The sequence below is a fragment of the Sturnus vulgaris genome, chromosome 4 (genome assembly GCF_052056855.1).
Source record: "Sturnus vulgaris isolate bStuVul1 chromosome 4, bStuVul1.hap1, whole genome shotgun sequence".
Lineage (NCBI taxonomy): Eukaryota > Metazoa > Chordata > Aves > Passeriformes > Sturnidae > Sturnus > Sturnus vulgaris.
In genome coordinates, this window is record NC_142246.1 from 31469889 (window position 1) to 31594517 (window position 124629).

The window sequence follows — 124629 nt, forward strand, 5'->3', positions numbered from 1 at the left end:
TCCCAAATGAAACTCAAATGGACAACTATCAGTGTCTCTGTCAGTCTGCAGAACTATGATCCTCCAATGCTATAAACGTGTAAACTTTTAGTATCAGCACTGAATGACAGGTCCTATGACTGAATATAAAAAGCCCACACTTCTTCAACATCTCCCACCACTAAACGAGTCAAGCAATTATATTCCAAAAGTCTGAGACTGTGCCACCAGCGCTCTGTTGAGAGATTTCTTCCCTGTGCCTGCCTTGGTAGTCACAGAAGTCGTGGTCTGGCAATTGCTCTGCAGAGTCTAAGTCATTATGTTACCGATTTTTTAACTAAAAGATTGTGTTAGAACTTGCTCTTTCACTAACAAATCCTGCCTTATCTTTAGCTTTTATGGAACATGCTGTGAGGGCCAAGCGGGCCGCACGAAGGGACTGCGGCCAGCACAGAGGGCGGCCGGGCAGCGAGTGCTCCCCGTGCCCTCCCTTCCCAGCCTCCCTCCGCCACCCTGCGAGCGGGGATCCCGGGCCGGAGATCCCCGGCAATCTCTGGCGGGGAGGAAAAGGGGGCAGAGGAGAGACTGTGCCGGAACGAAGGGACGTCCTGCCTGCCCCTGAGTGGCTCGGGGATGCCCGAAGTCCCCCAGGCTCGTGTTTTGCCTGGCTTGCTTCGCCTCTTTCCAAGACTCGCTCCTGGCGGGAGCCCCGGCTGCTCCCCTAGGGACCCTCCCAGCACTATCGCTCCTCTGGATGATCCGCGCAGCAAGGCTCAGACAAGCCAGAGCAACTGTGTCCTTCCTCAGCTGAACAGCAAGGCTGGATAGCTTAGAAGGATAAAAAAGAAAAAAAAATAAGTGCGTATCTATATATGTGCACTGTGTACAACAAATCTCTTCTAGCTTCGCACTGTTGGTAGTTCGCAGTTCATTTTGAGTGCCATTGTCCAAAAGCTTCGGAGCCTTAAATTAATGAATGTTATGTCTGCCAGCAGAGGGAGCCAATTTTATTCCATAAACATAGGGGGAAACATTTTTTGAACAGGAACATTCCTGGTCTTTTTACATTTGTCAAGTCAGAAAAGAATAAAATATAATAATTTTTCAGTGCGATCTGTATAGCATGATTTTGAAGGTCTCTGTGACCCATTTAGCCTTATTATTTGAATTTCAGATGAGAGCAGGAATAAATTTTGAACTCCAAGTCTCGTGGCATCACATACATTTTTTCCCCTTTTTAAAATAATTCATTTCTTCATTTATTCAATTATTTTAGACAGTAATAAACAACTGTGCTAATCACTTTTGATAAACAGCATATACAAAAAAAGAACTCAGAGCAGCTTACTTTATCACAATTAAAGTTGTTATTATGCTTGTATCAGGTCTGCTTTTTGGTCCAGGAGGATAATGGAAAATCAGTCGTTCTTTATTATTTATGACATCCTTAGATTTTTTAATTATACTTTAATTACACACGGGTCAGCAGAATGCCTTGAGTAAGGATCATATGTGTCTCCTGACTGAAAAAAAGACCTTCTCCATTTGCCAATTTACAATATAAATGAGTTAATGAAAATATCTTTCATGCAGAAGCAAGTAATAATATTAAATAGCAGACTGCACCACATTTTAATGTATATATATATATATAAACCCCAAATATTCCTTAGATTTCCAACAGAAATGTTAAGGAAAATTTTAGTCATTATTTTGAGGAATTCTTAGTTTTAAATGTTCTTTCATAAGTCTGGATTTTGTGGAAAGGATCTTAAAAATGTGTCAGAAAAAGTAAAAACACTAAAATAAGCTGCATTGTGGCAAAAAATAAGGAAATTCCTATGTCACTTGCAGTTTATAGTGATAAACTCCAAGTCCAGTACTGGTGTAATGATTGCTACAGAGAGCAGATCTTGGGCATTATTGTCAATAAGCTTTCTAACATACAGAATACAGCACTGGCTTTTCCTGAATCATTATGTCCACCAATATTGCAAGAGTGGAAAATTTTATTTAAAAAATATTGAGGGATCTGTTTAGCTCTTTGCAATCTCCACCTACAGCTAAACTCGTCTGCTGAGGCTGCATTCCTAAAATGTGCAGCTATAAGCAGTTTAATCAAAAACAAAGCAATAAAGCAATTCTTCCCATAATAATTTATATAGCAGAGAAGGAAAATGTGCAGTAGCTTAGGGAGTACATGGAGCCTTGGAGCTCCCCATGGGAACCATGGGATCTCTAGTACTGTCAGCCTGACAAGCCTGACTTTCTAGCAGCAAACTTTTCTGAACAGGTTTCCTTTCTGAAAGATCTCAGGTGCTTCATCTATGAGGCCAATCACACAGCACAGTAGTAACTGTGTAAGCATTTTTCTTTCTCTTTTGGAATAGTTACATTTTCCTTGCTCTCATCATCTTCCTCATTGTCAATCAAGTAAGTCAAGGGTAAAGAACATAATAAAAGGAACATAGTGGTTAGCAGAGCACACTGAATGACTGACGACAGAGCTCCAAATTGAAGAGCTGGAAAGTGACAGATTAAAGGGTGTTACTCTATTAGTTATCTGGAGTCACTGAATGGATATTTATGCATCACAAACCCATTTAAAAGTGAAATTAAAGTTTAGTCTAAAGGGAATGGCATAAATTTAGCATCTTAAAAAAATTGTATCAAGATGAAATGCTCTGTGGAATGGAGTATTATCCATTTAGATTTTAAGAAATAATGACACTAATCAACTAATGAAGTATGTTCTTATATATTCCTCATACAAGCTCCAGGCTTTATTTCTCATGCCCTCTAAGCCCTTCACAGATATTTATTCCCATCTATTTTTCATCCTTTTCCTCCCTTTTTTCCCATTTTTTATTCCCAGTGGAAACTATCCCACAATTTTCATTTTCTGCACTGAATGCTTAGCTTTGACTCTGAATTTGTCTCAACTGCAGGCAGCTTAATTATTTATTCTAATCTTTTTCTTACCATAGACCAAAAATTTTCTCTGGGTGCCATTTGTCACTGCATATGGTGAAAATATACAGGATAAATAAAACCAGTGGAAGCAAATTTGCAAGTTTTCTTAGATTTATGAACTTACACGAGAAAAGGAACAATGGGGTTTTATGTGGCATCCAGGATAATGTGCTCTCATTCTTTTGACAACGTAAAATTATTAATGTGCTTTCAACTGCAACTGCTTGGTCACCATTGCATTCCTGCTTAAGATCTCCAAATAAAAAATGAAGGTCAAATCCTGAGTGGTAGAACTTGTGTGGGATACTGCCATATGTCTCAAAAAAACACCCAATACCAGATGAACAGTATCTACAGAGCCAAGGCCTTTTCTGCTTTTGTTTCTGCCATGCAAGAGAGCAGACTGGGGGTGTATGGGAGACTGGAGGAGACACAGCCAGGACAGGTGACCCCAGCTGACCAAAGGGATATTCCAGACCATAGGACATACATGCTCAGTATGTAAAGCAGGGGACGTTTGGAGTGATGGCTTTGTCCTCCCAAGTCACCATTACGTGTGATGGGGCCCTGCTCTCCTGGGGATGGCTGAACACCTGCCTGCCCATGGGAAGCAGTGAATTCATTCCTTGTTTTGCTTTTTTTGTGTGTGTGGCTTTTGCTTTCCCTATTAAACTGTCTTTATCTCAGCCCGTGAGTTTTCTGGCTTTCACCTTTCTGATTTTCTCCCCAGTCCCGCTGGTGGGGGACTGAGTAAGTGGCTGCAGGGGGCTTGGCTGCTGGCTGGGGTGAAACCACCAAAGTTTCCAACAGAAAGCTCTGAGAGATGAATATCACACATTAGCCTTGTCTGACATGTGGATGCAGAATAGAAAAGCTGCAGCAGCACAGCACTGGAAACACATCTAACTAAATAGATTTTATACATTTTATTATAAAAAGCAATATTCTGAACACTGTGTACAATGGAAGGGTGAGCCTTATTTTACTTGTGCTTAGCACATGGAACAGACCGCATGCCTAAAATTTTTAAAAGCTCACAATTTTTTGGTTGTTTTGGGGGAAGGGTTTTAAAGCATGTGTTGGTTCACACTGTGTGAAACACACCATTACTTCATCAGGCCACCTCAGTGCTGTTCTTCGGCTGTTTGGAGGTCTTGGCATCGGGTAAGGAACCAAAGGGCAGGCAACAAGAAACAACCTGAGATGACAGAAAACTGACCCTTGGAAACCTGTTTAATGGTTCGCTGTTTGAAGCTAGTTAGCATTATTTGTGAGGAGGACAGAAATAAGTTATCGGAAATAAACTGACCTGGAGTTAAATTCTACATCTTAACGCAAAGAGCACTTATCAAGGGATTAATGGGGACGGCTTTTGGACCTCAGCATGTCGACGCGCCTGGGGAAGTGCGAGGACGGATGCGGACAAGCCTGGCCTGGAAGGAGCAGTAACGCGAAACAGCAGCCGGGCCAGCGGGATTCCGGAACGTCTCCTAGCGGATTTGTAGAAATGAGGAGGCAATAACACCACAAGCCGCTGATCCCAGACAAGCTGGACTGCGCACAGCCATGGCTGCCCAAGGAGAGAACGCTCAGCCGCACGCACTCCCCGCAGCGCACGGCAGCACCGCAGGGCAGGCAAGGGAAGGCGAGTGATTCTGGGGAGAACCCTGCGGCAGCGCGGCCCCTCCTGCCCGGCCGAACGGGAAGCGCTCGGGGCCGGGGCCGGGGCCTGCCGGCACGGCGGGCCGCTCCCACGGCTCGGCCCAGCCCGGCGGCAGCGCGCGTGCGCCGCCAGGATGCGGCCGGGCCCGGCCCCCGCGGCGGCGCTGACGAACGTGGTGAGTCCGCCCCTTCCCTGCCCGGCCCCCCGTCCCGATCCCCGGGGAATGGATGGATGGGTGGAAGGCTAGGAAGGTCAGGTAGGTAGGTGGGTGGGTGAGTGTCCTTCCTCAGCGCGGAGGGAAGTTCCCCCGCTCGGGCCGCTAGCGGCGGGGCCATGCGGGGCGGGGTGGTGTTCCCGCTGCCGGCTGGGTGCTTGGCCGCCGCGTTTGGGCCTCCAGCCCCAGGGGCACCTCGGGGGGAGGTGCGGAGGCCCCTCGGTCCCATCTCTGCAGGGCTCAGGCTGTGTCACACGGGGAACAGTGGTGCCTCCCGCACTGACGCCTTCCTGTATCCCCTGCCATTCTCCATCGCCCTTGGGGGCTCAGCTTGCCTGGCTTTAGTCAGGGATTTGTTGGAAGAGGTCATCATAATAGTGCGAGGCTCTTCTCGGTGGTGCCAAGCAATAGGACAAGAGGCAACGGGCCTTCTTGATGCCCAGGAAGTTTCACCTGAACACGAGAAAGAGCTTCTTTTCTGTGCAGTGACAGCACGGGAACAGATGGTCCAGAGAGACTGTGGAGTGTCCCTCAGTGGATATTCTCAGTAACTGTGTGGACACAGTCCTATGCAATGTGTTCTAGGATGAGCCTGCTTGAGCAAGGAGGTTGGACCACGTCACCCTAACGCCAAGGTTGTGGGTTTGATCTCCATTATGGGCCATTCATTTACGTGTTGCACTCATTGTCCCCGTGGTTCCCTTCCAATTCAGAAGATTCTCTGATTCTGTGACCCACTGTGGTCCTTTCCAAATTCACCCATGCTGTGATTCTGTGATGTCCATGATGAACCGCTATCAAAAGTGGCTCCTTTTGCAGAGTTCTTCTTATTTTTGCATAGTAATAATTCAAATAAAAAAACATCTTTTACATCAACCCAGGCAAACATTTTTTCACATTCTGGCTGGCACTTTGTGGGTCCCACACTCCAAGACCCTATTAATACAGATAACTGTTATCTAAAATACTTCGTGATTAAGCTTCAGGAACCAAACTGCTACTTGGTACTCCAGAATCACTGAAACATGAAAATCATTCACCAGCTGATAAACTGTAGTAGATGGTATATTTTACAGTCATGCATATTTTGCATATTTCTCTTAAGAATGCTTTTAATGGAAAGAAAATTAGTCCTATGTTTTGGGATTTTTATTTGATGAGTAGCAATGGCATTGCACATGGAAGTGTCTCACACTTTGTAAGCAAACAGTTGAGCAATAAGTCTTTCCAGAGGGTCTTAGTATAATTATTTTTATAGGTACTTGTTTTTTTTTGGAGCAGTTAAAGCTGTTAAGCATTCTTTCTGTGGACTGTTACACTGAGTAATACTCACACTCATCTGTCACCTTTTGTTCCTCTCTCTACTGCCACAGCTGTTTTTGTCTGGTACATTGAACTTGACTGGGGATTGATCTGTCTGAAAAAGTCCTCTCTAAATAGAAATGTGTTTTTCCATCTGCATGAGCTCTCTGGTGAAGTTTATGTTAAAATGTCTGCAGTGAGAAGTTATGAGGACAGAGAGCAAGGACTTTGGAAGGGGGAAGAAACAGCTGGCTGGTCTCTACCGTGGCATAAGCAGTTCTGTCAAATGTGAAACAGCCTTAGTTCTAGAGATTGTATGTGTCACACACACACACATCCCCCCTTTGTTTTTTCTCATTTGCCTGAAACTGTGATTTCCTAACTAATACAGATGTGCCTAATTACCTTTCTGCTCAGTTCTGTCCTTGCTTCACTTGAGCTGGAAGAATATATATTATATATTTTTTTAATATATATATATGTGAATGTATATTATGGGAAATAATGGCATTTGGATTGAAACAATGAGAAACAATGACATTTTACCTAAAGTATATCTGTATGGTAGAAGTATGGCTTTTTTGTCGAGGTAGGAAATGTGTTCCAAGGTGTAATTGAAGTCCTGATAGTAGCGACTGTGCACTGCTGCACCACTCACTTCCCTGTTTATTCACTGACTTTCTGTAACCTGAGCAGCTGCAGTAATAGTGGGTGTACTTGTACACTGTGGTATAACAGCAGTCAGTTGTGGCTTTAGAGAAGGCATGTTGAAATGGCTGTTCATTTTTGTTGCTTCTTTTCTCTTTAGGTAATACTAGAAGCTATGGATATACTCTTCAGAATAAGAGGAGGCTTGGATCTTGCATTTCAGCTTGCAACTACTGATGGTGTGTCTATAAGACTAATGGATTTCTTAATCCTTACATTAATTTTTATTAAGAAACTGTTTATTATGTTTATTTTCTTGGCATTTTACCAGGTGTTAAGTGCTTCTTCACAAATCTGTAAAGATTATTCTTCATCTCCATAATTTTTCTGATACTCTTTTTCCATCCTATGTTTTTTGTTTTAATTTGAAATAAACTTTACATTGACATTTTAACTAATTTCATTTATTATTTATTAATTTATTCTAATAATGTAGCTTTTACAGATTTCTAGTACAAAAGTTACTTAATAGTGACCAAATTTAAATTACTGCATTAGAGAGATAGTCTTTGATAGCTCGTTAGGCTTTTTTAACTTACTGTATTCAAAGTAATGTTTTTTAACCTTCACAGTAAGGAAAAAATTGTGGCTAATGTGCCAGAGTTACTCTGTCATATCCCATAGTGTCATATCCATTACTGGTTCAGGTTGTAAGGTGTGAGTAAAACACCTTACAAGCTCTGAAAGACAACCGTACATACCAGTAAAAAAGCTTCAGGCAGACCAGACTGTGGCATACAGGTTTATGTAGGCCAAAATTTGGTCCTCAGCTGGAATGTAGGCCCTGCTTTTCCAAAGATTTTGTCTAGTTTTGGTTTGTATTTCTGAACAATATGAGGTCAGAAACATGAGTGACTCAGATTGAATATTTTCAGGATTTTTTCAGAAGCCTAAATATGCAGAAAAGTTTGTCTGTACATAGAAGTTTGCCTGCAGCTGTAGGCTTGGTTAAGACTTACTAGATGTAAGTGACAGCAGAGTAGATTATTCTTCTGTAAATTTGACAGCATCTCAGAGAAACAGTACACTTTTTCTCAGGGAGACGAGTGTGAATGTTTGAGACAGACCTGCTAAGTGAAACCTTATCTCAGTTTTGTTTATCCAGTCATTTTTCTGATCATAACAACACTTGCATTTTTATTCCGAGTCAAAATAATTTTATTAAATGTATGCCCAGCAGCTTTAAAAAAACGATGAGGGAATTTTCTAGGCTAATTATATCCTTTCTGTGTTTCAGAGGCATCAACAAAAAAGGCATTAGGATATGTTTTTAGTGATCTTGAAAATAAACTGTCCTCAGAGGTTCTTGTATTCAGAATTTGCCACAGTTCAATCTATGTGTGGCCTAACAATGGTATGACCACGGTTCCAGAGCTGACTGATGAGTCTGCATGTAAGGAAATAAGACGATTTATACAGTAAGTATAGTGTATATACATATATATGTATAAAAAACGGGGGGAGATGGTTAACAGATTAATTTCATATTATAGAAATTTCTCTTTCTGTTGATAATTCAGATTTGATCAAGATGATGAGACCAAACGAAAGCTTGGCAAAAAAAAGGATAAAAAGTTACAGGATACGGTATGTTTCTAATATATAAGACAAATGATCATTTCAACACTTTTAGACTTGCCCTCCCTAGGCTTTTCTGTACAAAAAAAAAGAGATTGACATTACTTTAAAGGATGCTTTTAAAGTCGTTGAGACTCAACAGAAGTGCAGAAATCCACCTATGGTAGATTACCACATAGAAGTTTGTCTTTAACATTACTAGCTTTTTTTTAACTCAAGTATTTCATTACTAGTTTGATACCAAATACCTGCAATCTTACTTTTGCCTTCTAGATTCACATGTAGTTGGAGATGTAATATTGGTGTCTTTATTCTCTGCAGCAGCAAATAATCAATGTAGACCTCATGCTGGAAATGACGTCTTCATTAGCTGCTTTGGCTCCAGTCATTGAAAGGGAAAAGAAGGAACACCACTACATAAATATGACATTACCAGTTGATGTTGTTGTATCTGTTTCTCCAGAAGAACCATGGGGAAAGTAAGTGTTATCCAGAACTTGCAATTTTCCAGCTTCATTTCTGCTTTTTCTATAAATAATGAAGTAAAACTATCATTCACCAGTTTAATGAAAAGTATATAGTATTTTTGTGATGTGATTTTAACTACGTAAATAATAAAAGCTCATGTAGACAGCTGTTAACTTCAGTAATCTTGAGACATGATCCTTTTGCTGTCTGTAAAAAGCTCAGTTTATCAATGTCTGACAGATTTGAGATCTCATAACCATTGCTTAGCATGGAATTGAGAAAGTCAGGAATATGTTCTAGAAATTTTTGTATGTGAAGTGCATAAAAGTGAGAGGTGTATTTGATAAGTCTTTGTAATCTCAGCCCTACATCTGGGGCTACGGCTGGGTAGGTACAGATGCAAAACATTTGAGTCTGCTTATGTATTTTTTCCTTGCATTTTTTCCATAGGCTTTAACTCTCAATGGCACTAAATGGAGTGGATAAAACACAAAAAAAACCCAACAAAAAAAAATTTAAAAACCAAACAAACAAACAAAAAAAAACAAAACAAAACAAGACAACAACAAAACATTTAGTTGTATTAAATTTTTATTTTGGCAAATGCTCATACTGATTTTGTTTCTTATATGAGAGCAGGGAAGCTGCATTTGGGGGACTGAATCACTAGGGACTCGTTTCTGTGTGCAGACAAGCTTTGAGTAAGGCACAGTAGGGCTCTGCCTTTCCCTGTGGGAGCAGAAGCATTGAAGTAGTGCAGTCATCTGACCAGGTCAGACATGCATTTAGGTATTGTATAACTCACAGCTGTGAGAAAAAATGATTCACAATCACTGCTCTCCTTTTGAAATATTCTCCCTTGTACTTTGCAGGGTACAAAATCTCCTAGTGAAAGCAATTCATGGGCAATTAACTGACATGGAAAGATGTATCATGAAATATGTGAAAGGCACATCAATTGTGGTACCAGAACAATTTCATTTCATGTTACCGGGAAAAAATCGCCTCGTAACAGTCTCATATCCTACGGGTATTTCAGATGATCAGCTGGAAAGTTACAGAAAGGTAAAGCCAACAAACCATAACAGGAACCTGATCTTTTATTTTTAATTGCTGTAATTGAAGCAGTGGTAAGGCTTTCCATTTAGTCAGTGTAGAATAAATACTAGCAGATACCGCTGGTTTTTAGACTTACTTTTATTATAATCAGTATACTGAATGTGGAAACATGATTTATTATCGAAGCAATATCGATTTAATATCAAAACTTTATTATTATCGAATGTACGCGATCTCATTTTTGTAAGGGAACAACAGAAACTTTAAAAGTACATAAAATTTGGTAGTCTTTGAATTTCTCTTTTTTTTTTTGTTCTTCTATGGTAGAACATCAGTTTACTTTTGATGTTCTATTACATTCAGGTTTTAACACATGTCCTGAAAGGGTTAGTATTGGGGATTTTGTTTGGTTTGGTTTCTTTTTTGGGGTTTTGTGGTGTTGTGGGGTTTTTATCTGGAGGGGGCTGGTTTTTGTAGCTCACAGCTGACCAGGCTTAGCTAGTTTTTGACTTGTTTTTGCCTTTGGGTTGGCACATCTAGGAAAAAGAATATGAATGAGGTGGAAAAATGTTGAGATGTGGCAGTCCTTTCAGATTGAGACTGATATCAGTCTAGGTCACACAGTTTCATCTATTGAGAGCAGGGAAAGAATATTCTGCAGCTTAGAAGTATAGAAGCTGCAGGGACTTTTCCTGTGTGAAGCATTACTGGGTGTATAAAACCCAATCTAGCCTTGTGTTTGCAGAGGGCTCAGGCCCTGGTGGCACTGCCTGTGTTTGCTGCTCTCTGTCTGCTCTTCACTCTTACCCACTAATGGGAGGTGTTACTGCAGCTCCTGTAGTTGGGTTCGGTGCTGGGTCATCTGCCTAAAATGCACTATCTGTATTACACACATTATCCTAGATGATCTCATCATGCCTTTCACTCTTAAGCTCTGTGAAATAAGACAATATATCTCTTTAAACGTGGCTGCTGTGTGGCAAACAGAGCTTAAGAGATTTTAAAATAGACTGAATCTGCTTGAACCGTAAGACCAATACCTTTACTTTGTCTCAGTACATGTTATTTGTGGGCTCCAATATCAGCTAAGATTATGATTTGGTGTGTGTATCTACATTACTGTGTAGATAAAACTGTAAACCTTTTCTGTGATGGTGTATTTTATCATGCTTTCATAACAAACCTACTACTCGTGTTATGTAACAGGAGTGCATAAGGTAGTGGGCCCTTTAGATGGGAGGTAAGCCTGCATGAGCTTCCCTGGAGGCGAGGTCTAGTAGTAAACATACCTGCTGAATGTTGAATTAAGCCTCTTTTAATAATTTACTAAACTGTGATGTTAAAATTGTCTCTTTGTTGCTGCTTACAACGTGGTCTTTCATTTAATCCAAAATTTGAATTGTGTTTCTTATTTTTATTTGAACTTACATGTAGGAATTGCATGAGTTATACAATCTGCCTTGTGACAGACCATATTTCAAGAGAGCAAATGCTTATCATTTTCCAGATGAGCCATATAAAGATGGGTATCTCAGAAATCCACATTTACATCTTAGTTCACCTGGTATGGAGTCTGATATGGTAAGTTTAAATTGAAACATTTTGTAGAAAGTACCTTTTTATTTTAAGAGTTTTTTAATTTGAAAGTACTACCTTAGATAGTCAATAATGTGCAGATGAGAAAGTGAAATAATTGGCTTGACCTTTTAAGCAAAAGAGCTCCTCTGCACAAAATGGCATTGCTTTAATTTGCTGTATTTGTCCCAAAGAAATTGGATTTTCTTGGGAAAATAATGTCCATGTTTTTAGCATGTATTCTAAAAAGTTTCTCAGAACCAGGACAAGAAACTAAAATTATGAAGAGAGAAGTTTAGGAGACAAAACCAGATGGAGTAATCATGTATGAGTTATGACCCTTTGAATCTCCCAAAGATTTGCAGTCCTCAGCTGAAAACTTTACAGTGCAAGCCAGGTAATGTAACTTCTCTGAAAACTGATGCAAGTGTGATGAGATGCCTCTGTGTTCTCCCCGGCTGTGCAGGTTCATTTAGTACAAGGTGTGTACAGTTACCACCACTACATGCAGGACCGCATGGATGACAGTGGCTGGGGCTGTGCCTATCGCTCTTTGCAGACAATCTGCTCTTGGTTCAAGCACCAAGGCTACATGGATAGACCTATACCAACACACAAGGAAATTCAACAGGTACAGAACATTTGAGGAGATTATTTTATGCATGTTTGTCTAGAAAGGTTTATGTAAATTATTTTTTAAATATCAAATTCATATATTTCAGAAGATATCTTTTGTCTCTTAAATTGAACTGGTGGTTCTGAGTTTTTTATCTGTGCTGGGTGACATTATCTGTACAAATAAGACAGATTAACACAGTCTTTTAAATTCCTTGGATTTCCTTGGATTAATGTTCTATTAGAAGCTGTGATACGACATTTTCGGTGTTTTTGTCAAATGGAAAGAACAAAGAACCCAATGTGTCATGCTAAAATCAGTTTTAAAACTGGCTGTCATGTTCAGTGACAGCTGGATTAGTTCCCAAATGCTATACAGGAATTTACTTTGCCTTTGACAGTAGTGCACTTTTCCTGATTTTTGAACTCTCATTCACTTCTTTTTATATTTTTAATTTAAATGCATACCTGAATATGTTCATTTCTGTTAACAGCACTGAGGTAAAACTGCAGGCTTGTAACTAATACCCATACTTATGTATGCCTATCAAGAAATACTGCAGATACCTTCAGTCTTCTAAATATAATTCTTCATGTTGCATTTATTTACTGAACATTTTTAGTAAAGTTTAATTCATTCCATGAAAAAACAGTTATCATATGTAGCAGTGATGTGAGCACTAAAGGTACATTTCCTGAACATTTCTCAATCCACACCTAAATGCTATTGAAATCTGTGCACTTTTGTAGTATTTTTAGGCATCTGAAAGAGGGCAGTAGCCTGCAGAAGACCTTTGAGCTTTGTGTCCTGAGCAGAAAAGGCCCCTCTCAAGTGCTGAATGTACCATAAGCCTCAGAATGATGAAGAGTTTTAAATAAACCACAACCTTTGACATGGATCAGTAGCCTCTTCCTCAGAGCACTGTTTTATGGATCCTTTCCTGAATGCTTTGAATAGAAATCCAAGCCTTTCAGTCTTTCTGCAGTGTACAAATGATGCATTCCATTATTAAAGAGCTCAGTGGTAGCCCTCCCAGCCTGAAGTCTGCCTGTGGACCTGGGTTGTAGTCTCTGCTCATGGACACAGTTCTGCATCACTGCTCAAAGGCACATTACCAAAACAGAACCACAGTGAATGAATTCAACATTCATTTATCTGCTTTTGATGAGCTAGGTTCAAAACACATGCCCATATATATAAAGCAACTTTGTTCACAAAAAGTGGTGGAATTCCCTACTATATGTCGTTGATATTTGGGTTTCTTCCTCATGATGTTGCAAAGGCACTGGTTGATGCTGGAGACAAGCCTGCAGCATTTGTTGGGTCACGGCAATGGATTGGTTCGATTGAGGTACAGCTTGTTTTGAATCAGCTTTTTGGAATAACATCCAAAATATTATTTGTCAGGTAAGAACCACGACGTGTTTAGTAGCTTGGTAATTGCTAAAAAGACTGAATGCCTAAAAGTGCAAATCATGATTAGAGTACATGGGAGAAGAGGTATAATTAAAGAGATAATAAATCTTTTAAGGGTTCCTTTCTAATTAACTCTATTCCTACCTTTGGTTGTGCTAAGTGCTTACAGATGAAGGTGGTGTTAAATTTCTTGGGAGCTTGGGGTTCCTGTTGCTATAAATTGCTTAATAATATGCAAGTTGGCCACTTTTATAAAGCTATGGTCTAACGCTTCCACAAGAAATGGGGCTCCCATTGGGTGTGTTTAATCTATAAATTGCTTCATGATATGCAAACTGATATGGAATTCAGGCTATTCCTTTGCACCACAGCTTTTGATGCAGGCACACAGTCTGATGTCCGCAGAGAACTGAATGTACACTGAGAAATAAATAATTACTGTGGCAACAGACCTAACTTGTGAGTTTAGGATTGAGGCAAATTGTTGAGAAGTCGGGAAAATTATGTTCCCCTTTTTGCATTTGTGTGACAAATAAAGCAAGGAATTTGTTTCCATTCTAACAATCTGATGCTGTCATACAATTAAGGACCCTACGAAGATATTTGGGACAAAAAGAATAGTCTAGCATTTATCAGAAGAAAAAATTACCATATTTTTTACCATTTAGGCAGCACTAAGCCAGCACTGAACAGACTAATAAAACCTTGAACATTTAATAAATACAATTGTGAAATTAAGAACATACACTAACTGTGTGTATGAAAATATAAATCAAAATATTTCTCACGTGTTATGTTTATTTAGAGTAAATTCAAACTGTAGATATTCTAAAAAAGCATGGTGATTTGGATCCTTAATGTTAAGAAAATAGTTCAGGTCTTCAATATTTTAATCTCTTTTTTGTTCCAGAGCTTGTACTTGCAGATGATCCACCTATTATTTATAGCAGCTATGACAGGCCCTGCCAGTAGGAAGATCTTTATTCCTGCACATGAGAATATAGAATACACTCCTTTCTGAACTGGGTAGGATTGCTCATAGTGTTGCTACAAGGGAGCACCAATTTTTCTCAGTGTTGTGAAAAACCAACATCACTACCATGCTGGGAAGAAGAAGCAATCATTCAGATTTTTCAGCTGGTCACTGGCAGTGATAGCACTTTTGTCTTGGGCTTATTTCCAGCTAGCATCTCTAATTCTTTTTGGAAATAAGACTTCACAGCTGCACCAGCAACACTGGTACTGGTTCCATTATAATAAATACACAATTTCCCAGTTTTATATTCTGTCTGCAGATCTCTTCTTCCTACTTGGGAAGTAGGCACACAGACTTTGACTGGGTTTTTAAGAGATTAGCCAATATATAAAAAAATATAAAGACAAGATATTAAAAAATTCTGTATTAATTTTCTTGCCTAGCAAATAGACTTTGTGTAAGAAAATGTTTTTCAGATTTTCTCAGAAATTTTACACAGGAATAATCCAAGTGACTTTCTAATCAGTTTTGTATGCAGTGAACGAGTATAATGGATAATTAGAGAAGTAAGCCTAGTGAGAATGACATTATTGGGTTTTTTTTTACCTAGCCAGGGTTCTGAACTAGCATTGCAGGGAAGAGAGCTTGCTAATCATTTCAAGACTGAGGGAACTCCAGTTATGATTGGTAAGTGCTTGAGTGTTGAAGAATGCTAATGAAAGTGCATGGCCTCCCTGTGCTGAATTTCATTTCAATTAGAACCCATTTAATTTACTGTACAAGAGTTAATCAAAACTGTAGATGAATTAAAAATTACAGTTTTCCCAAGATAGCCTCAAAAATTACACAGTTTAGTCTGGTTGGTATCTTTTTATTCAGTATTTCTTTCAAGGTAAGTATTAAACATGGTAACAAAAGTCTGTTTAAAGGGTGTTTTTATAAATTGCTATGACACCAGAACTTGAGCTGACTTCCATTCTCTACAGGAGCAGAAGTTCACAGAGTTCCCCAAAACTTCCCCTCAGAGAAGAGTACTGTTAATCTGGTTTGGATGAGAAGGGTATTATCCAAATTTGTTTTAAGACCAGTTTTAATAATCTGAAGTATTGGTATGATAAGAAGTGCCATTTGTAAAAATCCTGTGACATTAATTGAACTATTATTTTCATGCTTTGAGCACTTGGTCTAGTGGGACGTGCCCTCCCCATGGCAGGGGGTTCAGAACTAGGTGATACTTCAAGTCCCTTACAAGCCAAACCATTCTATGATTCTATTAAATATTCTTGGCCTTTCAGCAGCATTTTTGTCTGAATTTCAAGAATGCAGAATCCTATATTGAAAAATCTTTTAGTCTGTAACTTATCCTTCCCTGTAATGCTGTCTTATAGGTTGGTTTAATTTTTGTCGTCATTGGAGGGCTGGAGATGGGCTTTTTGAGGGTGGGGTTTGGGGATTGTTTTTGCTTGGATTCTTCCAGGGATTTTGCAATCCCTACATGCTGTATAGAGTTATTACAACAATATTGCAGGGATGTAAAGTATTGCATGTTGTCTGAAAGAAACATGCAAGAGTTGACCTGTGCCCATCTCATCAAAATATCCTCTTTTCCTCTTGGCAGGCTGGGGAAAGGGAATTCAAAATTTACTATTCTTCCCCTAATATTCATTGATGTAACTTAGTAGGAAACAGCAGATAAACCTCATCCAGGAATTCTGATTTCTCTTCTAATTTTAGTCCTTTTACCACCAAGAAATCTTTCAGATTTCTTTCCTACAGTTAGATTTCTTTGAAGAAAAAGTGCAAAAGGGATGTTTGAAATATTCTTGACTTCATCTGGTGGAAGTGTTGAGGATTTCACCTGCCTTGCTGACTTGAAAGAAAGTTTGAGAATACATTCTCTACTTATTTTAGTTACTACAACTAACTTTTCTTAGATGTAGTAGATATGTTGTTTAATAATGTGAAGAATTGTATCTCAGACTATCAAAATCATCTTGATGTAAGCTAATCTGTTAATAGAAGGTATTGATGTACTTTTATTTAACCCTTGCACATTAAATAAATCCCAATGAAAAAAAAGTCAGCAATCTGTGTTTCTCCTATTTTAGGTGGAGGTGTTTTGGCTCACACAATATTAGGAGTTGCTTGGAATGAGACTACAGGACACATAAAATACTTAATTCTAGATCCACATTACACTGGAGGAGAAGATCTGCATGTTATTTTGGAAAAGGTGAGGCTCGATGCACATGTGTACGCACACGTTTATGTATAAACATGTATTTTGGCATTAAATAAATAATGTCTAGCCAAATACAAACTGGCCATTCTATGGCTTCTTCATTCCTTATGGAAGAAGCACTGACCCCAGTTAACCTGCATACTGCAATATGCTAAGTATTATCAGTTTCTGAAACTTAATGTCTTTGGAGATGTATCAGATCAGCAACTACATCAAATGATTATACTATAAAGCAATGTTCTTTATTTTATATTAATTCACCCATCTCCCCTTTTACCCAGGGGTATATATGATGTGGTTTGTATTTTGAATAAAACAGAAAATTCTGTTCAGGCTGTAAAATGCTCTAAATGAAGCAGAGAAGATAATTTATTTTAAATTTAAAAAAATTTAAAAATCCAACACTAACCATTCTCAGATCAGGCCTTCAGAGGGTAGGTACTGAATTATTTTGAACATGTGGAAAAACTCTAAAGCGCTCAAGAGTGTATAATGTCATTTCCACGTTTAAAGCCACTAAAAGGGATGATGCAGCACATTACAAACCAGTAAATATCGTGTCAGAAATGTAAACTCTTAAAGTGGCTAAATCATCCTGTAAGTGCTAGGTAATCAATGTCTTTTCTGTTTTTTCATATTAAGTTGCAAATAGTAACTTTTATTTCTAATCTTTGATACCCTTGTGTAGGCCCAACAAAAACCCAACCAAACTAACAAAAAACCAACAAACAAACAAAAACCACAAAAAAAACCACAACAACTAACCAAAAAAAGAGCTGTTTAAGAAACATTTTGCTGGCCTATAATGATCAAAGTTTGAAATGAACACAGGAAGAAGCAGTTTCCAAAGAACGTGTAGAACCAAAGGCTGTTACAGCTACTAGCAGTTAAGAAGGTTCAGTGGTCCAGGAGGATAAAATAAATGCAGAACCCACTTTCCTCATCAAGAGTGACTAGGGAGGACCTAAGGCTGACTGTGTGTAGCTCTTTTCTTCAAAACCACCCCCAGTAATAATGTGGCACTCTGCAAACTTAAAAGCTTTTGTTAGACTGTTTCCTTCTGCTGAATCAGATTGAGCAGCACAATTTCTGGTATTAGGAGCTCTGTTTGGGGCCGAAATATCAATTATTACCAAAGAAGACAAGGATTCAGGATAAGAAAGGGAAACTGTGAGAATGATGGCGTTTCAGAATAACATTAGCCTCTCAGGAGCAGCAGAAGGTAGTGGGGAGGCGGGGATGGGGAGAAGATGATACTTTTTAAGAACTAAGCTGGTGAGGGAGGAAGGAGAATCTTTGTAATGTGTTTTCCATTAATGTATTTCCAGGCATGTAGAGAACTTTCTGAAAATTGTCATTGCATTCTATAGACATTTGAAAATAATTCATATATCTTAGATTCGCATGATTAGTAAAAGAAGAATAGGGTCAGTAGTAGTATATAGGAAAAACAGAATTTGAAATAGATTTAAAAGCTATCTTGCTTTTCCTTGGACAGGGCTGGTGTGGATGGAAGGGCCCGGAGTTTTGGAACAAGGACGCCTATTATAATCTGTGCCTACCTCAACGACCAAAAGCTATTTAAATTCACTCTTGTGCTGAATGCGCTGAGAATGAATAGCAGCTAATCTAGATAAAACTGTCCTGTTATTTATCAAAATAATGCTTTAAGTCAATCAAAACCCTGTTGAAATAGAAATGTTGGTTGAATGACTTAAATTAAGATATTAATTTTTTTAATGAAACCTCTAGAAATAAGAATTACCTGCTTTTAACTGTATTCCTTACAAAGGCATTTATTATGCAATGAACACTCTGTACTTTTCCATAGCAGAACTCTAGGTTTATATAGTATTTTCTCTTCTGCTAGAATATATTTCTAGATTAAATGCTAAATCCTATTGTTTTATGGAATTCTTTCATGACAAAAACGATAAACTGTCGTCTGCTTTTCAAGTTTGTTAGCCAGCTGTCTTGTCCATTATGAATCTGTTCAAAGGCCTTGTTTGTTGCTGGTATTCTTGATTATGCATTTCAGGAGTGGGAAAAGAATGGCTATATTTACTGAATTTTATTAATTTTGCTCATATTTACACAGAAAAAAAAAAGCAAGATAATTAATTTTTCCATGCTCATTTATTTATAGCTGAATGAATACAAGTATTCCAGGGGGAAAAAAACCTCACAACATTCTTCTGTAAGAAGTAACAATAAACAAGCTTTCCTCCTTCTCAGAAGGAGACAATGTCCCAGCACACACATCTGACTGCTCAGTGTATCATCCAGTCATCGTTCTTCTGACTTCAGATTCCCCTTATGTCATATTGGGATTACAAGCTGTTTCTTCTAGCAGCTAGGAGACAAGATCTGTCATAGAAACAAACAAAGTAAGTCTGGAGCTACTTTATCAGTACATCAGTAAGAGTACCTATGATTTTTATCTATTAAAGTAGCCTCTTAAGTGGCATTCCACATGTACTGTCCATTTCCATGAAGGCCCTAACCTTAAGTACCTATGCAAGTTCATCCTTAATAGGAGGCTTCTAAATCTAACTGCTCTGTGTCCAATACACATTTGTTTTACTTGGATGCTAAAAACATTTCCAAAAATATCCTAAATTGTATTAAACCAATACTATTACACACCATCTGATCTTCTCCTCTTTCTGTTTATGGATCTGCTGGTTTCACTTTCTTGTTTCTGTGCAGTTGGATCCTCCCTCTGCAGGCCGTGTCTGTCAGTTAGCGAGTATCCAGATTGTCCTCTCAGTTTCATTGTCTGAGTGTGCTCAATTGTCCTGAGGAACTTGGCACATTCCAGAAAGCCATAATCCAGTGCAAGGTCTGCTGCTGTCTGTCCACTGTTGTTGCACAAGCTGAAATACAGAATTAACAATAACCAATTAAACTGGAAGAATGAACGAGCACTGATTAAGTGGTAATTTACGCTGGTGCATAAAAATAAGTACCGAGAATCGATACCAAGAAGGTTTGTCAAGGATAGCCTAGGGCTCATAGAGGGGGCTGGTATTAAATACAAAAAGGAGTAATTATTTTAAAATAAATTTGTCATCAAACAGTTACTGGCTTAGCATATCAGAAAGGCAAGAAGAGGATAAGATTATGATCAGGAATATTCTCTCAGCAGTTACCACAGAGGTATATAGCTAAACAATAGCATGTGAGCATGTGGTCTGTGTTCCTTTGGTGTTTATGCCAGTTTTTAATATTGCTGTGGCTATAGTCATGCTGTATTTGCAGCCTGAGCACGTGTGCTCTGAGCAAGTTAAATGTACTCTGTAAAATGCACATCCTTTGACACGCTTACTGAAGTTACTAAATGTCGCTGAACTTACTCAATTTTAGCATCACCAGCAACAAGGAGGGCAAGGCATTCCAAACTCCCAACTTTTGCTGCTTTATGTATCGGTGCTTCTCCAAGGCAATCCTAAAAACACAGTTTATATATAACAGTCATTTGCAAGAAGAGGAGTAGGATAAAGCTGTCTTGTTCTCCAAAATGACTGTTTATGTATACCAGCCTGTTTTGAGTTGAGATTAAAGGAATATAGCTCGTAAAGTGTACTAGGTAACTACCATTAAATGTCTAATGTATTCATCACCATAAAGTCAAGTGCAGTAGTCATTGTTTAACCTTTGCCTTCTAAAAGATATATTAAACAGAATACACGGATTAACAGCATCTCTTAGTACCATTCAGGGATTGCTGTGACCAATAGCTTCTACCAGCTCAGAGGTATAAGGAATTAAACTAAGCAACTCGAGTAAGAATCCTTACATTTACTGGAAGTAGAGACAAACATTTGGAGGAAAAATAAATGCTCAGTTGTGTAAAAGAATTAAGTTGCTTGGACATCTGCATGCAGCACTCTTAAGTGTGAAAATTAAATTATGCTGTGCAAGTGAAGTTGCTAATGCAATATAGATAAGATTTCTGGTTCATGCTAGAAGTTACTCTAGAATAAGCAATCCCAGATATCTCATGCAATACAACTGAGTATAAAAAACCCTCTCTTACATAAAAATAATATTAAGTGGATTTACTGACATGTCAATTAGAAGTGGAAGCAATAAAATATATGTGTTTTTTACCTGTTGGTTCAAATTTGCTCCTGTCTGCAATTGCCAAAGTAGGAAAAAAGCTTCACCACCACAAGCAGCCAAGTGAGCTGGAGACTGACCAGAAGCATCTGCAGGTGCATTCACACCGGTTCCTGTCTCAAATAGGTTGCTGAAACTACCGGACTGAAACGAGATATCAAAAGAAAAAAATAAATGTTACTGCCAGTGTAAGCCACGGCAGGTCTCAGAACGCTGCATCACAGCAGAAAGCATTCCTCTTGCAAATCATGTTCCTTGAGACTGCCTTTTAATTATTTTTTTTTAAGAGCAGTGGAAGAAAGACTTTTTTGGCTTTTAATCTCTTAACCAGAAATACCGATCGACAGCGGCAGTGCCCCAACATTAGTAACAGCAGCAGCTCCAGGCAAACTACACCTCATTCACTTCCGCAGCTAGGCTGCCGGTAAGACAGAACCCCAGAGAGACCCTCCCAAACCTCACCTCTGAATTGCAGTCCAGCATCAGCATCGCTGCCCTTTGCGGGGCTGGGGCCGAGGCGCGGGTCCGTCCGTGCCCCGTCCCAGGCCGGCAGCGAGCGCCGGGCCCGCAGCCCCGCCCCCCCGGCCGCGCGCCGCACGTAGGCAGCGGCGGCCGCCGCCCATTGGCCGCGCCGGAGGCGCCGCGGGGCCGCGGCCGGGCCGGGGCCGGGGCCGGGGCGCGGGGCTGGCGGCCGGGGCGGCCATGTGGTGCCGGGCCGCTCGGCACGTCCCGCACACACTGGGGGAGCCGCGGCAGCGCCCCCCGGAGCCCCGGGCAGCCCGGCACCGGCTGCTGCACCGGCCGGGAGCGGGCGTCGCTGGAAGCCCCGCTGCCGCCGTCAGCTGAGAGCCACCGAGCCCTGAGCGCGGCCTGGTGTTCGCTTGGTTGCGCTGCTGCCAGGCGCAGCCTCCATAGTGGTTCTGCCAGCGGACCTTAACGCTGGTTTGGGAAGGCTAGACCAAAGCACACTTGGATCTAGGAAAGAAAACAATTACGAATCAATTTAGATTTCCTCCCCCCCCAAAAAAAAAGGTTAAGTCAATAAAAAATCTGTACCAGCGTCCTGCCCAAGCTCTGTCACAAGGCCAGGGAGGCTGGCCAGACATGCCGTGCTGTGAAACCCAGCTCTCCCCTTCAGCGCAGACATTGCAGCAAGTTATCACTAGTTTGAACAGGACTAGAATTGGCAATGGTGGGTCTAGGCACAGCCACCTGTTAATCTCTGCTCAAAACACATTTCCAAAAGCAGAACTTTGATTGTCACCTACATGAGCTTGAAGTATCTCAGAGAGGGTGAGTGTCCGAGATGCACAATTCTGTTCCTTTAGCATTATAGTATTTCCTTCTGTGTCAAATACCTACAACTTTGTTATGGAAGTTTCTCATAATCACTACTGTAAAATAATTGAAAGTCACAGATTTAAAAAACAAATAATAATGGCATGGTTTTAATAAACAGAGATAGGGAAAAAGAAGCTTAACAGTGTTCCCTTAGGGCATACATAGTTCTGAAATTAATTCACAAACATGATGAAATTACCTTCTGCTTCTCCTTTAGGAAAGCTAATATAAATTCTTTTAGTGGAATATGAGCACATACAGTACAAATTTAAAGGTGCAGAAATCCAGGTAGATAGGCTGTGATCAGTTCAGCAGAATTATTCCAGTAAGTGACAGTTTTCACCTCTCTTTTATATGGCAAGAACTACACTTGTGTAATTACCAAATGTTGTATTGAGTTTTTCCCTGAACAGCTAGCCAAGCAAATTAGTTAACAAACCAATAAAATTCCTACACTTCTAACTATGCTTTGTTAGGAATTAAATACCTCTGCACAGATGCCAGAAATCCACAGTCATTGTTTATGCAACTTTAAAGACTCTTTTGAAAACACACATTTCCAGAATTAGCTTACAACTAAATAGTTTTGCATTGCCCAAGAGGTTGTGTTTTGGTTTTTTGTTTTTGTTTTAAATATCTGCCCTCCCTACATTACCTCAGCAATTCAGAGGTTTCAAGCTGCACCCGAGGAATCTCATCTTTCCAGCCTAGGCACCTACACACACATCTGCATCAGACCAGCCAAAACTCTCTTCAAATTCCTGCTGTTAATTAGTTCTTGACCTTCAGGTCACATTTTGCACACCTCATTAGTGCCTGCAAAACTCTTCTGCTTTTGAATAACTGGTACTTGTACTGGTGTAAACACAAAAGCAACAGTTCTCATCTGTTTTGTATGGGGCAGCCCCAAGTGCCAGTTAAGGACAAAGCTTCCTGGCTACAGCTGTTCTGGAGCATAACTTAGCAAAAATTCCTCTGTGCTTTGTATCTCAGATCAAACATCTTGCATAGGTATCAACGAAATTAAATTGGAAAAATTGTTCTAATAAATGTGTGAGCAGCCAGATAAACCAAGGTGTGCTGATGAATCTCACACCCTTCTGCATCAAAAGGAGCCATGCAGCCCATTGTTAGTCTTTGCTGAAGGGCACTGCTGCTTTCACAGACAGTTCTTCACTCTGCCTGTTAAGTCATTAATTCATGTTAAAAAAAAAAAAAGTTTATTTTCCTGTGGATTTCTTTGGTTATATCATCCCCACAGAATGAATCAGGATTAATTTTAGGAGTTTCTTGGTACTTAAAGTCACTTGGGACTTCTAGAAAACATCACATTGAGCCCACAGCTTTAACCACACAAATCTGTAGGCATCACTCTCCCGTTTTGATTGTTGCCTCTGTCCCTGTTGCTATAGAAACACATCACACTGCCAAAAATGGAAGGATGATAATCATCTGGAAAAAAAAGAAGAGCTGGGAACACAGCTAATGATTATTTTGAAAGCACTTTTTTGCATTTTAATATTACTCCGTTTTTGTAAGAGAGACAGCCAGAAGCAATCAACGGAAGTGGAAGCAATGCTTTACATTTCAGGAGAAACCTCGAACAGAATTTTCCCCCAATTATCCTTTTAAGTTTTTTAATATCTATATAGGCAAAACAAGCTACATTGCAACAAATAGTTTCTGATCACTGGAAGTGGTGAAGTCCCGCCTGCTAGACTGAAGTGTCAGGGCTTGGTGCCTTTTTCTCTGAATTGCATTCAGAGTTTCTGCTCCTTTTGCCTATAGTCGTGTTCTGCAGAGCATTTTGGGCTTCTGCTTTTAATTTCCGACAGGACCGGCAGTAGCAGGGAGGATGGGTGGGCGCCCATGTCAACTGCTTGTTGACAGTTTGGCACCGGGCAACGGCCGGAGGTGGAGCAAAGCGCACACGGAAAACGCCGCCGTTCCGTTCGCAGTGTACGTTCCCTGCCTTGCCAAAGGCCGTGCGAGCCCAGGCCCGGCTATGGAGCGGCGCCGTGTCGGGCAGGGCTGCGGCGGGCCCGGGCACAGCAGCAGGGACGGATCCAAGGCCGGTAGCCCCGGGAGCTCGGCACCAGCGGGGGCCGCGGCCGCGCCCCGTGGTGGCCGTCCCCGGGTCCGCACAGCCCGGGAGGATCGGCCCGAGCCGCCTTCGGGCGCGGGGCTGCCGGGGGAGCTCGGCCGGCGGTGCTGGATGGCGCTGAGCTGCGAGCCGCTGCCGCAGGACCCTGCCGCAGGTACCGCTCCCACCCAGCGCGGCTCCGGCCGGCACCTCCCCGCTGTGCTTAGGTGCGCTTTCAGCTCTTCCACGGCGGACTTAGCGCACACAAGGGTCAGGCTGTCTTCACTCAACTTTTCCGTTTTAAAACAGAGCCCTCTCTTTCATCTTAGTCCTTTGAAGAGCGTATTAAAAAGGGTACCCGGCCAGCTTCAGTCCTTTACTATATTTACGCACGTTCCATCTCTTAGGGGACAAACCCGAACGCGTGTCTGTTTTTAAGCAGAGAACCGCTCCCGTGGTACCCTGTTGGCAAAAGCGAAGGAGTCGCTGGTGAGGAGAGATGGAGATCCTCCAGCACCTTTTCTGGTTGGACAACGATACTATGAACAGGTTGTGCTTTCTCTCTTTTAAGAAAATATTATAAAGCAGACAATTTTCAACACCTTTTCAGCGAAAAAAAAAAAAAAAAAAAAAAGCCTTAAAAAAACTACAAGAGGTGCCCTATGCCTGTTTTTATCCCATTAAAATCACTAAGTTCTTCGCCTAAATAAGCTTTTCCTACATTTTCCCCAAGCATCTAGTGAGGTCTTCCAGTTGCCTCACAAGGTCTCCTAAGGACCAGATAAGTAAGTAGCAGCCTATCCTTACAGCTAACCTCCAAGCCAGGAGCTGCCCAAATACAACACACTTTGTTTTCAGTTAAAGTGAGAGTGAGCCCTGACCAAAACACAGCTTTTGATCTTTGTTCCCCACCTAAGAACTGGAACTTGTAAAAATGTATTATCTTCAAGATCCCTGTCCCTGCTGTCCTAGTGTGACGTTATGGTGTTTGTATCTCCAATCGTGTGTTCTGTTTATGCTTGGTATTATGTCCTGTGCTTTCAGGACTAATCTGAAAGTGAAGGTTTATTTTGTCTTGTTATCAGCCGCCTCACCTCCCCCATGGTCTGTGTTTAGGAGAGGCTTGCTTGCTTGCTTTGCTTGCTTGTTTTGCTCGCTTGCTTTGCTTGAAGCTGAATACCATCTGAGCCTGTTCCGGACGGGGACCTGGGAAACACCAAGGAACACCGGGAGTCCGCATTCTGTCACCTGCAGCAGTCACCCCCAGCGCCAGAGACCGATAACTGGGGGCCACTCACAGGAGAGACTTTCTGAGTTTGTCATCCTTTCAGAGCGGTGAAAGAGTTTTTTGTCATCTGGTGGTGGGTTTTTTTTGTGCTGGGGAGTGGTTTCGTATGTTAAATAAACAGGTTTTTTTCCACTCCTCTCTGAGGAAATTCTTCCCGAACCCGGTGGTAGGGGTAGGAGTCGTGGGGGTTTGTTTTCTGGGGGCTCCTTCTGGAGGTTTTCCCCCAAATTTGCCCTAAACCAGGACACCTGCCCACTTCAGGGAACAGAGTAAGACTGGCTGGCAGGTGAACTTAAACCTGAGCTTCCTGTGATAATTACAACTTAGTTCAGGAAGATGGAAAAGAATGTAGTACAGACACTGCGTCAGGTGTTTTCCAATGTGACATGCACAGATTCAGTACTGTTTACACTGCAGCTGTCGTACCGTGTAAATCAGTCTCACGGTTTGCAGCAGGAACAGAATTAGCTCACTCAGGCTTTCTGCTTTCTGGGCCATGTCCTTAATGTTTTCTTTAATGAATTACCTGAGACTAACTCCATGGAGCTATATGAACAGACTCCTGTTTCTTGACAAGCTGGCTTGGATGTCGATGATAGATATTGCTGTACATCCCTTAATTTATACTTTGAGCAGGTTTTAATTTTCAGATTTTTTTAATATATGTCTGTAGTGCCTAAAAATGCACATGCTCATAGCACTGCACTTTTAGATACTAGAAAAAAAACAACTTCCTAATCACAGCCCTATGTCTCCTTCATATAGCACTACATTCTCATGAAAGGTGAGATTAGATGTGCCTCCTGTACTTCTTTTTCTGATATCCATGACAGCTAATTGTAAAAAGAAACTGACTTTTTTTTTCCCCAGAGTTCTTTAAAAATACAAAGCCCCCACAGTCATAATGGATAAGCTCCCAAGACCATTAGTAGTTTAAGATAACAGCGTGGACAGTATTAATAGGGGACGGTTGGTCATTGTGAGGACATTTAACTGACAGCTGAAGTGTTGCTCGGTTCTAAGCCTTTGCAATCTTTTTTTTTTTTTAACATACATAAAATTTGAAGTAAAAATATAGAGAAGAACATTTTAATTTCACTATTGTTTTTACTTAGTGTTTATCTGTAAAAATATTTTAGTTAGGACACCAGGCTCAGTTAGCTGTTGTATTATAGTTGTTTAACTGTATTTTTAAATATGGTTTCTTCTCAGACTTAATACAGAAGCAAGTACTCTCTGAGATTCATTTTTAGGAGTGAAAGTGTCTGTTGTTGCAGGTGATACCTCCATAAGAAATGTGTGGCAGACATCTGGGTCCATTAAAGTCTTCAGACATCTGTTTTATTAGTCTTTGTGAAACCAACCCTTAGCAGAGATGTAAAAGCAGAATGTTAAACCCTCGAGGTGTTAGAACACCTGACCTAAGTTAAAGGATGTCAGATACATGGGGCAGGGACTCTGAATTAGACTTTATTTCCTCAAACTAAAAAGATGATGGTTTGTTGGAGGGGAGAAAGCTTTTCAGAATGGCTTTTGGTTACCCAACGTTCTTGTGGTTATTTACTTACTCTGTTTGCCAGTTCTGTGATTGCAACTTTTTGTTCTTTGTTCATGAGAGAAATACTCCAAGTTGAAAAATTGTAAGGTTGTATATATCATAGAGTTACTGTTTGTTTTCTCTTTCCCAGGGGTTGTATAAAGAGGCATTAAAGGAATTTGAAAAAATCAAGGATACATATTTTCAAGCAATGTATCAGCTTGGTGTAATGTATTATGATGGACTTGGCACTAAAAAAGACCCTGTGAGTAATTTAGCTGCACACTTTTTATTTTTCTTCTAATATTAGCTGATAATTATTAGGAGCTCTTTGGAAGCATGATTATTTACTTTAAAATTAACAGCCTTTTCATTTAAAGTTAGTTTCATAAAGTGCAGATGTTTACAGAGCATCATTAAAGAGCAAGGGCTCTGGGTTGAGGAAGTTCTCAAAAAATGGCTATCATAAAATAGGAATAAAAAAAATGCAGTAATTTCTATTTTACAATTAACTTTCAAGGGCTTGGGTGACCTTCATGTGGAAGCTATGTTTAAAAATTGCTTTAAATTTTTTGCTTTTTAATAAGCAATTTCTGTAGATGAAAATAAAATGAGTCAAAATGGAAATCAAGCAACTATATTTCAAAGCATAAGGTCTCTGGCACAAAGATTTTTTAAAGGTGCTTTCTATTCTTTTGGCACAAATGCCAGAGATGATTGTGCTTCTGCCAATGGTTGACAGTAATCTTTTTAAATTAGACACATGAAAAATGACATTTGCAAGATTTTGAAGAATTCAAACTGAAAAATTATATTTTGTAAAAAAGGAAGACAAAGGAATGATTTGCTGCAATAAGGAGGGTTAATTTGTTGGTGAAGATGATCTTAAAAAGTGGCATGAGGAAAGAATACAAATATTAGGCATAAAAGGGTAGATTATAAGACATAAGGCCAAAAAATGAACCAAAGAATATATTAACAAATGAGACTCCTGTCTGGTGCTTACAGTATTGTCAGTATTTCAGAACTGAAAACATACTGATTGGGGTTTAGAGGTGGTTTATTTTTTCTGTATGCCTGCATAATTGCCACATTTGTTTACTTGCAAATAAATATTTTAACAAAGTTTCTTTCTTTCTTGTGTATTACAATATGAAAGTTGAATGAAAGCAAAACCTTTTATAAATGACCATTTTGAGTGTATTTAAACAGGGTGTCCACGCTAAATCCTAACTGTAAGTCTTATTTCTAAAGTACTTCTGAGACCCAATTGCTCATATGCAATATTCTCCATCTGCTTATTTAACATTATCAGGTTTTGTTCTTTATGAGTCTAAAGTATTTTAAATTAAGGGACTTGAAAGTGTACTGTGTATCACTTTGCCATCTTGTTAAGGTTGTTTTATGATTTCAGATACATTGTGCAATGTTAAAAAGTTCTCAGAATTCTGAAATTGAAAATGTTAAAAAGTGTAGGATGTGCCATTAATTTACATAAGCACAATAATATTTTGGGAAAAATTTTGTCAGTGGAGTAATTTATTATCAGATGAACATTTACGAGGAAATGTTTCACACTAAATATATGCTGGGGTCAAAAATTTAGGGGCTGTCTAGTAACCAAAGATCAGTTCTGCTTTGGTATGGCACTGTTTGCCAAGCTGTCCTGCCAGTATGCCTCAGCCTTTCTTCCAAGGGGAAAAAATTACCTGTCTTGCAGAAGTTAGTGCATTCTCAGGTTATATATTTCATCCTTTTCACAGTATGAACATAATAACTTAAAATGGCTCAATTTTAGGAAAGGGGAGTGGAATACATGAATAAAATACTCAACTCTGATTCCCCAGAAGCAAAACACTTGAAGTTTGCAGCGGCATACAATCTTGGCAGGGCTTATTATGAAGGATGTGGTGTTAAGCATTCAACTGAAGAGGCTGAAAGGTAAGGGCAGTCTGTGATTTTCCTGAAATATTATAAGATTGTGAGTTTATTAAACTCTGTTATCCCCATTTTCTTAGGTTGTGGCTTACTGCTGCAGACAATGGAAATCCAAAAGCAAGTATAAAGGCCCAGAGTACTTTAGGAATGCTCTATTCTATGCCAATTCTAAAAGATCTGGAGAAGGTAAAGACCACTTGTACCTTTTAAAATAAAAATTAGTCATGAATAATTTTTTATTTCAGAGAAATAGTACAGTGGTATGTTTGACTTTGAAAGTTGTATTTTAAGTAGTTAGACATTATCATCCATTTAAGCCTGTGTGAACAGATGGCCAGAATTCCTCATTTTGACTCACTTGACACTGCTAGCTAAGATTTTTTTTTTTAGTGAGAGTATCAGAAAGAGTGATAGAATGGATTAAAGTTTTGTCAGCTTTGGTAACGTTCATAATTCAAGCAGGTTACACTGATTGACAGCTCTGACAGTGAATGAAGCAGGTTTGAAAGCCTTACAAGGATTCTTCTTTCCTTTATATTTAAGCACTTCTTACAGGATGGTTGGTGTAAAAGCTTTTATGGAAACAGTATACAAAAAGATCAGCTAAGTAGATATATACTCCAACTTTATGCCCCTTGTTTAGGCCTTTTTCTGGCATTCAGAAGCATGTGACAATGGAAATCTGGAATCACAGGCAGCACTTGGCATTATGTATCTCTATGGAAAAGGTACATGTCAAAACACTAAAGCTGCTTTGGAGTGTTTGAGAAAAGCAGCAGAACTTGGAAACATCTATGCCCAAGGCCATCTTGTGGAATATTACTACACTAGAAAATTTTACTCAAAAGCTGCTGCACTAGCCAAAAGGTAATTTTTGTTTTATTTTTCGTTAGGGTTCTTCATTAAGACCACATAAAACAGATTTAAATTATTAATAATATGATGATCTTGTCTTTTGAACTAAAGAAATATTTGAGAATGAATTGCAAAACATCTTTAACAACAGAATAGCCAATGACGAAATTAATACTATAAGATTCCCAATTACTCAGTATGATTGAACTTTTCCTTCTGATCCTATAAAGCAAAACAGCCTTGAACTAGAATACAAAGCAGATGCCCACATGCAATCCTGCCTTCCTTGTCCACTATCCCCTCTAGGCTCCTGTGTTCACCATTCCCTTTAACCCCTACAATCATAGTGTCAAAGAAACCCCGGGTTGGAAGGGATCTCTGTGACCATCTGGAGTGATCTTTCTTGGGAAAAGCACACTCCAGACACAATGGCCCAGTACCCTGTCCAGCTAAATCTAAAAGGTGTACAAGGCCATTGAATCCACCGCTTCCCTTTACCTGCTTTTCCATCTTTGGTATGCTTCTCCCGTGGTTTTTAGGAGGCTCAGAAACTTGGAGTTAAGCCAAGGGGGTCCCTTGCTCCACCCACTTTCCTTACCTTTAAAGGGCATAAACAAACACTTCATTGTGCTTCCGGGAGAGCATTAATGAAAAATTCCCAGCACTCACTAGCTCCTTTATTTTCCATGGAAGCTTCCTATGGAGACCCTCCCAACTGTGCTGTGAGCTGAAGTTTACTATTCTGAAATCCAAAACCTTTGTGTTAGTACTAACCCTCAGAGTGCTCAGCAGGGTCCCAGATCCTCAATTGTCACCGGTGGGTTCTCGGGTCCCCTTGGGATCCCCGAGACTGCCAAAGCAGTCCTCAGCAACAGGGCACACTTCCAAGCCTTGTCTGGACAGAATTTGGCTCATAGCTCACCCTCAAGCCAGCAGAGTGAAGAGATTGGAACATGGAGAGAGGAGCAATTCCATAGTTTATTCTGTGAAGGTATCCAGTCTAGCATATTCAATGGTTGGGGTTTTTTAGGGGTTTTTATATCTTTTGAGGGTTTTACATTTTGCACCAATTACCAAGGGAATTCTACATTCTAACCAATCCACAAAGGATTTTATCATTCAAAACTAGCCTATAGATACTAAAGGAAAATGAACCACTAATATTACAGATAGATAACAGGGGGTCCACTAATGGGGGTTTGAATTCCTTTTTGAATTTGTCATTTAACAAGCAGTTTTTTATCTTTAAGCTATGGTTTTCCATGGGGCCTTTTCTGGGGACACAGAGAGACTCTCTGCTTTATGAACGTTTTTTGCTCCCTCCACACTCAATATAGTGATCACTGCACCCAAGGCTATCACTCACTGCTTTCCTTTATTTGTGAGTAGCAGATCAAGCACTGATTAGCACACTGACATTTGGTTGAGGCAGCAATACTCCACTGCTTCTTTCCTGGAACTTCATGGATGTCCTGGGAGTTGCTGTATTCTTCTTGCATCTAATGCCTGGATAGTTCAAGTCACCCATAAGATCCAGATTCTGTTACCCAAAGCCTACTTAAGTGACCCAAGTATTGTCTTGTTGGTCTTACTGTCTTGATTCAGAGGTCAGTAACAGATGCCCAGTGTAAGATTGCTCTTGAGATGATCCCTTTGATCCTGACCTAGAGGCATTCAGTAAGGCTTCCAAAATTTCCATAGTTAACTTCTCCACATTCAGGGTTCTTCTTAACTCAGAGCATGACTCCTCCTCTTTTTCTGTCTTTACAAAATAGCCAATCCATCCATCACAATCCTCCTGTCGTGAGTTGTTCCACCATGCTTCAGTTATTCCTAAAATTGTGTGACTTTGAGTGGGTGCGGAGCTCCAGTTCCTCCTGTTTGGTCCCCAGGCTGTGTGCACTGTACACACACACTTGCTGTGGTTGTCTTCTGGTCCTCATCCTGGGAAGAAGCTAAGGAACATTAGCTGCTGCTGTGGTTGGCCTGGCTTATTCCCCAGTTGTTGCAATATGGCACAAGTGCCACCACTTCAGGTCCACTTCTGTATCTTAAACTAGTCAAGTAGGACAAGAACAATATTGGCACAACGTTCTGTGGAAGATAAACAGCACATTTCTGTGACAAACCTCCAGGGTTTACCAGTGTACTGCTAAAAGTTCACTCTGTCACTCAGATTATTGATTTGCTGGAAATAAGATGCAGATAGAATGACCGTTTGCACAAATGGCATGTAACATTCACGCTTTTTGGGGTATGGCTGCTGCTGCACAGCAGTAAACATGGCACAGTTACCATCTTACAGAAGCTGCACTTGATGCACTATATGCCACTGCATAGCAGAAGCTCTGGTAATTCAGTAGTTCAGCTATGGATGCTGTTTGCTCTACTCCATGCTAAGAAGGAGTAGAGCAAATTGTTTCTGAACTACTGCTTTTCTTTCTTTTGGACTGTCAATAGAGCGACAGCTGTTCAGTCTGGTCCAGCCTACCTCCCTTGGAATGAATCCCCTCCAGTCAATGCTGCATGGTAGATTGTCCAGACAAATAAAGAGTGTACTTCATCAGCTGCAATTGTGATTGCAGAAAATAGCAATGAAATACCACAGTACTGTCAGAGGTGACCATTTCTGAAATAAAATACTGCAACCATACTTGAGACAGTTCCACTTAATTAGAATTGAAGTCAACCTTGAGGCAAAAATCTCAGCAGTTCAGCCAGTAGTATCAAGCACCAATACCTTTTCTGCTAAAATTTGTCCTTCTATGTTCATAGCAACTACATTTGTTACATTATATACAAGCATAAAACATTATGTGACTATGTACAGTATAAGCTTGCCTAATATTTGGAGTCTATATTACTTACTGATACTTCACTTCAAATCATTTAGGTGTGTCACACAGTTGTACTTACCAACTGCTGTGGTATGTTCTTGAAGTCAGCTGTGCTGAAATAGAATTTTTGCCTGACTTGACTGGGTATCTTATTTGCATCAGCATTCTGTAGATTATCTTTTGAAAAGGAAGGGAAAAATGTTATGTATGAGGAATAGCAAGAGGTAATGTGTTACTGTTGTTTTATTTGAATGTTCTTGCTAAATAAGAACAGTTGTGTTACTGTATTTGTTAACGGGACCAAATTAGGTGGAAGAACATCATTCTCAACACATCCAAGTGATCTAGCAGGCACTGAAATGCAGAGGGTCATTGAGAACAATCTTTCATAAACTCTGATATATAGGAAGTACCTAGAAACTGAAATCACTTGCACTCTTCCTTCTTCTGTCAAGTCTGCGACTTTGACAGAGCTAAAATGATGTGTAAAGAAGCATATAATTACTGTTTGTTACCTGGAAAGGATATGGGGCTTGGGGGTATCTGTTTTAAGATAACAGAAAAAAATCAATTCCCACTTAGGTGTAGCATTTTCTAATATTATAGCGATTATACTGGATAATTATAGCTTGATAATTAAAACAACATCCCTCTGATTCTTGAAATAGTTCTTAGTAAAAACATGCTGAAACTACAATGACAAGCATGCATGCAGAAGAAAGAAAATAATTGAGCTGAGACAGCAGTAAGTGGTTTTCCTAACAGAGTTTTATAACCGGGGGTCTCAATACGTCCAAAATTTTCTGATTACTATGATTTGCCAATATCCTTGTAAGAACTGGAAATTTTAGAATCACAGAATCACAGAACGGTTTGGGTTGGCTCTTTAAAGATCGTTTAGTTCCAGTCTCTGTGCTGAGGTTGCTCATGTAGTGAAGTAAGATGAAATAAGAGCTACTTGAAATACTACATGAAATAAGAGCTTTGCTTTCCTTCCACATATAATTTCCATAAAATAATTTAATGGGAACAATTAGCATAAAATATGTTGCCTTTTATAACTAGTATAACTGTAGTGAAAGTGACTTCAAAAGTTGTATACTTGTTTGCTATTTAATATCGCAATATTCAAATAAGACTAACTTAAAACCAAATACAAAATAGAAGAATCCTCATAAGATGCCGAATATATGTAAATTTCAGCTTATTTTGGATAACAGTGTAAACGGAAAGGAGGCATTGTTGAAGTCACATGTGGTCAACTTTAATTATTGCTTGAACTAGCACTATCTAATGTCATGCTCTCAATTCCACAACAGGGCTACGGAAAATGATGACAACATGCTAGCCAAGATAACTGATTGCCATCCAACATATGTAGCCCAGGGGGCTGCTATGGCTGCTTTCTACTTGGCTAGATGCCTCCAGCTTGGCCGAGGCATAAAGAAAAACCAGCGTGCTGCTGAGATGTACTATTCTAAAGTAAGTTAAGAAAGTCTTACAGACTAGTTTATATCTCCTGAAATGGAGTGATACTTGAATCTGAGTCTAGTCTAAACTTGCTATTTCATTAAGGACTCCAACACTATATTGAAAAAAATATTTGCATGAAAGCATGGAGTGTGGATTGCTTGTTGTTGCAAGACAAATTAGCTAAACAATTTTAATAATTTTATCTCAAATTAATTTGCTTTGTCATTCTCTCACAACTGAAAAATCGTAACTTCCATATACTTTAGATTCTGTAACAATTACAACCTTTATTAACAATACTTAAACTGGCCATAACTGGTTCTCATGCTTATTTTTATATTTACATTTTCCATGATAGCTGAGGATCTACTGGTTTTCTGTTCAATATACACAGGGGGAAAAATCTGTTACATTTTTTTCAAAGTTTTACATTTGGAGTAAGATTGATGAAAAGTAAGCTTGAGGAAAAATACTAATAATGGCCTCTAGAAGATTAATACGTTGAGTAATATCAGTGATGCCTAAAGGCATCAAGACAAGGTAATTATACCAGCTGAAGGCAGTATAGCAAGTTGGCATTTGTGCTTCAGAGACTGTATGGTTTCTGTGCATGTAGTGACCATTTATTTCTGCAAGTAGAATGCTTTGGTGCCCATCTTGGTGCAATCTAAATCAATGGAGTTATGTAAATGATAAATTATCAAACCATTTTTATGGCTCTTTACTTGTGGAAGTCACTGATAGAAAAGGCTTAGCAGAGCAGGTGATCTGAATACAGACATTTTAAATATTTTGTTCTTCCACTGTGAAAAATGCTATAGAGGATAGGATGAGGAAGAGATCAGCAGAGGAACAGAAGCTGAGGTATTATGCCCATTGTTGCCACTATTCCTAGTTAAGGCATTGAAGGGGTCCATCAGGATTAAATGGCTGCATGGCTTTGTAGGAGTGCAGCCCTTCCCCCTGTCTTCTAAAGTGTAGTAAAACTGCCACAACTGAACGAAGTCTACAACTTTCACTCATTATTCACTTGCTGTATGCCTGAGACTGATCTAGAGATGTCACTAATGTCTTGCTAGAAAGAGATAGTTCCTATGACTGGTGTCATGTGTCCCCAAATCAATAGCAAAAGAAAAGCAACATAAAATAAACAAGGAAGCTCCCTGAAACAGCAACTTCAAAAGAGTTGTGGGGGTGTCCATGTTTTTTTTTTAACCTGGAAAATTCTCATATTAACTGTACAATTACGCCTACTTAAAGTCATGTTTGTTTTAATTGACTGCTCAGCTCTGGTTTTGGCCTACCATTCTTACACCAAGTCAGTTTTGTAAGAGATGAGAAAGAGAATATAGGCATCCCTAAGGGTCCTGAAATAGATGATGAATGTGAGTGAAACTCATCCAGTCTGTAAGCAGATTTATTTTTCCAACTGTGGTGCTGCATATGCCATGCCAACACACAGAATTAAAAACCCAAGACTAACACTATAGTCCAGTATGCGAATTTAAATACTATTTTTTTTATTATGTGGCATCAGAAAAAGGATTCAAATCCAAATATGTTAATTCTTCAATACTTAAACAAGTTGGCTTAGTTTTTTTGACACTTAGAGACTTACTAGTGTCATATTGATAACATACAATTTTATTGTAGCTATAAACCAGAACTCTGATATTCTTTGTTTTTAAAGGCATGCAATCTGGATCCTGGTGTTTCTTCTCACCTTGAATTGGCAGCTAATCTTGGGACAATTTAGTGTTTCTTTTAACTGGTGTATAAATATATTTCCTGCAATAAACCGTCATTAATCTTCAGCAATTATAGACTGTTCCTCACTTACTGCTTGCTTTACAACTTTCTATAAATTATTATTTAAAGCAATTCACTGATTCATTTTATATAAAATAAAGAGACAGTAAAAAGCTCACACTCTCTAACTCAGATGAAGCCAAGACAGATTTTTTAAAAATCATATTGAAGACTTAAAGGTTTATTAAGGACATTTCACTGGGATAGATGTATTTTCTTCATGTCATATTGCTACATAGCACATGAATCATAACAAAACCAAATAAAGACGGTTGTTGCCATTTTGCATATATACTATTTAAATTTTAATATTCTGAAAAGCTTGAACCCAAACTTGTCTCATTTTCACATACAGCCTACTCACAGGCCACGGCCATTTTTAAAGTTTAACTTGTAAGTGGGGTTTATATTTTCTTCCACATACTTTCTAAAGCATCTAGATTTACTTAAGAGTAAATGACAAGAGTAAATTAAAAAGAGATGCATTTTGCAGAGACTCAGAGTTGGAAACTGACCAGTAGAACACCAAGCTTTACAGTTCAAACCGTACCAGCTTCTAAAACTAATAAATACTTACAGAACTGTGGGGAAAAAGCCCCAAACATACATCCTCAGGACAAGGCCTGTTTTCCTCAATCCTTCATATTGCATTCACACTGCCTCCGTATTAGAAATAGTTGGAAATCTTCTGGCTAGGAGTATGTATATCTGAGCAATGTCAAGCTGGATCTTTTATCAAAAGATACTTGGATTAACCACTAGAAAAACTTACTGATTGCTATGATAAGCTTGCACATTTCTAAATGCCTGTTTACTTATGAAGCTTTGTAAGTGCAGAATTTGCCTTGCTTCTTAGGACTGTGCCATGACTTGAAAACTTTTCCCAAACTGTTGGAACAGAAGGCTAGATGTTACTAAAAATGTTGATTTAAATAGATCATGCAGACTGTAGGTACCTTACAATACAGCCAATCATAACTGGAAGTAGTTTTTCTAAGAGCACAACTGTACCGAGTTAAGAAGACAGTAATGAGTGTCAGTTAGGGATTTTTGATGATGTTTAATTATTTAGATGTGCATTAACATCATATTTACATGTTTTTACATAAATTTTTTAAAAAAACAACCACTGAAGACAGTTTTCTTTCCTTGTATAAAATAAGAGAAAGATTTGAAGGTTATTTGAAATGGGGGCATTTGAATAAAACAGCCCTGAATAATATCAGGGAAGATATCAGAATGGTTTAATTCAATGTCTACTTGATCATTCATAGAAGCAATTCATAAGCACTAATCTCTGAACTAACATTTAGCACAGGCATTCTGTTAGGACATACCAGTTACAATACATAATTTTGACACAGACTTCAAAGCAATGTAGATATTTCTTATGAAACTAGTGCTGTCAAATTCATTGATCCGTTGTCAGTACAGCCTCGTTATGAAGTGCTGCAATCCAGTTGTGATATTTATTGCTTACAAATGCTTCAAACTACAGGAAATCTTTGGTAAAACCAAAATTGATAAAATTTTCACAATAGCTTTACATGTAGTATTGCACGACAAGGCTTTTTCAATACACAAGAGAAAAAAAGGAATGCTCAGATCCTCAGTGAGGAGATTAGAACTGTACAACATTCAGTATTTTACCACTATAAGCAAAATTTCTTTCCATAAATGTTTAAAATATCTTCTGGTTTCTTTCAGCATATATGAACATTTATTTTTCAATCTATATTTGAAACAGAGTAGTCAAATAGAACAATTTAAATAAAAATTGGCAGCTATATAGCATTTTTTTGTCTACCCTACGACAGCATCAGATCTTTTCAAGTCTGTTTACTTCACAAAAAACTCAAGAGGAAAGAAAAATGCTAAAAATAATCATAGTCCTCAGCCCTCTATGGAAAAGAGGAAAATAAGTTTAATGTCTATTCTTGAATATAGACATTTCTCTAGTGGTCCAATTGTGCAGATTCAAACCTAAGTGGCATTAAGCTGCTCTAAATGAGCTCTCAGCTCAGGACACAGTTCAGTTAGCAGCAGTTCCAGCAAAACCTGAAAAACAGAAAAGAGTTAAGATGATGCAGGTACCAACCAAATAAGAGTTTCTTCTTCCTTTCTGTCATTTTTAGATAATCACAAATAACAGAAGCACATAGGTTTTATGACATTCATCATTCATGAAACTACTTTTCTTTCATCCAGAAGTTTGCACATGCCCTACAGATAACATGGGAAATGTCTTAATGCTGAAGGGAGGCAAGTGTTAAGGGCAGCTCCATTCAGATGGGGATTTCCCACCCACTATAAACTGGTGCTGTTCTGTCAGACTCCATAGCATCATAAGCAAGCACCAGGGCATGCACCTTCTCTCCACTGCTGGGGCAGCACTGTGAGAGAGGCTGCTGTCTGGAATGTGCCAGAAGAGACTGACTGACTGTGAAGGTGTTATACTTAGATCCAGCTGCATATTCCGACTAGTCCCAACAGTTGAGGAATAGAACTTTTGGAGGGCTGTCATGTCCTATGAGCCTGTCCTAGAGCTATTCCTCAGAGTTCTCCAGGGTGTGTTTATTTCTCTAAGCTGTATGAAGAAATCAGTTTTTTTACCTTGTGAAGTCAGGCACATTGGATGTGGTAGAGGATCTCTTTTAGACAAAAACAATGCTGCTGTTAAACAGTCTTTTGTTATTCAAACTTAGTCAAATGATCAAACCTAGAGCATCTAACTTATTTTAATAGTAAATTAATCTCTGCAAAAACACACCCCCTAGGCTTTAATACTGAATGAGTAGAGCTTAGTAACTAACAGGATTATGAAGTTAAAAAGCTGCTTTTCTGGTTACTCACATAAAGTAGATGCTTATTAGCCTTCCTCTCTTGCAACGCATTGAACACTTTCACTACACCATGACGGGCATTTTGTTGTCCAACGAGATTCTGCAGAGTATCTGCAACAAACATTACTTCAGTTTATATTGCTTCACTCATTCTAGGCAAAACCTCCAGCTAGAATCACAGAATCATCATTCTACTACCCAAAATCACAATCATCAAGGTTGGAAGAGACCTTCAGGATCATCTAGATCAACCATAAAGACCCATAAAGGAAGGGAAGCAAAGCCACTGCACTTCATTGGCCCTTGGCCACAAGATATGCACAGTCTCTACTCACTAACCTTTTAAAAACACAGCTTGAAAAGATACCCTTATTCTCAAGTTACCCAACAGATAATAGTGCGTGCATCTCAGAACATTTTAAGTGTTCTGACATGATACATCAAATTCCTTTTCAGTAGTTCACCTGAGTCAAGTCTCATCTCACACATTAAACCGTTCACTTAAATACACCTTCAGCCACAAAGACACGATTTCTACAACATGTAAAACAAATTTAGTACTTGAATTGCCTCTCAATCTTCACAGATAATACTTCCCACAAGAAGGCAGTTAAGATTATTCTAAGTCAATTATGTATATTTTGGATTAAATTAGAGAATAAATAGTACTTCAATGCTCCATCATTAATCTAAGGTGCATTCAGCTATATCCTGACATATGGCTCCAAGCTCAGAAACCCACAAAGAGAAAATCAAACAATAACACAAACCAGCTATGGAAGGCTGTTAAGGTTAAGTAGATCAGTATGTTACACAGGGAGTAAATGGAGGGTTGTTTACACGTCAAATGACAAATATTTTGCATGCATACCTACACCTTTTCTGCACTAAAAGTTGATTAAGCTACCTAATGCATGGGGGTATATGAGGTATCTAAGTGAAGCCACAAAATAGCTCATTCTCTCTAAGTGCTAAAGATGATGATTTTGATTCTTTTCAGTTAGGTGCCTTTGGGTTTACATGATCTCCGAGTCGTCAGGAATATGTAACTGGATTTCCTGTCCTGAATGGGACAGAATGGAGCATCTCAGAAACATGCTTGCTGAAAACACAGCTGCCCAGACTTGGGAGATAAGGGTAGGCAAAGCAAAGTACTGAAAAAAACACTCCATCTAGGATCTTCTTCTGCCCAGGCTGCAGGTCACTCTCACATTCAGTGCCCTGAGACCTCTTATCAGAAATAGACAACATACAACATTGACAGCTGGGTAGATCCCTCTCTCTCCCCAGCTTCAAAATATGAGGAAGAAGTCATTGAAGTGGTGCCACTCTCCCTATTTGGCAAGTAATTCCAAGTAGCAGAACCACATATTTGGTCACAGAGAACCAGCAGAGAGAGAGTTGACTGAGGTTCCTTGATGAATACTATGCACAGAAACACAGCAATTTTGATTTTGCATCCACCAATAATATCGAAATCCACGCCTGTTACCAGACAGGCAAGAGAGGCAAAGACTAAGACCAAAATCATCCTTGTTTATGCAAATAGCCATAATTTAGAACTCTACAGGAAAATAATTTGATTAACCAGTTTCCTTAGTAGTTACAAAATCTGTGATTAAGCAGAATCAAAGTGATCTCACCTGGAATGTTTTCAAGTAGTTTTTGCTGTGCTCTCTGTTTTGTCTCCTGCTTTTGTTCATCACTCTTGGCTCTCGGTGGTGGAGCTAACTTTCCGTTTGGCCAAAAAGCATCTCGAAACACACCAATGTAATAAACAAGCATTGGTTCACTGAACATCCAATGTACAGTGTCACGGATTTGCCTGTAAAGAAGCATAGAAGGGAGCCCATCAGAGCTAGTCTTTCATGTTTTATCCAGATTTACTCTTTTTACTCCTTGAAGTAGTGGAAGAGATATTCTTTTTCATATACTTTTGCCAGTATACCTAAGTTGATTTCATTGGCATCACAGCAGGTCATATTCAGCTCTGGGTGCTCTAGGATCTAAGTCACTCCAGATACTTGACTTAGATCTGGAGAAGGCTGCTTTTCAATGTAATCCACAAACATACATTACAAATTACAAGTACTACACTGAAATATGCATCAAAACTACATTTCAAGATGGGCACTACAAAGGCTCCGCCAGGAAATGTCAGGAAAATTAGGTAACTAATTGTAGCAAACTCCAAACCAGTTGCCTGCAGAGGTGATCCTGCTAGGATAAAAATAGACAGTTTTAATAGAAGCACTTTAAGTTCCTTCACAGAGAGCAAAGGGATTAGAGAGATAGCAGCCTCCTCCTGTGGCTGCAGCACTCACTGTAGCCTTCAGCACAAGGAGTCTAAGGTAGAGAGCAGGCTCCAGTCAGCACTGCTGCCATACAGTCAAATCCCTTAAAATCAATTAAGTCAACCTACATGTAAAAAGCCACTATGGAGCTTTGCATGCAAGCTATGGTCACACATTCTGTCCCTCTCTGTCCTCCTTCAGGCATTTTCCAGTTACCATTTTCAGCAGGGTATGAACAAATGAACCAATCAATTTAAAACTCAGTGAGTGGGTACTGTCTGAGTCTAGTCCAATTTACTGCTACACAATATGTATATAAGAGGCTTTAAAAGCTATGCTGCCATGTGCAGATTTAGTCATTGACAGGGTGAAGAACAGCCTGCTATGCTGGTAGAATACTTCTAAAATTTGTTTTATACAAATACAAAGGGATACAGCTTTCCACATGAAAGTGTTGACAGACAGGCACTCTCATAGCCTCAGGCAGGCCTCACCTGGCAGTGCAAAGATACTTCACATATCTGTGTTTTCTCTAATAAACATAACATAGGTGTAAATTGAGCTGTGGAAAACAAATGCAGATTATAATATTCAGCAGGATGTCCAGATTATTTTTAACACTTCTGCTGTCAATCTTTTTTCATAGAATTATGATGAAGGCTCAGTTAAAGCAACAGCTACTTACTTGTTGATAGTTCTTCCAAAAGTGACTTGTACTAGTGCAATTAATGTTTTTCTGACCCACTTGAACACTAGAACAATGAAAAATTATAAAAAATAATGACATTACAGAATCCATGATCACATGCAAAACCTTCCCCCTACCTCCCACCAAACCAAACCCAAACAACCCACCCCTATAGTAAACACATTGTTATAACCCTAAGATTCCATTAATTGTACAGAGGTTTGATTTTTCTTGATTATATTCCTTGTATTGTTTGCTGTATGGTTTTTAAGTCTTGCAGATTATATAAACATACATATAACAGGCATTCTAGATTATATTGCATATTTTTATATGTAAGAATATTTCAAGTTTATTAAGCAATACAACTACTCAAAATCCTTTTTCTACTACAAAAAAACCACTAAAATTCTGAAAACATTCTCACTCAAACCAAGAAGTCAGCTTTCCATTGCAAAAAAGGAAACAAAAGTGAGTGCTTCCAAGTAATTGCTGGCTAATCTTTCTTTCATACTGTTTCACCATCACAATAAAATCTATATTTGGAAGATACATCTGCCATTTTTGGAAGGTGCCACATTTTGCAATAGTTACCCTACAAATAATTTTATAGAACATACATATTCAAATAGGAAAAAAAATTCGTTTTCTTTATTACCATCAGTTACATAAAGGAGGGAGGGGAATCCAGTATTTAAATATACCACAATTCCAGCATAATTTTCATCATATAAACTGCAGAACTACAATGTATATATAATCCACTTAAAATGGATATCAAAATTCTATTTCTTGGTTAGAGACATGTTCTATAATAAAGCCATCTTTCCTTTCTCGAGACTTCCTACAATTTAACAAACATCCTATTTGCAAAAAGCATACGACTGTCCTTTTTTTTTTCTAATTTTTTCATGAAGGGTTTAAAAATAAAGTGGAAATGGTCTCCCCTACCAGTGACATTTTTATTTTATTTTCTATTGTAATTTCACTTTTGAATGAAAGCTCCAAAGTTACGAACTACTGAAGAATAGCTGGATTCCAAACTGGCTATATAGATTGCAAGAATGTTTCCACTTATTGAAACAGCAAAAAAATCCGAATTAGGAAGTGCCCTACAGAGCCAAGGCATTCCATTAGCAATTGAGCAGGTTTACATCTTACTTCCTCGCAGTTCAAAAATCTCTCCAATCAGCATGAAACACGGTTCAGCAAGAGACTCCTTCTTCCCATCCACCTCCTCTCCATAGTCTGACAGGTCACTGTCCTCTTCTGTTTCTTCCTAGGAAGAGAAGGACAACATGGGCATGTACTGCAGCTCCCCAGCCTTCTTCCAGAATGGATTTAGTGACTGCCATGCTCTGGGGAAGGAGCACAGCCAGTCTTCTCAAAAAACAGCGTTAGAGCCAAAAACTGCTGCTGGCAGGATCTGGCAAACAGGAACCTCACTAGGGAATTTGAATTTAGTCCCATTGGACTAAAGTGATGAGGACACTGCACTGCTGAAATTGTCAGCAGTGCTGTATCTTCTGCTTGCAGCCTTGCCCCAGTAAGCACCTCAATACTGCCCAGATTGCCTATACTGCCCCATCAACACCAGCTGGATAAAAGAAAGCAGGTGATGTGGGAGTCGTGTACTGCTAGGAAGCAGATGAGAGCTGTAAGCAGGAGATTGCACTCAGTGTTTGTGATTGCAAAGCCTCCTCTGACACAACACACATAAAAAACATTCAGGATGGGGAGCTAGCCAGCTGGAGCTGTTTGCAATGCAATGCAAACAGCTGGGAAGAAAAGGGGAAAATCTGGTTATTGCACACAGAGAAGCAGGTAGCTGGCTCCCCAGGAGAACAGCCGGTGCCTTCAGAGCTGAAGCCACTCAGTGGGATCAGGCACTAACCAGTTGTCCTTGAAGTAACCTGGGAACCAAACCCAGCAGAGGAAAGAGAACTGGCCACTGCAGAGACAAGCACCATTAATGTAAAAAGAGTCCCAGGCAGAAACACAATATTGTGATACTTACTGACCTGAGCCTGAGGATACCCAAGCTCAGGGCACCAAAGGGAGAAGAGTTATTCAGATAGATTCCCAGAAGATTACTGGGTTGAACCACCTCAATTCTGGCAGTAGCATCTATTCAAGACTGAAGGGCAGAGAGCAGGTTGTTTCTCATGGTCATGAAGATTGCTTCATGTTCAGGACACCACCTATCATTACTCATGGCAGCCAACACATCCCTTTGCTTTCCTGGATCTTCCCCTGCCCGCCTATGCTTTGGGCAAAGCTGGAGAGGCAGACCTGACCTCCACTGAGGCTGGTGCAATGCCCCAGTCTCTGGATCAGGAATGGTCAGAATGATGTGCAAATTCTCTTCTTCAGCCTGGTTTTCAGAAATATCAGTTATCTCTTCCTTTCATCCTCATCATTCAATCATCTAATATTGGTTTATTTTTCTGCTATTCAGTGAATCTCCTGTCATTTAGAAAACTCAACAACTGTAAATACTTACACTACAGTGCATTTTCTATCCAGTAAATTCATAAATCTAAAAGCCCTTATTTTTAGATGATATCAACTACATTTTTGCTCTGATTTGGTTGGTCCAGAGAGCTAAGAAATACGTTCTAAAGCTAACCCTGTCCAAAGACTTATATATATAAAAAAATTGCTGCAGTATCTGATGCTGAAAACAACACTCGAGGTAATATTATTGCTCTGACATATATTTGAAAAATGTGAGATGAGATATAAAGGCAAAGAGAGCTGAATGACAGCATTCTCTACTACAAAGTCCAAAATACAAACTAAACCAGGAATTCTCAGTTACAAAAAGAACACAATTATACCAGCTTTCCTTATGGTTTAACACAACTGATGACATTGCAGTAAATGACAAAATGAAAGCAGTTTAACTGCTTTAGGACAGTATCCAAGATGCTATCAAAGGGGCAAGACTGAGCTGATCCAAAGTGCTTACTGAAAGACATGAAAGTCCAGGAAACAGCAGAGCTAATCCCAGAGTGCCTCACAATCCATCTCCCTCCATTTTATTTTATTATTTTCACTTTAGGACAATTGTCATTCAGACAGTCTAACAGTTCCCACCATCTGCATTCTGTTGTCTTCTCTTTTGTGTAAGCTTAAGGAAAGAAGGGAGAAGGGAAGAGAAATGTGAAGCAGGATGGTCTTTGTCTGCATTTGCACAGTGCCTGGCATAATACACTCTAGCCAAAATTAAGCTCCTAGGTCCGCAAGTAATAAATAGTATTAAATTTAAACTCAGTAAGAAATTGTCTTCCAACTCCTCTGTTGTCACACTCTGTGGGCATTTTTTGCTCTACTGCCTTTAGTTTTTCAGTAACAGTTGCATAATTTCTGCTTTATTTATTTGTTCTCTCATACACTAGTATTAAAAATTCACTTTCCTTCTCCTGTATTTCCTCCTACACACTCCCATAATACAATATCTATGCAGCCTAGTTTTGTCTTCAGGATGTTTTTCAATTAAATAACAAAATACCAATAGCTTCACACTTCAATGCTTTTATGCTCCTTCTGCCCAACAGTCATTTTAGTGAAAGCACTTTGGATTTTAGAACTCCAATACTTCTACCAAAGTGGAAAACTAGTTTCTCAGACTTTCTTTATATTTATTACTCTGAAACGAGGCACATGTACTTAGCATCTAGATGCAAACACAGTATAATTTTGAAAGATAGATATAGGATTTTCTTATTTCTGAGCTGCAAGATCACCTTTCTCCCCATTATAAGGCTAGAACTGTACATGCTCCCCAAAATCAAATTATATTGCATAAGACCCAACCATTCCAGACAACTACAGCATGTAAGAAATTAACTGTTTCATATGAATTTTGTAGAACATATAACTAAAAGGGGGAATAGAAACAGCTCCTTGAATGTTGCATTGTCTGAACACAAACAACACACAATAGAGTGCCATGGAATTATGGTCAATTTAGTCAATGAGCTATTTTAGTCACTAATCTATTCTTCACTGCATTTTGATAAACAATGGATTTTTATGGCTTAATAACAAATTCTCCAACTGGTTTGCCCACATAGGCTCCTGCCTGCATTTGCAAATGCCCTCAGTAAGCCTGTACTATTTGCCAACAGTTTTTTGTCAAAACTAGCTCTTCTTCAGAAGCTGTCCTGAAATTAAGGATACACAGCTGTTCTTGCCAGGAAAATATTTCCAAGTGATAATTATTTTTACCTGTGAAAATTCCTCTGAAATATGCATGTCCAGAACTCAAAATGTGGAAAATTCTGCTATAAAAAAATAAACAATCCCACATGAACTGCAATTTGTTTATTTGCAATAGCTTACACATTTGCCCATATGCATGTACCAAAAGGCAGGAAACCTATTTTATTAATAAACATATTTTAAATTGATAGGTAGCTCTTCTGACTCTGTGTTCACTTACAGTAAATTACAAATGACCTTTGGAAATATTGCCTGCCACTCAAACACTAATGACTCTCCCTGCTTACTTAGGATAAGAAATTAAATTTGGGAAGATTACTTTTCTACCACTTACCTCCTGATGAGAAAACAAATCACCAGGAAGTCGTTCTAGAAATGAGGAGAGTGAGAACGATGACTTCTTTCCTTGCACATCAATAACTTTGAGGTGCTCTGGGGAGGGGCTCAAGAAGGCATAAAGTGCTTCACTCTGGCAGAGTCTTTCATCAGAGAGTAATTTCTATGAAATAAAAATAATGACACATCACAACACAGCAACATGTCAAATATTTCTTGTTGAGGAATAAGGGGTGTTGAGGCATCCAATAAAACTGATGAAGTCACAGCTCAGAGGTAGCATGAGAAAAAAATCCCTATCTCACAAAGATACTTTAAGAAGCTATTTCTAAAGTACTGGAACTAGTAAGAATAAAGCTTTTACTCTTACAGCTTTCTTGTTGTATAACAATTTCTCATTTGTAAGGAATTTGTTATGAAGAGTTTTAGCTGAAAGTGATAATTAAAGGATTCATTATTTATGATTCCTTAATTAATCAAAGTTTAAATTAACTTACCACTAGAGGAATGGTTACTATCAGTCAAACTTATCTCAACTTCAGGCATTTTGGACAACTTTGAGATTTATAGTGTCAAAGCTTACATTTGATCTATTTGTTCTATACTCTTTCTTTAGGCAATAGAGAAGCACCAGCCTCTCAATTCTCCTGTTCAGGTATCTGGTTTTATTTTCTTACCTGCAGAAAGTTATTAAGCTGGTTCTTGGATTTCTCCATGAATTTCTGGTCAATGGATTTGAAGGGCAGCTTGCTGAGAGAAGGCAACTGAACTTTCTTTAATGATGGAAAACACTGTGTAGGAGAAAGGAAAGCTCAGTTAAGATGTATGCAAAGAAGAAGACAGGCGGTTCAGAATAGAAATGAAGAAACTCCTTTTTGCTCTCATCTCCCTTACACACCCCTCTCAAAAAAATACATTCCCTTTCTCACTATGGGCTGACACATCTACACCCTTTCCCATTACAGCACCATTATCTATTCCTTTTCATACAGAAAGGTTAAAGCACTGTGAAAAAAATCCCAACCTTCTCTCTCTCCCCAAAAGCTGTCATTTCTAATACTTCCCTAGAAGCCAGACATAAAACCTCATTCTTATAGGAGGCTCTTGTATGCCAGTGCAGAGCATATACCATTTTGAAATGGGGTTAGTCCAGCAAAACATTATTAAGGGGAAAAAATAATTATAAACATCTGTCAGAGACCAGAAATATGCAGGTAGTAATATCTAGCTCGAAAGGGCTAAAAGCCAAAAGGCTGGCATTAAAACTGGCAGCATTAAATCTTTATCGTTCTGACAATTTTTGGCAGTTCATAGCTTTTCCCTCCGGTAGCCAGGATTCATACCTCACTGAGTTTGCGGTGTAGGTTCTGAAACTCATTGAGCTTCCTGGGAACAGTCCAGTTCTTAGTTTCAGCTCCACCAACTTCTTGTAAACTCACCATGACAGAGTAACAGGGCACTTGTTCTCCATTCTCTTCTAAAACCTTGTGGGGGAAGAAAAACCAGATAAGGTAATCTCTTTTGAAAGTAACAGTGGAACATTTGAGCTGCCAGATAACTGGCTTGCAAACTCAAGTCATCAGTCCCACGCTTCTCTTGAGATTTGCAAGCTACAGATGGAGCAATTCCCTTAATAAACTAACCTTCACCCAAAATGCTGTGCCAGTCCTGAATCAGTCCTCCAGCTAACCATTACACCTTATATAAAGTTTTGGAGTGCTATCCACAAGCAGTCAAGTCCACCTCACATGTTCTTCAGACAGCTGAGTGTATTATTTCAGTTTTTTAGGTACCTACCATCGAGCTTTGTGATTGCTTATCAATACTCCATCTTCTCCTATCTGCATTTACTTCAGTGTTCTCCCTTTATTTCCACCCTCCCCTCCCAGGCACAGCAGCTCTGCAGCTGGGTCCTGCAACAGCTGGTGCTGGTACAGAGCGACTCTGCTCGTTAGAGCTGTTCTTGCACAGTTTGTGGTATCCATGCACTATTTCTGAGGGACTCACAACTTGACAAAAATACTAATGAATCCAACGACAATCCTCAGTCAGAGAAAGAGGCAACTAACCACATTGTGCAAATGGGATAACTACAGCAAAGTTAAACAATTTTTCTTGAGACAACAGCAGCAGTGTAACCACACTGTTTCTTAATTTGATAAAAGAATTGACATAATTTCATCCTTATGTCCTATGGGTCTTAAATTTTTGTTTACTTATTTTGAGGAGACACCCAAATTGATTATGAAAGACAAATAAGGGAAATGCATAAAAGATTTCATTCTAGAATGCTTGTCTTTATATACATGCAAATAACTGTAAGGCAATTATGAAATACCACTCCCAGTCTTTTTGAGCAAAGTTATAACTTTAAAGCTTTTTTCAAAAGAATATTTAATTAATCTAATTAGGATAAGAAGAAACTTTAAAATTCATATAATTATGACACCTTTTCTGAGAAGCCTGTAGAGATGTGACAACACAATGCTATTGTTGAATAATTTGACAAGCAATAACATCACCATTGTAAAAGTCATGTGGATGAAATGTACCTTCATATTTTTTAAGCTATTCAGAGCTGTACATTGATAATATTCCCTGTGATGCATTCCTCATAAAGCTGCACAAGGACCACTGGGAAGCCAAGTCTGATGCCCAGATTTCACAAATCTGTCAAAAACCTGCAGCAGCACTCAGACAGAATATAAAGCACCGGCATGAATGCTTACAAATGTGCCTGGTTCTCAGCACAGCTATTTGGAGAAGTGCCTATCTCCTGCCAGACTACTGCAGAAATAGCTGCTTGAACAGCCTCCAAGTTGCAGGTCAGAAGGACATGGTACAGAACAACTGGGATTGTCTGGGACAGTCCCTGCCCTGTCTACCCTGAGCTAGACTGGGTCTGCGTTTGTAGGTGACTCACAAACACCTCCTGGCTGTCATTGTTCAGTACTGGGAGATAAGTGCTGAAATTGCTGATTTGAATCATGCCTATGATTGTCCATGCCAAATTTGTTCCCAGAGCAGGTATTTGCATGTGTAGGGTCATCTGAACTGTAGCTGTCAGGAGAGTGTCATCCCCCTAAAAGCACATTCTCAAAATGGGAGGACTTATTACTCCTGCTTCAGGTTAGGGTCTATGTGCAGAATCATCTCAATTCCAATTACTAGATGTAGACACATTACAGCTTTTTTTCAAGTACCCTCAAATATTCTCATAAATACTGACAGTATTCAGAATCTTCTTAGGAATGCAACATTTTTTATCAACTTAGGTACTTGTGAATTTGTTTTTCCAAATTAATGAGTCAACTGGAAAACAGAAAAATGGAATGTTAGGAGGTCTTCTAAGCCAGGAGATCTAGTCCTCTGCTGTTAGCAGACACTATCTCATGCAACGGCTTTCCTGAACGAATTCAAACTAGAGAACCCCTATTGCTCTTTTGCTAAGTTAAGCAAACAAAAGTGCTTTCAGAACCACTTCTCATGAGAGAAGTTCCTCATTCAAGTCCACTCTTCTCAAGGGACACAGCCCAGCACCTGCAAAGTGACTGTAACACTTCCTCATCTTGAGTGGAAACTCCCCTCCTAATGTAGTCAAGGGCTGCATTTACCATGACAGACCTGCAGCCCACTCAAGGTGAGCTGCACATGTGACAAGCCACCAGCAGATCTACTGCTTCCAGCCAAAAGGTGCTCCAGGGGTCAGAGCTGAAGGCCAGAGTTCCTGCTGAACACAAACATTGCATGCTGTGCCATGAGACTGTGCTTCTAATACTCATACCCAAAAAACTATTCAGCTTTTCCCCAACCTTCCTAACCCTTTTCTAGCCCCATTTTCAGGTGCGCCTGTACAGTACCAAGTACAGGGGGAAAATCACTTCCCTGTTCCTGCTGGTCACACTATTCCTGATACAGGCCAGGATGCATTTGGCCTCCTTGACCACCTGGGCACCCTCCTGGCTCATGTTCAGACAGCTGTAAACCAGCAGCCCCAAGTTCTTATTCACTGAGCAGCTTTTCAGTCAACTCTTGTCCAGGTGTATAGTGTGGTAACAGCAAAAAATCATGGCATTTTTTTCACCTTATTCAGATCAATTTGTTATGAAAGCAGTAGATTTTTAAAAAGATATTATGCTCTGAAACAGTCTTTTGTTGGACAAGGGAGACAGAATGTCTGTTACAATATTAAATGATGCAAGGCCAAAAGCATTAAAGTAAGCAGATCAAGTTAGGTTATTTAGCACTGTTATATACCCATAATGGGGGAGAGACTCACAAAATTACACAAGTTATCATAGGCCCTCATTCTGCATGTCAAGTATTTTTCAATGTCTACCAGTCAGCCAAAACTGAGTCTCTAAAGTTAGTTTTATCAGAAATATGAGCTACCAAAAGACTCCTAGAGATTATATTATTTACAGTGATTTTTTAAAAAATATCTATAGGTCACACACATGGTATATTTAAATGACTCAAAACTATAAAGACTGAAAGAATCAAGCTCTGAGATTACAAATAAGAGTTTGGACATGTTTTTTTTCCAAGACATAAGTGATTATTTTTTTGTACATTCCCTGTTAACTGATTTAGTAGATCAGTTTAAAAGGTCAATGACTGGCTATTACACTTTCAACTCAAAATCTATAGCAAAATTTGCTTTTAATAAGCTTTTCTACTAAGCAATAAGGTCAAGGTTTTCTCTTTCTAAAATCCCTGAGCTATGTTCTGGGATTTGCAACAACATATTTTGCAGATAGAAAGACTATGTCACCTAATCATGCCCCCTGAAATCATCCACCACAGCTAGAATACTCCCAAGCAATTAATTAACACAGATAACTACAACACCCATGTTTTCTCCAGCCTATCCTTTGAAGCATGGAGCTGCAAACAGCACAATTAATGAAAGCCTATACTTAATTACCTAATCCAGTACTACTCATAAGTTATAGTTAAGGCAGCAAGCAATTAAAAGCCTCTTCCAATCTCCCTCTAATTTAGCCAAACCACCTTCTCCTCTGGTAATGAGAGATGCTGGACAGTTGTATATGGTTACATATGTGCAGAAAGCTGCCATTCTGCAGTTTTTCTGCACCCAGAATTTACCAGATTTTAAGACCAGGCTTCAAAAGCTACAAATAGCTCTTAAGAAGACAAGAGTCCTCAATTCAGTCCTCAATAGTGTCACCTGCAAACAGCATTAAAAAAAACAAATCCAGATGTTTTCACATGGAAAATTTGGTTTTAAAACTAGCATCTTACATTTTTTGACCTGTTGGATTTATTTCTTCTTTTACAATAACTTTAACTGTTGACAGACCTATCACTGGCTTGCAAGAGCTTAAGACACAACCAAATAAACTCTGGAGCACATACTTTTTTCCTCCAACAAAGAGTTACCTCAAGAAAACTCTTTATATTCATTTCAGGAACATTTTCTTAATAGCACACAAAGACAAGCCAGTAGAGACCTGATTAATCTTTAGTTCTTCACAATGATACTGTCAAGGTTACTTATGTATGTCAGCCTACACTTACTACATAACAAGCATTCACTGAGTTCCTTTCATGCTAAGTGTTAATAGAGAGTCAGAAGATGGTAATACTTTTTGTTTTCATTACAATTTTTTACATGCATTCTACAGTTGTCTGCCTATGCCCATATGGAACAGCAGAACAAGACCAAAAAAAAGTAAAAAAAAGTAACAACTTCTTCAACTTAGAGATATAGAGCACTTTCTTTCCAGCCATTCAAGCCCATTGAAACTGTACAGCCATTAAATACAATAATACAAAACCCAAAAAGTATAAGCACTGCATCTTTGAGACATAGCAGACACAACTGCACCCAAGTGCAATAGTATGGTAATATAGGAAGAGACAGTTCTCATGGAAAACAGTGCCCCTAAGATAGCAAATTACTTTACCCAGTGCCAAAACTTGTTTATGTACGTGCAGGTAATTTTTATAGCTCCATTACAACAGTGTCGGAGGAATAGAAACTCTGTGTATGCATCATAGTAGCCACTGGGGAAACAGAAGAGGAGCTCAGAAGAGGTTAGGGTTCTTTCCCCCATAGATAAATTTTAAGTATAAACAGGTGTAAGGAAAGTATCTGCACATTTTTCTTCTGCTTTTCATGCAAGTGTGAATAGACTAAGAAGATAATAGGCTAGAAAAAAATATCCCCTACCTCTCCTGAGACAATGAAGGCTTTCCACATGCCAAGATTCTCACACCACCAGTCTGTTCTTGCAATGTGCAGCTGAAGGTCACTGTGCTCTCTCTCCATCAGAGTAATTTCATCCTTCAGCTTAGAAACAATCTGCAGAGAAAAGTTTATTCATTACAATTGGTAGGAAAAAGCTTGTACAGCACACGAGCTTTATGTCTTTAGGGACACTGTTCTGAAAGAAGAAAAGGTACAAAAGCAGAGGGAGAACAATTCATGTGGATTAAAATAAAAAAACAAGTGAGGGAATTGATGCCTCAAACTTCTTCAGTACACAGCAATCTTAAAGGTCAACCCTCACATTAAAATAAAAAAAAGTTAGAAGTACAACTACTAATCACACTCCCACCATAAAAGATACTTGAGATAGGATTATGTATGACAGACGGTATGTTTTATAAGAATTTGAAATTGCCATTAATGAAATATACCTTACTGAACACATCTTTACCATTTTCAGGTACACATCATATGACTGAAGAACCTGGGAATAGATTTCAATATTCTAGGAATTTACCTATGTTAGAAATCACTCAGAAAGCACTCAAAGTTATCACTTATTTAATTTTAGTTTTGAGAAGGCAAGGGTTTGTTAATGTAGAAAGCACAAAAAGTAGCCAAACATCCTGCCCTAAGACAGTATGACAAGAGAAGATGGAAATACACATAAGATGTAATATTAGAAACACAGCAAAAGCAGATCACACTTTTTCATTTTTAAATATGATATACCACTTAGCCAAATTTATCAGTTCTATCACTTACACCAAAAGTGGTAGGTTCTACAGAGCCACAGGAATTCTGTCTTTTTCAGAATTTTTGGCTCATGTCAGATGTAAAATATCATCTATGCAGCAGCTACATAACAATTTTCTAGCAAATACCTCATCTTCAGAATAATTTTATATTTTACTTTATTTGCTAACAATGCTGAGGCTCTCTAGAATCACCTTACATTGACTCCAGTGGCATCCAGGAACATTCAATAAATACAGAACAACCAGTATGATTTTATCATAAGTAAACAGCTGTTACATTTACAAACCCAATACTGAGACTTTACAATAATACTGGATCTATTTTACAATTCTGTTTCAGAGATGTATCTATTTTCCAAGACAAAGAATATTCTAGAAACAGAAACATACAGGGAAAAACCCACTACTTCAATAAGGGTACAATCTCCACCCCCCTCAAGAGCCTAAATATAGAAAGAATATAGCTATTAGGGTTTCACAAATGCAAAAGGAACATAGAACATTCATGTGAATGGAATACCATGTAAAGGTTTAGTTATATAGAATCATAGAAGGGCTTGGGTTGAAAGGGGGACACCCCAGAACAGCTGTGCACATTTTCAGTTGTCTGCAGTGTGCCCTGGCAGAAGAAAGATGTGGAAGGGACAGAGGAAATGAAGCTAGCCAGGGTGGCCTCAGACTCTAGTGTCCACATCCTTCTCCTGGAGGCAGCTATGCTCAGAGCTGGGGCAGCAGAGAATGAGTGGGGTGTCATCCCCTATTCAGATAAACATCTTAGCATTCACCCTGAGTGAAGGAAAAATGTATAAAGAAGCCAGGTTCTGAGCAATGACTAATAACCAGGCACAACATTTTTGTCATCCTGAGAGTAAGATTTTAGGAGAACACCTTGGCTACTTGTTCATCTTACCCACCATCTGCAACCAAATCTCATGACACCTGACAAGATAGGCACAACAGGCCAGTAATATCAACACAACTAAGTTGGCCCAAGCCATGAGTAAGTCACATGCTTCTCCTGAGTATATTCTCAGATTGCTTACCCGTTTCACTTTGCAAAGAGAAAAGGACATTTTTTGTTTGCCCTGGTTCAGAGACTTAAAATTTCATATCCCTCAGAATTTTTCCTTTGACAGTGTGCTTTCTCCTAGCTCCTAATAAAGGAATCGGTCACTCCTAAAGGTTTGAGGTTTTTATGCCTTAGCCCGAGCCGGCAGAGGGTACAGGAGCCGAGCAGCGCATCCCCCCGGGCGGCGCGGCACACACGGGGCACCGCTTGTCACCGACAAGGCGGCAGCACCACGGGACACTGGTCGCTATTCCATAGCCAACAAAGCAATATATGTCGCATCCGCGATTTTAGTTGCTTTTAGATATGGGGAAAAAAAACAAGTAAAACTAAGTTCTGATTTCACCTTCTATTTAACAAGTTGACTGAAATAACCATCTGACCCATCCAAAATGTGACAACAGGATATTACACAAACATACAAAAAAAGAGTGTCAAATAAAAGCTGAAGACATTAAAGCTACATACCTTTTTGTCGGGTTTGGGGGAATTACAAAGGGAATTTAGAGCTTGTTTCTTATACTCAAGCTTGTCATTTAGCTGGCGAAGTTTATTTACAGCATAACTGGCCTGTTCATTAATTCTTGTGCTGCATTCTTCAGTAGCTTCTTCACAACCTTGGCTCTGGGAACAGAGGATGGGGTAATTGCTACATTAATATGAGAAAGGAGACAGTTATTCATAGAATGCTAGAATGGTTTCAGCTGGAAGGAACCTTGAAGATCACACAGTTCCAATCTCACTGCCAGTGGCATGGACACTTTGCACTAGACCAGACTGGTCAGAGCCCCATCCAGCCTGGCCCTGAACACAGCCAGGAAGGGCAGGAGATAGGTTATTGTTTGCTCTCTAAGTTTTCTATGTATAAGAGCACTTGATATAGATAAAAATGTAGGTACAACATCAGATCCAACCATCAGATCCAACATGAAATGTCAGTCTGTTATAAAAAACCAAATCAAAACCAAAAGCCCCAACAGACAAAACCTTATTACCATTTCTACTACAGTTCTTTGGCAACTCATGGCAGCTGTGTAAAAATGACCTTCAAGCTAATGCTTAATGTAAATGAGATGTAGAGTTAAAGTTTGTTTAAAAGCAAAAACAGCTTAGTAATCATGATGAATATTTAGAACCAGAGAGAAAAGCAAATACTTCACTGTGAGCTGAACGATAATGAGGATGGGGCAGTGAGGAAAAAACAAAAAAACCCCCATATTTCTAACAAACAGTCCTGCCTCCCACAGACCTTCACAAAACATATTTGTCATCCCGCAGAACAATCTAAACCAAGTCCTTTAGCCTTCTACACAGATTTTACTGCTGTTTTTAGAAGTGTTAATAAAAATGTGTTAAAAGCCCATATGCCTTATCCTAAATTCATAAATCATTTACATATATTCATTCAGACAAACCAATAGCTTTTTCCATCTTGTGTACTACAGGCATGTAAAAAAATAGAAAACTTCACACCTTTCAGTGACATTCTCCTTAACATCTTCTGACATATAGCTCAGCCTCCCCCCTCTTACTGTACTTCCCCAAATAGTCATGAAGACGTTGAGATCTAGCAAACAGCACTCAGCTTTTACTGCTGCCATGTTCAAAGATCTTTGAAGTTTGTTTGTGACTGACTATATCTAAATTTATCTGTGGGAAGCTGAGTCTATTCTCATGAACAGGGGTTTCATGTTATTTAATGATATTCCAACTAAGTAAACTGTATCCTTATGTCACAAAGAAAAAGCTAACAGAAGGAATTCTCATACTCTTGTAAATTCTGTGAGTTTTAGAGGAGAAAATGCTATTGGAAATTCCATAGTATCTTATATCTTATTTTTAAAAGTCTGAGAAGATATAGTAGTAACAATAACTAATCTCCTCTAGCATGGTCCTCAAACACAACGTAGAAGTCAGGAGTTCTAGGCTAAGAAATCCATGCTCTTGTCCAGCTCTGCATTTACCTGCTATGTGGCTGAGTAAAAAGCCATTAGCTCTATGCTCTGTTCTTTCTTCTGTCTATTCTGCATGGACTATAAACACCTAGGGCCAGAAACTTGCCTCCAAGCAGGCATACAGACCTCAGCTCAGAATGTTGTCATCTGGCACTACAATAACACAAATAATAATAATTAACAATATTGAGTGTTATTTAAAATGCTAATGTAAAGAATCATTAAAAAAACCCCAATCCTTACACTTGTTGGGGAGCACAAAGGTAAAGAAGGAATCAAAAATGTTATTTTCAACACAGAAGAACTGAATTGCAATTAATTACAAATCAGTGAGGCTGTGCTCCCAGATGTAGGCTACATGATTTCTCTGCCATTAACTTTTCAGACACTTATAGCAAAAATCACTGGGTTTATCACAAAAATGCTAGAATTACAAGATCAAGTAACTTGTATTCAAAATATCAAATTTAACAAACAACCAGTTCACTCAAAGCTGAGATCATAATGGATTGCACTGCCTTCCCCTGATTGGTAAACTGATAATGGCTTCCATTTCTGTGAGTGACATAGAATACAGATGTCAGTCCTATTTTAGTCATCTGACACATGCACCAATGGCATCACTAGATCCTCTCCTCAAAGTGCTGGTTGCAAGCCCTGCCTGCTTCTGTATTTCTACCTGTGACGTTTGCCCAAGTAGAAATACTTGGAGGTTTGTGGTGGTTTGCAGAGGTTTGTCCCAGAAACAAAGTGGTAACAGACTGGGAAGAATAAAGAGCTTGTTCCACTTGCAGCAGAACCAGCAGTCTGGCCCTTTCCAGATTCTTGTGACTTGATTTTGTCACATTTAATCAGGGCTCATCCTTTTATCCTCATCCCCAAGACTGCACGAGATGGCTTTTTATCTATTCAGCTACAGCAGTGAAATTTATAGCAAATTAACACAGGTGATGCCCACAGTGCCCCAGGAAGTGAGGACATAGACCCAAAACCCAAACTAAACCGAAACCAATCTGTATTTGCTAACAATATGTATCCCTCCAGAAACACCTAAGCTGTCATTTCCAATATATGGGGAGGGGAGAAAGCCCCCAAACTTATTAGCCAGTACTGCATTTTCACGAGAATTTGAAAGAACTTGGGAAGCTTCAGAAAGACACTTATAATTTGTTTTCACCTCAAAGACTCTGAAGCATGACACAGCACCATTAGAACTGCTCTATTCAAGACATACTCAAGCAGGATATACAACTTCATACTTAATTTGTTGTCAAAAATGAAAAAAAAATCCAAAACAAACTACTTTGAATGTTATAAGCAGACTTGGCAATATATTAGTCTTTAAGGTTTCACAGCTGAAACAGACTTCCTATCTGGCCCACACAGATCCAAGGACTCAGAGGAAGGACAAATGATACTGATGTCAAAAATCTAATTTTTTGGCAGCTACAGTAGATATTATCAGACAGAGTACAGCTAGCCCTAAAGTATTGTGTCAGTTTTCTTAGCGAAATCATCTGTGTTAGACTTTGAATAAAGCATATGAAGAAATTAGAAAGCACAACATTTAATGCTTCAGGAAGTTCTGGAGAAAACTGTAAAGAGCCATTGTGCAAAGTCTCAATGACTGCAAGCACAAGGACACAAAGTCTTTGAAGTACCTCCCACCGTCAACACAGAGCTGAGTTAGCAGAGAGAAAACTAGAAAACACATTTTGAATATTTTATCAAGAAAAAGAAAACGGGGAAAAACAAATACTGAAAGGACTCATCACGCTCTGAAAGCACATATTGCAAGTAATTTACTTATAATTATTAATCTCTGCAGATTTGCTGATACGCAAACTACAAAGATCAGAACAACTCACCTACAGTAATTAAAGTCATTTAAGCAGTAAATACAAAAACCTTAGGTTCTGGAAAAATTGTTTCTAAATAGCAGAATGTCGATCAGCACTTCTGGATTCTGCTTATTTGTTTATTTAGATCTGGTTTTAGAGAACTGTTACACATTTCATTGAGTTCTGAGCAAGTTCACATGTAAAATGAAGACATCCATGCTGATCTGAAGCAGCAGCCTGACTGAAAGAGGCACTCAATAGTCTGAGACATGCTCTTGTCAAAATGTTCTTGGATAAACACAAGTTCCTCTGATATGATGGATTTAGACAAGCCAAGGAAAAAAAACCTGCCCCAAGAAGAGTTGTCATTGGCTTATTGCTTATGATATTTTGAATTCTCTGTTAGTATCTAGAGTTCTTGTGCTAGATTTATCTTCCAATATGGCCTATTAATTTATTCAATTAATCAATAAAAAAAACTAAGATTATATTTCACATTGTTTTTTCTTCTCTTTTGTGCAACTTTTAATACCTATTTAGTACCTAGGAAATGCATGGGAGACCCGGACAATGTCTGGGGCAGAAACCTACTGATGTTTCAGTGAGAATTTTTTCACTCAAAAGCAGAGCAGCTGAGCTTATACAAAGTATGTTTTGCATTCTCTGTTTCTAAGGAGCATAATGAAAGACATGAAATACAGAAGGCTTCGGAATCTGAAATATCTACTTCAACTAAATTAAAATTTAAGTAGTCTGTTATTTTGTACCATTTTATTTCAAAGCACATGTAAACAAACAAGTTTTACCAGATGAAACTACAAGAATGATGATATTTATAAATAAATGAGGAAAATAAAGAAGAGTAGTCGCTCAAGGGCAGAAGATGCTACATGCCTTTCTCAGGACAGTCTCTCAGATCACTTTCAATAGCAGTGAAAGAAATTGTCTGTGTGACTCACCACTTCATCTTTATCCTCAGGAGTTAGCTGAGCAGAACTTCTTTCTTCCTCCTTCTTGACTGATCTCTCATATAAGTCACTGACAATGAATGAGGGGTAGTATCTGTCCTTTAGAGTTTCATAAACATCTGCTTGAATTCTGTAGAATACCTCAATGCCTTTATTTCCTACAAGACTTTGCTGTATTTCCTTATAAAGGGATTTTTCCACAGGTATTTCTCTGCTTTCCACAAAAAAATTCTGGTAAATTTCACTCACCAGTTGAGGTATTTCAGCCTAGGAAGCAAGAGAGAGAGGGAGAAAAGAATAATGAAAAGATATTGAAAATATCAAGATGACTCAGGACCCAGGTGCACAATTTGAAGGATAATCAAGCAAATTTCCTATCCAAATGTATGAGAAGACATCTGTAAATCTCTTACTGAGATCAAGCATGCTGCCTGCCTGTGCACCTCTGCTAAGCAACCAATTTTACAAGTATGGATATTTAAGTGAAGAAACAGCTGTGCCCTAAAATTGCCAGAGCTTCCGCACCACTCTTTTAAATCTATGTTCCAAAAGCTGGCATTAAAAAGAAGAAAAGTGCTAGAGCAACAATGTAGTCACCATTTTAAATTCAGATGGTAATGCTCAGCTGTATCAGCTCTCATGTCTTCTGCTGAATAGAATGAATTCACTTTATACATGATTATAATTAATTTGTGGGGGAAAAGGAAAGGAAAAAAACCAAGAAGAGGAAAACAGCACAACTGAAGAGACTTTAACCAGTACATCAAGCTGGGTATTTTTACCATCTTCCTAAACTGAACAGAATTAAAAAGGGTTTATCAACTCCCTCAGTATGGCACAATGTTCTTACCTGCCTCATCTGACATGAGTCATGACTGCAGGACACTACCTTTTTGTAAGATGCCCCTGTGGTGGCAGATATATCTATATCCATATGCACATACATATTGTTTTGAACAGGAGGAGAAAAATCACAGCTGACAGTCCATAAAATGATTTACAATACCTTTTCCAATCATGAGCAAATCAAAACTGGTTTAGAGAATTCTCTTCACAGTGCCTTACAAACTGTTTTTATCAACACTCTCTAGCTTGAGTTGGTTGGTAGTCATTTCTTCAGATTGTATTAATGGTTCACTACTCATACTCTACAATTTGTCTCTCTATTTACAGGATACTTTATGTTTTCCAATTGACTGGAATAAGAGCAATAAAATTACAGTGAACAAAAAGTTAACTGATAATCAATAATGAAATCTGTATTTCATGCTAATGTGAATCCTGAAGTTTTAATTTGTTCCTCCATAAATCCACCACAGTGGTCATGAACAGCAAATATGTCCTCTACAAATTCTTCCTCTGCACCATTGCTTCAGGGTACTTGTTGCAATTTTAAGTGATATTCCCTATCCTTGTTTCAGGGTTCTAATTCCTACTGTATTTTAGCCAAAATTACAATATAGTATCGTTTCTTCTCTCTATCAGTAGCGTGGCATTCCTGGAGAAATTTAACTGCTACAGATTAGGGAGAGGTCTTTTAAAGCAACACCTCTCTTCCAAAAAGATTTTCAGAACATATATACACATAATTCCATTGTTTTGGATTTAATGGGCTACCTGCAATTGGCAAGATGAGAAGCTTATATACAGACTATCCAACGGGAATGTGCTTCTAGGTTTCACATGAACTGATACAACTAAAGCCTGCATGTTTTACTGCATGTTTTTTCTCCAGTGGAGGGGGAAATAATTCTACTCCTTTTGCATATCAAGTATTCCTTTTAACAGATGTTGTTACACCAACCAACAATAAATCACCATCACAACAGCCCACAAATTTTAATTGCAATGTTATCCTCAAATACTGACATGAAGCAGTTAAAGAAAAACTGAATTGCTTAGAACCCATCCTATACTACTGATATTTTAAAAACATAAAGACATTTCCTAACATCAAGATCACAACAAACAGTGTCATCAATGTACAAAGCCATCCAGGCTTGCAACTTCTTCCACCTTGTTAGCATTCTTCAGATTCTCCACAGACTCCCAAAGGCCGATCAAAGCCATCTTGTCCATCCTCTCCATGTAGATCCGGAAATGCTCTCGGTATGAAGGGTTGGCCAAAATTTCTTCAAACTGAAGAATCTGAAGAAGGGAAAACTAAGAATAAGAACTGGAAAAATGCCTAATGCTAACTCCTTTCCTTATAGGGAAAATCTTTTCACTATGCATCCCACAGATGTGTCCTAGATTCAACTACACAGACCTCCTACAGTAATAGTTTTGCTTCATTAAAAAAAAAAATTGTAAGTACTTAGAAGATAAATTCATCTATGCTTCTATCAGATAGTAAATACCTCTGCATCTTTCTGATCAGGATATATTTCAAAGGACTAAGATGGCATTTCATGACACTCATGAAATGCTACTGTCAAAAATTTAACTTCCAATGTTCCTGCAAAGGAGAGGAGCCAAGCTGAAATCTAAATTACCTTTTTCTTGTTTTGAACACCAACAGTTTCCATACTACAGCCCACGGAGCTTTGAGATGTAGCTCAATTATTCCCAGAGACACAGAGAAAGATGGAATACCTTGGCTGCTAGGGCATTAAGTGGCCAGTTCCCACTGTTATTGAAAAACATCTATCAGAAATGCAGTCAGGAGCAAGTATGTTCTGTGACGTAATACTCAGGACTTTTCCTGAATGAGGAGGGTGTGCATCAAGCAGCAAAGGAAATTAAGCACAGACTTCCTGTACCCATGTAGATGCTGCAGTCATTAAGAAGTTGCATTAAAAAGCCCCTATCACTTCCTTATCGTCTACTATTTTTGTGAATCCAGGCCTTTTCTTTGAGACACACACCTGAAAACAAAATAATACTAATACAATTCTAGTCGGCATCAAAATACCTCCCTCTCTGGAAAGACTGCTTGTTTTCCTAAACCTAGTACCTATGAAACTCTACAACCAAATTATGTGTAGGAAAAACAGTTTCCTTGTCTCAAGCTACATGTGAGGAAACCATCTACATGGGCATATACATAATTACTGGCACAAAATCAGTGCCTTCACAAACTAAGTTAAACATGGTTCTTTAACAACTGCAGTCATCTATGTTTTGTCTGAAACAGCTCCCCCAAATTTTGGGCAGTGTTTAAGTAAATTATATTTGTCTCATATGAAATACTCATTTACATCTTTAAAATTGCGCTGTGACAATCATGTAGCATTCTTCTCTTTATCCTTTACCATACCAAAATCTTCAGGATATGGCTTTGCTCTTAGCTTTAAAACTATTTAGATATACGAACATCTGCCTTTAAAAGCTCACTCTATAAACCTTGCTGAAAAGCAGAGAGTACCATTTTCAAGCTAAGCTTAATACAGACATGGTGACCAGGCTGTCAAAAAGATCAGCACAGAGACGGCAATTTAAAGGCCAGTCTGTGATTTAGCCTCATTACTGTGCATCATCATATTTTCTATTCAGTCATTTTACCAAGGACAATGACTTAAAATATAAGTGTAAGAGGGTCTTCCAGCCCCTTGAACAGATGTTTTTCCCGTCTCAGGGACTGTCAGCTCTGTAAATAATAGCAGTTAGTAATCACAGCTATGGGTATGTGCTGTCACTTCTTGTGTGAGAGGTCACCTTGGTCTCTATGCTTCTATTAGCCAAGCTATACCCACTCCAGATGCCAGCAAAGAGGGTAACTAACAAACAAACTCCTCTCAGAAGTAACTGGGATAAGTGCTGCTGCAGGGAGCAAGGCAAGTGCAACCATCTCTCCCACCTAACAAAGGGCCCATTGCACCAGTGCCCCATGGTGATCAAAGCGTGGTGCCTAACAACAGTGTTACACAAATCCCATAATAGATGCCTTGCAAACTAAAACACTTAAATTAATGGGCAGAAAAGCTTCTTCTCTTGCAGAAATGAGACCTCTCAAATGTTTTCTTGATTTTTCTTTAAGTCTGGACTATCCTAGAATTATTAAATATGTTACCAGTGCTATACTAAAAACATTATGTTACAGCTGCAATGCCAACAATAATCGACAAAAGAGGGTTTTAGTTTCAAGGTGAAAAAATCATAAAACACATGTAGGCTGATTCTGGCTGGGGTAGAGTTAACTTTTTTAAGAGGCTGGCAGGGGCTATGTTTTAGATTTGTGCTAAACACAAGGCTGATAACATAGAGATGCTTTAGTTATTGCTAAGCAGAGCTTACACAGAGCCAAGGCCCTTTCTGCTTTTGTTTCTGCCATGCTGGAGAGCAGACTGGGGGTGTATGGGAGACTGGAGGAGACACAGCCAGGACAGGTGACCCCAGCTGACCAAAGGGAAATTCCAGACCATAGGACATCATTCTCAGTATGTAAAGCAGGGGACATTTGGAGTGATGGCTTTGTCCTCCCAAGTCACCATTACGTGTGATGGGGCCCTGCTCTCCTGGGGATGGCTGAACACCTGCCTGCCCATGGGAAGCAGTGAATTCATTCCTTGTTTTGCTTTGCCTGTGTATGTGGCTTTTGCTTTCCCTATTAAACTGCCTTTATCTCAGCCCATGAGTTTTCTGGCTTTCACCCTTCCAATTCTCTCCCCAGTCCTGCTGGTGGGGGACTGAGCAAGTGGCTGTGTGGGGCTTGGCTGCTGGCTGGTGAAACCAGAATAGTCCATTTTGGCACCTAACTGTTCTGTGGATCTTCCTTCCTTTTATGATTTAAAGAAGAATTTCTGCAGTAATCTGTAAGCCTCAGCAAAAGATCATTTTATGATTCAGTATCACCATGGATTAGAGCACAAAACTCTAAGCTGTGTTGGCACATACGCAGGCATTAGGGCATGTGTACACCCTCAAATCTAATATCCAGTTAGCAGATATAATCTTAGAATTATTAGCCTCCACAGCAACCCTTCAAATCCCATTAACTCAAGAGCAGCTTCCGGGTTTGGAAAAACCAGAAGCTTTAATGTTGCCACATCAATTCCCTGCTTCAACAGCAGTGTAAGATATATCACAGCTGGTCACAGGCTCTAAGACTAGGAAAGAGTTAGGTTTTTATTTTTTTCTTCTTAAGTGGGGTGCTTTAACCAGCATCCCTAGCATGAGCCCACAGAAGAGACTTGTCCCTGGCCCTACAGAGGAGAGACTTGGTCTTGTTAAATCCCTAAAGATAGTCACAACCTCTCTTTGGACAGGTAATTTAGGTCTGCACAGGCACCAGGCACAGATTAGATGCACTGTACTGTATTTCTATGCAACACACCAGATTCCCATCACTACCACCACATTGACCTATAATGAATAGTCCAAATAAAGCTGGTAACAGCACTGTTGGGATGAACAGCATTTGGGTCACTAGAGGAAATTTTCTGCTGGGATAACATCATACAGTCAGACTGCCAAACTTCTGGTTGCTGCTTTGGATTTTTTCCTTTTTTATTTCATTTGTAGAAGCCAGGAATAAGTGGAATGTAAAAACCAGTACTGATAAATATCTTTTTCTAAGTTGCATTTTAAAAAACGCTTAACTGATGGGTTTTTTCCCATATATTGACAAAAATTAAAGCTTGTATTTATCTTGCTATATTTTAAAAAGAGGCAAGTCATCAGAAGTCTGTCTCTGGCACATACAGCAATGTGAAGAAAATGCAATGATTATTTAAGTATCAGGAAGTATATACTGACCACATCAGGTACCTGACTATTTTACTGCACATACATTAATGTAAAAGTCCCTGCCTTGAGACTCACATGTTCATAAACATACTTCTGTCATAAGAAAACCCATCGCCTGGCAATAGGGTGACAACAATTGTAGCTTGTTTGGTTAATATTCCCAGATTCTGCACCATGATGTATCCCGACATAACATCATCTTACAATCCGAAGCTCAGAAATCACCATGAAAATCTGGTAAGTCACCAGCTAAATCAACATCTATCCAGAGATATAGTGGAAGCAAGGTCTTCTGCAGGAGTTTCATCTTAGTCCTCATCAACAGGATTACAAACACGAGCTCATTCCACCTCAAAATACACTCAGATAATAGCAAGGTTTCCTTGCTATTTCACAGCTAGTTAAGGGTCAGATTCCCAGACCCCTTCCTAGAACCCCACAATCCACAAAACAGCTCCACAAAGAAGATGCTGTGATTCCATATGTCAAATCTCACAGACAAGGTGGTGTGGTCGTTATGCTCAGCACAACAAAGGAAAAAAAAAAAATCATTCACTGAATAAACACAGACAAGAATTCAACTAATTACTGCAGTACTGTGCAGGCACAGTTTCTAAGAAAAAGGACTAAAATGGCACTGACTATAAAGAGATGCTTTCTATATTACACTTACTCAAACTGCATTTTCTCCAAAAACAAACCTAACACCTTGGGCAGAGCTTAAATCAGGATCAGACGTAATAACAGAATTCAGATTCATAAAGTAACTGTAGTTTATCTGTTTGTTTATAAACATTTGATTATAATTCACATATTTAGAATTTCCCTAGTGAACCTGGATTCAGGAAAATTAGCTGAGTGAAACACGTACGAAAACAAATTTATAACAAGACTGCATAATCAAAGAGAGCACTGACAAAAATAATCCATCTTCATATATAGGCCCATAATCAGGGCATGCATAAAAGACTTTTTACCTGCTTTTTACTTGACTACTACTGCAGTTAAGAAAAAGCTTCCTGTAGGATGCATAAAGGAAGTCAAAATAGAAGTTTAATTCACTAGTCAACTCTTTGTTCAACTAGTACCAAAAATTCTCCAAAGTTAGTAATGTATTCAAGCTTCTCACTATACTTACGTAATTCAAAACACCATCAGTAAATGCCCATTTCTGACCCATTTTATGCAAGTTGAAGAAAGGTAGGCAAACATACAGTTTCTTATACAAATGGTGCTTCTCCAGTTTATATGCTACCTTAACAGAAAAGTTGGCACAACCATACTCTAAGAATTCTAAGGGCCACCAGCTGCAACCTACTAATGTATCTTATCTACTAAATCCCAAACAATGCCTTTCCCTTTTACTTAGAAAAGAGTCTGAGTGTCCAGACAATACTGCCCAAACAGGAGGGGCCAACATCCAAAATAACACTGCCTTGAAATGAGAACCCAGACAGCAGCTACCACAGTGCTAGAAGAGGATGGGAAGAAGCAACAGTGAAGAAAGACTGCTTCCTCAGTTAAGCCTTAGGCATTTTTCTGTTCTCAGAAGGGGACAGGAGGGCACCCATCTCTCAAGCAGCCTCCCACAGCTCCTTCCCTGGCAATGGAGAATCAGGGACAAGAGAAGGGAAAAGCAGTTTTCCTATTTTCTACACTGACGTGACTTTAGAGGAGTTCTAGGGCTTCTTCACAGAAACATCAAAAGCTTAGAAGCAAAACTGCCTCAGATCCCACTGTTTACACCATCACCACAACAAATGCTTGTTCAAGAAGTCATTGTTACTATTAATAGTACCATTAACTCAATATTGAGCTGCTCATTGGTTTGCTCATTTGCAGGATATAACTCCAGGTCAGCAACTCCCACTAAAAAAACTCATTAGTTTATGAAACATGCTACGTCAACTTCAGGAATTCATTTGATTTTAATTATAGTATTATATTTTATTTATATTCCTGACCAATCCCTTCTCCTATCCAGTGCATCATCACTACTGAACTCCAGTCTTGAACAATCTTATGTCCCCATGTATCTATCCAGAAAAGTTCATAATGTCTCAGCAGGCATCAAAAGTGGCATCATTGACTCATGCTGTGGGGCCACATGCTCCCATCTCACTTTTTCTCCTTGACACCACTTGCTACACTCAGCTTCAGGAAAGAGAACAACAGGATTTTCTTGGCACAATCTATGACAGACCATCTGAAATCATGCTTTAAGGACAAGTAGGGAGTAGAGAATCATTGTGTTTCAGACCTTACTCAAGAAAAACAAAATACAAAAAGTAGGAATCACTTCTCCATTATTCTACTTTTTCTAACATGCTACTAAGTCACAATTATTAAGGACATAATGAAAATTAAAGATCTCTGCATGAAGAGATAAGCCATCTCCTACCTACATGAAAAACAAAATCTTTTCACATTTGAATACATCAGCTACTGTACTTTGCCCAAAGAAAACAGAGTAGATTACAAAAGAAGTCACTAAAATTTTTCAAGATTTGCAAGGCTAACTAGTCATTTTATTTTGGTAGATGCTGGCCAACTTAACAACAGTTACTTCTAATTCCAGACTACAGTGCTATTGAAAACCAGCATTCAGTCACAGCAGCTTTACCAGAGTTTTTCTGCACAACTGCCCTGAGTTTTGTCAATTGCCTTCCATAAGCGTTTACTTCTGAATAATTCAGTATTTTCAAAACCCACACATATTTCCTCAATTAAATATAATGACAGCCAAAGACATACTGCACATATGCTGGCAGTCTTTTACATAAAAGCAAGTTGCTACTTTCTTAAAAGCTGCTACCATGTCCTTATTAACCCCCTACAGGTGGTATGTCTGAAAATTCACATGTGCTTACAAGCCACTCAATCCTTTATGAAGTTTCACCCTGCACAATATTCCAAGCTGAGCGATCAATGGGTCTTTTTGGGTACTTCAGTAATCTATTCCCAAGGTAAAAAAAAAAAAAATGCAACAATTAATTTGTATTTGACTCCTGGGGGAAGGGAGGGATTGACCACAGTGAGGTAACATGATCCAGTGGTAACACATTTAAAAAGACCTTCAGACAATACAATTTATACCTTCTGACTTGGAGGGCCATCGCCTTCATCAGAAATGCCATCTTCCTGCTGATCATAAGCAGGTCCTCCCAGGAGCCTTATTCTCTTCTCACATTGCTTCTTTGCCACTGTCAGCTGATTAATATACCTCTTCACATTGCGAGCCCTTAGGAGGTCAGCCTTCATTGCTGCAGTTTCTTTTCCTTTTGAATCTAACAATAAAGCAAATCAGAGATGGTATTTTACAACAGGAAGACATCACTGTACCATTGCTTCTGTGAAAAGCAAATCAGAGATGGTATTTACTGACGTGAAAATATTGTACCACTGCTTCTGTGATTGGTCTGATCAAAGCATCTGTCATTCATGGATCAACCATGCTCATCAATACAGATATTGGCAAGTTTAAGTTTCTATTTGAAACAGAATGACGATTTTGAAATATTCTGCAATGATAACTCAAGGGTTTACACAAAAGAGTTGAGAAAAAAAATCCTTATTCAAATGCATAGCAAAACCCGACCTCTTCAGCTCTCTTTTTGTAGTTTGTTGAAAGACACAGCCCAAGATCCCTACTACAGGATGTACATTTATGAGATGGCATTAAGGAAATTACCTACAGCCATGGCACATGATAACACAGGGGCTAGCTAGCTGGTGGCCTATACACCTTACTGAACACAGCACGGACTGCCTGGAGTCACAAGGGACTGGGCTCTCTTCCCCCCAGCCCAGCATGGCACATTCCCATACACCTTATTTGCAAACCCAAACTTCTTGTGCCTGATGTGAACAGCATATCATACAATATCCCCTCCAGACAGCTGACCAAAGTTCACTCAAAATGGTCAGATGACTAAAAAAAAAGAAATCTTATAATGCCATATCAAGACTGCACAGTACTCTTAAAAAGTAATGTGAATATGACAGTTGAGTAAGACAGTAACAGCCAGTGTAATGTTTGTGCATTCTACATTCCATCCTCTTCACCTAATTACCAGGGTCTAAAAAAGGGAGCAGCAGATAAAGCAGATATAAAACCCTGCTGTGTGGAAATCATGTTTAATATCTGCAGGATGCAACTGATTCACATTTATACATTGATTTTATTTTCCTCTTGCTCAATGAAAATACTCATGCTTTTTTGGGCTGCAGCTATTACTCAGTAGCAAAGTATTTGGTTTTTACTTGGCTTTCGATTATCTGATTGCTCAAGGTAAATAGTAAAGATCTATTCTACTATGTTTTCAAAATATTAAACAATAGCAAAATCATATTGATAAAAACAGCATTCAATTTTCACAAGAATTGCTGTTAAGATACAGCTACACAGTTAGGTTTGTGAATGCACATGCATCAAAAAGAAAATCTCTCAGAAATTATTTAAAATCCCTATATTTAACAAGTTTCTAATACATTATGGCAACTTCTCCTTTTACAACTGTTTTTAGCCTTCTATTTCCCCCTCAAAGCCACGTGTAAGCATTGCATGCAACTCTAAGTTTTGTCTTTTACATACTGAAGGACAACTCAAGGTACATGGAACTCCCTGAAGTTCTACGCATAGCTGAGTCCAGATAGTCTCCTATTATCTTTGCCCATATTTTTAATTTCACTTGATTTGCTTCATGTATTTATGTCGGTAGGGATGCTTCCTGATACAAATATTCTTAGTATTTTAATGGATGAGTATCATTTGCATCTGAGCTGCCACATAATAGTGAAGTAAAGAGATGATACTTACTGAAGCAAATGATAAAGTTATTTTACTACCAAAACAAACAAAAAAAAAGCCATCTGTTTTCCTGGCATGTTATCTCCACAGGGAAGTCAACAGAGCATTTAATTTAGTGTTTCAGTTCCCTAAACAGAGGTACCAGTATTAATGAGAGAAAAAGAAAGGAAAAGGCCTTCAAGACAAAACAATGCTCTCTCCCGACTCAAAACATTTACAGCTATTACAAATACAGGAACGGAAGTTTAAAGTCAAGATTAAACCCCAACCTTTTCCCTGCTACACTTGACTCTAAGATGATTATTTCAGAAATTATCAATTCTTTCAATAGTTTAAATGCTTTGGGCTCAAAATGTGTACTTGAAATCCCACACTTTTGAAAACCCACAAACAGAATAATGCAATGATCATTCAGCCTTCTTAAAACAAATGTACCCTTCTCGATGGAAACGAGGCATTCTTGAAGAGTTTTCAAAGCACACATGTTTACTTTACCTGAAATCTTATCATCCTGTGACTGCAGCAAGCCTCCAGGAGAGATTAATGAGCCTACATTTCCAGTGATTATTTCCTGTCTTAACAGAGATCCTTCAAAAACATTTACCTCAGCTCTTCACCCCCAAAAGGAGCCACTCCACCCAAGCATCACTCAGGGCAGTAACAAAGATGACACTGCCAGCCTGTTTCTGCTCCATGGACAAACAGGACAGTCACCATGAAAGCCTGGCAGGGACATCCTTCACAAATAAACAAGAGGCTGATGAAAAGCAGAGCAGCACAGAATGTGGCTAATGTGCTACTGTGCAGGAAAGACAGCATGGAAGTGTGGACTAACACTAAGCATCACTTCCCTCTTCCAAATTATGAAAGATAAAGCTAGCAGAAATCAGGAGGAGCAGTTTCAGCTCAAATGGAGAAGGTTAGCTGGATCACTGGTTTTCTCCAAACCCTAATCTGCTTTCACAATTTTAGAGATTTTCAGATCTAAACTACTCTGCTTTTGTCTTATTAAACACTATCAAAACAATATTTCAATTTATAAAGGTTTCTCTTTTTAATCTATTCTTGTCTGATTCCACATTCACCAAAATACTGAGACAGAATCAAGAGTAATTTTTCTCATTTGTGAGTATCAGGAAAGATGATGTTCATTACATTCAGGCATCACTCCATAAACCAAATAAAACCAGAAAAGCACAAAAGGAAAGGCTTTCATGTATTCACACACCCTCCAGCAAGCTTCAATAAATGGAAAATAAGTAGATTTATGCTACTAAGACACTTTAACCACAATGCAAGAGGAAGAAAAACATCCTTTGAGTAATATTTTTTTAACTGGTAAGAACTTTGCAGTTTGGGTATTTTTCTAAAAATATTATAAAAAAAAAAAAAACACCACAAAAAAAAAACCAGAAGTCACTCCTCATCAGCAACACAACATGCTACTTTGGGATTTCTTCACCACAAGCTGCATACACATTTACCAGCAGCAACCAAGCACAGCCTCCATCTCCAAAGGAGCAAAGTGTCTTTTACTAACTTCCTCCAAAATAATTCTCTTTATCTGGGGAAATTTTTACAGGACATTCATTGCCATGGAGGAACTTCAAATCCCAAAAGGGTACTGTACACCTTTCCCAAAAACAGCCAAAATCAATTAGTACCAAAAGCAGAATTTCAAACTTTGCTTATCAATCCACAGTTATAGATAATTCAAAAAAACCAAACAACGTTTAAAATGGTCCAAATGAGCTCAAACTTACCAAGTAATCAAAGCTCTGCTACCTGTGCAAATTATTTTATTCTATGCATTTTTGCACATCTGCAGTAATTTCTGCCAAAGCTTCCACATTGTCTTCTAAATCACTCATAACTATCTTCATTTGAGCTAAGCTAGAAGTATACCCCCAGAAGCATATCTTAGAGCCCCCCAAAACAATTTCTGAAAAGTGATTTCTTACACCTAATTTTCTTTCCTCTTCTTTTTTTTTTTTCCTGTGGTGGCTTTGCTACTTGAGCAGGTTTATATCTATTAAATACATCAAACTGAAGCACATATTCACATCGTCCATTTTTAAGTCATCATATGGGGCCTTCCATATTGTCATGCCAAAAAATGCCATAAAAACTTTATTACCCTTAAGCACACTGAAGGATACACAAAAACAATGTAAATTTGATTAAAGCAGAAACTTAATTGTATTCTAGACCTGCATGATCTGTCTCCTCATTTAGCAGTACCAGCAGAAAGCAAAGATTTCTCATTTTACTTGAGAAGTTATATATGGCAAAAGCCTGTGTAAAACAGAAAATACAAGTTCTTGTTCCTTTATAGCTTCAGTAACTACAGATCCATGACACTTGGCAGCATGTACAACAGCAATGACTAACCCAAACTGTCCCTGAAGGAGCAACACACATGCTCCCCATCACAAGATTTTTTCTAAGATTTTTTTTCAAATCTTAGAAACCTTGAATTACAAGTTTTAAAGCCTATGTAGGCCTGGAAAAGCATTTATTAGATTCTATGAGAGCAGGAGAACCTTTCAGAATAACATACACTCTTCTTCTACTGCCCAAGGTCCAAGGAAAGGCAAAACCAGCTCTCCTGTGGTTTGACAAGAGATTGAGTAAGAACAGTGTTAAATCCCAAACACTTCTACAAGCAGATCTGGGAAAAGGGACGTACAGGGAGACCATGGACAAGTTAGGCATTGATCATTAGAGAAGCATAGGACAACACAGACTCCCACTCACAGCCACAGCTGAGAAAACTAAAAAGTCAAGTTGGAGTAAGGCAAATCTGAGCCTGGGAGTCAGTATGTAGTATACAGTAAAATAATATCCACCACAGATAGCCTCTGTCTGCAGGTCTTTGCATCCCCTTTGGTCACATCTATCTGACCAGTCAGCCTCTTCCCTCCCTTTTCCACTGATCAGCATCTCTCCAAACCAGCTAAGGAGAAGATGCATTACCATCACTAGTGGACACAAAGGATCTTAGGAGCAGAAGGAAAAATTTCCTCTACAAAGCTGATTTGAAAATCACAAATAAAACCAAATAAATGTACCACAGACTCTGTAGCCTTTACCCTCATCTGCATGGATTCCCTCCACACTTACTGCTCGAGCATGACGTGCAGGCACAACGTCAGCTCTTTAAGCCTTGCCAGAAAACTGTGCAAAAATAATTGCATATGAATGTTTATTCCTGTGTGGAGGATGCAGGCCGGGGAGGAATCATAATACAGTTTTGACATAATTAAGTTACATGGCATCTGTAATCTGCTGGAACACACAAGTATCCATTTTACTTCACTTTAAATTGTCATCTTGACAAAACCCACACGTCACAACCCACATAACTAAGCTAGCCCGCAGCCAGGGTTTTTTTTTTCTAAGTCCCTTTTTACAGCTGAACATTCAAGCCTCTTTCAGAACCACAGCACCTAAGGCCTGCCCCAGAGACAGCTCTGTTTCTGTGCCACTTTTCAGCTTTGCTTATAAAAGCAAATATCTAGACACACAGTGGGAAGGCTCAGCAGGAGAAATCTTCAGCGAGGCAGCAGATCTCTCCACACAGAAATGGCTGCTTATTCAATCTGTCTCACAATCCCTGCTTGAAAACGAGCAGTTTTCTCAACAGGGATGCCCTGGGGTCGATTACACTGTAGTGTCTGAAAAACAGTGCCATCCAGTCATCCAAGAGTGGTTTCCAGTCATGCTGTGAAGTCATGTGTAAGGTAGAGGGCATAGAAAATTAAAAGGCAAATCAAACAAATCCCTTTACAAAAAAGTATTTTAAAAAAAAATCTGTTGAGAGATTTGCTCTGTGTTGCCCTAAGACAAGGTACATGCATTTTGGGGGTTTGTTATAAAAAGCAGCTAGTAAAAGAGAACCTTGCTAAAATTCTGGTAGGATCCTGTAATACATTATCAATACGAGAAGAAACAAAAATATGTCTGTTAAAATTAAAACCAAAGTATTTAAGCAGCTTCCTATTCGTGTTACAGCAAATCTCAAGTTATTATAGCAACTTACGTCTGTTGCTTTCCCAATTGGTGTTTTTGAAGCCTTTTCTTTACAGAAAATTAGATTTACTCTTGCTTCTAGAAACTTGCATCTCATTGTCATTCATCTTAAAACGCCCAATCCAGGTATTTGTCCTCTTACAAACTGCTTTAATAGATTAAATGCAGTAAACATTTTCAGATAAGCATATTGAGATCTTCAAATTCTTTAGGTGATAAGATAGATTTTGTAAAAAAAACCAAACCAACAAACAACTAAAATACTTGAAATTTAGCTTAAATTATATTGGTTCAGTATTTAGAATGAATCCATATCAAAAGGTAAAATGAGGAGAGTTGTTTATAGTTTAAGGTGTGGAAGGAGGTGATTCTTTTAACCATAGTGCATGTGATTGTAGAGCAGGGTACCACCTGAAAATACCAACAGGAAGAAAAACCAAACAGAAATTAAACAAACAAAAAAACCCATAACAACAAAACCACCACCAAAACCAAGTTGCCTCCTACAGTCACTGCTTGAGTGATCAAGACCATTTTGGAAGAAGATACACAGGAAGACACTGTTGGAGAAGTGAAGTAAGGCAGATACAGGTACACAGCAGATTCTGTGCTTCTGTGCCAGTGTAAATGAGGCAAGTAGTGCAGTGTCAGCATGAAAGGTGACAGCTTCCATTTACAGTGGCCTGCACTGCTCCAAAATAAACTATCTATGCCTCTGAAAACAACAATGCTGTGTTATGCTTCTTAGTCAACTTTAGCAAAGGCCAAAAGCAATTCTCCTGGCCACAGAAATTTTATCATCTCCCCACAACTGACATCATACTGCAAGCCTCTCACGTTGCTTTGGGTCTCAACATTTTAGACCTTTGACTAAAATGTCTCCCTCTCAGGGAGTCAAACTTACTGCTTAACATAAATCAGATGCTTTTGTTTTCGTTTGCTCTCTTATGATCATATACCAGAAGATTCAAGTAATAGAAATCCAAAAAGAAAGAAACCCTATAACATGCCATTTTTTAACATCAGAGGATTTAATACAATGATGTTTAGAAGTACTTTAAAGTACTTTCTGATTTTATTAGAGCATCCTAACAGCTAAGTATTTTGCCAATAGGTGGCACCAGCACTAGTTAAAAAGTGTAAAGAACCCTCTCCTTACTGTCCAGCCCTTCCTCTCCCACCTTACTGGGCACCAAGATTAAATGCATACTTTGGGATCACCAAATAAAACAGTGAAAAGGTCAGGTAAGTCTAGCCCCTATGAGAAGTCATCAGTCAAAAATCTAGTCCTCAGGCTACTCATCCTTTAATAATAGACACCTAATCTTTTAAAAAAAAAAAAATTTTTGGTCAGTTTTAGAGACTTAATTATGTCTCCTTAACCAAGAGTAAAGGTCCACAATCTTGCTCAGGAATACTTATTGCTAGTCATGTGGTTGCACAACACTTCTTTTACTAAGAAAAATATAAATAGTAGCTAAGCACTCACTACTGCAGAGTTTTGGCTACCTCTACACTAACTGTCCTCAGGTTTTTTGTTATACCTTCTTCTGTTGGAAACACTGCCTCAGGAAGCTCCCTTATTTGAAACAGATGGAGGCTGAGACCACTCTCATGTGGGATCCCAGTTCTGGGGACTGCATCCAGTTCTGGGGACCTCAGCACAGGAAGGACATGGATCTGTTGGAGCAGGTCCAGAGGAAGGCCATGAAGATGATTAGAGGGATGGGGATGGAACACCTCTCCCAAGAAGAAAGTTTGAGAGAGCTGGGATTGTTCAGCCTGGAGACAAGAAGGCTCTGGAGACACCCAACTGCAGCCCTTCAGTATTTAAGAGAGGCCTATAAGAAGGATGGGGACAGGCTTTTTAGGAGGGCCTGTTGCAACAGAACAAAGGTTTAATGGATTTAAACCAAAAGAGGGACAATTTTGGATTATATTAAAGGAGTAACCTTTGCAACGAGGGTGATGAAACACTGGAACAGGCTGCCCAGATTGGTGGTTCATGCCCCATCCCTGGAAACATTCAAGGTCAGGTGGATGGGACTCTGAGCAGCCTAGTTGAAGATGTACCTACTCATTGCACAGGGGTTGGAGTAGGTGATTTTTAAATGTCTCCTCCAACCCAAACCACTCTATGATTCTATGTCCACATAGATACTATCTTCACTTGCTCTACTCTTACACTTTGAGAGCAGACATCAGGCTCAACAGAATGCTGGCCAGCCAGAGTTCAGCTGCTCTAGTTGAACACCCAGGCACTAAAGAAGCAGTTACATTTTCAGGACCTAACTTTGCCACAGGAAAAAGGAAATAGCTATCAGTAAGACTACCTCTCTCCAGGCTGGGGTCAAAGCTAAGAGATGCCCTTGGCACAAAAGGCAAGATTCATTTATCAGCAAAGAAGGGACTGTAATATAATACATCCAACTGCCATGCTCACACATGCACCACAGGCTGGGGGAAAAGATTAAAAAGAGAAAGACAGAATGAGACTGTGCAGACAAACTTTCATTTTGCATAAAGCTTACATTTAGTTATTCATTAAATCCAGGGATAGTATTATGCTGTAGCATCCAGAAAAGGAAACATCTGAACGTGATGCTAAGTAACATGGTAGTCTGTTCTGCAACATTTCAACAGTCTTCATGTCAGCAGTGAGTTGTGCTGGGCTTTTTGTTGGCTTTCATTTGTTTTAAGAAGGATACCACAGTTTTTCCTCTAACCATTTCCTTTTAAAATTCAGGAACATATTAGATTCATTACCACATTAGGTAAAATGTCTCCACCTCCTTTAGGAAAAATAAGGCACAAGACAGTCTTCAGAACTGGATTTTACCCCTCACCAGTTTTGATAGCCCTCTTAAGAGTTTATTGTACATACATAGACCCTGAAAATTTTTGGTAGATGAAAACCTGAGTGGAATAACTGAAATTAAAAATCTGCCCTCAATTTGTGTGAGCTATAAAAAGATTGTATTTGCATGCCTCTATTGGCATACTATTTCACATGTGTCAAGCAAAAATACATCACCTTCTTCAGACAATGTGCACAACCGTTGGCTATTTAATAAATAAAAGGGTTAGCCCCAATAGTCCAAATGGCTAACAGAGACAGAAGTGGTCATCAACCCTTAAATGATATTCAAGGTTACCATAGGAATAAACCAAAAGTAAAAGTCCACATAATACAAAATTCAATGCACCAGCTAGTGAAATTTCTGTTAGTTTTGTTGGGTTTTTTTAGTACAGGTAGAAATCAAGAGCCCATAAAAATGCAGAATCAACTTTACCACATACAAAAATATCCTAGAGCTGGTGGTATCTGTTCTGCAGTACCAGGCAACTGTAGCTTAAAAAACCCACATCTGTTCAGGATTTAGAGCAGCAGATATTTAAACAGATAAACTGAAGCAAGATAGAGGATAATTAATTAATAAATAATTAATTGTAGGAACCTAAACTGTATAAAAAATATTCCCCAAATCAATTATTTTCTCAAAAAGACCACTGGTAGAACAAATGAAAATACAGGCTTAGCAAGATTTGATTTTTCATAATGTTCTCAGTTAAATTCCCTGTTCTCATTTTATTACTTTATGAAAAAGACTTTCCATTCAATTTCCTTTCATCTGAAAAATATTAATACCTATTTCTGTAATGGACACTTGAATAAAAACTAATGCCTACTTTCCTGTTATCTTAATTTGATACAAGCAAGATATCCTACTGGAATGCACATTTAGCTCTATTTTAGGGTGTAAAAAAAAAAAAACATTATTGGTGTTGAAAACCTTATACTTTACAAAACTTGAGCATGGACCTCAAGCTCTTCAGATTGCCAAAAATTTCCCCACCCCATAGCATGTTCATTTTCTGTTTCTGCATTCTTCATTACACTTTAATTACTTTTTAAAGTCTTCCTTTCTGGTACAAGGAACTAGAAAAGGATTTTTTATTTTAACCTAGAGAGAGATAGAGAGTATATGAGAATCTAAAATATTTTAAATTTATTTATGAAGAAATTAATTTTACTATCTGTTTCCTTTTTATTATGCATTGATAGAACTAAAGTATACCTGCCTAAGCAACTACTTGATCTGTAATTTTGCCATTAAGATCATCTCCTGAAGAGACACCTCGGTTTTACATATTTTGAAAATCATAAAAAGCAGTATATGTAATAAATGTAAGTACAATTGTAATATGCACTGCTTTTAAAAAGGCAGCCTTTGCCAAGTCATTGCAGAAAGATTTAAGAGCACTCTTTATTGAAACTCAAAATAATAATACATTGAAGAGTCAAAATAAAGTCTGACTGACAAATTATGCTGTATCATTCCTTCTTCTCTGCTTTGGAAAGAGAAGAGACTGAGATTTTGAAGAACTGATTGTATGAAAAAGAGTGGAAATATGATTCTCAGCATATGAATTTGTAATGTCAGAAATCCCAGTTGCAGCGAGTTCTGAAAATAAATGTATCATAGGTATGACCTTTCTCATTAGCCATCAGCTTAGATGAAGACAGGGTGGGGAGATAATCATACCATGTGAGCTTCTCAAAAATTCAGACAAATGAAACAAAATCAAAATACTAAAGGCATAGCATTCCTAAAATCTGTCTAAAAACCTTCACACACACTGCATATGTATGGTAGGAGTTCAAACAGCTTTTCAAAATGAAAACAACAGATGTGACTGAAAAATGTAATCTTACCTTTCTGTCTCTTCACTTGGGGAATATTGCTGATTGTGGTTGCCTGAACTATTTCCACTACAATTTGATACCTAATTTTAAAAACAGTAGGGAATAAGGGTGAAGAGAGGGAAGAGAAGAAAAAAAAAAACATGGTATTAATTTTTTACAATGTCAGCATACTTAAGAATTAATAAAAATCAAAGTACTTCTACTTCCTCCTCACCTGGAAACAGATTATATATGTATGTATATGCACACCAGCAACTTAAGGAGCAGTGTGCACACGGAGCAGGGAAAACAGATTATCTTGAAACAAAAAGGAAACATTCAACTAACAATAACACTGCCCTCTTCTCTCAACTGATAGCATTGCACAGACAGGTAATATTCAGCAAACACAAAATAAAGTCACACTCTAAACATTAAATATAAGTTTCCTGTAGGAAACCAGGATGGTAGTTCAGTTTAAAAGAAAAGAGCTGTCTATAAGGTTCTTCCAGCTAAGCTACTCAATACATATATGGAGCATATATAAATTTGTAGAAGAAACAAATGACATTAAAATATGTAAAACACCAAAGTACTATACGCCAGAAATAATTAAAAGATGTTTATCACCTAAAACTATACTACACAATAGCAGACAGTTAATGCAGCTGGAAAACTGGATTTCAAGTAAAACTCATTATGTATCTAACAAATACTATGCACTCAGCAAAGAAAATGACCGTCAGTTAAGTCTTCCATAAATGTCAAAGTTCTGGTCATAACATTCCAATTCCTTTCAATGCACTTACTTTGGTAGCTATTAATACTGGTAAGAAAGCAAATATTCCAGTAAATTTGCTATCTATCAAGTTAACTCTTAGATGAAAGCTGAAGCCTCCCAGAAAGGCTGCTATTTCTGTGACTACTTATTCTCCATTTAACAAAGTACATATGACCCTTAAAACATATTTCCCTTCTTTCATGTAAACTCTTTTTTCACTCAATTCTCCCCACTTCTCTCTAACCTCCTATAACTCTTGTAGGATTTTGATTGTCTCTGGCTCTTTGTACATGCAGTTTTATATACACAGCATACACTCACAACTACATTTCCAGATTTTTTTTTTCTGCAGCAGTTATCAAACTGAAACCCAAAAACCTGCTTGAAAACCTGCAATTTTTGTAACACTACTTCCTTTTGCCATTACTGTATTTTGATTGTTTCCACCCATGGCTAGAGTTCTTGCCCAGTCCATCAGAGGAAGAACAGCCCCACAGTAAGGGTGCTGGTGTAGTGCATAGGAAGTCCCACAGTTAATTCCCCACTCAAAGACTTCCCAAATTATTCAGGGCAGCTCACTTGGACTTTTGATGCATTGATTATGTGATAGTGTAAGTGCATTGCAATGACACTCATTCACCTCACCCAAGTGTTGTAGGCTAACTGTGAAATCATGAATTTATCAAACAAGGTACAGACAACCAGCTGTCCATGGAAGGTAGTTCCCACTTATCTCGCAACTTTTTCCTTCCAGATTTACTCCTACTTGTTCAAATCCACGGTTTCACATGTTTTTATTACCAACACTTAACACAGCACCTCTTTTTTCCTGTTCTTTTATTACTTTAAGTGTAGGAGATGCTTGGAGTTACATGCTCAAAGATACTATTCAGTCTGCTCCTCCCAAGCACTGGACTCTCACTGAAATTACTTAGTGCCATACAACACTGCACCACAGAAACACCCCCTTGCTACACTGCCAGACCATGACCCTTTTCTCCTTGTAACTCTGCTCCAAATATTCTAGCTGCTAGATATTCTGTGGTGCTGGTGAGTATAAACATCTAAGGACATTTTAAATGTGATATACTAATTTAACTCTGAAGAAGTGACTGTACTTGATAAGCTGGACCCTTCATGGCCTTACATACACATTTCTTCCTTCTTCCCTATTTCATGTTATATTCATTTCTTAGGCAAAAGATGATATAGATCCAGTAGTAATAGTCTTTCTTACCCAGAATTGTGTTGTGACCTTTGGCTGCTGTAATAATAAATATCAGAATAAATACAATGCTGATCCTGAGAGCAGAATAAAAACTATCCACCAGCTCATTTCCTTATCACTATTTATTCTCAACTATGTTTTTAACTCAGCATGTCTTATCTCTAGTCTTCTTCTGACAAAGTAAATGTTTCACATTTAATGTGAAATAATTCAACTTTTCCTTATTTGCAGCAGAATTTCAATTAATCTGTGCTAACTTTAGTCTGAGGGGAAATGAAAGTGAAATTTCACTCTAACTTTTTCTTCTTGAAAGACAGAGACAACACTCTTTGTGAAAACTTGGTAATACAGGAATAAAAGTCTGCTTCCCTTCAAAACAAGCATCAAAGAAATGAAACATTAGAAAGAGTGAGTTTGAAGGACACTTGTGTATAACCATACAGTGGTCCCTTCTGTGAAAACTTTGCTGTTTTTTCTCACCCCATTCCCTCAACAAATTCTACTTTTCAGATGGTAAAGGTATGATAGGAAAACAAACAAAAAAAACCAAAACAGCTTTCCAGGAATCAGCAAAATTTTTATTAAAACACCATCTCCCCAATTTCCCTACAAAAATTAAATAGTATTTCCACAAAAAAAATAGTTATGTTCCAAGAGATTAAGTAACTAAATGTTAAAGGTTCACTATAGATACAAATAAGCTGAGTCCTAAAGTTCTCCAAAATTAATATTAAGTAGTTACTGCATCACTTAAATACATTCCAAAAATAAAATCCATAAAAGCAATACAGAAAATCAATACAATATTTCTTCTTAAGGTAATGCTTCTAAGCTAGACGAGAAACAAGATTTAGAAAATCCTAGCATCATTATTATCCTTTCAGGGAGAGCTATTTGCACAGCAGAGAGCTTTACATTTGCCTACAAGGAGACCCACGCAGCCTCCCTATCTTTTCTGACTTCCTGGATGACAGCAACACACACCTTTCACCCACAGGTTTCCACTGAACCAGCCAGAGGTTTTCCCTACCTTCCCCACCACAAATACCTGGTTATAATCACACGTAGGCTTAGCAGAACTCTGTAAATGGAATCAGTCTGGAAGGATGCCTTATCAGCCCTCCCTCCTGCACTGTCACGTGCATACATCAAGGAGCAGCCAGGAGTCCATGCCTTCTTGACTGTGCTCAGTCAAGAGTCTGAGGAAATGTTTATCAGTGTCTCATGGCCTCTTGAATTTAGCAAGGTATTTTATCTTTATTTTATTAAACAGATAATAATCAATCTGCACAGATAAGCGTGACAGGAATGTTTAATACAAAATCATGAGTTCCCAGCAACTGTAGTGCCTGTGGTTAAATTTCCCTCAAAGCTAAGCATAGACTGAAAATTGCTACTGCTTGTATGTGTTCTTTACCAACATGTTGTGTAGCAACATTACAAGTAACAGGAGGAGGCTTAGAGTTCATGAATGTCATGCACTGGCTTAGAAAAGACACTGAAAAATTATTTCTAAATAAAACCAAGAAAAGGAATTCTTGGTGAGCATAATTACCCAGAAAAGCATCTAACTGGGAAACACTGTTTAAGTAAAACATGCCAGTAATTTATTTGTTGTAAGAGAACTGGAAGCATTTTCCCCACTCCCATCTCTCTAACAGACTTTTACTGTGCTTCTCAGGAATAGGTGCACAACAGCTTATTTGTTTCTTCCTATTTAACTCCTTATAGATTTCCCCTGTGATTCACTGTTGTGAATTACCGCCAAGTACCACCCATTTGTTTTGGGTTTTTTTCAATCCATATAGGGACTACTGTTTGCTTTTGTTAATGCAAATCTGCAAGCTTTCACTGGTTAATCATGAAAGCTTTGCCAAATAGACTACACAAATTTGAGATGGCTGCAGGTTGGTCCATCTCTTTCAGGGTGCTCCTACAGTGCTGGAGCACAAAGAATAGGAATACCTTCTTCCATAGGAAACGCCCTTTAACCACTATCCCAGAGACTGGATCTGTACAAACAGAGGAAGGAAGAACACTGCCTCCAAAATCAAATGCTATTTCTCTTCAGAAAGAAGATACAATTTTTCAGACATTTTCAATTAAAATACTGATCAGCTCAGACTGATCAACATTTTGTAGAGTGTAGAGGAACACATTTCACGATGATGGCAGTTGGACTTCACGGACAAGAAAGGAAAAACCTAGGTGCAGCCAAAACCACATTATTTCATAAAGCAGATCTGCTCTCTGGTATTAAAGAATACAATTTAAAGTGACCTATCAGCTAAAAAGAGAACACACTGAGCATTAATGTGCTTGAACAACAACAACAACATAGGAGTTTCTTTTGAAACAAACAGATCCATTAGCGTGATTATGCTAATAAATATGTCGATTAGGTTTTAGGCAGAGTCTAATAGAGACTAATTTCTGCTCTCAGGAAAGGCACACTGTCCCAGAGTAAAGAGCAAATTTTACAGCAGATGAACAATAAGTAGCCAAGCAACAGAATCATTTCACCATCACCTAAATGTATTTTCCTATTCCAGAAATGCAAGTGGTTTCAGAATCAAAGAGAAGAACAAGAGAAAGCACGATGTTATTTACGCAGCCCGCATACTCCATCCCAGTAAGCCATCTCTTGGTCTGATCAGGCCAAGCCTAACAGAAGTTCAGGGTCACAAGAGATGACACAGAATTCATCAAATGTAATCGATATGCCTTTGTATTTCACATGTTGCTGCAGCCATCTGAGAAGAGAAAAAGCTGACCTGCAGCAGCAACAAAGGAAAGGTCGGAAGAGGAAAAACTACCAGTTCTGGCTGGTGGTAAGAGCTTAGGACAAACACTACAGAAATGGTTTCAGAGGTCCTCTAAATCTTTGCACTGCTCAATAAAACCAACTCAAGGACACCTAGGGAGGTTCTACAACAGCAGTATCTCTGTTCCCTGCTTCCCAATCAGTTGTTCCTTATCCTTTCACATAAATCAGAGGAGAAACAGCTGTAAAGATAAGGCAAGCATAAACAACTGGTTCTTGGGTAAGCAGGCTTGAGATGCAGGCAATATCTCATATTAAGATGAGATATTAAGAGGAGTGATATAAGTAAAATTAGCATGGAAGTAAGCAGGTGCTATTTGCATTAGAAAACAGGAACATCAAACAAACTCATGATATGTAGGAGCTCAGTGATATTTTTTCTGTTTTTAACTCTGTAGAGTTCATTAGCATGGTTAAGAAGGATGCAGTTGGGAAACACCTCCCTGCGATAGTCCAGCAAAACTTCTCATCTGGTGGTAAAACATGCTAGAACTCAAACCCCTTCTCTCCATGCCACAGAATCACAGCAAGCTGCTCTGAATGCTCAGTGTCCCTAAAGTCACTACAGTTCACAGTCAGACCACCATGGCCAGTCATAATTCATAAAGACAATGAGGAGAAAACTATCCACACTAATAGAAATTCGACCTGTTTCATCTAACGCCACAGAGGCAAGCTGCAAAGAAGAGTTCAGTATGCCTTTCATACATTTCAAACATTTATGCCTTTCAAGAGTACAATCATCTCCAGTATACTAAGCAGAGTTTTTATGTGTTTTCTGCCACTGAGTTAAAATGCTGATTACGTTGGAGATCTAACAAATGTTGTAGCTTATCCTTACTATCTCTGCTTCACCAAACAAAAAGAAATCTAAAATTAAATTTAAAAAGAAAAATCACAATTCATTCAAATCTCAGTAATGGGCTGGAAAAGAAGCATGTTTAGTTTTGAATGAGCTACAGTGAAACATTAAATACCTCAGTTGTTTCAGGAACTCAACATCGGAGCTGCTGTTAATGAGCTTGATGAACTCCTCATAAGAAGGAGCATATGTGTAGTCTTTCTTCTGATGCTCATTCATCTGTTCCCTGTACTCCAGCTGGCTGAGTAGCATTCGGTTAATGTAATCTGGATCACTCAGCAGTTCCACCACTGGTTTCAGTACTGGAGAGGAAAAATTTTTAAAACAAAATCCTTATGTTGAAGAATAACTGCTGTCTTGCAAACACAAACTGCAGATAAAAGGCAAAAATAAATATCCAAGTTCATAAACGTCAAAAAATCCAAAACCAGTCTTCTGGACCACACAACACATTTGAGATTGCATATACTTTCTTGATAAAACTGGTTATTCTGTTACAGAAAGTGATGTACATTGACAAAGCTGAGCTCTATTTGGAAAATTCCCAGTGTTTTAGTTATTTATGCTGTGTGCTCTGAAGGCTATGACATTATAGCCAGTATAAATGAAAGGAAACTGAACTGTGTAATATACTTGGGACTTCATAATTTCTGAATTTGACAGTGACATAAAAAATGCATACTGTATTTATAAAGTATAGCTGATAAAAACAAAATAGAAATCCTTCAATTTAAAAAAACACACTGGATAAATCAAAGTGCAAAATAATAAATATAACAATGATTTAGTTATAGGATCTGTATAGGACATGTATAGGATACCGATTTAAGGATATGTTTATTCATCTGAATAAAATATGAAAGGCCGGAATTATTCATATAATCACTATAAATAAATAGTGGAAAGCTGCAAAAGTATTCATCTATGAAAAAACAGAGAATAAAAAAGGACAAATTGTATTTTATTCTGAAATGTGACAAAAAGTCTGGCATCAAATCATGAGAGTTAAATAAGTATATGCTTGATTTTGTGAATAGAGTGTCTTGCTGGCTATCACAGAAATGAAATTTCAGAATGCAAAAGCAGAGCATCAAGATTTTTACATTATAAACTTTGCAATTGCTAATGTTGTACATGTACAAATGGTTAATCATGTCTTATCTTCGATCTACCTTTTGTTGCAAGTATTTCTGCAAGGACAATGCGCAAGCTGACAGACTGGACATCCTTTGAGGGTAGGAGACAATACACCAGAACTTGAGAACATTTTTGCAGAAATCTTACTTCTTCATCAGCGCTCTTCAAGTATGAGTGCAGCAAAAAAGGTCTCGGTGGATCTTCCTGCCTAGAGGGAGAAAAATAAAAAAAGAGAGAACTTACATACCACTTGTATCAGAAATCATCTATGATAATCAGTCACTAATTGATAAAAGGCTGCAGCATGAGCACTGGGTGGGTGCTGTGCTGAACATGCACAGCAACATGCTGCTGGGTGAGTAAGCCCACAGTGCACACTGTGCAGTTTGCAGACTCCTCACAAACAAGTTTTTGGATGACAGCTCTGAAAGGAAGAGGGAGCAAATCTCCCTCACCTTGATTCTGTGCCCAACACTATCTAGTTTCTCTCCTTGCAGGTGCCAATGGTTTTCTGGACTTTTCAGAACACGTTTGACTGAACTCCTTAGTGCAGATCACAGCTGTACATCTTCGTTATACAAAAACAGCTGCAAAAGCAGAGACAAAATACCCTAGCAGTTCCTTTATGGCCACATGCCTGATGTGCTCCAATCCATTTTAACAGCAAGGTGACCAAGCCAATGGTTCCAGACCGATAGACACAGTGTCACCTGAGAGGCACCACAGTAATTTACAAAGGCAGCCAAGATTGTCTCTAAGTAGAAGGCTCTAAGGTGCTACAAAGGCTTCTAACTGCCATGTCTCATACCAGTACCACCTCCTATTTTCCATAACATCTGCTTTCTTCCCAGAGCTGGAGGCTGCCGTCCTGGTTAGTTTGCTGTCCTAGTTACTCACAGAGCTACTCTAAGCCCATTGCCTCTGTTTGTAGAAAAAGCAACGATGAATTGTATACAGTCAAACCAAATGTTTTCAGTAAGATACTACTATAGGGCCAATAGTGACAGGCAGTATTGTATAACAACTAATTTTTCTAGTCAGTTCAGGAGGGTGAAAATATATTGGAATAGTAACAATAACTCTGATTTTGTTCTACTAATACAATATTTTGTCTTAAGAAGATTAAAATTAGTTTTACAATTAATTCTCAGAAAAACAAATGTGAAGATGACATTTGGGTTTGATTTGACTAATGCCTTTACACAAATCAAATGTTTTGTTTGCAAACACGGATCATGAAAGTTGTTTCAATTTTTATAGGTAAGACAAATTTCAAAACAAGTCCCTTGGAATATCTTGGATATAAATACTCTTTTCTGAGGAGTAGTGGTTTATGAAGATGTGTAATCTTCATCATCAACCAGTCCAAGTGATGCAGCTGACTGAGCCCAGAAAGCTGTTTATCTTGTTCTGGTAGGATCTTTTCTCACTGGCAGCTGAATACATAGTTATTTTCCTCAGTGCATTTCTACTTCTCTTGCATACTCCAGACATGTCCCAAGGCCTCCTGTACATAATATCAAACATTCCCTGTCATGTTCTCCCTTAAAGGCATTCATTATTTATCCAAACCCAGACATGTCCTAGACAGATTACCCACACAAAGTCTGGATCATTTACATACAGACACCTCTTGTTGTGGAAGTAAAGTCTTCCAGACAGGTTGGTGCACCCAAAGTCATCCACTTAGAAACACAGCCAAAAGTGTATGCAAAATGCTGGCAAACAGGATGACTCACAGTGAACACAGAATAATTAAGGTTGAAAAAGCCCTTTTAGATCATCAAGTCCACCACTAAACCATGTCCTTAATAGTCACATCTACATGGATTTTTAACATTTCTCAGGACAGTAATTTCACCACTTCCCTGGACAGCCTGTTCCAACACTTTACCATCCTTTCAGTGAAGAAAAGTTTCCTAATAATGTAAACCTCCCTTGGCACAGCTTGAGGCCATTTCCTCTTATCCTGTTGCTTGTTATCTGGGAAAGGACACAGAACCCCACCTGGCTACAACCTACTTTCAGGCAGTTGTAGAGAGCAATAAGGTTTCCCCATGAGCCTCCTCTTCTCCAAACTAAACATCCCCAGCTCCCTCAGCCACTCCTCACAAGGCTCATCCTCCAGACCCTCCCCAGCTTTGTTGCCATCCTCTGGACATGCTCCAGCACTTCCATGTCTTTCTTGCAGTGAAGGGCCCAAAACTAAACCCAGGATTCAAGATACAGCTTCACCAGTTCCAAGTACAGGAATTATCACTAGAAATGATTCCTGTGTATTAACAACTATGATACAGAGCTAGAACTAAAACAAATGGTGACTTCTTTTTGGCTGTGAACAAACCCCATCTTTTTTAGGCACCTTATTTCTGGGAAATGTGACATAGTGATTAGACCAAGATATACTTTCATAGCATGTGAAAAGCATAAAACAGAGCCATAATGCACAGAAAATTTCACTGAACAGAGATTAGCCTTCTTTGCCTTCAGTATCTATCTACAAGTCTCCTGAGGAATGCCAGTCTGTTTGGGACTGCAAACACAGTGGAGCATTAACTATACCTATGTTATCAGCCATGCAAGAGAAGTCTGTCTCCCTATTGTAGGAATTTATTCCCAGAGCCAACACATACAGCTTTGCCAAGCTGGACCTATGCCAGGACTTTTCTGACACAGTCAGGAGAACACAAATGGAAAATGGAACAGAATAAATAAGCACGTAGGTAAATATTTGGTTCTTATCCTTCTAATTTGTCTAATGTGTTCCTGCCTACAGGAATGCAAGGGGGAAGCAGAGTTGCCTATTCTCCAGTTCACAGGCTGCTCAAGAAAATCTTCACTTTTTCCTGGAGTTATCTCCATTACCTAAGAAGATACGAGTCTCTAGAACAAGGTTTTGCTAGCCAAACTATATCTACATGTGATCTAAAAAGCAAAAGGGAAGATATTTACAAAAATAATAGAGAAACAAAGTCTTCGGGAAATTCAACTCTAAAAAAAGCATTCCCTGTCAGTGCAAAACAGTTCTGTCAACAAATCGTGTAGTATTCATCACTGTTGGGCAAGAGAAATAAAAGGAAGACAAAGCAGGAGAGGAAGCTTGGGGGAAGCTTAACAGCTACAGAATAAATCAATATGACAGTGATAAAGACAAAACATACTGGTTTATATCCTCCTTTGCACGTATGCAGGAAGTTTTACAGTTCTATTTGTCCAATATTACTATTGATGAACTTGCAGGGCTTGGTTTTTTTTACATACTTTTTTTTTCTTTTCTGTGTGTCAACAAAAGGTCTGGCCAGTAAACAGCAGCCCTTTTAACCCAGACTTCTCCTTCACCGATACACATTAAAAAAGAGAGCAGTGAGCAATTACAGAAGTATTAACGCCACTGCTCAGCTACCAAATCATATCTGGTTTGGAGCAGAGCTAGTTTCTCTCCTTGCAGGTGCCAATGGTTTTCTGGACTTTTCAGAACATGTTTGAGTGAACTCCTTAGTGCAGGTCACAGCTGTACCTTTTCTTTATACAAAGCTGTAAAAGCAGAGACAAGATACCCTAGCAGTTCTTAGAGCAGAGCTAAGATGTCCTGATCAGGCATATTCTTAAGGCTTCCTATAAAACCTACATCTTCAATTCTGTGAGAATGTGGCACTGTTCATTTTGCAGAGACCAACAGAAAAAGTAGAAACTTAAGTGCAATCCACATACATGTACACAAAGCAGAGTGCTGCTACATCTCTCCAGTGTCAATAAAGATATTAAGCACTATTAAATAACCGAAGTAGTAACATAGACATTAGTTCTTTTCCTATCTAATTGTGAACATGTATTATTAGCACTGTGTGATTGGATTTTCCAAACAGTCCCTCAATAATCACAGAAAACTGAAATAAAACTGCGTGCAGATATTTTTAGACAGAGCTTTAAAAGCCCAGTCAATTAACCATAAATTCTGAGCACAACTGTGTGCAGTGAACTAATATAAATGTGGCACTCTGGCAAATAGTTCCAAAACAGGCATGATACAGACTCCGTAAACTAGGCTAAATTAATCTCCTTTAGGCAATATTCGAATAATGGCAAGTGGCAACTTAATTCATTTGTGTCTTCTTAAACAATTAAGACTGAAGTAATAGTGACAATAGTAGTCAATCAAGATGCAGGTGACTTCAGTGATTTAAAAGAGTGATTCTGTCATATGCTCTATATAGTACTCTTACAGATCATATCCCTCTTCTCTCTCCCATGAGCTACAAATACAAAGCCAGCCTTAACCTTGCCCAAATTCCTTTTCCATAATTGTATTAAAAGCTTTCTCTGAATTTTTAACACTATCCAATACTTTTATACAGAAAGGAAACTTATTTCCTTCAGTTGCCCCTCAAAGCACAGGAAGATTAAGCAGCAGAGTACAAATATAGATCCATAGATAGGACCTGCCAAAGTGAATTCCTTTGTACCAGGTCTGTTCCAAGCTGTACTTCTCTTTGGGAACAAACTGATATCTACTGTATCTATTCTCTGCTCAGAGGCCACTTCATGCATTTACTCCCTGTGTATCCCACCGAGTGTCATCAATGTTAAGACTTTATTACCCCCTTACTGCTGCAAGCCTACAGTTCATCCAGCACTTTATAAAGGAAAGCACAAGACCAGATTTGCTGCAGTATTCCTGAAGAGGAGCAGTTAAAACATTACCAGGGTTATAGGAGTATCATCATGTCCTACCCATACTATAAGTAAGCAATTCTGAGCCAATATCAACATCTTTTTAATAACAATATTTCATTTCTCAGGAATGCAGGACCTGTGGCCATTTCACAAGACTGGACTATATCCTGGGCTTCCCAGTTTCCCAATAGAGCAACTTCATGGAAATCTTTTTTTTCCTGAGAATCTACTCTAGATATCCATATTTTTGACAAGGACCATCTGCTAACTGTCAGTATTATAAAGATTCAAGAGTATTAAGACCTGGTATTTGAGGTTGGATGTATGCACCTGACACAAAGCATCTTTGACAAACATAAGCCAATTTGCTTTGAAATTAGGCAGTAAGTAAAATTAACACACACATACCCTCCCCTGTAAAAAAAAACAAACCAAAGAAAACTCCACGACTCCAAAAACCAGTCAAACAACAACAACAACCAACAAAAAAAAAAAAAAAAAGGCAAAAAAAACCCCCAAAACAACCAAGGGGTATGTAAAAAATGAACAATTCTTCTACAGGAAATTACTTAAGGGATGGATGAATTAATGGATGGGTGGATAGAGTGTTTCCTTCAGCCTTGATATTTCTTTATTTAGTCTTTCAAGAGACAGCCTTGCAGAGCTCTATTTAAGTCTCAATCAGTACAATTGTGAGCTGAAGTGCACGTGCAAGTCTAAATAAGTGGCATCAGTATATTCAACATTCACTATGCATTTTCATTAAACCAACTCTGAGAACTACCAGAACCACAAGCAGGCTGCATCTCTTCACCTATATCATCCTCAGAGCTGTAAGCTTCTTGACAATGCAGCAAAGTAAAATCTGCTTGATCTATTTGAGTTTTCTACGACATAAAAGAAACAAAAGCTTAGATCTCTACAAGCCAGTATAACAAATACACTAGAAAAATGTATCTACTAAAAAAAACCCCAAACAAACCAATGAAAAAACAAATCACAAACCCCAGAAAGCACAACAAAAATAGAAACAGTAGACAAAGCCAAACCCAAAATTTCCATAGCTGCTATTTTATCAAGATAAATCAGCAAGTTTTATAAATAATTTCAACTAATGTTTATGGCGCATAAACCTGTCATTTATATATGCCACAGTTACCTCTTACAGGAAAAAGCATTTGACATGTTGTATTAGTAACAAAGAGTTTATGTATGACCACATCAGCACCAGGATGTCCTAATGCTTATTATGGTGTCAGGGTTATACTCCATCATTAACAGCAAACCCAAACTTCCCACACTGAAGCTTGAAAAGAAATGCTGAGTTTTAGACCCGGTGCTATCCAATGGATTGAATTTAATAACACGCTCAGGCCTTGGTTTTTCATGATTGATTTGCTCTCAGAACTTTCATATATAGCTGTCCCCACTGCAACAAATTTTTACAACTTGATACTAATCCCCTTGATACACCTTTCCAGGGGCTGACTGTGATAACCAGCTCTTAGTATTTCTGGTTTCTGGCAAATGGAATTATAAAAGAAAAACAAGACCTATGGGAGGTGTTTAGTTGCTATCCAGACAACTTAGATGCATCTATAGAATTAACCAAGTTAAATCTCAGGTGTTAAAACTCCCTTTGTATCAGTCTGTTCTTCATCTGTGGTGGAATCACCTTTTATTTTTACTATCTTATCACAATACACACTGTAATCACAAAAAAATTGAAGTTATATACCCTATACATGCCAAGGTATTCACCTGGGCCAAGAAAATGAAGTTATTTTCTCTCCTTACCCTGTATGTAATACACAGAAAACAAAAGGAACATTATCAAAACATGTATGATACAAACTTCAATCCCCAAACAATATACCATACTGATGACTCGAGCAGCGATTTCCCCACAGCAACACTTTCCAAGAGCATTGAGCTCTTAACTATAGGTTCTGAATCAGCACTGGCAGCTGCCTGCAGACCCCAAGCACTCATTTTGCTAGGTCATAACTTATGTTGCGAGTCTGGGCACAAACACACTAAAAAGACAATAAAAACATTCCAGCATACCCCAACAGATGCTGTGTAGCAGACAACTGGCCAGAAGCAGCCTGCAATACCACACATTCATGTTTGCAGAAACCAATCCTTCCTGTGCCTCTGGGGTCAAAGGTGCCCCAGCTGTAGGTTTAAACCAGAACACTCAAAACCAAAAGTTATAAGGGAAAAAAAATTAAATTTAAAAATTAAAATACTACTAATAATAAAAATAAAACCAATGTCAGTTGACCTCTTCTTGCTGGGGTTTGTTCAAAAAGCACCTGGTTGTCAGGGGGTTCAAGACACAAGGATTAACTATCTTCCAATCCCACATTGGGAAACCAAGCACTCTCCTGTTTTTTTCTGGGGTTATTGTCTTCCCAATGGCTGGTATGGGGCAATATTTTGGATTTGTGCTGAACACGGGTTGATAATATAGAGATGTTTTTGTTATTGCTGAGCAGCACTCAGACAGCATCAAGGCCCTTTTCTGCTTCTTGAACCCCCACTGCTGGAGGTGCACAAGGAGTTGGAAAGAGACAGCTGGGACAGGTGATTCCAGCTGACCAAAGGGATATTCCAAACCATGTGGCATCATGCTCAGTATGTAGAGCTAGGGGAAGAATGAGCAAGGGGGGGATGTTTGGAGTGATTGTGTTTGTCTTCCCAAGTCACTGTTATATGTGATAGGGCCCTGTTCTCCTGGAGATGGCTGAACACCTGCCTGCCCATGGAAAGTGGTGAATAAATTACTTGGTTTGCTCTGTGTGCAGCTTTTGCTTTACCCATTAAACTGTCTTTATCTCAACCCACAAGTTTTCTCACTTTTAACCCACAAGTTCCCGCACTTACTATTCCAGATCTCTCTGAGCATGCTGGTGGGTGAGTGGTTTGTGTGGGGCTATTGCTGGCTGAGGTTACACCATGATACCTACTTGTCTAATGCAGGCAAGTCTTGTTTTGCCTATGCTGCACCCAGCAAAAACTAGGGTTTTATTTATCAAATGTTAATAGTTCTGTAAATATATAGAGCAGTTATTCTTAGCCCAAAGAAAGGGCAAGGGAACTCCCTTTTCCTTTCATGTGGACAGCTTCACAGAAAGACACTATTTGTCTGCATCCTGCTTAAGTCCTTCCAGTACTGACTGAGCATTTCATCCAGAAAAATAGCTGCTTCTAGCTTTCAACAAACATACCATGCTACCAGAGGGAGACTACATTTCTGGGATCAGATCATTTCAGCCCCAAAAAAGTACACTGTCACCACAGACAACACTGTACCCACATACCAACATGACCATTTCCATCATTATACACCTCCTTACTCAGCTCACAGTCCATCCTTGACCACATAAAATGGTATTGCCAGTATTCACCTTGCTTATATTCCAGTTAAAGTAACCAAGGAAGGACTCTTGAACAAGATATGAAGGAATAAAAGGTGCTATGAAACATGAATGGCTGAATACTAACCTCTTTACCCTTGCAGGATGCACTTGGCTAATCCTGTTATAAATGCACTCCTGATCCTGCACATACAGGAAAAGAACAACGGTTTCTAAAAATAAATTCAGGTCTGACTTCCTCCATGTCTCAAATTCATAAACTAGCTAATGCTGGATATAGGAAATTATCATATACCATTTCTATACACCAAGCTAATACTAGAAATTAAATGGTTTCCTATCTAAATTACACAAAATGCCACAAATTCTCACTGAAAAGTGTCAGTTTCCTTTGAAACCCCAACTGAAACTCAAAGTCCACCCCAGTTACACATATAAGATGAAAAATTTGGGAGCTGTCTTGCCTACATCTTGCATTGCTCTATGTCACTCCAGACAGTTCTGCCCATGGCTAGAAGTGTCTCTACCCTTATTTCACTCAGTAGATGTGTGCCATGCACAAGAAAGACAGCTACTGTTAAAGAAAGTCAGGGGATAAAATGAAGAAATGGGAAACAGACCTGCCACTACAAGGTTCCTTTCTCCCAGTTCTCTGTCTCCAACCAGCCACCATGAAAGCAACCTCTCCTCTTATCAAAGAATCATAGAATGGTTTGGGCTGGAAGAGGCTCAAAGATCATCTAATTCCAATTCCATGCTATGGGCAGGGACACCTTCCACTGGACCAGGCTTCTCAAAGTCCCATCCCAATCTGGCCTTGAGCCAGGCTTTGAAGGAAGACAAGGCCTCCTAGCACTTTTCTTCATTTCTGGCCTCTGCTAGCTATTTACCTTGAGCTGTTTATTAGTAAGTGGATTTTTGAGATGGTTAAGATTAGCTAGAGGGAAAGCAGGAGCAAAAGAAAAGACCGTAGCACCCTTCCTCATTCTGAAGGGTCTCAGCCTATTTTCATCCCCTCAGACAACCTGGTTAATCACAGATTGAAGTTAGTCAGTGAAAGCAGAAAAGTAAAAGAAACCCGTGTGTCCAACATGCACCTAGTCACAAAATACACGAACTTCACTCTGAAAAAACAAGACATCTGTCCTCCTGGGCATGGATGATTCCTTTCTGCTACGTTAGTGGATTATCTGTTACCATACAGGAAAACCAAGACAAAGTGGCTCAGGTGGAACCCCCTCCAGAGACAGTATCAGAGGTATTTAAAACCTCATAAGCTGCCACACAATAGACAAAATGCCCTTTGCTGTCACACTGCAGTATAAACTCAGCAGTGGAAATGAAGGAGGACCCCGAGAGGAGTCACAACAGGAAAGATACCTCTCTCTAATTACAGCCTCTGTTCCACTATATTTATCATCCAAAACTAACTGGATTCATTATGAGATACAGAGGGAAATGTCAAAGCCAATTTACATTTATTACTGTCTTTAAAACATTAACAGAAAGCAAAGCAGATCAAAAAGATCTGCATTCCCTACCTTAGGAAGAATTTTTTGTGTTTGAACTGTGGCAATTCAACTGTGATTCAACCCAGTAGACAACTGAACACCACACAGATTTTCTTATTCACTCCCTCTCACTGTGGGATGAGGGAGAGAATAAGAAAAAAAAGGTAAAATTCCTGACTTTGGGGTGACCTAATTGCAGCCTTCAGGTACCTGAAGGGAGCTGAAAAGAAAGGTGAAGAGAGACCTTTTACAAGAGACTGCAGTGACAGGACAAGGGGCAATAGCTTCAAACTGAGAGTAGGTTTAGATTAGATCTTAGGAAGAAATTCTTTCCAGTGAGGGTGATGAGGCATTGGAACAGGTTTCCCAGACAAGTCGTGGATGCTCCATCCCTGGAACTGTTCAAGGCCAGGTTGGATAGTGCATTGAACAATCTGGTCTAATGAAAGGTGATGCTTCCCACAGCAGGGGTTTGGAACTAATGACCTTTAAGGTCTCTTCCAACCCAAGCCATTCTATGACTTGAGACAAAGAGTTTAATAAAACAGAAAAGGTAAGGAAATTATTATTATTATTAATAATAATAATAATAAAAATATATAAAGCAAGTGATGCACAATGCAAATGCTCAACACCTGCTGGCCCAGCCAGTTCCTGAACAGCATCTCCCAGATAGATTTTGCCTACTTTATATACTGAACATGACACCATATGGTATGGAATATCCCTCTGTCCAGCTGGGGTCTGCTGTCCTGGCTGTCACCACCCAGTTTCTTGTGCTGCCCACTCCCTCAGCCTCCTCACCGGCAGGGCAGTATGAGACGCTAAAGTCCTTGACTTAGCCTAACACTGCTTAGTAACAACTATAACATCAGTATTATCAACATTATTCTCAACCTAAATCCATAATACAGCACCATATCAGCTACAAGGAAGAAAATTAAATTTATGCCAGTTGAAAACCAGGACAACAACACAGAAAATAATTAAAGGCTTCCAAGCTAGAAGTGACATGCTTTTTAGTTCTCAGTCTATAGCTTAAAATGTCAGCAGATAAAACTCCTAGCTCAGTAAACTCCATAGCAGTAGGCTATGGAGTAGGCTACAAAACTCAAATTCTTGTTAAAGCTACAAATCATCTTAAATAGAAAACACTATCAGAATATTTGCTGTGCTTTTAGGGTCATTACCTGCGTGCTCACATCACTCAGCAGCACAAATTCCATCTGTATTATATGAGCACAATGTCACTTTTCTGCTTACTTTGCAATAGCCCGTACATAGCATTTAAGCTCTCTCTCCATCTGCTAAGAAATGGTGAGTCCTGTGCAATTTCCATATAGCTCCCTGGACTTTTTGAGCAAGCTTGGATGAGCAGCATGAAGATATTCTAGTGCTATTTGCATCATGCATCATCATGTTACTGATCTGTCAAGTACATTAAATCCAGACCTTTGTCCTTGTGAATTCACAGCCTTGCAGTCTGCAAAAGAGTCATTGAGTCCAGTTCCAGCCTCTATAAATTGTTCAGTTAGAGCTGTTGAGTTGGTTTGGTTTTTGTCTAACCTGCTATTACACTAAATCTTGATAGAATGTTTTTCATTCCCATATTAATGCAGCCTGTCTTATCCAGAGTTAAGGTGCATTTACTATTTCCAAGTGAAGAAGTTAACCAGAAAATAACCAAAACAATTTCTTTTAGTTCTTCACAGTGGAAATAACAATCCAACAAAGACCAGATTAAGTGGTCATAATTCTCAGCAGAAAATAAACCTCACCAACATTCAGCATTAATAATACTTAATAATTCTGCAATTCTAGGTCCTACATCCCCAGCTTCAAACAGAAAAACATTCAGATTTAAAAATAAAAACAAAACAAAAAAAAAAAAATCCTCATTCTTTAACTGCTCAAATCAAATTATTCCCAAAAGCAAGCACTTTATTCTGATAAAGGACAAGTGCAAGCATGATACTTAAAAATCAAGGAGCACACTTAGGAGTTTTATCTGACCAAGAGATTCCTACCTCATTGCAGAGCTAAAAGAAAGTAGTACCTAGAACCCACTGCAAGATCTACTGCAAAGTACATACACCTTAATGTCTTGTTTTCTTGAATGTAACCATCCTTTAGTGTCTTTTCTTTTTCTATGCATTAGCTGACGTAAAAAATTAGCTGAGATCTACCACAAATACATTAACCATGTCTTCTAATACAGAAGGGAAAGAAGTGTCAATGTCTTTTCTGTCTGAAGGGGTGTCAAAAATACATAGTTCTAACTGTAGGTAAAAACAACTTCAGAGAAGAATATGTACAGTCTAAATCTGAATGACCAAAGCATATTCCAATCAGAATAACTAAAATGGAGATAAGTGCAGATCCAAAACCAAATTCCATGCACAATTAGACAGATTGTGCATTCAGATGTGGGAACTGCATAGGCTAAGAGATCCCATTTGCAATTACAATTTGGGTGGAACTCTAGTGCACAGGGGAAAGCTGACTTTTTCAAGTAGACAAAGAGATCCTTGCCAAAGAGGAAAATCACAAAATTACCAAAATAACTTAAGCAGAGAAAGAAAATACAGCAAGCAATTTTTCCACTAGAAAAAATCTTGTTACTGCAGGACAGGCCACCTACAGAAATCATAAGGCTTTGCCTCCCAGGGCTAGAAGAAATGGAAAACTGAATGGAATTACTCCTGGTGCTATTCTGGGAAAGGTGCAAACTATCTTCTTGTCTGTTGATTGCACTGACAGTGGCCCTTCTTTCCCTTGCATGTTCACAGTACTTTGCAGGAATTGCTCACATAGCCCACCTCCTGCTGTGAACAAAGGATTCATGTATTCAACTGGAAACAGTAGTGAATCCAAACTCTTAGAAAAAGGAGTCCAAGTGTTTCCTTACAAATGTCCTGAAGCATGCTCGATCTCTAAAATTGGTAATAAGCTTGAACTATTTTATCAGTTTCCCACAAAAGCATTATACACAGTCTTCATCATTTTGATTTAGCATATCTGTAAGAAAAGAGAGAAGCAGAAAATTCCAATGAAATGCAGTTTTATTTTTACCTGGCATTGGCTCCTTTAAGGTCACAGAAGTGCGAGAGTAAAGCTTTCACTACATCGTTGCAGACAACTTTAACTACATCAATGTGACTCAGCCTCTGTCGCAGCTGCTTGGCAATCTCCCAAAAGTCTTCAGAGAGCAGCTGGTACAGCTGCCCCTCATCTCTGCTGAGTTGCCCATACCAGGACAGGATGTAATCTCTATAGCTGTAGTCAAACACTGAAAGGAGAAACAAAACAATAAAATAGCAAAAACTGCAAAAGGACAAGGCACACCAAGATAGGAAAAATCTAATCCTCCACCCCTCTCCAAAACTGTGTGGGAAATAGGCTTCACAACTACTTCTTGCCAAAGACAGTCAGGTTGGCAAGGTTACAGCAACCTGCACCTGACAGGTTACTGCAGGTCACTTTGCAAAGCAAAGCCTTTAAGTGGATTTGCTCAGACAATCAGGTTACCAGCTACACACAAACCTCAGACTAATACCTGTCTCTCAGCAGTGGCTTTGCTTATATGAACTACCATATAATCTGACTGTGTCTAAAATGCTGCAGACTGAAGCCAACTTTCTTTACATAGGAACTGAATAGGCTCCATTCCAAAGTCATGGCTAAAAAGAGAGGTGGTAAAATTTTCTGGATTTCCAAAGAAACATACAACACAGAACACCACCACAGGAAGTACATTATAGGACGTACAGAAGAGCTAAGAGAGAACAAGTGGATTAGTGAGACCACACGAATTTCAAAAATGACTAAGTACTCCAAACCATACCAACAGGCAATAACCAATATAACTAATTGCAAATCCCACGGCAACACTCTCTTCTACCATTCTGACTTTGCTTTTTGACATTTGTGTGTCACCGGTTTTACTGATGTTTCATTCCAGTAAATGTCCCTGGAGGTCTAAGAGGGAGCAGGAGGCATTCAGGGAGAACACATGAACTATTTAGCAGTTGCAACTGATGGGGGATAGGCTAGGGTTGTGAGAGTCAATTTGCATCAATCAAAGGGGAAAATAAAGTCATGTGCCTGGTAATTTGAGCAACTTCTTTACTAAACAAGCTGGTTCCAAACTTTCATATCAAAAGTCCATCTCATTTGCCAGTATAAGTCCATGATGCAAAGTAATGGTAAGACTCCACAATTTCTTACCTTCCACTTAGATAGAAATTGTTTGTTCGGTAAATTATGAAAATCTCCCTGGCACTGGCAACAGTGTACTTAATAGCATATTAACAGGACAAAACCTCAAATATTTTCACCTGCTTTTTCAGGCAAAACTAGCAAACCTCAACCAAGATAACCTTGACAAAAACATTTTCAGAGAAACAGCTACAACTGATAAACATTTCTAGTCAAATGCTTCACAAACTAGCTTCCTCAAGTTTATAAAGAAAGAAACTGAGTCACTTCAATGAGTGACAATGCTGAAATATATAGTTAAAAGCCTTTTGACAAAAAAGTCATTTCAAGACTTTTTAATTAATAATTCAGGAAAAAAATCCACAGTTCTGTAAGCAAATACATAACAGGTTTGAAGATTTTTTTTCCTAATCCAGGAAAGAAAAAAGTATGCAGAGCCATATAGCAGGATAGGAACTTCCAAAATACTTTTCTAAAATAGATTAAATATTTCACTGAAAACTCTCACACACAAATACTACAGAGTGATAAAAACAGTTATAAAAAAGTAGTGGTCTTCTGATAAGCAAACGGAGGAATAATCTGTCAAGACACCACAGAGCACAAGGAATAGCCTTTAAAATCTGAGGTGTTATTACTTATCTCAAGTCTTCCAACAATCCACATTTTACAAATCTATTTTTCCACAGCTGTCCCCATGTCCTTCTGCAGCCACCTTTTTCTTACAGCTTAGTTACTCTCTTCTGTAGCAAGGCCTGAAACGCTGTGAAAAGCTAATCACAGCACAGATTCTTCCTTTTAATCTAATCCATAAGAGACCAATAATTTCCCAAGTGCACTTGCAATACACTGCATTGTGGTATTTTTTAATCAGCATCACTGGCAGGCAGCGACTTTTCAGATATTCTTACAGACACCCTCTCTATCCTTTGCAAGGGTGCAAAGTAGCTATTTCTTCAGCATCTTTTGCCCAAGAAGACAAGCCATGGTATGGAGTGGTGGCTCCTACAGAAGTGTATTCAACAAAACCCTACAAAGCATGAGCACAAGAGCAGAATTTGCATCCCAATCCCTTAAGAATATATTATCTTTCAGAGAAAATCTATTCCTAACAATCATTAATTTACAACTCTTTTTAAGCAACTCTACTCCAAAATGAGCTCAGTTTCCAGCACGCTACATAATACATTCTTTTTGATTCCTTTTATCCACTCATGGATTCTATCACAATCAATGCAAAAGAACCATAAAATCTATAGGCAATATCAAGCTAGAGACAAAAGATCATCAATTATCACCAAAAATCAACCATGCAATTATGAAATATTTCATTTGTGTTTGCCAGTTACATACTTTCAACACCTTTAAAGGATTACACTGCTTTAAATCCTATTTTCCTGCACCTGTGTTTTACAACACTCTTCCTTTGCAAGCGTTCTGTAGTTTCCTTGTCACTTCTGAACATTGTTGCCCTTCCTGCATCACAACAATGCTGTTCTCTATAAAATTCAGGGTTCTTTAGAGCCCAAGATGTATGCCCAAGTGAGCAGTGAGACAGCTTTTAAACAAATAAAATTTTAAAAGGACAGCAGCCACAGACACTAACAGCAGCCAGTTTGAGACTGGGTAAGACACTGTGTCATCCTGGCCATGGTATGCAGCAGCTGCTTTAGTTTCATGTTCATTGATGCAGCTGGTGCCTTTTCAGCATTCTAAAGAAATACAGAAAACGAGTGCAACAATATTTTAGAGAGCAGCTTGCTCCCTTCAGAGGAGAAATCTGCTCGTGCATCTATTCTCATTATTTTTATACTACATTTTCTCTAAAACATTGAAAACAGTCAGAAGACAAGCAAGGAATAAAAAAAGAAGCAGAACACATTCAGGACAGAACCTTACTACCACTAACTCATCCAGTACAAATATAAAACAAATTTCTTCCAATCAAATCAAATGCAGTGACCACAATGAGTCTGGTGCAAAACTGTAGAAACTTACTGGCTTTTCTAAATTAGTTCAGAATATCCAAGCCTCAAGTTATTACAATGTGATTAAATGCCATTCCATGTGAAATTTAAGTGGGACTTGTTCAACTACTCTTTTTAAATACTATAAATTAGCAGAGTGTTGGGAGTAGAGAGCCAGAAGCTTGTGTAGAGGTTTAGTGAGGACACCCCTTTAGACCCTTCCTTCATCCCTACGCCTACACATGTCCTACAGTAACTACTATCCCTTTTTCCACATTCATTCATTCAGAGGGTCAGTGGCACCACCAGGGTCTGCAGGTCAGACTGGCTTTGAATCTGCAATTTGCAGAGCTTCACACTAGACATATTTTATATTGCTAAGAGTCATTTTCCAACTTTATTAAAAATAACAAAATCTGAAGAACAAGGATTAAATGCCTACTCTTTTTCTCAAAGCAGTATTTAAAAACAGAACATAATTATTCTATGCAAATGCAGACACAGACTTCCAAGTTTCAACAAGAAGTAACTGTCCTTTCCTGAAAACCCTGGGGAAAACACAACCATTACATTAATTTATAGTCAAATCCAAAACTCTCCTGTGACTGTATGAACAAATGAAGAAAAGGTATAGCTACAACATTGCCTTGAGTTATTCTAGAGCAACAAGCATTGCAAGCTGTAAAAAAGAAAAACAAGGGTAATGTGAATTGTGTTAGGATCCTTCAGGAGGAAACCACCATCAAAAAGCCAAGAATCATTACCAGAATTCTGTGCTACCACAACACTAAATGTAACATGCATGATAGGGTTATAATAAGCTATATTTTTAGAAAAATATTTTCAATAAAAATTAATAGAAAAAGACAACAGACTATACCACAGCTAAGTACCTGTCAAAGTACTGTTTCTAGAGAAGTAATTGCTAAATGCTTATTTACTTCTTACAGCCACTACCTTTTCCCCCTGCCAAAAGCCAATTCAGACCAAAAAAACTCAAAACAACAAAAAACAATGATAACAAAAACTTGAAAGAAAATTTAAAACCCCTACATTGAAGGTGGGTTAACAATTACTAATAAAATTACTAATAAACACTCTGAATATTCACTTTTATAATTTCCAAGACATTAACATTTATATTGAAAGAGATTAAGGCCATTACTCACTTATTGTATTTTAGATTTCATAACGTTTTAGTTATACAGGTTAAGAGGATTAGGTTTTATGCTTTAATATTAGCTTTACTGAAGTTTCTCATGGCCACTACATCTTTACATAGACCATGGTGTAAAAGTCTGATTTAGACAAAATGATGTCTAAATGCCAACATTTCAGTGACTGTGAACTAGCAATAGTGGTTTAAAGATTTCAGTGCTCTTCTCCAGTTTGTGTTTGGAAGATCACTAGCATTTCTTGGTTTACTCCTATGTTCAAATTCTATGAAACTGCCAGGTTTAGCAGGCTAGACTCTATCACTGGGCATGGATGGATCAGCCCTGTGCGAAAGGAATCCCTGACAGTCTCCCAGTTCCCCAGTCTTTGGCTCTTTTTTTTTTAATTTCCCAGGCATTTGTGTTTTTACTGCTTTTTTATCCAGAAGAAAAGCCATGAAAATATATCAACAATAGAGAAAAAATGTGCTAAAAATATCTAGGAAATGTAAAATTAAAAAAAATCAGACAAATTTATGTCCAAATAATTTTCCACATGCACCCTTTGCCAAGAGTTCTTAGCTTCAAGTGTTTGAATCCCAGTAGCAGAGAGAACATAAATTCAAGTGGTTTGCTGATATATTGTCCACAAAATTTTTTTTTAAAGCTGTTTTTTGAAACAATTAAAAATAAAAACCAAACAAAAAAACCCCCAGCTTTTCAAATAGAGAGCAGCAGGAGTTACTACCAATTCTTTTTCTAAATGTCAACATGTACATTTTAAGTTGGGAAAATGAGACCAAGTTTTTCCCAATCTTTCTTTAAAGGGAAGTACAACTTTACATCCCTACAGAGTTAGATCCTAAGGGATCAACACAGATGGGCAAGACCTAACTCATGGAACGAATCTAATTAAATACCAAAATATTTCCAAAAATATCACCTCAAGGCAGAGCTGAAGGAAGATAACCCACTCTGAAAGAAGGGATGGCTCTCTGGCAGGAAATATTTTAAGATCTAAGAAACAGGTGAATTTTCATAGCAGAACAATTTCACCAGTAGAGCTCTGCCAGGATTTGAGCTATGGCCTGTAGTGTTTTACTTACTCATAAATGACCCAGTAAAGCAGCTAAGTGATATGAAGACCATTCTTCTTGGCACTACTAAAACTGTAGAGACAAAGACTGACTGTGAAAAACAACAAAAAGATCACAGGATCTGGAGCAATAAAAATGGAAAATGAAATTGAGTTCCTGGGAGGCCAGCTACCCCCACAGCAGATCAATCTCCTGACAGCTGCAGCCTCCACCCAAGCAGTACACGATGTGCAAAGCAGCACGAGTGTGACTGGGCACAGCCTCTCTCAGGAGACATCTTACCCCACTACTGTGTGGATGGAATTCAGACAAGCATCAGGTAGCACTAAAGGGTATCTGTAGAAGTGTTTATCTTCTCCATTTGTAAGATAAATAAAGGTCAAACAAAAATCATATCAGTCTCTCAAGAGAAAGCATGAAAAGTACTGGAAAAACATATTCCAGTGTTAGCTGCCCAAGTACTACCAGCTAAAAAGGAGACTTGGGGTTTTTCTTTCTGCCATATTCAACAAGGAAAATCTCTTCGTAACCCTACACTTGTTCTGATTTTGAACACTTAGATTTCATAAAACACAACACACTGTGGCAGGGCTAATTAATAGCTTTTCCCCACCTTGTATCTACAGCTAAGACAAGTATCCTATAATTAATAATGAAGCAGCACTCTAAAGCACCAACCTGTTACACTACTCTGCTCTTAATGGAAAATAACAGACATTTAGGGTGGAGCTGTAAACCCATATATACAGATGTTCCTTCTTGGTGGCGTTTAGTGTGAGGCACATTGTAAAAGGATGATTCCCAACAATTTTTATACATGGGCTGCAGTGAGACAAGAAGCACAGGCAGCAATATCAGCCAGTGAGCATTACAGGAAAACTATCTAAACATCTAATAGTTACTGAAATAAGACTGATGGTTGAAACAGAAACATGAATGATTCCTTCAGTTAAACCAAGGATATGACCACTATCAATCTTTCCAACTACATTAATAGGCTATGATGAGAACATCAGGAAAAATGCAGTAAAGCAAGTGGCAGCTTGAAGTGACACAGAACCTCAGTGAACCACACTAAACTCCAAGAGAAAATTCCACACAGAGCGACTATAACACCAGCAAAAGCATGGCACGACTAACAGAAAACAAGCAGTTCTGGAGGGGTGCAAGGTAGCAAGCAACCAACAGCAAACCCTAGGCAAGCTTAACTACACAATGATGAAAAACAGCTGAAGAAATCAGAATTAACCAAAGGGCTGTCTCTTCACACCCAGCAACAGCATTTCTGAAATTAGATGATCATGCATCTCCAAAGTAATGTAAAGAGAAGTAAAATCTGTTTAAAAAACAACAACAACAAAAAACACTCCCCAAAACCTCGAGAGGCACTGGGATTCCAGACTTGGTCCCCAAGATTAAAACTTCATTACAACTGAATGTCTTCTAGCTAAATGAATAAGGCAAAAAATTAATAAGGAAAAAATTGTCAAAAATCCCTGGGATTTATAAATACTTTCATCCTAATCCGTGCAAGATTAGAAACACAAATACAGATGGCATTTTTAGTATCACTAGTAATAAAGTTTTATTTAACCCCAAACTTGTGGGGGAAAAAAAACCAACAAGAAAACCACACCACCATTCACACCAAGACAACTACAAATTTCAGAATTGTCACAGGCAAGAAGTCCTGTCTATTTTCATAAACACTGTTCATTTTGTGCTAATAAAAAATAAAACATAGCTTTTGGGATTGCATTCACTATTTCAAACTGATTGCATTCAGTATCTCAAACTTAAGATGACTCAGGCACCTTTCAAATCCAAAACACTTTGTATGGTTAGAGCAAAAGTACAGTCTCATCTATGTCAAACTGCAAAACAGAGAAGTTGGCTTCATCACTTAGGCCTGGAAGAAATAAAACAAAATCTGACAAGTTTTCTCTCCAAAATTCAGCGTGAGAATGGAGGGTAAAAGCTACTCTGACAAAAAAATAGCAGAAAGGCGTGAGCTGTCACAGCATAAGGTATTTAACTCTGAAAAATGAATCATCTAAGTATTAGTAACTTTCTTTCAGCCTTCCTGAGTAGGGATGGCCTCATGCATCCAACTCAAGGATAACAAAGGTTGGTAGTGTTCTAATTTCGTAATTTTGCTACACATCCTTCTAATAGCTATTCATAAAAATAACTTTAAAAACAGCATATACCCAATTGTCCTAAGACAACCAACCCATTTAAAACAATGACAATTCTCAAAGATACTCTCCATTTATGAAAAAGATAGGAAAAAGTGCTGCAAAGAAATCTTAAAGAAAAAGGTATTCAAAATTAGATAAAATATTTACAAAAGGCTGATACACTGTATCAGCCAGAAGTACAAATGCTGATTTTAGATTCACTTTGAATGGCAAGAATTTGCACTAAATGGGAAGACTATATGCAAGAGTCTACAGGATTTCTCAATACAGGAAAACCCAGCGAAGAATATTTTAAGTGTTATTCCTTGGCTTTGTGCATAAGTATTAAGGACTGTATTTCAATGTATTTCTGTGAAAAAACAAACACTACAATGACAAGATATCAGTTGAATAGCAAAAACAACATCACATTACTTACTACAGAGGATTTCTTGAGAAGATTATGATCTTGCCATTGTATTTTATATCATGGAAGAAACCAGGGTCATATTCTGAAGTCTTGGAATACTGTGCAGTTATGGTTTGCTAAAAGGACAAGAGATATTCAGACTCTAATGCACCTAAGACTCACCTTCTTTCAGGGCTTTATCCATATTGTGAGAAATAATCACTCTCCTTGATTGGATTGAATCATGAGAGCTTCCAGACCAATTACTCTGAAATTCAAACAGAACATATATCGTAAGAGGAAGAAATAAACCAAAATTTACAGAAGAAATAAAACTGGAATTGAAAGAAATAGTACTGTATCATTTGGTCTTTATACAAATATTGTCACCTCATATGGTTAAAACAGAGGAGTGTCAATTGTCTGAGGTTATTATATATTGTTCATTAAGCACATATTAACACTTGTGTATTGTACATTGTACGACTTGCAAAATTATCTTCACTGAAGTTTTTTTGGTAGAAAGGAGCTGTATTCATTCACAAGACAGAGCATTGAGAAAAGGACATGCATGTAACAAAACAACTGGAATTCTTTTATTCGGTATTTTCACAGCAAATAAAACATTTCTACAGCCTACTGTGACAATGGACTAAATTTAGCCTCGTTAACTACTTTTAAACCAAAAGAGAAGCCTTTGGATCTCCTACAGTAATTTTGGTTCACATTCTTTTGGGCTTGTTTCTTCAAAGATATTTCTGGCCCTCTGCATTTTAAGCTCCTGTTCTATACAAATATTTGTCTTTATTGGAGTATTCACTCCCACAGTGTCCAAACTGGTGGGTGTATGGAGAAATATTTTTCAGGGTATAGACAAAGAGCAGTGACTCATAATGTATTTATATAAAAAGGAGTATAATTCAAAACAGAAATAGAAACTTTTCCTACTGTCAATTAGCTTGGAGCTCACCCTCCTTTGTAAGAAGAAGGCACTTCAGAAACATCCCCATCCCTCCAACATTCACCATACAGAGAATAGGAAAGCAAAAACACTGTTTATTGTTCTTAAAGATAATATACCATTACTTCAGCCAATTTTCAGGCTAATACTCTGTGTTTTGGTTTAATGTTTTTTGTCTGCTTCAGATATGTGCATGTAGACTCTAACAAAGTTATCTAACAGGACCTAGATACAGGAGCCTATGGACTACAACTAACAGCAAAATAAAGCTTTTCAGGCTCACTCACACCTAACACAGGAAAGCATTCCCATGCCTTGAGTGCCCCCCTGCCCACAGCTCATCTGTTCCACCTTTTGGATGAATGCAGCAACACTCCCTAGACTTCTTCCAGTCACTATTCTGTGATTGTGGTCTTTCAGCTGTTTTCTTCCCTCCTTCACAACACTACCAATGGCAGGAGCAGCAAGACTTGATCACATTTGCCTCCATTTGCAGTCCCTCCTCACTATCAAGGGTATAGTAAATGAGGTGTAAGAACAGATATTTAGTGAACCACTATAGATTTCCAAGTCCCTTTTTGACCTGAACACTGGTAAAAGCTTCAGTCATACCCAGCTAAACAGCAGGAGAAAGTAATTTTCCTCTTTGTAAGGACACTTAATATTACTTGTAAGGCTCCAATACATCATCTCTGATTGCTAATGTTATCACACTTCCTCAATACAAAGCTGTGCTAATGCCAGTCACACAATTACTTCAGGATTTTTCTGATTTGCAGCAGGAAACTGCATGATTTAAAAAATTAAAAAGAGAGGACTCACAGAGACATTAAACACCCCAAGTACCTTAGGGGAAGGGATTCAGAAAACCCAATTAAACAAACTCACTCAGATCTTTCTGTGAAGAAAGTGCTCCTAAACACGAGCCCACAATCCTGACTCAAATTCCATGCTCAACACACTCCATCTTCCTTAACACTCATCCCAGCTTGGGTATCCTACAAGGTTAATCCTTCTGCTGAACTGAGTCCTACCTACATGGAGGTCAGTGGCCTCAAGCTAACTTAGGCATCAGCAGTTGCATCACATACATTGCAGGAAGCATTTTTTATGGCCTAAAGCATCAGTAGGTACTCCAATGCAGTGCTCACCAAATTACTCCTTTCAAAACTAGTTTAAACACAAGTTAAAAAAAAAAAAAAAAAAAAAAAAAAAAAAAAAAAAAAGAAAGCAACCTTCAGAGGTGATCTATAGTTGCAAGAAGATCATTAGCAGACACACTGTGATCCAATCTATGCAATTCCAAAAAGAAGGAACTGATAATTTTATGCTTCAAACCTGAACACTCGTTTCAAGAACAAGGCAGACTACTGCTGCCTCAGCAAAACTGCCTCTTGAATACCAGACACCAACTCACATTTCAGCTTGCAAGAACACATTCCATTGAGAGTATCCTCTACAGCTGGTACATTTGACTTCTAAAAGGTACCATCTATTCATATAAGAAAAAAAGTTGTTGGAGACATGATAAGAAATAATATAAAACATAAAAATTAACATCATTGCTAGCAATAGTGATTCTGTTACTGCATTAATGTAATTAATGAAGGGCAAAGGAAGATGCAGAGTACATTGGCCTTTATGAGAATTTTCCATATGCATACAGATATTGCATGCAACCATGAACCGTGGAAGAGAAAAGCAAAGAGCAAAAGAAACCACCTTGGTTTAAAACAAGGTTTCAATTTCATTAGAAAACAAATTTTCAAGAACAGATTCTCATCAAACTAACATTTGAATAAACAGGAATGCTCAAGTGTATAGGAGTGATCATAGAACTGTCTAAGTTGAAAAATACCTCTAAGATCATTGAGTTCAACCATTAACCTATGATACTGGTTGGGTTAGTTCAGGTTTAAGAAAAAAAAACTTCAGGGAGACCTCACTGCTGCTCTAACCACTGAATGACAGGATACAGAGTAAAGGGAGCCAGACTCTTCTTGCAGATGCACAGGACATTAGGAAATATTGCAACACAGGAAATTCTCATCACAAGGCAAAACTATTTTAATCATGAGGCTGCTCAAGTACCAGAATGTGCTGAAAGGCTGTGGAGCTTCCATCTCTCAGTCTTCCTCACTCTGAGCAAGAGGGTGAACTAGATGCCCTCCAGATATTCCTGAACTGTTCATCATTCTTGATGACCCTTCAGAGAGCTGTTAATTTAATTTCATGATTGATAGTATATCAGATCTAAAGGCGCCTTGCCTAAAACAGCTGGTCAAATTCCTTTTTTCTTCCCATTTTATGAACTTGCATTTAGCAGAATCAAGACTTAAGTCTTGTTAGTTTAGGTTTGCTTTCAAAAAGTACTGTTTCTGTGACCATAAAAATGATGACTTAATTAAATAAGCAGGCACCTCCAAGTTAAATGACATATGGCAACAAACACCTTAAAAACAACTATAACAACCTGGTAAGGAAGATAACCAACATCTGTGATAACAGAAGGATTTCAGAAAATTCACAGTCCAAGCTCAGCTCTAACAGCTGAGAGAATGAAAAATGCAGCATATTTCACTGAAAGACTTTCTTCCCACCCCTGACTCAAGTCAAATGGAGGGCATATGTAGAAAACAGGTTCAGCCAGAAATCCTAGATTTGAATGTTTTCACATTTTTCATCATGTCATTCATCAAAAGAAAAATGGTGCTAGGTTTCATGAAATAGTTGGCATAACAGTGACTGAGCCAAAGACATTTGTAAATGGATTTAACAGGCAAATTCTAGTTTAAATGCTCTTTTATGCTGATTAAAACCTGGCATGTTCCTCTAAGTCCTGACTTACACTATCACAGCCCTCAATAAATTTTTTAATAATTGGTGTCAAGACAATTGGGTTCCAGTCTGTAGATTTTATTGGTAAATAATGACAGAAACATAAATAAAACTTAACAAAAAGACTTGAACGGGTAGGGGTGGAGCACATTTTGAAAGTACATGCTGAGAATGAGGTTGCTAACAAACAGGGAGGTCTGTTTCCTGGAACACTTCAAGTTTTCCTCAGTTTTGACTTTGCTTACAGACGGAAAAAAGGATGTGTGCATTTCCTGTAGACTTCTGATCAACACTCATTGTTTGATACTTTTGAAAACTATTCAAGCTAAAGAAAGCAACAGTCTGAATGAACCAAGACAAAAAAAAAAAAAAAAAAAAAAAGCCTGACATTGAATCTGAAATTTTGTCTTAGGTTCAGTCTCCCAGAGATACAGAAATTAAGTAAATGTCATTTACTGGTTTAAAGGGTATAAGTAATTTTAAATTAGCTCTAAAGACAACAATAAATATTAAATAACAAAGAATTAAGAAGGTATTTCAGCAACAACACTTAACAAATGGCAAAGCACAGAGAACATGGGAGCACCTTCCACTATCAAGAAATTCATTTGCAACACTGGGCATCAAATGCAATTTTTAAAATACAGCAGCAGAAAGCCAAGCAATTGCTACAGGCACACCACATGCAGCATTACTCTCTCATGGAATTAAGGCCAGAAGCAGAGAAAAATTTACAATTACTCCTATTACATTAACTCAATTATGACAAAACTAGAACAGAGATCATGACAGATGCCGCAATATAAATGGGCATTGTGGATGAGACAGTTTAATCACTGATCTAAAAGGCAAGGACTGCATCTAATTCACCATACACAAACCAACCAATTACTCAGTTACTTGTTCCTCCCACTGTTGCCCTGTTAACTTTCCTCTTATCTTTGTAAAACATACATTAACATCAGACTGGACCTTGATAATAACAAGTCACAGCCTCAAACAATATTTCACTGAATTCTCCATGAATTCATATTTAACAGATGTGGATAGATGTGTTCTCATCCACATATTACTTCATATAGATGTTCTTATCCAAACATTATTTCAACTAATGATGCAAAAATAAATTTCTATTTACAAGAGTCAATAGTTTTTTATTTATACTCATAGTCCCCTTTAAGATTACAAGGCAAGTATGTATGTATCACATTCAGCATTAAGGGATACCATAATTACCAACTTAAAAGTCAACATACTTAAAGCATTTTAATCCCATTATCTTAAGCATCATTATCTCTATAATTATTTTATGATATCATCTCATTATTTCTACTAATATAGTAGTTCCTGGAATTCATAAACTCTGTTTATCATCTTAATTGCACCATGTTTAAAACTGGTAAAAGTGTAGCAGAGTAAAAACTTTATAATCAAGGCAGAACTTTCTTCACTTGAGATTTCATAGAACACCAGACAGACAAGAACAAGAAAATGAAACATTTCTCATGTATTACTTTCATTCTCATCAGTACAGCCAAGAAATAACTAGTAAGTTTGCATTCAAATTGCTGCTCAGCAAGAAATATAGCATTATCCTGTGCTGGAATTTTTAATACTGCCATCAAAATAAAGTCTTAAACGAATTCTCAAGGTACAGGCATAGCCCCAGTTTACTGAACATTTCCACACTCTCCTCCTCTGTAAAAAGAGACAACGAGAAGCTATGGTCTATACTTCAAGTCCAAAGGAGCCATATGGCATGAAAACTAAATTGCTGGCAAGCCAGAAAAACCAGCACAAAATCATGCTTGAGCTGCAGGGTGTCAACTTAGCAACCAGAGACAAACTCCTGCGAGCTCTATTGCTATACCCTCCCTGCACATGACTTTTCACCATACACACATTCTATAGGGTGTTCTGTCTTTTCAAGAGCAATACAAAACATGCCAAATGAACCATCATCATTCATTCTATTACCATTAACTTGTTCTCTTTCACTGTGCATATTTATTAGGGGAAGAAATAGCATAGAATGACTGGTCACAAAAAAATCTCCCATAAACACAAATCTCTTCCCCTCATGACTACATAATTTCTTTATCTTTTCAACTACTTGAAGTAACAGCTTGAGAAAGGATACAGTATTCCGTGTAACTCTTTCCTTGGGTAAATTCTGTTGCTCTCCTTTGCAGAGAGCAAGAAACCAAGACTTGGCAATACAAGAGAACTGTCTGTGATTTTATTTTCAGAATGTTTCTGATACATGTCTATACTATTTTCAGTGTTAAAGCATACCTCGAATGCAGGATGTCTTCACTCTTGACCTTATTACAGAGGTTTTATAGCCACCCTTAGGATTTCCCTGCAAGAGACTTGAACAGTAAGATCTCTATGAGCCCATCACCCATCCTTACTGACTTAGCAGAGCTTGGTTATCAGGAGAAATGAATTCCCTAGTTATGCCTTCAATCATAAAACACTGTTTGTGTGAGAAGCAGTCCCTACAGAGGTAAAAACAGCCGAATTTACAGCAAAATATGAGATATCCATCTAACACAAAGTTGAGAAAATTAAATGTCAAGCACAATAAAATGCAGAGCTGACAACAACACAGGGTCAAATGAAAAGAATCAGGAAGGACTGCATGACAAGACAAGAAATCTCTAAATATACATGATGATGAAAAATGTGTGGAAAACTAAGTCTGCCCACTGCTAAGGAGTTATGGGACAAAGAAATGAGAGACAGAGTCAGTCTCCTGTAATAATAAAGTTATCACTTCAATGTTAAACCTGCAGGTAATCAACATATGCAGTCCTTACAAAGTTCCAATTCTGAAAAAGCTTATAAATCCCAAATTACAACAGATGTTCCACAGATTCCCTAAAAATAAACTGTACCAGAAATGTCCAAACAGGCCTCTGCCCAACTATAACAGAACACTTGCAATTCATGCAACATTCCCTTAACATGTTAAAATATTCATGGAATTAGTAGAAATTGCTAAAATATATTTTCATTATTTTAATTTCAGGACTTTCCTAGTAGTAAACTCAACCAGATCATCAAAGGCTCATTGCTGACCTGCCTATAAATGAGACAGAACTAAGAACAAACGTATGAGGCTCTGAATTCTTAGTGTGTTAAAAATGCACCAAGCCTATCTTCTCCTTTCAATCCAGAAACAACCCATCAATTAAAACTGGCAGTAGATCAGAATATCTGCTTGCAAGCCCAAGACAGTCTAAAGCATGACAAAAGTGCCACAACCAAAGACTGGTATTGCTTTCACAAAAATCCTGCAATATCAGAGCTCTAAAAATCCCCTGTGCAGCCAAAGAATGGGACAAACCATAGAACATGCTTGGCTTTAGGTTTAGAAAAACACAAATACTTTTGAAGTCTTACTGAGGCATAAAGATTAAAATTGGAAGGAGTTAGGAAGCTTATCTTCTCCCTCACAGTTCCTCCAAACTATTTATTACCTCAAGAACTCTTCTGCATCCCACTTGAAATTTATGCCCACAGATGGCAAACCTTCCATTTCCCACAGCTGCTGGGGCTCCTGCAAGCTTACCTTCACATGCTTCATCTCATGGCAAAAGTCCAACAGTGAAGGAAAATAAAACTCTGTGTCCTTTCTCTCTGCTTCCCTTATGTTATTTGCAAAGGGCAGAGCACTCAGCTTGGATACTGAGACAGATACTCAACCTCAGTTAAGTTGCCATCCCTTTTGAAACATTGGGACCATTTCCACTTCACTACACATCCTCCTACAGCTTGGATAAAAAGCAGTACTGTGTACCAGGATCCAGATATTCCAACAACGACCTGATCCAATGAAAAAAAGCTTTACACATGCCCTCTCTCCACTAATGGCAAATTCACAAAAATCCACATTCAAGGATGGAACAAGCCTTTAGGAACATAAAACATGATCACATGTAGTGTGATCTGGCTTCAGGGCCAAAAAGCAAGAGTAAACTAACACTGAAAACTGAGAGCCATTAAACTGTAGTAAACAATAGCAATCAAATATGTCAGGAGATGAGTTTTAAAGAAATACTAAAAAGAATTGACAACTGTTAATTGTAGGAAACTGAAGATAGGACATTAGAATCTGTGTACCCTTCTCATTGGGGAAAAAAAGCACGTTATTATCCTTCTGTTAGTGCTGCAGACAGGCTGGGTAGATCCTTCTTTATGCAGTGTATAATTCACTTAATCTGAATTTAAAATGTAGAACTTAAATCTAATAAACTAATCATTTTTTTGCATTATTTAAATGAAGTTGATAACCCAATTCTCTGTTACCCAGTTTTTGCTTTGAATCAGAGTCAAAACATTATGCTGAAAAGAAAACCCCATCTTTGCCAGGTTTTTTGGCAGAGAAACAACTCACGAATGTGGGAAAACGTGTTTTCTGCCCCTTCCCACTAACTTGGTTAACATGGTTCTTCACATAAGCCAAAGCCATCTCCCTTTACAGCCACACAATGTAAAAGGAGTTTTGGGAGCTAACTCGAATTTTAAAGGGTTATACATGTCCTAACCCAGAGCTATCTTTGCTATGAGCAAGTCCACTGGTACTTGAGAAGTGAAAATCCCCTTTAAAACACACATTCTCACTAAAGTACAGTTGGGTCATCATGCCTTTTTGCTGTCTTGCATTTTGCTGTTCTCCTCCATCACAAATAATCTTGTCCTAAAACAGCTTCTGCAAAGTGCTGAAAAATACCTGACAGTAATGCACAATTTCAAGGACTCATTCAACTCCTGTTATTTCAGTATCAATAGAAAGGATTCACCAATATTATCAGCACCTGCAAGTACTTAAAGTAATAAGCAATGTAAGACATTATGAGTTGCCTGTACACCTCTCTTCCAATGAAACACAGATGCTTATGTGGTAGCCAGATTGCCCACATAGTATTGATGATAAGAGCTGTCACCTACAGAAAAACTACATTGAAATCACAATTTATCATGGGGATATCAACCACACAGCTTGCTTTGCCATTCCCAGCAGATTTCAAATATTCTTGCTGAGATACCTGACTCCAGGAGGAAGTCTTCATCTTTCAAGTCCCAAAGGAGTTACAAAAAAAGGATATCTTTACGTTTGAGAAGATGGCTTCTCTACTTGTAAGTTCAAGCAAAATGAAAAAAAGATATGCACCTTGCTCTTCTGAAATCCAAACCTGCAACACTGCACTTCCTCACTCATATTCCTCACTTGCATGAATAGGTCCATGAAAATCAACAGCACTGAACTCTCACATGCTAAGTGGTTGCTGAATTGAGAACATACAAAAAACTCCCCTTTATTCAGCACAGCATGAGGGACTCCATCCAACTTCCCTTTGAAGTTAGTCAAGAGTACTCCCACTAACTTTCCAAGAGCTGAGTCTGCCTACCACTAGAGTAAATACTTACTCCTGAATACTTACTGTTGCCTCATATGTTAACCCTAATGTGAAAAATCACGCAAAGAAAAGTGAATTGTCTAAATTTTGTACATAAAACACATTAAGAGTGAGATGCCAGTCATAATAAGGGTTTTATCTTACATTTTTTCCTAATTATTAGGCCAACAGGTAGTTCTTCCTTATTCTCGAGGAAAAGAAAAATCAAGACTGGAAAAATTATAGCTTTACTGTCATCCTACTACTGGCTCCTAGAAAAGATAAAAGGATCACAAAGTTCTAAGAAAAACATGAGAGTAACATCTGAATGATAAAAAAGCAGTGTAAATGCAAAAGGATGCAAAATGAAAATCAGGAAATATTAGTGAATGGCCTACACTTCTATATGCTGCCTATCTAGACAATTTTATTTTCTTCACTTACATGTTGCTGAAGCCCCATTTAGAAAGTCTGCTACACATATACAAAATCATGTTCAGAAGACTACTTCAAAAAGCTTTGCAGTCCTGAAGCCATTTTGTACCAGAAGGAAATCAACAAAACTCTAAATTGAAGGCATGAGAAACCCAATTAAGATGCCTGGAATTGCATCTTCTAAATAGAAAGAGTAAAATATCTCACTCCTTTTTTGGGCATCCCTTTCACGTAAGTAAACTTGTGGGAACAGTACAAAGAAGAAGAAAAGAAAAAATTTTAATGGAGTCAGGGAGAGGGTAACTAAACAACCCTGGGAAACGTGTTTTAGCAGGTATTGTTGCCTTACCAGTGAGTTTTAAATACCGAATTTCAATTCCATTCTGAAACAACAAACACATGCCACAGAGCTACCATAAATGCGAACACTACAAATTAGACAACGCAACAGCAGGTGTGCACCATTTATATATACAAATCCAACGGACAGACACAACAGCAGAACATCTTCAAGAGAAATGCACAATAACATGCCACAAAAAGTGCAAATGGTACAGTATTTGTCTTTGGACAGTTCTAGTTTCACTGCTGTTCAGTAGGCTAATGTTTTTTCAGTAGGCTTACATTTTTCACAAAGGAGGAGACAAAGAAAGCAATAAATTTTTACTTTTTTTTCTTTTAAATCTTGGTTTCCCAAATTAAATTTATTTTTATGGTTCGACTGTTTCACAGATCTGAAAGTTGCTCCTCATTGTGGCAGCAGGGAGATTTTGATTGCTAACTATAGATCTTTTTTGGTACTATGTAAAAGTAAGTTAACTTACCCAGATGTTCAGAAAAGTATACAAGCACATAAATGCCACTGGAGCTATGGCATTAACACTGAAACATTTATTCTTGTAAATCTGAAAGCATCAATTAATCCATTTATATACTTTTTCTGTTTGGTGTAACATACTTGTATGGCTAAAACCAAAAGCATATGGTCGTTCATTAGAAGGTGCTTATGCACCTAACACACGTTTGTTACCTAGCACCCCATGACAAAAATCAGCTGAACAATCCCTAGCTGTACCCACCTTTTGCGTTACATCTTCTTACTTCCCACCTTAATACTCATACACATAATTTATTCTTCACTTCCTACAAAAAGCTGAGTATGATGTTGAGTGTTCAAAGCAAAGAGGATGTTTTAAAATTCTACCAATAAGACAAAACGAGTATCACACAGAGCCACACATAGATCCTGAATGCACCTTTGCAAGTTGTATCAGTCATTGAATTCAACAACCCCTGGCCAAATGATCCCTACTGACAACAATACTCTGCCAGCTTTCACTGAATGCAGAACAGGAAAAGCATATTGCTCCCAAACACAGGCTCCTTCTCTCCCTAGGTCAAAGAATGAAGGAACAAACCATTACTACAGGTTGTTAGCAATTTGATTGAAAAGACAGAAAGATAACTGTATCAGCAAGGGATTTGTGACAGGTTCTTTGCCCTGCCAGCACCCTCTGCGTTCTGCAAACTCAGCTGCATCGACTGCAGCCACAGACACACGTGACAGCGTTACTTACTGCTACCAAGGAGCGTACGTGTACTAAATGTAACAAACTGGGTTACCAGAACAGCTAGGCTGCACACCCAGGTGACATAAATTCCTCTCCTTTTCCTTTCTAGAGTCCTCTCAGGTATCCTGACACTACTGACGGCAAATAGCACTTACACAGTACACTCTATTTATTGCTGCAGCAGTTCACGTGCTACGCCTACAACTTATCGTGAGGGGCCAAGGGCTCCTGGCTAAAGTCGCCAGCTGTAATATTAAGCACCACATCCCTGTGACCCATGGCAAAGCAGGAGTGTGGGCAGATTCTCAATTTTCAGCAGTAGTTTTTCAGGCTCATCTAGGATCAGCTCCCAAACACGGGATGATGGGGAAGAGGGTTGTGGAGGGGAGCAAAGTTTCCTAATGCCTCGTGCTATCAGTCCCATTCAGAAGAACCCGAAAAATACTAAGCTGTAAGCTACAAAGAGGTCGTGAACTAGTACATTTTGGAATATGTACAGAAAAGAAATTGTTTCCCTTTTGCACAGAACTCTGCAACGGCTTGAGTACAAAATGGCACTATGATAACACAATCTGAAACTGTCCAACTTCAGAGAACGCATTAAAGCAACACTAAGCTGCCTCTTCAACCAAGTCTCTCTCCTTCACCAGTGACATTTCAATGGAAGGAGCAGAAAAGGATTTGAGACACAGCCACAGTGGAGCGAACACAGTGAACCACCGTGCGAGCATTCCCGCAGTTCGGAGGTCTCTCTCGGAGCCAAGTGTTGATTTTTCCGGTGCGCCTGCCACCCCCGAACACAACTTTTGTAATTTAAAGCCCCGCCGAGGTGCAGAGTGCGGGCAGGCTCCTGCGGCCGCGGTAGGACAGCAGGACACTAGGTTCGGGTGGCGCAGCGTTTCACGGCAGAGCGAGGGCCGTGCCACCTCCGCCCCGCCGCCGGGCAGGGAGGGCGCGCCGCGGCCACCGCCCGCTCCGCTCCCCTCCCGCTACTCACCCCCGCGACCGGCCGGACCGGAGCGACGGCGGCGAAGTCCGGCGGCGGCAGGCGGCGGCGGCCGCGGCACATCAGGACGATGAGAGTGCCCAGCGCGGCGGCAGCGGCGGCGCAGCCCGCGTAGAGGGCGAGGCGGAGCAGCAGCAGCGCCAAGCACGGCGGCCCGCCGCCCCCTGCCTCGGCCCTTTCTTGCCCCAGGTGGACGACGGACACGGCCAGAAGCCCCAGTCCCGCCGCCAGCACGAAGCGGGATGAGCCGGGATCCTCATCCTCCTCGTCTTCCGCCGCCTCCTCCTCGCCGCCGCCGACCACAGCGGCGGCCGCCGGGGCGCTGCGGCGGCGAGCCTCGCCGCCGGGGCCGTGCGAGCCCAGCGGGCCGGGGGCTGCGGCCCCCGCCGGCTCGGTCTGCCCGGCCGTGCTGCTAGCGCTGTCGGCACCGGGGAACATGCTGCTCCTGGCGCCGCTGGGAGCAAGCGCATCTCCCGCCGCAGCAGCCCCCTGCGAAGGTCGCCGCTCCCGGGGCCCCCCCTCTCCTCCGCCGCCGCCGCCTCCTCCGCCGCCCGCCGCCGCCACTGGCACCGCTGCGGCCGCCGGGGGAGCCGGAGCTCATGCCCAGCGGCAGGAGGGTGCGCGGCGGCCGGGCCGCTTTCTGGCGGCAGCCGGGCCGCTTTCTGGCGGCAGCGCTGCCCCGCGCTAGGCGGCGGGAGCCGAGCGCAGTGGCAGCAGCCGGGGAGGCCCCGCCGCGCCGCTCGGTGTCCGGCCGGGGAGGGGGCGGAGGCGGAGGCGGTGCCTGCCCGGCGGGCGGGCTCGGGACATGTGCGCCCGCCGCGCCGCACCGCCCCGCGGCAGGGCCTGGCCCGGCAGGCTTGTACCGCGTTGTGTCCCGGGGGCTCCGCCGTGGCGGGGCTGGAGGCGTCCGCACGCACTGGCCGGGAAACGGGTACGCTCGGACGGAGCGAGGGGAATCCCCGCCGGCTGCAGTGCGGAGCTTGGTTCCGCGGAAAGCTACGGAACGCCTCTACGTCGAGGGGGATGTAGCACGGAGGGCGGTGGCTAGGCCCAGAGGGACCCGGCACGATCAGACCGGGCCATCGAGGTCCTAGCCAGAGCTTATGATAAAAGCCTTGGCGTGGGGCAGCTCAGAGATCCGGACACCCTCCTGAGTGTGGGCGGTATGCACCTCTCTGCCTGCTCCCCTCCGGTCAGACAAAGGAAGCCATAAATAACTGGACTTCAGAAATAAAAAGTTGATAGAACAGTGATGGAAATGATATAACAGTAATTCTAAAAAAACACAGCCTCACCACCCCAAGAGAAGCCTGCCAGTCCTCCTGTCACTACCCTCCCTCGGTTGTGTATTTTATATGTTTGTGGTAGATCTGAGAACAAATTCCTGGAAGGGCACAAGGCTTGCCATATTTCAGCTGTGCTTGGGACACATGTTCATCTTGCCATAAGTGCGGCACAGCTACAGCTCTAACAAATTCGTGAGTTCATAGCAGCTACCGAGCACAGCTGAATTGGGAGGCCTTGATCTCTTCAGAATGTTATCTGCAAAAATCAACTTCATTACCCAGTTTGCAACAAGACAATAATTACACTCAAGAGAGACATTTAGTAGTTATTTCAGACTTGTGCAAGCTTGGGTGCTCAGTGGTATTCCACAAATCAAGCACACCAAATATGAAAACTTTTTACTATTTATACATTTTCGCAAACAAAAAATTAGGGTTCCTTGTCTACAAGTTCCATAGTTGTAGTAGTTCCATAGTCCATAAGTAGTCCTCTTATTAATTAGTATTATCCTCTAATGGGTAATGATTCTCTCCTTTCCCACGCTAATCAGTCTGCATGCTCAGCATTCTTTTGATTTGGCAGATTTCTTGCATTGGTGGTCCTTGAGTCAGTGGTTGCGATCTCCCTCTGCTGGAATTACCTTTTAACAAGTTGGAACTGATTTCAGCACAACTGCCTAGTTGGGTTTATTGGTTTCTTCCTTATCTTGGGAGTTCTGCCAAATATCCTTGTGTCCCATAAATTCTTCATTCTATGTGTCCATTATCAGTGGTACATCCTTTTCCCCAAGCTTTGTTAACCTCTCACTAAGTCTGAGATCACTGAAAGATGTCAAGCCCTAAGCATTAACAATGCAATTCCACCAACATGAAATTTGTTTTTCTAATGCATGGACATCACTTAGAGCTTGATTTTTAACTGCTATGTGTTTCAAGGATTGCATCTCCCTTCTTCTTGACTAGTCTTGAAAGTATACAAAGATCAGACAAAAAAGCATCCTTTCTTAAGAGAATTTTTACATGTTCCACATTTTGCTAAAAGAGTAGGAGTAAACAGCAATGCTTTTCTTGCAGAAGCCACACTATGCAAAAGCAGATTTATAAGTATTTACTCATGGGCTTCATTTTAAGAACAGATACCTGTAAATTCTATAAAAGTGTTTAGAGATAGAAGTATAGTGGTAAGCAGCTGGTAAGCCAGTGCTCTTTCAGGTGAGGTATAAAAAAAAAAACCTGAATTTTACTTTTTAAACACAGTTATTGTTGCAGAGGTAGGAGTAGCGATTAATTTATTCACACTCTCTAAAAAAGTTACTTCTATCAAATGAACTCTATTAGCCAGATGAAGAAAAGAAACAAATACCCATACTCTGATCTTGTGAATGCTTCCATTTCCCTATAACTTTTAGGGTGCAATAGGGCAGCATTTATAAAACCAGACACCAAACTTCCCTGAGCTTCTGCAATGCTAAGCAAGCCAGGACACTGAGCACGAATAGTGCAGGTGTCCAAAAGCCTGTTATAGCCCTTGTAATAGGGAATTGCTTGTCAGCTCATGGTGCAGAACTGTAATGGAAACAGGCACAGAACAGCATGGACCTAGTAAGGATTCTGAGTTACAACAAATGTTTTACTCCATCACAGTATTTTCTAAGCTGTTTCTAACCCAACTCAGTGTCTGATGGTCTGGTGTCCATATACACCTGCCTGTGATATTAGAGGTTAGCATAAAACAATGAATTTCCTCTAAAAATCACAAAGAGTGGTTATTAAGTGATTTTAGGTCCCCTGTTGGTCACATATCAAAGAAGACATGATCCTAAATCTAATCCAAAGTCCTTACAGTAATTTAGTCCTTAGTAAGATAAAAATATATAATTCTATTACAATTTGTTCTATTTAGTGGATATTACATTGCACAAAATCCTTTTACATGCTAGTTCAGACCATTCACAGAGTATCCAAAATTGATTATTTAAGTAACACGTCTAATGGGATTAAAGGTAAAAATCATCATATCGTAATAGTGAAAATGCTATTGCAATGGCAGTCCCATGTGAATTACTATGTGGTAAAACATCCTGATGATTCACTGAAGCCTTTGGGACCGGGGTTTTTTCAATACATATGACCATTAAAACCAGCAGAGATTCTTGCAGAGTCTTGAAAGCTTTTGGATAAGGCCCAACATGGCAGAAGGTTTCTTACAAAGTTATTTTATTCTCATCAGGTAGAAAATAGAAAGTAAATATCCATCTCCCAGCACACCCTTTACTCATCAAAGATTTCAGAATACACAGGACTTTGGACTGAGTTCAATATCTACTCTGGGATCTTTATTAAGATCCACACAAGAAACCAGACAGAGACGTTCTACTGCAAATGCATTCAGGAAACTGCCTGGGCCTCTGTCAAAGCTACTTAAGGGAATTGAATTTTTAAATTAACCTGAAGCAGAGAATGTAATGTTGTTAGTCCTGTGTAAACAGAGAGTATTTTCTTACAGTATTAATTCTCAGAAGTGGAGAGGAAGATAACAAAACCAAACCTACCTGCAATAACAATTTAGTCCTGTATTGCCTATGCAGAAAACCACTTCTTGTCCGAATGAGTAATCCCACCTATTTTAGCTGGGATTTACACATCACACCCTGAATTAGATACATCTAAATCAACTCACATGTGTATTCATAGAGCTAAAAGAAGATTGATTCTTTTTCTTTTAGCTCTTAGTAAGTTTCTATGACTAATATTTTAGATGATATCCTAGGTCCACTGAAGTTAATAGCAGTTTTCAAGTCTACCTCAGTGTTATTTGAACTTCCCCTTTTGTACTTTAAAAAATTACTTTTCTGTACAAAACAAAAGGACTTCAATGAGGCAAATTTTCTGAACTGGGGATGACTATAGGCTGTTTCTTTAACTATTTACTCAGTCATGGATCTAGTTTATGAGAAAAGAGATACAAATTCTGCCTTACCCAAGCATTACATTAAATATCTTTCCTAGAGAGATAAGACAATTGCTTATTTTAAAAGATAATTATGTCTGATTTGGGGAAGGATTCAGCATCTTCACTATTTTCATTTATGCTAGAAGTATCATTTATCTTTGTAACATACCCTAGAAAAAACCCCACTGGTTTGAACAGTTTTGCAGCTGTCTTTAGTGACAATTGTTCAACTTGCACCTTCACAATACTGCAAACTTTTACTCTTCAATGAATCTGCACCTTCAAATGTTTAGGCAAGATTAAAATGAATACTTTTCCTGTAAGCTTTTTCACATCTGATCTCTGTTTTGTCAGCCTTTCCAGCTCAGATTGCATGGCTATAAAAGGACTAAAATAAGTTACCACTTCTCAATAAAAACAAAAAACAAATACATTTTAGGCTAAAAAAAGAAGTCTGTATAGTGCATACATAGCTTATATTTTTAGCATACTTACAACTTTGAATTAATTACATGTTTTTTTATAATTGCTGTGGTGCTGCATTGCAGTTATAGTCATACTAGGAGTTTATAGAAATTTCTAAGGTTCAGAGCAAAAAACCCAAAAGTGCTTGTGAACTTGTAAACGTAGTGATAAACCAGGTAAACCTAGATTACTAACACTACTAGAAGCAATCATAGGAGTCCTAGAGCAAGAGAAATGTAAATTGGATGTTATATTTCTCAGTATCTTAAATGCACAAAATATGTAAGTTACATTAATATTAACTGATTTTATTTTTTGCTACACCTTTTAAGACAGTGTTATTGTATTTTGCATATTTGTAGTCAGGAACTTAACACACAGGAAAAAATGACAAAAGCACCCATTCAGTGTCCAATGTAAGGAACCTAAGATTTCACATAGTGAGGTCAGCAAAGGCTCAGTATTCTGTAGCACATTTTCCAAATATAGTTTGCATTGATTTTAGCTGCATTTGTCATTATTCAACATTTCAACAATTAACTGAGAGAGGTGCCAGAGAAAATAAGAAGGAAACACATTACAAGTATAAAATTTTAGTCAATGTAATTTATGGATCTTCCGTATAAAACACTGTTTACAAGTAGAACTTGACTCTGTTCAACTTAGACATGTTGAGTAGTATTACTCAAGAGATTTCTTTCTTTCCTTGCAGTGTTCAGACACATTGCTACATGTATTTTAAAATATGTGTGTGTGTGTGGGTATGCACACATACATCCATACACGTGCCTATGTGTTTGTGCCAAGTGAAATAGGACAGAATACACTGTAGTTGACTTGGCTGCACAGCCCTGATTTAATTAAAAATTCAGTATGGTCAGCAAAAAATGTGATCATGTCATTAAATCTCTTCACTGATGAACAATGGGGCCAAAGTAAAGTTGAATTGTGTATTTTGAATACGTGGGTCGGTAATCTGGAAGTATTTCTTTTCACATAATTCTTTCCCCTGTTGTTAAAAAGTAATTGCTGTTATTAAGATATGATATTGCAACTGATCTCTTTGAAAGAGCTGCAACCTTTCCCTTTCCTTACATAGGAAACTACTGCTTTTCAGGGGCAGATCACCAGTAGGTAATCACCATTCACCTACTCAGTGCCAGAAGTGATGAACCTACCTGAAGGTTTTATCCATGTTTCTACAACAATTATACTGAAATTCAAGGTAGCTTGGGGAAGGGTCCAGATCCAACCTCAAATATTTGATTGAGGCTTCCCTAGAAATTCTCCAGATGAGTTGCCCCTTTCCATTTCCTCAGAATACATCACTCTGAGCTGTAACCCTGGCACTATAACATAGGGGCCCATCACATCTACCTCTGGTCCTGTTGCCTTAATATGGGGCACCATCACCTTAAGGTGACACATAATCACCTCAGCCTGGGGCACCATTCAGTCAGCTTGGGTCACCCTCCAGTCCTTACGGGCTGCCAGCACACCAACCAGGAATGCCATTATCCCAATCTGAGGCATCATCACCACAGTCTGGGGCACCATCAACTTGATATGGGGCACTCTTAATCCAACATGGAAAACTGTCACCTCAGCATAGAGCCTCATTGCCTTAACCTGGGACACCATAACCTCCACCTATAATTCTGTCACCTCACCCTGGAACCCTATGATCAAAATCTCAGGGCAATCACCTCAACTAGGGGCACTATTTATTCAGCTTGGGGAATTAAGACTGCATCTCAATCTAGAGACCATGACTTAAATTAGGAGCACTGTCACTTTGGGA

General features: G+C 38.8%; 3 protein-coding genes and 1 long non-coding RNA gene across 7 annotated transcripts; 1 reads left to right on the forward strand and 3 right to left on the reverse strand.

Moving 5' to 3' along the window:
- Window positions 1-3863: 3863 nt before the first annotated feature.
- LOC148223929 (uncharacterized) lies at window positions 3864-4712 on the reverse strand. Its single transcript, XR_015803101.1, has 2 exons — window positions 4262-4712; window positions 3864-4150 (listed from the first exon to the last, which is right to left on the reverse strand). It is a non-coding gene; the product is annotated as an uncharacterized LOC148223929 (long non-coding RNA).
- A 21-nt stretch (window positions 4713-4733) lies between these two features.
- Window positions 4734-36125, forward strand: UFSP2 (UFM1 specific peptidase 2). 4 transcript variants are annotated; one of them, XM_088163519.1, is made up of 17 exons: window positions 4734-4790; window positions 6940-7018; window positions 8077-8257; window positions 8360-8426; window positions 8739-8896; window positions 9758-9950; window positions 11379-11525; window positions 11986-12150; window positions 13418-13542; window positions 15138-15214; window positions 16636-16760; window positions 27292-27405; window positions 28939-29081; window positions 29159-29264; window positions 29722-29945; window positions 34090-34252; window positions 35934-36068. In XM_088163519.1, the coding sequence occupies exons 1-17, from the start codon at window positions 4749-4751 to the stop codon at window positions 35997-35999; spliced, it is 2175 nt and encodes a 724-aa protein (XP_088019645.1). In that variant the 5' UTR covers window positions 4734-4748; the 3' UTR covers window positions 36000-36068. The 4 variants fall into 4 exon arrangements, with proteins under 4 accessions (XP_088019645.1, XP_088019644.1, XP_014745185.1 ...); XM_088163518.1 differs by lacking the exons at window positions 27292-27405; window positions 28939-29081; window positions 29159-29264; ... (1 more) ...; window positions 34090-34252; window positions 35934-36068 and adding an exon at window positions 18268-19417; XM_014889699.2 differs by lacking the exons at window positions 4734-4790; window positions 27292-27405; window positions 28939-29081; ... (2 more) ...; window positions 34090-34252; window positions 35934-36068 and adding exons at window positions 4804-4866; window positions 18268-19417.
- Window positions 18887-21462, reverse strand: ANKRD37 (ankyrin repeat domain 37). Its single transcript, XM_014889701.2, has 5 exons — window positions 21354-21462; window positions 20883-21035; window positions 20126-20217; window positions 19416-19645; window positions 18887-19136 (listed from the first exon to the last, which is right to left on the reverse strand). Exons 1-5 carry the CDS (start codon window positions 21378-21380, stop codon window positions 19123-19125), a joined length of 516 nt encoding a protein of 171 aa, XP_014745187.1. The 5' UTR covers window positions 21381-21462; the 3' UTR covers window positions 18887-19122.
- Window positions 36126-37092: 967 nt separating the features above from the next.
- Window positions 37093-118577, reverse strand: SNX25 (sorting nexin 25). The gene is made up of 19 exons (XM_014889691.2): window positions 118116-118577; window positions 106092-106176; window positions 97956-98172; window positions 85351-85523; window positions 84294-84480; window positions 78514-78584; window positions 68051-68241; window positions 61283-61414; window positions 59258-59533; window positions 54971-55126; window positions 52637-52768; window positions 47784-47924; window positions 47118-47231; window positions 46439-46603; window positions 43039-43156; window positions 41875-41941; window positions 40539-40720; window positions 38906-39006; window positions 37093-38110 (listed from the first exon to the last, which is right to left on the reverse strand). The coding sequence occupies exons 1-19, from the start codon at window positions 118560-118562 to the stop codon at window positions 38036-38038; spliced, it is 3030 nt and encodes a 1009-aa protein (XP_014745177.2). The 5' UTR covers window positions 118563-118577; the 3' UTR covers window positions 37093-38035.
- Between the last annotated feature and the right edge of the window lie 6052 nt (window positions 118578-124629).

What these genes read in the sequence shown, in the direction of transcription:
- UFSP2 (XM_088163519.1), top strand. Translation starts at nt 4,749, where the DNA reads ATGCGGCCGGGCCCGGCCCCCGCGGCGGCGCTGACGAACGTG. An exon ending in CGGCGGCGCTGACGAACGTG is followed by an intron (nt 4,791 to 6,939) that starts GTGAGTCCGCCC and finishes TTTTCTCTTTAG; the next exon opens with GTAATACTAGAAGCTATGGA. An exon ending in TCCAAAATATTATTTGTCAG is followed by an intron (nt 13,543 to 15,137) that starts GTAAGAACCACG and finishes TTTTTTACCTAG; the next exon opens with CCAGGGTTCTGAACTAGCAT.
- SNX25 (XM_014889691.2), bottom strand. Translation starts at nt 118,562, where the DNA reads ATGTTCCCCGGTGCCGACAGCGCTAGCAGCACGGCCGGGCAGACCGAG. An exon ending in CGGTCCGGCCGGTCGCGGGG is followed by an intron (nt 106,177 to 118,115) that starts GTGAGTAGCGGG and finishes TTTGAATTTCAG; the next exon opens with AGTAATTGGTCTGGAAGCTC. An exon ending in CCAAGTGAAGAGACAGAAAG is followed by an intron (nt 68,242 to 78,513) that starts GTAAGATTACAT and finishes CTTTATTGTTAG; the next exon opens with ATTCAAAAGGAAAAGAAACT.
- ANKRD37 (XM_014889701.2), bottom strand. Translation starts at nt 21,380, where the DNA reads ATGCTGATGCTGGACTGCAATTCAGAG. An exon ending in TGCTGGACTGCAATTCAGAG is followed by an intron (nt 21,036 to 21,353) that starts GTGAGGTTTGGG and finishes ATCTCGTTTCAG; the next exon opens with TCCGGTAGTTTCAGCAACCT. An exon ending in GAGCAAATTTGAACCAACAG is followed by an intron (nt 20,218 to 20,882) that starts GTAAAAAACACA and finishes CTGTGTTTTTAG; the next exon opens with GATTGCCTTGGAGAAGCACC.